The 144,179-nt window shown below is 42.4% G+C and overlaps 1 protein-coding gene and 1 pseudogene across 1 annotated transcript; one reads left to right on the plus strand and one right to left on the minus strand.

The window, feature by feature from the left end:
- The first annotated feature begins 7,160 nt into the window (after positions 1–7,160).
- Positions 7,161–112,859, plus strand: LOC124606170 (sodium channel protein Nach-like). Its single transcript, XM_047138137.1, has 9 exons — positions 7,161–7,286; positions 17,151–17,351; positions 22,538–22,694; positions 23,623–23,753; positions 43,463–43,571; positions 43,697–43,964; positions 74,812–74,974; positions 92,039–92,154; positions 112,666–112,859. The coding sequence occupies exons 1-9, from the start codon at positions 7,171–7,173 to the stop codon at positions 112,848–112,850; spliced, it is 1,446 nt and encodes a 481-aa protein (XP_046994093.1). The 5' UTR covers positions 7,161–7,170; the 3' UTR covers positions 112,851–112,859.
- Positions 20,091–20,208, minus strand: LOC124607881 (annotated as a pseudogene).
- Positions 112,860–144,179: the final 31,320 nt, after the last annotated feature.

Below are 144,179 nucleotides of genomic sequence, written 5' to 3' on the forward strand. Positions count from 1 at the left end.
ACCGAGCGGTTCTAGGCACTACAAATTGGGACCACGCGACCGCTACGGTCGCAGGTTCGAGTCCTGCTTCGGGCATGGATGTGTGTGATATCCTTAGGTTAGTTAGGTTCAAGTAATTCTAAGTTCTAGGGGACTGATGACCTTAGATATTAAGTCCCATAGTGCTCAGAGCCATTTGAACCATTTGAACACGCGGGCAATTCTTCTCTGAAAAAAAAAAAAAAAAACCATATGAACCTAACATAAAATGACAAAGAGCATAAATTCACATTAAGGGTTAACGTTTTGACTACATAACCCACATTAAAGCCATTGTGACGCGTGAGTTGAACAACTTCCGAAAGAGGGACTTTTCTGACAGTTTCACGTAGTTGTATGAAGGTTCTACGCGTTGTGCTGAGGTGGGGGTAAACTGCAGAACACCTGAACTATTAAAACTATAAAAACTAATGGTTTTAATACAGTCTAGAAACTTTTTGAAGTGACTGAATTTATGTTATAACAAAAAATAAATACTGCAACGGACTTAGTGCCGAACCTGGTATGAGAAACCAAATTTCAGATGGTTCAAATGGCTCTGAGCACTATGCGACTTAACTTCTGAGGTCATCAGTCGCCTAGAACTTAGAACTAATTAAACCTAACTAACCTAAGGACATCACACACATCCATGCCCGAGGCAGGATTGGAATCTGCGACCGTAGCGGTCGCTCAGCTCCAGATTGTAACGCCTAGAACCGCACGGCCACTCCGGCCTGCACCAAAATTAATTCGTGAAGCCTGATATTAAGTATATATGTGAAAATAAGAACCTGTACCATACAGTTCATTAAAATTTAAATTTAATAGTGTGATTTATGTTATTTTAAGTCCCTTCAAGAAAGTATGGACTAATTTTGAAATCACTTTTTGGAGCAAATAAACATTATTTAAAGTAATTATCTTTTGTGGCTAATAACGAGACATCAAAAACGTACTACAGAAATGAACGAGGGTTCCACGATAAAAGTGAACATTAAAAAGAGTTTCACTTACCAAAAAGATTAAGAAACGCCACTCCTATCGCAGAAAAACAAAGGGACTGACAGACAGCTGTTTACGGGACAACTACCACAGCAATGACCAATAAGACCATGAGTCTGGCCACACCACCCATCCTGCGCTCAGTCACAGTCTAACGTGCACGGTCGGGACACCCATTGCTATAAAAATTATTAGCGACTGACAGTTGCGCCGACACCAGCGCCCCTAGCGCTGAGAAAGCTAATGGTACGATAAATGTTTGTTTTTAATTATTTTTCTACTTGCTTAACGAAATAGTTATTATATTTATGTGTTACAAGGATTAGTAAATTATCAAGAGACTGAATGGTCTTGAAATAAACGGAAAAACAGCCGAATGTCACTGATTTCCTGAGGTAAGCAACAACCTATTTATGAAGAAATACTTTCGAATACGTGTGTAATTGCAGCTTTCTCCGCCGGAAGCAAGAGAATACAACACATATTCATGCATGAGAAGCAAATATTTCTGTTGTTAACCGTTCCTATTATGATAGGCGTTTTTCCTGCTATAACAGTATGGTACACTTTCTGGCCACACCTCCCATCCTGCACTCTGTCACAGTCTAATACGCGCAGTCGCGACACTCGTAGCTTTAAAAGTCGTTGCTGTTACGTTGAAGTGTAAGAACGATCGAATCATTCTACACCATACTTGGAGTCGAATGATCCGTATGTTCTTACGCATAACTCGACTTTCTAATGCACGTCACTTTTGCCTCAAAAGAAATGTGCTGATGATTGTTGCCTTTTGTAGCTCAGATGTGGCAACAGTGCGAAAATTAATTTCCTGTGTATCGTGAAACAGTATTATTGCTTTTGACGTTTCATTATCACGTTTGCGTGGTTTTCCCTTCAGTCGTAGTTGTGGTGGCTTATTTGAGACGTTTAATAATCTTAAGTATTTGCATTCCATTCAAGTATTTTACCTTCCACATTCAGTAATTTGACTGGAAGTGCGGAGGAGAAAACTTATCGCTGTTGAGATATACGACGTTTTATTCTGCAAAATATTAGGTCTTCTGCAGTTTACTACCAATTTTTATGTTCTTAAAAGAAAACAACATTCCTCAGTAAATACGTGACTGTACGTTTTGTGTTGTGGCTCTGCTACCTCACTAGGTGGTTCATAGTCAGACGCAGACGGCAGTCAAGGTCTGTAACATACCTGTTGTTATTGGTTATTGTACACTGACCCTACGACTTATCTTGGAAGATATGTTAAGGAAAGGCAAACCTACGTTTATAACATTTGTAGACTTAGAGAAAGCTTTCGACAATGTTGACTGCAATACTCTCTTTGAATTTGTGAAGGTAGCAGGGGTAAACACAGGGAGCAAAAGGCTAATTTATGAGTTGTACAAAAACCAGACGGCAGTTATGAGTCGGGAGGCATGAAAGGGAAGCAATTGGGAAGAAGGGAGTGAGACAGGGTTGTAGCCTATCTCCCATGTTATTCAATCTACGAGGTGCATTCAAGTTCTACGGCCTCCGATTTTTTTTCTAGTTAACTACTCACCCGAAATCGATGAAACTGGCGTTACTTCTCGACGTAATCGCCCTGCAAACGCACACATTTTTCACAATGCTGACGCCATGATTCCATGGCAGCGGCGAAGGCTTCTTTAGGAGTCTGTTTTGACCACTGGAAAATCGCTGAGGCAATAGCAGCAGAGCTGGTGAATGTGCGGCCACAGAGAGTGTCTTTCATTGTTAGAAAAAGCCAAATGTCACTAGGAGCCAGGTCAGGTGAGTAGGGAGCATGAGGAATCACTTCAAAGTTGTTATCACGAAGAAACTGTTGCGTAACGTTAGCTCGATGTGCGGGTGCGTTGTCTTGGTGAAACAGCACACGTGCAGCCCTTCCCGGACGTTTTTGTTGCAGTGCAGGAAGGAATTTGTTCTTCAAAACATTTTCGTAGGATGCACCTGTTACCGTAGTGCCCTTTGGAACGCAATGGGTAAGGATTACGCCCTCGCTGTCCCAGAACATGGACACCATCATTTTTTCAGCACTGGCGGTTACCGGAAATTTTTTTGGTGGCGGTGAATCTGTGTGCTTCCATTGAGCTGACTGGCGCTTTGTTTCTGGATTGAAAAATGGCATCCACGTCTAATCCATTGTCACAACCGACGAAAAGAAAGTCCCATTCATGCTGTCGTTGTGCGTCAACATTGCTTGACAACATGCCACATGGGCAGCCGTGTGGTCGTCCGTCAGCATCCGTGGCACCCACCTGGATGACACTTTTCGCATTTTCAGGTCGTCATGCAGGATTGTGTGCACAGAACCCACAGAAATGCCAACTCTGGAGGCGATCTGTTCAACAGTCATTCGGCGATCCCCCAAAACAATTCTCTCCACTTTCTCGATCATGTCGTCAGACCGGCTTGTGCGAGCCCAAGGTTGTTTCAGTTTGTTGTCACACGATGTTCTGCCTTCATTAAACTGTCGCACCCACGAACGCACTTTCGACATATCCATAACTCCATCACCACATGTCTGCTTCAACTGTCGATGAATTTCAATTGGTTTCACACCAAGAAAATTCAGAAAACGAATGATTGCACACTGTTCAAGTAAGGAAAATGTCGCCATTTTAAGTATTTAAAGCAGTTCTCATTCTCGCCACTGGCCGTAATATTCCATCTGCCGTACGGTGCTGCCATCTCTGGGACGTATTGACAATGAACGCGGCCTCATTTTAAAACAATGCACATGTTTCTATCTCTTTCCAGTCCAGAGAAAAAAATCGGAGGCCTTAGAACTTGAATGCACCTCGTAAGATGAACTTCAACAAAGCGAGACAAGGATAATGGAATGTAGTGGAATTGAATCAGATGATGCTGAGAGAATTAGATTAGGAAACGAGACGCTTAAAGTAGTAAAGGAGTTTTGCTATTTGGACACTGGTAAGCTTGTTCTCCGCTACTTGGGCAGCAAAATAATTGACGATGTCCGGAGTAGAGACGGTATAAAATTTAGGCTGGCAACGGCAAGAAAATTGTTTCTGAAGAAGAGAAATCCGTTAACATCTAATATCGACTTATGAGTTAGGAAACCTTTTCTGAAGGTATTTGTCTGGATTGTAGCCATGTATGAAATGAAATGGACGATAAGCAGTTTATACAAAAAGAGAATAGGAGCTTTTGGAATGTGATGCTGCAGAAGAATGATGAAGATTAGATTGGTAGCTCATGTAACTAATGAGGAGGTACTGAATAGAACTAGGGAGACAAATAATTTGTGGCACAACTTGACTGAAAGAAGGGAGCGGTTGATGGGGCACGTTCTGAAATATCTATATATATATAAAGTTGAAATGTGTGTGAAATCTTATGGGACTGAACTGCTAAGGTCATCAGTTCCTAAGCTTACACACTGTTTAACCTAAATTATCCTAAGGACAAACACACACACACACACACCCATGCCCGAGGGAGGACTCGAATCTCCGCCGATACCAGCCGCACAGTCCATGACTGCAGCGCCTTACACAGCTTTTCTTTTATCTTTTTTTTTTATTTCGTTTTCGTTCGTTTCATCTGCTCAGTGCGGACGTCGCAAGACACCCATTTCAGTTCGTCGTTGATTCATTAACTCAGTTTTTTTATTACAGAGGGCAAGCCAACCCTCTAACCGAACACGCTGAGTTACTGTGCCGGCCACCGCTCGGCTAATCCCGCGCGGCTCTGAAATATCAAATGATCAACAATTTAGTGCCGCAGGGAAGAGTGGGGTGTAAAAATCGTAGTGGGATACCAAGAGAAGGATACAGTAAGCAGATTCAGAAGAATGTAGGTTGCAGAAGTTATTTGGAGATGAAGAGGTTTGCACAGGATAGGGCAGTATGGAGTGCTGCATGAAGACCACAACAACAACATGCTTGCTTCTCAGTGCGGTATGTTTCTTTACGGAAGGTGTGAAGCAAACTGTAAAATCGCGTAGAAAAGTGATATGACGTTATCATTCTGTAAAGCGAACTCAGTACTGCACGTTAACGGGGAACATGTACTCGGTATGGAACTGCGCTACCGGAGCTAAATGCTGCGCTTGCCTGTAACGGCGAAGCGACATCATTCTTCCCCGCACCTACCAATGTGCACTCCGTGTGCATCCCGGGGGGAGTCATTCCAGATGTGGAAAGGGTCCTTCCTGATGCCATGAAGGTACAGGGTGCAGCCATCTGCATGTGGTCGCTCATGTCGGCGCCAATGATGTGTGTCGCTATGGATCCGAGGAAATCCTCTCTGGCTTCCGGCGGCTATCTGATTTGGTGAAGCAGAGCTCACCATCTGCAGCATCGTTGACAGGACTGACTGCGGACCTTTGGTACAGAGTCGAGTGGAGGATCTGAATCAGAGGCTGAGACGGTTCTGCGACCGTGCGGGCTGCAGATTCCTCGACTTGCGCCATTGGGGGGTGGGGTTTCGTGTTCCGCTGGATAGGTCAGGAGTCCACTACACACAGCAGGCGGCTACACGGGTAGCAGGGGTTGTGTGGCGTGGATTGGGAGGTTTGTTAGGTTAGATGGCCTTGGGAAAGTACAGAAAGGGCAACGCCTCAGAGGATGCGGGGCAAAGTCAGGACATGCGGGTACCAAGCAGCAATCGGTATTGTAATTGTAAACTGTCGAAGCTGCGTTGGTAAAGTACCGGAACTTCAAGCGCTGATAGAAAGCACCGAAGCTGAAATCGTTATAGGTACGGAAAGCTGGCTGAAGCCAGAGATAAACTCTGCCGACATTTTTACAAAGGCACAGACGGTATTTGGGAAGGATAGATTGCATGCAACCGGTGGTGGCGTGTTTGTCGCTGTTAGTAGTAGTTTATCCTGTAGTGAAGTACAAGTCGATAGTTCCTGTGAATTATTATGGGTGGAGGTTATACTCAACAACCGAGCTAGGTTAATAATTGGCTTCTTTTACCGACCTCCCGACTCAGCAGGATTACTGGGAGAACAACTGAGAGAAAATCTGGAATACATTTCACATAAATTTCCTCAGCATGTTATAGTCTTAGGTGGAGATTTCAAATTACCAGATATAGACTGGGACACTCAGATGTTTAGGACGGGTGGTAGGGACAGAGCATCGAGTGACATTATACTGAGTGCACTATCCGAAAATTACCTCGAGCAATTAAACAGAGAACCAACTCGTGGAGATAACATCTTGGACCTACTGATAACAAACACACCCGAACTTTTCGACTCTGTAAGCGCAGAACAGGGAATCAGGATTATAAACATAGAAATAAGGATCCTTTATTGTATGATTATATGATAGCGGAACAAACACTGGTAGCAGTTACTTCTGTAAAATATCTGGGAGTATGCGTACGGAACTATTTGAAGTGGAATGATCATATAAAATTAATTGTTGGTAAGGCGGGTGCCAGGTTGAGATTCATTGGGAGAGTCCTTAGAAAATGTAGTCCATCAACAAAGGAGGTGGCTTACAAAACACTCGCTCGACCTATACTTGAGTATTGCTCATCAGTGTGGATCCGTACCAGGTCGGGTTGACAGAGGAGATAGAGAAGATCCAAAGAAGAGCGGTCCGTTTCGTCACAGGGTTATTTGGTAAGCGTGGTAGCGTTACGGAGATGTTTAGCAAACTCAAGTGGCAGACTCTGCAAGAGAGGCGCTCTGCATCGCGGTGTAGCTTGATGTCCAGGTTTCGAGAGGTTGCGTTTCTGGATGGGGGTATTGAATATATTGCTTCCCCCTACTTATATCTCGCTAGGAGATCACGAATGTAAAATTAGAGAGATTCGAGCGCGCACGGAGGCTTTCCGGCAGTCGTTCTTCCCGCGAACCATACGCGACTGGAACAGGAAAGGGAGGTAATGACAGTGGCACGTAAAGTGCCCTCCGCCACACACCGTTGGGTGGCTTGCGGAGTATAAATGTAGATGTAGATGTACCCGCCTCCCCTTCAATGATCGATTGTCAATTACTTTTTGCTCTGGTTGGGATATAGATGACGGTTGGCTCGCGTAGCCTCCGGGCTGTGGGGGCGCGAGTGCAGTGGTGCGCATGCGTTAAGGCACGGAGCCTTCCGGCTTGCGCGGGCTTCAGTCGCCAGCGGGCTAGTGGCAGCAGCAATGCGTCTGCAGCGCGCGGCCGCCGCCGCGAAGACGTACGTGTTGCACCTGGGCCGCGAGACGAGCGTGCACGGCGTCAGCCACCTGGTCGCCCCCGACAGGCACCCACTGGAAGTGTGAGTCACGCTCTCAAAGTCCTTCTTGCCTTGACAAAAGTTACTACGTAACTGACAGTCGAGTACGGAAGGGGGCGATGTTCTCCGCTTTACCTTTGCATGCGCACAATGAATGGCTGGATAGTTTTACACACTGCCTGTTAATATGAAATATTGGGCTTGCTTTGAAGGGTGTCGATAGGTTTATCACTTTCCTGCGCACTTCGACTACTACACTACTGGTCATTTAAATTGCTACGCCACTAAGATGACGTGCTACAGACGCGAAATTTAACCGACAGGAACAAGATGCTGTGATATGCAAATGATTAGCATTTCAGAGTATTCACACAAGGTTGGCGCCGGTGCCGACACCTACAACGTGCTGACATGACGAAAGTTTCCTACCGATTTCTCATACACAAACAGCAGTTGACCGGCGTTGCCTGGTGAAACGTTGTTGTGATGCCTCGTGTAAGGAGGAGAAATGCCTACCATCACGTTTCCGACTTTGATAAAGGTCGGATTGTAGCCTATCGCGATTGCGTTGGTCGAGATCCAATGACTGTTAGCAGAATATGGAATCGGTGGGTTCAGGAGGGTAATACGGAACGCCGTGCTGGATCCCAACGACCTAGTATCACTAGCAGTCGAGATGACAGGCATCTTATCCGCATGGCTGTAACGGATCGTGCAGCCACGTCTCGATCCCTGAGTCAACAGATGGGGACGTTTGCATGACAACAACCATCTGCACGAACAGTTCGACGACGTTTTCAGCAGCACGGACTACCAGCTCGGAGACCATGGCTGCGGTTACCCTTGACGCTGCATCACAGACAGGAGCGCCTGCGATGGTGTACTCAACGATGAACCTGGGTGCACGGATGGCAAAACGTCATTTTTTCGGATGAATCCAGGTTCTGTTTACAGCGTCATGATGGTCGCATCCGTGTTTGGCGACATCGCGGTGAACGCACATTGGAAGCGTGTATTCGTCATCGCCATACTGGCGTATCACCCGGCGCGATGGTATGGGGTGCCATTCGACTGCTGCCCTGGCCAGCACATTCTCCAGATCTCTCATCAGTTGAAAACGTCTGGTCAATGGTGGCCGAGCAACTGGCTCGTCACAATACGCCAGTCACTACTCTGATGAACTGTGGTATCGTGTTGAAGCTGCATGGTCAGCTGTACCTGTACACGCCATCCAAGCTCTGTTTGACTCAATACCCAGCCTTATCAAGGGCGTTATTACGGCCAGAGGTGGTTGTTCTGGGTACTGTTTTCTCAGGATCTATGCACCCAAATTGCGTGAAAATGTAATCAGATGTCAGTTCTAGTATAGTATATTTGTCCAATGAATATCCGTTTATCATCTGCATCTCTTCTTGGTGTAGCAATTTTAATGGCCAGTAGTGTACTTTCCTGCGCACTTTGACAACTACAGGACTTTCTGACGCATAAAATAAACGCGCTGCACAGAGAGAACGCAAATAAACAATGAAACCTAATTGCAGTTGTTACGCTCCGAGGTGGTCGTGCGCCCCCCCCCCCCCCCCCTCCTGCAAAAATCATCTCCCCAAAAGATTTAACTTTTTGCAGCTTTTTCTACAAGCATACCCTATAGCAAATTTCCTATAGGGTAGATTTAATACAAATGAAGTTTTATTGAAAAGTTATTACTTCAATGATCTATACGGAGTTGTCAGAAACGCTCTCAAAAGCTTGTAAGGGTGTTGCAGGGTACGCTGTGCTGAGAAATAATTGTTAAGAAAAGAATTCGATAGGTTGTGCCGTTTCCGAGTTAATAAGCATTGAAGTTAGCCAGTCAGGCCTCCGCGCGCGCATAATCAAGCTGCCTGCCATATACAATTAGTGCCAGTTGTCCTCATAGCGTAGGCGACAGCGCACTAGACTGCTCAGCCTTTGGCTCGGATTCGATCCTTACTATGATTCAATGTCCAGTTTTCTTATCGCTCTCGTTTGGTTTTAGGAAACCAAACGAAGAACAAATTTGGCGGCACCGTCTTGGGCGGGCCACTTGAATTTGCGCGCGCAACGTCCTGATCGCCTAACGCCAATACTAATTAACTCGGAAACGGTGCAACTTATCGAATTCTTCTCTTAACAATTATTTCTCACCACAAGTTACCCTGAAATACCCTTAAAAGCTTTTCAGACTGTTTATAACCACCCTGTATCGACGAAAGATACTGCACACAACTAATTTAATGTATTATTGTAGTAAATAAATTACGAATTGTACAAACTTTTTAAAAGAATTGAAAATGAAACAAAATCTACAGCTTATTGTTTGTTGTAGTTTCTGTACATTGATTTTATCATGCTTTATAATGAAGAACAGATTTTCTTTGCCCCACTAAATTATTAACAATGAATGAATTAATAGAAAATAGAAGAAAAAGGGCTATAATTGTCAAGAGCACATTCCTCCCCAAGAATTGTGTTCTTATTATAATGATATTTTATTTTCTATTTCCTTGATTTGATCGCAGCAAACTCATTAATAATGCCACTGGAATCAAATTTAGCAGACTTGCAGATTTGTCGTATTCCATCGACAAGCTAGCTGAATTTGACAATCTGCTTCAGCTATACTCGACAGTAAATCGTTTGTTACCATCTTTAACTTGCTGAAAGTGAATTGAAACTGTCATAAATATCTTCGTAGCTATTTCTATCTTCATAGCTATTTCGATGTCTGGAAAGCACATTAAAAAAAAAAAAAATTCTAGGTAACCGAATGGGAATCTGCGTCAGTGCTCTTCATCAGCTCTTTCTGCTGGAATGTGAAAGCAGCTGTTTCGTTAACTAGCTCTGTTGTATCGAAATTTCTGTTTTATTTGGTACAAAAATTTGCTGCATGTTTTTCAGAATAAGATACAGAGCTCTCATGTAACGCTTTCCTAACGGGAAATTAAAGTGAGATGAAATGGTATGTTATATGAAAGATCTGTTTCCCATTTCACTTATTACTCTACCGAATATTTTCAAGCAGCCTAGCTTAAACAGTTTCACGCCAGTCGTTAAGATCCTACAATACTGTAGTGAAGTAGCAACTAAAACTCCATAGTTGAAGATCAGCTAGCTGTTAGGCACCAAGCGCACTGTTGACGGTTAAAATGCGTGTTCGGTAGCAGCCATTTGTAGGAAAGTAGGAACACGTGGGGCTGGAGAACACACGTGCCCCAAAAATGGTTCAAATGGCTCTGAGCACTATGGGACTCAACTGCTGAGGTCATTAGTCCCCTAGAACTTAGAACTAGTTAAACCTAACTAACCTAAGGACATCACAAACATCCATGCCCGAGGCAGGATTCGAACCTGCGACCGTAGCGGTCTTGCGGTTCCAGACTGCAGCGCCTTTAACCGCACGGCCACTTCGGCCGGCGCCACACGTGCCCCCTCCCGGTTAATTCTTAAATCGGATTTCTCGCTTTTTTTTTTCTTAACTGGCCACTTTTTGCTTTTTGCGCTCCCTCTGTCTACGCCATTGACGGGGGAGGGGGGCTTCTCACCACTCTCTCGGTACGGACCTGCTGGCAAATGGCACCTGATGTAGAGGAGTGCCATGATAAAGGTAAAAATGTGTAAATGTCGTATGGCATTGTTGGCCGGGAAATTCCACGAAAATGCTCCAGCCGCGTGGTGGAAAGTGCGTTCTTCCTCGATGCACATTGGCCTCTTTCGTTGATGATATGTGAAACCTGAGTCTTATATGTACTTGAAGAGTGTAGGTGAGTTTAACAGATGCATGTATAGTGTAGTGCCATGTCCGTGTTGTATGGTGACCAGAGAATCCCAGTCCTACCACAGAGCCTACTCCTCTCGAACAGCACCAAGAAGGTCGCCAAGGTCAACGTCCACATCCGATGGATGGGTCACTATCAACAGTGTCTCACTCCATGAGACACTGTTGTGAGATTTGCAACTTAATCCAGGGCACTGGAGCAATGTGTGGCGATCAGGAACATCACGACAATACCTCTGCTCCCCTTAGCGGCCAACTACTGGCAGTTTTAAGATTCATCCACCACCACGGTTCGAATCGGCTTACCTCCGAATCGAATGCCACCGCGCAGGCGTGTGTTAACGACATCGGCTATGGATGCAGGTCTGTGATAGCCGTGAACAGAACAGGAGGCCTGACCAAAAGCTTTCTCAGAAGGATTGTTTCTATGGTAGCTGCTCTGTAAACAAATTGTCGTTAGTCACTTTGTCATTTAGATCTTGGTTAATACCTATATTGTTAATACTTTTTTGGTGTTCATGCTACATCATATTCAGTGATTGCCTTTCCAACGTTTTGGCACCGTTGAACTTTTTCGGAGAACTTCTTACTGAAGGTAGTTCGAAAGAATGCCTGCGAGTGGGAGAGACGTGTGGGTAACAGCCATTCCCATCGCTTCCCTCCACCCCGCGACTACTTATGGCCTGTGGTACTGGCTGCCCGAAAAATATTTCCCTCCCATCAGCCTTAAAAAAAAAAAAAAATGGTTCAAATGGCTCTGAGCACTATGGGACTTAACACCTGAGGTCATCAGTCCTCGACTTAGAACTACTTAAACCTAACTAACCTAAGGACATCACACACATCCACACCCGAGGCAAGGTTTGAACCTGCAACCGTAGCGCCGGCCGGTGTGGCCGTGCGGTTAAAGGCGCTTCAGTCTGGAACCGCGTGACCGCAACGGTCGCAGGTTCGAATCCTGCCTCGGGCATGGATGTGTGTGATGTCCTTAGGTTTAATTAGTTCTAAGTTCTAGGCGACTGATGACCTCAGAAGTTAAGTCGCATAGTGCTCAGAGCCATTTTTTTGCAACCGTAGCAGCAGTGCGGTTCCGGACTGAAGCTCCTAGAACCGCACGGCCACAATGGGCGGCCATCAGCCTTACTAAGCCTTGTTTCGTTGTTCGTTTTCCGTTAGTATATACATTAAACGGCAGTGTATACTGCACACTGATTTATAGATGGTGTCCAGCGAAGGAATTCCTGATTTCAAGATTAAAAATATCGAAAACTAAGATCGATAGACGAATGCAACAAATGGCATGTTTATTGTGAAAGCAGTAAGAAGTTTATAAAGGAGTTTCGAAATAACAGATGGTTCTGTAATCGCAATACGTACTGCCTATAAATAATGCGCCGCAGCTTGGTGTATTAGGAGTGAGTGTCCCGAGGCGAGCATACGTATATCGGACACACACTTAGTACGCGCGCGCGTAGTGGATGAGGCTGTGACAACGCACGCACGTGCGGTGACGGCAGCACCTCTGACATGCCCTCTGGCTTTCCAGAGTTTCCTAGCCCCATTCGGCAATGCAAGAAGCGTGTCACGAGAGGAGTACAGGCGCTGGTGAACTTTTCGCGACGGGACTACGGTTCCGAACGCAACATTACGAGATCGAGTAGCTGCAACGGAAGGGATCAACCCATCGCCAGCAATTATAGTAATTCTGCAATAATCAAACCTAACCATCCTCAACGAGGTCACATCCTGAACTGAAGCCACTGTAGATGCGTCAACTCTTCCTGTCGAAAGAGGGAAATGGGAGTATGAAGCCATTACAGGGCGGAGAAGGAACAGCGTCCTATCTGCTGATGGAGGACGCAAGAAATCGGCACCGTTACAGACGGATGCTTCCAAGAAGGAGGCCGCCAGGGCAACTCGGTCACGTAACCTGTCACTGACATTGGCCTCTCAATATGTGCATTCCTTACTGTCATTTCTAGTTAACAATATTAGCTTATTCCCAAGGATAAGCAGCTTTCACTCAATTAATACCCGGCAGATATCAAACCTGCATCTGGATTGGACTTTCTTAACTCTTGTGCAGAAAGGTGTGCAGTATAGTGCTGCATCCATTTTCAATCAGCTACGACTCGAATTCAAAAATCTTAGGAGTAATCAACGCGCTTTCAAATCGAACTGAAGACTCTCCTCATGGGTCACTCCTTCTATTTTGTCGAGGAGTTACTTGAAAAATTAAGCTGATTCTTGTTGTATTGTTGATTGTGTTTACTTAAACGTATGGATTGATTTTTTTCGGATTCGTAAACATTTTATTTTTATCTGTTCTTTTATGTTGTAATTTCATGTACTGACATGTTCCATGACCTTGGAAGTTTGCTCCTCAATTTGGTCCTACGGAGCCTGACGTGTAAATAAATAAATAAAATTTTAATTTTTTCTACTATTTCCATGTGATACGTAGGTCTTTGAGTGCAACTACCTCAATTGTGCCTGCCCGGTTAGCCCAGCGGTCTAACGCACGACTTTCCGGAGTGGGAAGGAGCGCCTCGTCCCCAGCACGAATCCACCTGGCGGACTTGTGTCGAGGTCCGGTGAGCCGGCCAGTTTGAGGATGGTTTTTAGACGGTTTTCCATCTGCCTCAGCGAATGTGGGCTGGTTCCTCGTATTCCCCCTCAGCTACACTATGTCGGCGATTGCTGCGCAAACAAGTTCTTCACGTACGCGTACACCACCATTACTCTACCACACAAACATAGGGGTTACACTCGTCTGTTGTGAGACGTCCCATGGGGGAAGGGGGGGGGGGGGGGGGGGGGGGGTCGACCGGGGGCCGAACCGCACAGTAAAGCCGCCGGCACACGGACCGTGCTGTCGAACGTCAACGTTGAGCGTGCTTAGTTCAACGTGCTGCTGAACGCTCAGAAACGATGCGACTTGTGCATACGGTGCGTGGGCCCCAACGTGGTACACGCGATCGCAACGCACTCTGGCGGCAGTTGCGGGAAGTTTCTAGTTCGTAAATCACACTGTTTACTAAACGGGCGCGCGTAAAATTCCCACTTTAGCTCTATTAAAACGCAAATTTCCTCCATTGTCCATGAAAAGGAAAGTACCACGTCCAATCAATAAGGACACAGGCTTATAAAAGTTGCATTACAAACAGTGCGATACAAATTTGCAATACTTCTTCACGTAAGATAAACATTATTTCATCATTCCCACATTTTAGTAAAACTCGAAGGTTAGTCTTACTTGATCACTGTTCCTACCCAGTAGCAGAATCTTTGCAACACGTGAATTACGAAGCGTAAAAGAAAAAGGAGCAAAATAGCTTTACACAAGTAGCGCAGCGTGTGCTGTAGATCAAGCCAATCGTACAACCAAAGAAAGGTGAACTTATATTTACACAACATCAAAAATTATAGTGTATACTTATATTAAACTAATAATAAAGTAACAGAACCTAATAAAAACGCAAATGTTAGGAAAAAAATTTACGTACTGTCGAGTCGCGAACCACCGCCCAAACATAAAAATTCCACTTATCAGTAACGCTATTCACCATGCTAAACCAACATTTGGTAGTTAATTGCTATTCATAGGATCTTACGAATCTTAGTACTTGTTGAAAGCTTTAATCGTAGCTATGTTACTAACTGAAATTTAATTATAACAAATTGTACCAAGAACAATGCGTTTTGGGTGCATCTTCACTGCATTGCTGCCTTCAAATAGCATACTCTCATAATACGCATGTTGCAATAATTCTTTTACCACGAATATGATGTTTCTCATTATTTTATTACAACGGATCACACAGTTAACAACGGATTTTCCAGTGATTCTCAATTTGCTGGTGCTCAGAAACGGCATATATATGTGTAAGCTTGAAATGAATGCCAATATGTCGCCTCACAACTTTGTGCTGAAGGGAGATGGCGTGCATGTGACGTATGTGCGTTGTGCCATCGCATTAGTCAACGCTCAGACGCACGCTCAGAATATCTGACATGCTAGATATTGCTCTGCACGTTCGGAAAGGCCCCCGAACGTGGTATTCCACGCTATGACGTCAGAATCTCGGCACGCTCAACGCTCAACGTTCGGATGCACGATCCGTGTGCCGACGGCTTAACCCTGGGTTCGGTGTGGGGCGGCGGAGGGGTGAAGTGGACTGCGGTAGTCGTTGTGGATTTGTGGATCACTGCGGCTGCGGCAGGGAAGGAGCCTCTCCGTCGTTAAAAAATAGGTCCCCGGTTAACATACAATACAATACAGTACCTCAGTTGTTCTTGCGATTCTCTATTCCTCACTGAAAGACGGCCTGACACTTCGTTCTTCGTAATTCAGACATGTTTGACCAAGATGGAAGCGTCTATGCCCCCTGACTTGTGGATCATATTATGGTGCATTGCTGCTGTACGCTTCAGCATGGGCAATTATGACGCTCTTCGCCCCCCCCCCCCCTTTTTTAAAAACTCTGTGAAAAAAAAGACGACGCACCACTAAGGAATTATCCGAATGAGACAGTAATCTGTAAATCTGATCTACGTGTACAGGCAAATTAATAGTTACCGTTTCAGAAAAATTGGTATGTTTTATTCAAGAGAAAGAGCTTCACAAATTGAGCGAGTCAATAGCGCGTTGTCCACCTCTGGCCCTTATGCAAGCACTTATCGTGCTAAATTCTGTCCAAATGGCGAGTTATATCGTCAAAGTCCCGAGATGTTTGGAGGACATTGCCCACAATACTCCAAATGTCCTCAATGGGGAGGGACTCGGCGACCTTGCTCGCCAAGGTAGGGTTTGGCAAGCACGCAGGCAAGCAGTAGAAACTCTTGCCATGTACGGAGGGTATTATCTCGTTAAAATGTGTGCTGAGGATGGCTCGCCATGAAGGGCAATGAAACGGGGCATACAATATGGTCGACGTACGGCTGTGCTGTAAGGGTGCCGCGGATGACAACCAAACGGGTCCTGCTATGAAAGTGAATGGTATCCCTAGTCATCACTCCTGGTTGTCGGGCTGTATGGCTGGCGACAGTCAGGTTAGTATCCCACTGTTATCCGGGGCGTCTCCAGACACGTCTTCGACCTGGAATCTCATTGACTGGAGTAGAATTGCCTCCAGTGATGAACCCCGCTTCTAAATGAGCCCTGATGACCAGCAAAGACGTGTTTGGAGAGGCTCTGGATGGGATACCAACTTGATAGTCGCCTGCCACATAGCCCGACAACTGGAAGTGATGGTCTGCAAGACCTATCTGGCTAGCAAGTCGCCATATCTCTCCATAATTGAGAACGTTTAGAGCTGGGTCCACCAACCAGTTCGGGATTTTGACGATCTAACGGGCCAGTTGGACAGAATCTGGCACAATATCCCTGAGGAGGCCATGCAACAACTCTGTCAATCAATGCCAAGACAAATAACTGCTTGCATAAGGACCAGAAGTGGACCAAGGCGTTACTGACTTGTTCAGATTGTGAAGCACTCTCTTTTGAATAAATTATCCAACTTTTTTGAAATTGTAATAATTTGTTTTGCTGTACATCTACATCACACCTACAGATTCCTCCCCCCTCCCCGCCCCGTGATCATAGACCATGCCGTTAGTGGGGAGGCTTGCGTGCCTCAGCGATACGGATAGCCGTACCGTAGTTGCAACCACAACGGAGGGGTATCTGTTGAGAGGCCAGACAAACGTGTGGTTTCTGAATAGGGGCAGCAGCATTTTCAGTAGTTGCAGGGGCAACAGTCTGGATGATTGACTGATCTGGCCTTGTAACACTAACCAAAACGACCTTGCTGTGCTGGGCTGGTACTGCAAACGTCTGAAAGCAAGGGGAAACTACAGCTGTAATTTTTTCCGAGGGCGTGCAGCTTTACTGTATGAGTAGCATGGAGAGCTGCATCAAACCAGTCTCAGGACTGAAGACCACAATAACAACAACGACTAACTCATGTGATATCGCAGTTTAATGAAAATTTCGTACTTCTCTAAAAAGTGTTGCTGGGATAACAGTTGATTAAATTTTTTCGCGGCATATACTCACTATCACGTGGAACTGATATAAACCTTAACTGTCCGCTGTTTTCTGTTGTTAGTGCGCTGTGGGGCTTCAACATAGTGGTAGCGATTGCAGTCAGCGTACTGCTCACAATGAGCAGCTACAGACGGTTCCAGGAGCAGCCGACTGTTGTGTCGCTGGAGAAAGACTACCAGAACTGGCAAAATTTGTTTCCCGCAGTCACTGTCTGCTACAGAGACAGGCTCGACGAGAAAGCAGCAGCGCACTATATCTCACGGTAAGCTAGCTGATTTCGCATTACTGTAGTCTATTTGGTAGAGCATCAGTGCTCGCCAAACAGTAGAACAAACGGCATTGCCTCTTGGCTTGTTCATTCACCTGACATACTTCCATTGAACATTCCCGTAATTTCATTTATATACCCGCTCTTACCCTTCGTGTACTAGCCTTGAAAATAAATTCTCAATTTTACATTAGAATAATATAGGATATCTCTGCTTTAAAAAAAGCACTTTTTTAAATTCATTTTGTAAACACTAATAAAACGAAAAAAGTAATGCATATTTACTATATTTTTTACCGTTATAATTTCCTGATGGCGAGGTTTATATTGTTAGAAATAGTAGTCGCTGTAAAACGTATATGTTGATACTAATGGAAAGTGATATATGTAGCAGCAAGCGGCAACAGAAATGAAAAATCACACTTTGCTAGCACTTTTTTCTTACTGAGGCATCAGTACGTACATCCCCCCCCCCCCCCCAAAAAAAATGGTTTAAATGGCTCTGAGCACTATGGGACTTAACATCTGTGGTCATCAGTCCCCTAGAATTTAGAACTACTTGAACCTAACTAACCTAAGGACATCACACACATCCATGCCCGAGGCAGGATTCGAACCTGCTATCGTAGCGGTCACGCAGTTCCAGACTGAAGCGCCTAGAACCGCACGGCCACACCGGCCGGCACATCCCAAAAATGTCAGCATGAAAGCCGACAGGCCATAAAATAGTCTATTGTGATATGTTAAAATACGTATTAATATTTGAATTTTTTGAATGATTGCACTGTCCAGTCACGTTAATGTGACCACCTGTCAATAGCCTCAATAACGATCTTTAGCAGCGCGGGCCGCCGCGAGACACGCAGGAAGAGAGTCAATAAGGTTCTGAAGGTACCGACAGGGATGTTGAGCCATGCTGACACCAGTGCCATGGCGAGCTGCGTTAGGGTTCTCGGTTCAGGATACATGGAGCCAAGAGTCCGGTTGTGGTGGTCCCACAAATTCTCGATTGATTTTAAGTCTGGGGTGTTTGATGGTCAAAGGATACGGTGAAGTGATCCTGGTGCTCTTCAAACCATGCACATAGAATGCGAGCTGTGTGACACGTTAACATTGTTAAACACCACACACAGATTGGCATTTTATTATATGCAGAGAACATCCCACTGTCCCATTGGAATACAACAAGTTGCAGTGGAGTATGCCCGCTTCCAACGTTCTATAGCGTAGATCTTAAAGTTAGGGATAAACACAGGATGCATAAACTGATAGGCAGCCATTCATTTGAATGGGTGCCTATGGGTGTACAACAACATCTGGTCTGCCACATCTTATCTCCCTTAATGCAGTAAAGTATCTTGATTCCTACAGTACTGACTGGCCAGTCAGTAGAGTTATAAATATTATTATGGCAGTGTATGTAAGACATATGCGCAGTATATGCAAGGCATAACTGTGGTGTATACCACTGTAAGATGTTACTCCAACATGTATTATGTTATGCTTGTGTTATGCCTGTGTATATGCTGCAGTTACAACACACCAAGTGTGTGTGTGGTGTGTGTGTTGAAAGCGTTGACGAATAAAACCATTATAGGGCATATTTTATTTGTATATGTATATAAGTCATCAATTTACAACCGGCAATTGCAGTAATAGCCATTCGTTGTCCAACTATATCCTTCCTGATTGCTTGGCAGTCCAAATAAACTTCTGCTATAGCTCATACAATAGTGGGTCTTGAAACACCTCTATATCGCGGCCCAGCAGTTCCGTGAGCATTGGATGACGGGCTTTGGGTTGTGATTGGTTGCTGCTATGGCTGTGCTGCGACATAGTCAAACAGCAACAGGCATGACAGATCAGGCAGACAACCTGAGGCACTAGTATATCACGGAACACCTGTGTGTCCTCGTCTGTAACAATAACAACAAAAATCGAAATTTAAACGTTATTAATTTATCATAACAGGTCAGCATATCTGGAAAGACACATGTGTGGTAGCAGTATAACATTAGCTGCTGCCTTCACAAGTTGTGTTGGAGTGTCTGACGCATGCACACAAATCTGTGTTTTTGCTAATAATAACCATATTGTTAAAAAAAAAGAACTGACAGTGCTTAGTGATAGCCTTCTTCTTTCCTGTGGCTGGAGGCGCTTCATATTTGGTGGACGTACAGATTGTAAATGACAGTTCACACACGATCAACTATAAAAATTACAATTGCCCGAAGGGTGGGGGCCAAGATTGCACCCCATTGGCACGTAACTGGCAAACAGCACGATGACATCGACACTCTTACGTAACGCCAATGTCCACAGTGTATAAGAGCTAGGCAGAAGAAATTGTGGGAGTGTTGTCATTGGCTGAGCGCCGGATCCTGGCGTCAAGGATTCTGGGAAAAGCTGATGCGAATGTCATCAATTCCTGGAAAAGCTGAAGTCATCAATATTTCCGCTAGAAATCCCAATGACCATCTATTCACAGGATCTTACCATTTATATGGCATGCTAAAAAAGTAAAACTCCTCCCGAACAGGCCATGAAGACCCAAAAGTACTGACCGGCCGCCGTGTCATCCTCAGCCCATAGGCGTCACTGGATGCGGATATGGAGGGGCATGTAGTCAGCACACCGCTCACCCGGCTATACGTCAGTTTCCGAGACCGGAGCAGCTACTTCTCAATAAAGTAGCTCTTCAGTTTGTCTCACAAGGGCTGAGTGCGCCCCGCTTGCCAACAGCACTCGGCAGACCGGATGGTCACCCATCCAGGTGCTAGTTCAGCCCGACAGCGCTTAACATCGGTGATCTGACGGGAACCGGTGTTTCCACTGTGGCAAGGCCGTTGGCTTTTGTGGCATGCTGCGACAGTTTAAACGAGTTCTACAGCAACCAGGAGGTCGATAAAAGATTACTGATTAGTCGGAGAAACCGTTCGTCACCTTTGTTGCTCAGTAGTTGCAACAATCAGATGATCTGGAATTACCATGCCAACCCGTAACTACGATGATATCTGGAGCACTTACGCCTCCGTGACGCCGCCTAGGTAATCTGCCACGTTCTACTGCCATGTGCCATGACTAGATAGTATCTCTCTTGCCCGCCATCAATTACATATTTTATATCTTCGTTTGATAGACATCCTCTGATTTTTCTGGATTGACTGGGTATTGTGTCCTGGTCCAATAACTATAAGGTGTGCCCAAACGAAAAGCAGACTGCAGCTTATGTAAAGAAATTTTAATAAGAATACTATAATTACAGATCTAGTGGAACAGTAGAACTATACATAACTGGCATTGATTTTATACACCGATCCCTGTGCCTAGGAAGGGAATGGATAGCTTCAGTGTAGAAACTCTTGTATCCTTGATAGGTCTAGTTTTGCACAGTGGCCTGCACTTCCTTCTCACATGTGAACCTCTGACCTTTCAGGTATCGTTTTAATGGGACGAAGATATGTAAGTCACGTGGAAAGACACTGAAGCTGTAAGAAGTATGTTCCAGGACCTCCCATAGAAATTTTTGAAGGAACACGAGGGAGTTTTTGGCTACATGTTACCTAGAAAGTTCTGGAGAAGCGCTATCCAATTCGTGAACTTGCCCCTGTGCTTGTTCTTGATGGCCTCTGTGCCTAACTGCGTGTTGCGATACTGTTCAGCGTTAACTGTTGCTCTCTGTGGTAGCCAGTCGATGAGTAGAGATCCTTCTTCATCGAAAAAGAAACTGAGCATCACTTTTCCAGCCTTCGGTGTAGAGTGGGCTTTTTTTCGACGAGGTGAGATGGGATGCTGCCACTCCATGTTCATCTGACTGGAGGCAATGGGGAGTGGTGATACCGCGTTTTATTACGTGCCATGATCTGAGCGATGTAATCTGTTCCTTGTTTCGCGTATCTCAACGGATGGGTCAAGCAAACACCCACTCTCGCCACTTTCTGACTCCCTGAAAAGTGCCTGGAGACTCGCTGTACAGAAAACTTTGCCATGACAAAGCTTATCCTTTGCTTATCGACAGTTTAACAGCAGTATCACATGTAGTGACACGATGATTCGTTCGTATGAGCTCCTTCCAGCCGAAATCATGGCACTCGTGGCAACAACGTGCGCGTGCTCAGTGCGTGGCATGTCCTTGATGTTCACGCATCCCGCTTCGTAATGCTACAACACCAGAATATTGTGCACCGTGTGAGGCACTGCTCTCTGTACGTCTCTTCCATTCTGCGATAAATTTGTGAACCATCCTCCCCTTTTGTGCGAAGAAATTGGATATCTGCTCTTTCTACAGATCGAGAGAAATCTGCTATGCAACAAGATGCTGAAACATCTAACCAGAAGTGAGGAAATTGCTGCAAAGCCGTTAACTCCACTTGCTGGGAATAGCCACCACGTCATCTCTCGACAAACCCCATGCACCCATTGGGAGTATGTACAACGTCACCGCCGGCCGCGGTGGTCTAGCGGTTCTAGGCGCTCAGTCCGGAACCGCGCGACTGCTACGGTCGCAGGTTCGAATCCTGCCTCCGGCATGGATGTGTGTGATGTCCTTAGGTTAGTTAGGTTTAAGTAGTTCTAAGTTCTAGGGGACTAATGACCACAGATGTTAAGTCCCATAGTGCTCAGAACCATTTGAACCATTTATAACGTCACCACAGCGAGGACCTCCTTTTCATTTGGGCGATCTTATATGCAATATTCGGGCACGTTTGCTATGTATTCCAGAGCCGTTTCATCTTTTTTAATCATATGAGCTTCATTAGCTGTGTATTATGTTGGTCTGTAAGTTCTTAGGTTTTTGTTTTGCGTTTTGGTATTCCGGTGGCTATCTGTTTATTTATCGATTCTCATTTTATATTTACCCATATTCAACCCAGCACGACCCCGATGCCGGTGCGTAAGCACCGACATTTAGGCGAGGGGATTAGTGTGGCCTTCGAACGGAAACTTTTTGGTCGCCCCTTATACCTACAGCATTGAGAATAAACCCGAAGCGATGTAATTTTGTATGTGTTGGTTTAGATTCAAAATGACGGTAGTGTTTGATGGGCTGTTCCAGTGTTCCCAGTATGTTATTGTTTCTTTATTCACAAATAGTGAAATTCTGTGTTATAGATCTTGTTATATTTAACTTCGATGCTTAACAATTTCCCCCCTAATAACTGTATCTGTTCATTTGACAGGAAGTGGGCCTATGCGACTGATAAGCAGAATTATTATATGAACTTCCTCGCAGACGTAGTGAATATTTCGCTGTTAAATCTCGCAGCATTTATGAAGTACCAGGAAGACCGCACGCTCTATGGCATTGCCGACGAAATGAAGAGTATCGCCGCAGAAGTGAGTTGACTTACAAGCGGCAGTCAAATGAAAAGGCACATGGAAAAAAAGTAAATAAACAGTTTATTATTTCAAAAGTCATCGTCACAACTGTTAATAAATTTAGCTCACTGTGAGACTCGATGGGCAACGCCTTAATGGAAAAATGTTTGCGATTGCCTGCGGAAACATGATTGCAACCTGTGGGTGCAACTCTTAGTCTGAAGCAAATCGACGGCTACGAATGTCTCTTTTCAGGGCTCCAAAAATGTGGAAATTGGATAGGGAGAGATTGGGACTGTACGGAGAAAGTGTAAGGGCGTCCCGGTGAAATTTGCGCACCGTAGTCAAAACAAACTTAGAAACGCGAGGGCAGCCATCGTCCTGCAACAGAAAAGGGCGTTTGAACTTAATGGTGCGCTTCACTTAACGCTCAGCGGTACGTGCGAGCTTTGCAAAACTGAAGCGCAACATTAAGTTGGAACGCCCCGGAATGTTGACAGACGTTATCATTCTCTTGCATGATAGTGCCCCTCCACCTTTCCCACGATTATTTCGCCTACGGTGCAGAAGTTCCGCTGGGATGCTCTTACACGTCTTCCATACAGTGGCCATTAATCCGCACGCTATTTTCATATTTCTGGAGCCAGAGAAAAGACATTCGTTGTCATCGATTTGCTTCAGACTAAGAGTTGCACCCATAGGTTGCAATCACGTTGCCTCAGGCAATCGCAAACTTTTTCCATTAAGGTACTGACCATCGTGTTTCACAATGGGATGAATGTATTGACAGTTATGGCGATTTCTTTTGAAATAATGAGCAGTTTACTTACCTTTTTTCATTTGTCTCATGTCATTTGACTGTCCGCTATATATGGCTTGTGTCCATCATCATAATATTATCGTTAGCAAATTATTAGTGTATAAAATAGATTTTGTTTGTTAACAGACACACATACGCTACAAACCTTCCAAACAGTTCCGCTCCCTCCTCACGGATAAGGAATTTGAAAGTGTTTTCACAGAATTTGGCTTATGTTTCTCGCTAGCATCTTCAATTGCTGTGGCTTTGGAACCAATGTAAGTAACCAATTAATTAGTCCATTATTCGACATTTAAAAAGTAAGCTTCTCACATGTTAGTAATTGATCCCAACGACGTATTTATGGTATCTACTCACACAAAACAACGCTTCAAATGACGTTTTGCTAAGCCTGTTTATATTCTAAGTATCCAGTAAAGAAAAGAATATAGGCACAAACAGTTTCTAATCGTGGTGTTATGTCTGTGTCTTAGTCAGCGCAACTGCAGTTTGCATATTACTACTATAAGCTAGTTTTACTAGTACTTATTCTAAGAGTTACATTATTTCATCTGTAAGATAATCATTGTCTAGCAATGTAGCGAATTAAGTGCGTGTAATAACTTCGAATACTTGAACAATAGCGTTGATCGCTGTGAGTAGGGTGACAGACAGCACAAGGGGCGTTTGTTAGTTTGGGTTGGCTACATCAAGGGCAAGTATACATTCAGGAGTAAATCTATTTTTCTCTTTTGATTGACAGGTCCTTAACCTATTGTTCTCCTAAGACGATTATGACCCCTTGGGATAATCTCTTCTTCTGAGAAATCTCCCCACCACTCCTCCCTCTCCTCCGCCCAACCCACAGGAAACCTCTGATCCTCACCCCTCCCCCTCGCCGATACAGGTACACTTTCAGGTCTAAGTTATTTGAATAGCCCCCTCCCGCTCTATCAGTTTGATTGACTAATTAATTAAATTGATAAATTAATTCACCCCTCCCCCTCTGGCGAATCCTCATCCCTCCACTTCCCTCTCCTCAGCCCTCCCACCCCACCCAGAATTTAGTGGCTCTCTGCCGGAGAGGGAGGATCTCATGATAGGGAATTCAAACACATAGCAGATGGTATCTTGTTCATCTATAAAAAAATTCATTTTGTGGGAGCTAGATCTTTTTTGTTCATCATTCTTTACTGTTTGGGAAGATGCAGGTCTTGTAAAATACATCGAAAAGAAATAATTAAATCGATCGCTTTTTTTTATTCTAATCGAACAAAGAATACCATCATGAAACAGTCATCACATGTAATTACGCTGTTAAAAATCTTTCAGTCGTGAAGCACAGACTGTCCACCGTCAGCCATTCACTGGCACGCTCAGAGCACAGGCTCGCACCACCGCTCATGCAGGCTGCTCAGGTGTCCACAAAGCGATGCGTCCGTCAGCGGCCGTGACACATGCCGGTGTCCAAGAGGTGTTCGCTTGGGCGCCACGATGGGGTCATTTGGTAGGAAGTCCAACATGTTCAAATTTCGGTTTAGTTGCATGCTATGTCCTTAAACAATTTGCGGGGGAAGTTGGAGAGATGCGTGCTCGCAATACAAGTCTTGGAAACAATAGATTGAGCAACCAGGAATCTGACATCATGACTGGGTTTTAAAGCACTATAGAATCCTAAATTGATCCTTTCTGCTACATTAGGAAGTAGGAGGAAAGGTCTACCATGTGATGAAATAGTAACAACATAAACAAATACCTCTGCAAGACAGTGTTCACTGCAATGTACCGAGAAGCGCTAGACACGACACACTTAAACCACGATCCAGTCACTAACAGTAGATGTCAAGGCTAGATGCCTGAGATCGCTGAAACACTCTCACATCCCGCGCACTCACCTCCTGAGTTCCACACGCGGTGTGCTGCCAGAGCCAATGCTCACAGGTCAGTGAAAACTACTGCTGCAATCGCAGCCGCAGTCATAGACGCACGCGTATGCCAGAGTGCGCCCCCCTCGGCCATTGAGGGCATCCAGGGATGATTGGAGTGGTAGGAACTCGGACGTTATCAATACGGCCAGTGCAAACACCTATTATTTTCGATCTTCTCTTACGCACCACATACACATCTGCTTCTGTTACTCCACCCAGCGGACTGGTCACATCGCCAGCCCTCGCTGCCAAGCGCAAGATCAGACAAGTTGGCACGTTCTTTGTACCCATCACAGGTTGAGATAATCCACTGCTTCTGGTTCCCAACTCCTCGTGACCACTGCTGCAGCCAGCAACAGTGCACTGCGAAACAAGCAGTTGCAGCTTGGATGTGTACATAAGTTCTAACTAATTCCACTCCGACATTGAACCCCCAGTTTAAAAATCCACTTTACCCAACCTGAGGCAGCGTTGTTGTTGACCACACACCTCGAATTTCTCACATGAGATAGTAGATTTCCCCCTTTTATACAAATCATTTTCTAATACAGAGGAAATCGAGGCATACACGCTTTTCACATTGCTGAAGTATCGTTACTTGTCAAAATTATGTGACAGTATGCAATAGGCCACATTCTCTCTAAATATTTTCTAATCAGGTAATTGCTAAGATCTACCACTGTCACAGGACGCCTCCTACTTTCGAATTCTCTCTTAAGGGGGGTAGGACGTCAAACGGGCCGACTTGGAGCAGGAGAGGCACCACAGGACATTTTAATTTCCACTGTCTATACTTTTACAAATAAATTGATAAAACTTTGTCAGCATGACCAGGAAGGATTCAGGATTCACGCTCATAGCAGTGGAAGTTCAAAAACATAACAAAATAATTTTTTTTACATGTGAAATTTCATCATTTTTTCCGCTTACTATTGGCTGCATTTGTTGCTATAGGTACATTTTTCTTCACAAGTAAAAGAGATTCTTTGATGAATTTTGCACAGCATACAAATCATACTTACAGGTGTATGAAACTCTAGAATTACCCAAATCTATTAAAAACTGTGATAAAAATTGAGATAATTAACTACAAAATTTGATTTTTTCCAAACATAAAGTTTAAAACGTAACAGCTCATTCATTTTTTCATAAATTAAATAGATTCTAGAGTTTCATACACCTGTAAGTATGCTGTGCAAAATTCATCGAACAGTCTCTCTTACTTATGAAGAAAAGTGTACCAATAGCAACAAATGCAGCCAATAGTAAGCGGAAAAAATGATGAAATTTCACATGTAAAAAAATTATTTTGTTATGTTTTTGAACTTCCACTGCTATGAGTGTGATTCCTGAATTCTTCCTGGTCATGCTGACAAAGTTTTATGAATTTATTTGTAAAAGTATAGACAGTGTAAATGTCCTGTGGTGCCTCTCCTGCTCCAAGTCGGTCCGTTTGACGTCCTACCCCCCTTAAGGCAACCAATTGCCTCTCCACATTGGAGATGTGTACACAGAAGTTGTAAATATCAGGTTTTTACTACATATCACATTATAAATTCGTTAATGCATCAGATTTTATTACGATGGTTAACTCTTCCTGTGTAGGCGGAAGACTGAAATACCCTTAAAAGGTATCACCACAGCATAAAAAAACGCCTGTCAAGAATTATTTCCGTGGTGCCCTAGACACCGCTTCCACTCACCAGGCAGCATGTTACTGATATCAAATTGACAGGCTAATAAATGAAATTGATCATGAGAGTCTCTTTGCAAGGCGAGTAATCTTTCTTTCTCAGTAGTCAGATTACACTCACCAGGTAGTTCACATGGGAATCCCTCAAAAGAAGATGATGTTCTTCTCGAGGAATGCTATTGAGAACCAACATTTGAAGCTGACCCCAGAAGGATTCTACCATCGGCAACATACATTTCGCATAAGGCCACGCTATTAAAAACATGTTCACAACGACTATGTTACCATCACCCTGCATAAAAAGCGGTCTTGATTCTACTGGCACACATAACAGTCACTAATAGTGTTACGCTTTCTGGTAGAAATGCTGACTGCGATTTGGAATCAAGTTTTACATTCAACCACATACTTGCATTGGATCCTATGGAGATGTCTTTAATGATTGCAGCCACTGGTGAGTCATATTCGTGCCACGCTCAAATCTCAAAACGAGTAATCTTTTTATGAACCTATCTGCAACAGTAAAACTCTAATGTGGTTTTTTTAGACAGTCCCTTTGTATCTTCTAACTGTTGCTCAGTCTCTGCCCAGTCATCTCTGCAGCTTCGTCCATGTTATAGACCCAGTTTAAGTCAGGACTGAGCAGAAGTCAGAGAGAGCTATATCTACCACCTTCTGTATCCTGTGGATAAACTGGGTGAACCGTGTTAGTGCGACAGGACCGTCTTTTTTGACTGCTTGGTGGAAATGGGAACGTGTTGTCATAGTTCTACCAACTGTGTTCGATGTGTAAGAGCAGGACCAAACGAACCTTTGAAATGATAATTAAATCAAGACGCTACACTGCCGACAGTCGTTGATATACATCAATGAGGACAGTTGAAAATGTGTTCCCCGACCGAGATTCGAACTCGGGATCTCCTGCTTACATAGCCGATGCTCTATGCATCTGAGCCACCAAGGACACAGAGGATAGTGCGACTGCAGGGACTTATCCCTTGCACGCTCCCAGTGAGACCCACATTCCCAACTTAATGTCCACACACTACATTCGTAGTGCCCCTGCCCATTACACTCATTACTCGCGGCAGACAATCTTACCGTGTCCCGTAAGAGTTCAGGCAATACGTGCGCATCCACACAGAAGAAGGAGGTCAATGGCTGGTTAGACTTAACCATATGAAGATGGTATCTGATCTTTCAGACATGTCTTTCTCTTGCAACACGAGGTAGTAGTAGAAAAAGACAGTACAAGCAGTTTTGTGAACTGGAAGAAGGATGAGGATTTTGCTACTGCATTATGGTGTGTATCCAAGCTACATACAGGTACTGCAGCCATAGGGACATCTGCGTCCCTCAGGGTGCATTCACATTTGACAACCAAACATTCTCACTATTATCGTTATTTTGTACAATCCAACAAAAAAAGCCTATGAACTATGAAACTCTGCTAACATCACCCATTAGCGACATCGATAAGATATTACCACAGCCCTCTCTTCTGATATATATGTCAAAAACAAATACTGTCTGTGTGGTGTCACTGAGCATATGTGGCGATCCTATTAAATATACAAATACTGGTTCACTAAAGCAGGTGGCTGGAGATCGAAGTCTCTTCCACAGATCAGAGTAAAGGTTCATCACCTGTACTGTAGGAGGACAATATCCCACAGACTATTAGTCGCAAGAGAGGATCCCTGTTTTGTTGTTTGACACATTGTTTTTTCTGTTGCTGGAACACATCCAAGCAGTGTATTACCACAGCTTCATACACCTCCATATATTTTGCTTTTTCCACAACCACTCTGGTGTCTGTATCAGGTTCTAAACTGACATTAACACGTTTCAGTCCATTGGCTCATGTTTCTACTGTTCCTGCAACACACATACAGAATGACTGAAATAAAATACAGTCAAAACATATGTAAACTGGAACAGTTTTGTGGTATTGTAGAAAATCAAATACGCACATTAATAACACAGTATTTCAAAAACTAGGAAGCGCGTTATAAGAGATGAGACAGAAGTTGTAGCTTGTAAACTTATGAAGAGCATTCAAATTAAAATCCATTCTCACTACGACGGGACCTTAGAAGTAGAGGGGCGAAAAGAGTATAAGCACACATTGAGGGTAGGCTACTTCAAGGACACACATTCCTTTCTCTTTCGATTGACAGGTCCTCAACCTATTGTTCTGCTGCAAACATTATGACCTCCTGGGGATAATCCATCATTTGGGTCGACAGGTCTTTAACCTATTATTTGGTTGTTTTCCAAGAAACACCCACCCCTCTGACTCCCCCTCCTCCTCCCCCATCCTCTCCTCCTCCCACCCCACCCCTCAGGGAACACAACTCGTCAACACAAGCACACTTTTGATATCATTTCATTGACTAATTATTGAAATCGATCAAATAATTAACTGCTCCCCCTCTGGGAAACCCACAGCCTTGCCCCTTCCCACCCCCACATGCAAAATGGCGGCAAAAAGACTTGGTTGATCGGTCATTTGGTCGAAAATCGTTTGCAGTGTTGTAAATCAATTTAGATAATGCGTGGAATATTGTTTACTTAAACAATTTATAGGATTCAAGACAGTGTATGGAATACAGTTTATTTATTTTTTTACGAAATTTGCTGCGAAATCGATTGCAGTGTATGGAATATTATTTAAACAATATAGACAATGTGTAGAATAATGTTCATTTAAACAATTTATGGGACACAAGGCGGTTTATGGAATATAGATTAATTTAAAGAATATGTGTGGATATCGATTGCAGTATCGAATATTTAAACAAATGCAGCACTCTTCTGTTCTTTTTGTGCATGGAAATGCTGAACAGGCTTACTTTATATTTGCTGCTGGAGTCAGTGATGTTAGACTCTTATCTTTTATTTCCCTCATTTCTCGAAGCACACTGGTGTCTAAGCACAGACAGGAAAATCTGAAAAATTACATATCTAAAAGTTCATGACGTACATAGAATCCCATTGCCACTTTCTGCAGATGGACAAATTACTAGAACCTCAGCAGCAAACTATTTTGTACAGATCGACAAAAATACAGTAGTCATGTTGCACTGACAGTTACACGCTGCGAAATTGGTTACATATCATGAATAGAAAGAAATACAGTGTAGTAACCACCGTTTGGAGCCTCCCATGCATGTGTCTATCGTCAGGGCAACACCGCGAAACTCAAAACCTCCCAATGTCCAAATTACAGCTCACATTACTAACTGACCACAGACAGCATATCGACCTCCTTTGATCTCGCGGCCCCCAAACAAAGAATCAAGTTGTGGCATTTTGTTGGTCAGGGAATTCCAGTCTCGCTTCCTGTCTCCGCCTTTCTCAAGAGGACATTCCATGCTTGTGTGTGTGAACCAAAATCCCGAAACAAGCAGACAGAGGTTTTCATCTTTCCTCATAACACAGTGTTCCTATTTGCTAATGCTGGAGGCAAAGGGAGAGCTGATGCAATTTCGTATCAAAAATAGAGTGAAATAATCCATTTGTACTAGCCTCTCAAATTAATTGTTTAACAATTTACAGGACTCAAATAAATAGTTCAAATCACTCACCTCCGCCTTACAATGATTCTTCTTCGTAGTGAAACTTATTTTCAGTGTTTGAGTATTACACACAAACATTATGCAAATCAAGTAATGAAATTTCCATCCAAATAGATCGTTGCACTAAATATATCTGAGGCTTTATATGCACCAAGCCGCGCGGGATTAGCCGAGCGGTCTCAGGCGCTGCGGTCATGGACTGTGAGGCTGGTCCCGGCGGAGGTTTGAATCCTCTCTCGGGCATGGGTTTGTGTGTTTGTCCTTAGGATAATTTAGGTTAAGTAGTGTGTAAGCTTAGGGACTAATGACCTTAGCAGTTAAGTCACATAAGATATCACACAGATTTGAACATTTTTATATGCACCAACGTCTAAGAGCACAAACACCCACATCCACCACAATTTTCCACTAAACATACCTGGTGAAAAGAAATCCTACAGATCACTCAAACTACCGGTCGCGAGGGGGGTGCCATTCGCCGTTTACAGGGCATCATCCATCTGCACCGGTCGGGGAGAGAGAAACACCCACATAGGCCATTCCTGCCCATACCAAATGCATGTGTACACGCAATACAACTATCGGGAACAATAAACTGATAAGTCGGGAATTTGAGGTCACGATTGGGTTCTTAAAAGTATTATAAGATTCCTAAATTGGTTCCCTCTGCTACATTCGGAAGGAGGAGGAGGAGGTAGGTTAGAGTAGTGGTTCTCAAAATGTGCGCCAGGGCGCACTGGTGCGCCGTAGAACATTTACGGGGGCGCCCTATAATATTTTAGGAAAACATATGGCCAAATATAAAAGAACTTATACTGTAGCTACTCAATTTTATCCATTTCACGACACGTATAATACGGAGCGATTCCTTAAAATTTGTCGAATATTTCAGTTTGGTAAAGGAAATAAGGTGGCTTACTCTCCTTGTAGAGTCAACAGTATTCGGAACGTTTCATGGCGACTGTCTTCTCTCTTCCATTGCTGCTAATCTTAGCTACCTATCGGCGACGGCTGTATGGGATCTGGGCAAGGTTATTTCAAAATAATGAGCGATGATAAAGCCATTGCTAACCCATCGAGGTTATTCCTTATACAACCGAGAAGTGTAAGGAATTCTAATAAACTTGTAATTCGCAGTGGGGTAAGATAAATAATTATTCGAGTAGCAGAATGCTGCGGTCCAGAGAAACAGAATGGTCACAAACTTGTCCCATTGCTACGATCAAAACATATGCAGTAGTGGGAGTGATTAATTTGTTTCGTAATGAATGTATATCTAGTTATAAATGTAACGCTTTATCCATGGTAAAGTTTCGTATGGCAAACACAGACACTTATTTGATATGTTGTAAAGAACTTGCAGTCCAAGATTCCAAACATAGTCCGTAAGTTTCTTACAACATAATGCTTCGTGGTCATTCATAATTAAAAAATGCCTCAAATGTCATTTTCTTCAACTCCCTGCACTAGAACTGCATTACAACACCCTTACTTTAATTCCACAATTTTTGATAGAAATAATGCGTTTTTAGCGAACCATTTTTACTTCTGTGTGTAAAATATAACTATCTTAGTCGCTGGTCAGTACCAGGCGCACAGGCATCCGTGGATGACCAGCCCCGGTCGTGAAATTTTCCTAACCATCCCCCCTCTCACCACCCTTCGCCCTGTGGGCGCCGTGCAAGTTATTTCAGCGCACCTCGTTCGGAGCCTTCTTTCCGTAACCATACGGTGCGACACTTGTGTCGCTCTTAAAGTTTGTAAGTAAACATTGAGTTAATCCACAGTGTTTTCAAGCTTTAATGGATTTTTGGTCAGATCCAAACGTTCAGAATCAGAAGACAACGGCGAAAAAATATATGACGACTGACGGATTTTTCCGACGGGAGCTCTTACTGACATTATCTGATCGTATCGTGCTTTTGTTTCGCATTTTATTTACCTGTAGACGTTTTTCTTTTATGATGGTAGCCTTGCTGAAATTCAGCCTTGTGCGCTATGCATGTGATCAAAACTTGTCCACAGAACTCGGAAGGTTTCGTGCCGTTCCCAATGATTGCTAATCTATTCCATCTAACTCCGAGTGACGCTGCAACACCACGTAGGAAGTGAATTGCATATTATTATTGCTGGCCATTACGACCTACTTAGGTATTGCGACAGTGTATCAAAAAATTATTAATACATGTGCAACCAGTCACTTTTCAATATTACACACATCAAAAAAGTTTTGCATCACCTCTGTTCGGAGAGTTCCGGAACTTGTACAGGAAATTGGAATAGAGTTCAACATAAACATTATTTCCACCCTTTTCACTGCTCATGAAAATCACATATAGCATGTTGAACCACCATACAGAGAGACCTTCAGAGGTGGTGGTCCAGATTGCTGTACATACCGGTGCCTCTAATAATCGCTAGCACTTCCTCTTGCATTGCTGCATGCCTGTATTCGTCGTGGCATACTATCCACAAGTTCATCAAGGCACTGTTATCCAGATTGTCCCACACCTCAACGGAGTTTCGGCGTAGATCCCTCAGAGTGGTTGGTGGGTCACGTCGTCCATAAACAGCCCTTTGCAATCTATCCCAGGCATGGTCGACAGGGTTCATGTCTGGCAACTTTAGTCGAGCGATGTCGTTATCCTGAAGGAAGTCACTCTCAAGATGTGCACGATGGGGGTGCCAATTTTCGTCCGTGAAGACGACTGCCTTGACAATATTCTGCGATGTGGTTGCATTATCGGTCGGAGAATGACATTCACGTATGGTACAGCCGTTACGACGCCTTCCATGACCACCGGCGACGTAGTTCGGTCCCACATAATGCCACCCCAAAAAGAGCAGCGAACCTTCACCTTCCTGCACTCGTTGGACAGTGTGTCTAAGGCGTTCAGCCTGACCGGATTGCCCCAAACACGTCTCTGAAGATTGTCTGGCTGAAGGCATACGCGACACTCATCGGTGAAGAGAACGTGATGCAAATCCTGAGCGGACCATTCGGCATTTTCTGGGCCCATCTGTATCGCGCTGCTTGGTGTCGTCGTTGCAAAGATGGACCTTGCCATGGACGTCGGGAGTGAAGTTGCGCATCATGCAGCCTATTGTGCACAGTTTGAGTCGTAACACGACGTCCTGTGGCTACACGAAAAGCATTATTCCGCATGGCGGCGTTGCTGTCAGGGTTCCTCCGAGCCATAATCCGTAGGTAGCGGTCATCCACTGCAGTAGTAGCCCTTGAGCGGCCTGAGCGAGGCAAGTCATCTACAGTTCCTGTCTCTCTGTATCTCCTCCCTGTACGAAAACCATCGTTTTCGTTCATTCCGAGACGCCTGGACACTTTCCTTGTTGAGAAGCCTTCCTGGCACAAAGTAAGACTGCTTACGCGATCGAACCGCGGTATTGACCGTCTAGGCATGGTTGAAATGCAGACAACACGAGCTCCTTCCTAGTGGAATGACTGGAACTGATCGGCTGTCGGAGCCCCTCCATCTTATGGGCGCTGCTCATGCATGGTTGTTTACATCTTTAGGCAGGTTTTGTGATATATCTGAACAGTCAAATGGACTGTGTCTGTGATACAATATCCATAGTCATGAATGGATTTCGAATCGAATCGTAATGTTTAGTGTTGAGTGATGGAAATATGAACTCAGTTCCTCTTCTAAACTTATTAAATGATCTAGTACTATTCGAAGTATTTAATTTATACATGTGCTCCTTACCGACGGGAACATTTCCAAGTTACCTTGAACAGCTTTTCTTCTCTGTATTTGTAGTTTTCTGTGAAACGCTTTAATTTTGCCAGTGTATGTGAGGATATTTTCTTCTTGCTCTTGCATGCTAGATTGCAAAATATTGAACTGCAGAAATATATCGACCAAATACTACAATCTGGCAATCCAAAATGTACTCCGAAGGAGGTTGCAAAATGTAAATGTTTCGTTTCTTCGAAAAATACGCAAAGTTCTTGTCACAGCTCGATCTCACGGGTAAGTACTTCCCCTCTCGACGACCACCTGACTACTGTGTGTAAAAGCAACCCTCTGTGTTCTGACTCCATATCGAATAAACGTAATTGACAGGTGTTGTTTTAATAAAATTTACCATCTGAACAACGTGCTCTAAGATTTCTATCAATGATTTTCCCAATGTTTTTGCTACTGAGGCCTCTCTATGAGTAAAGCAGTGAGTTACGACAATATCATATTTTTTTTTTTTTACAAAAGAAATAAGGCTCTTAACATAGCCTACCATTGAAGGGGCGCCATCTATACAAATGCCTACACACAACCCATGTTAACTGCCACTTATTAAGATAATCATTTAAAATGTGCATAACGTCCTCACATTTAGTAGACACATTTAATTCTTTCCAAAAAAGAAACTCATTTACTATTTGATCTTAGCCCGCATCTCGTGGTCGTGCGGTAGCGTTCTCGCTTCCCATGCCCGGGTTCCCGGGTTCGATTCCCGGCGGGGTCAGGGATTTTCTCTGCCTCGTGATGGCTGGGTGTTGTGTGATGTCCTTAGGTTAGTTAGGTTTAAGTAGTTCTAAGTTCTAGGGGACTGATGACCATAGATGTTAAGTCCCATAGTGCTCAGAGCCATTTGAACCATTATTTGATCTTAATTAATGAAATGGACAAATGCTTAAAGTTGCGATTGGTTGGTTATGTCTGTTGATTCATCAACTTGGAAAACAACGTTTGAGTGCTTGAGTTTATTACTGCAAACGTTTTTCTCAATATCAGTAGTGTTTTTTTTAATACGCTTGTCAACTGTATCACTCGACAAAGGAATCTTGATTATTTTCATAGTTGCTTTTTTTCCTAGCATCGTCATGACAACTTTTTTTTTCTTTTTTTGCAAGCAGGCAAAATACGTGACTCTTCTATAGTATAGCCTTTGCCATAAGTTCAGAGACTTGGTAGGAAGCGATCACAGACTTATCAGAAACAGACATTACACTTTTAAAAGAATTTGCTGCCCTTGTTTGCTGTCCAGATAATTTCTTGAAATAGCTTACAGTGTTATCTTTCAAATGTGATTGCGTTGTTTTAAAATGATTGCTTAGTTTACTAGGAATCAGAGATTCAGTTGCCATTTTATACACATATACTAAGCACACTGGGAAAGGATAATCTTCACTCCCAGTCAAAGTGAAACCATAACTTAAGTAGCTTTCATTGTATTTACGAGTAGGCCGCTGCTTGCTTTTTTACTTGCACTTCGCGTTTGTTCACTTCCAGAATCGGATTCTTCAACGGGAGGCTCGTATTTCAGAAATCTGTCTATTTTATTGGATTGTATTTTGCATATAAGATTCACTTCTAGCGCTTTAAAAATAATCACTACCCTGTACACAAAACACAAGCCCCACGACCGCTAAAAACACCTCACTGACCTATCACTTGAGAGCTCAAGAGCACAACAATGGAAACGCGTTTTCCTTCTGGGCCTGGATTCTTGTTTCCTCCATGGGTTAACAGTGCTGCGAACGATAATTTTCAAGTTCCGTTAACCTTGCTGGAAGCTTCTGTCATTAATCCGCTAGATCACTCAACTGTAGTGGAAATGACGCTCAGCACTAGCAAGGCTTCATAAACAATAACGATCATGTTCACATGCGCTACTCCTCTGTAGCAAAGAACATGAAATGAAATTCTTTTAGTCACGGACAACTCGAGGTCAAACAATAAGCAGCTCTCATAGATACATTCCTGTACTCTCTTTACAATAATATTTTGTTGACAACAGAAAGTTATGCATTTTCAATAAAATACAATCAAAAAAAGTTTTACATCACCCCAGTTGCCAGAACTCCTGGAGATAGACGTTGACTATGGATATTGTATCACAGACACAGTCCATTTGACTGTTCAGATATATCACAAAACCTGCCTAAAGATGTAAACAACCATGCATGAGCAGCGCCCATAAGATGGAGGAGCTGCGACAGCCGATCAGTTCCAGTCATTCCACTAGGAAGGAGCTACACGGCTCGTGTTGTCTGCATTTCAACCATTCCTAGACGGTCAATACCGCGGTTCGATCGCGTACGCAGTCTTACTTTGTGCCAGGAAGGCCTCTCAACAAGGAAAGTGTCCAGGCGTCTCGGAATGAACGAAAGCGATGGTTTTCTTACAGGGAGGAGATACAGAGAGACAGGAACTGTAGATGACTTGCCTCGCTCAGGCCGCTCAAGGGCTACTACTGCAGTGGATGACCGCTACCTACGGATTATGGCTCGGAGGAACCCTGACAGCAACGCCGCCATGCTGAATAATGCTTTTCGTGTAGCCACAGGACGTCGTGTTACTACTCAAACTGTGCTCAATAGGCTGCATGATGAGCAACTTCACTCCCGACGTCCATGGCAAGGTCCATCTTTGCAACCACGACACCAAGCAGCGCGATACAGATGGGCCCAGCAAAACGCCGAATGGTCCGCTCAGGATTTGCATCACGTTCTCTTCACCGATGAGTGTCGCGTATGCCTTCAACCAGACAATCATCGGAGACGTGTTTGGGGGCAATCCGGTCAGGCTGAACGCCTTAGACACACTGTCCAGCGAGTGCAGGAAGGTGAAGGTTCGCTGCTGTTTTTGGGGTGGCATTATGGGGGGCCGACGTATGCCGCTGGTGGTCATGGTAGGCGCCGTAACGGCGGTACGATACGAGAATGCCATTCTCCGACCGATAATGCAACCATATCGGCTGCATATTGTCGAGGCAGTCGTCTTCATGGACGAAAATTCGCACCACCATCGTGCACATCTTGAGAGTGACTTCCTTCAGGATAACGACATCGCTCGACTAAAGTTGCCAGACATGAACCCTGTCGACCATGCCTGGGATAGATTGAAAAGGGCTGTTTATGGACGACGTGACCCACCAACCACTCTGAGGGATCTACGCCGAAGCGCCGTTGAGGAGTGGGACAATCTGGATCTACAGTGCCTTGATGAACTGTGGATAGTATGCCACGACGAATACAGGCATGCAGCAATGCAAGAGGACGTGCTACTGATTATTAGAGGTACCGGTGTGTACAGCAATCTGCACCACCACCTCTGAAGGTCTCTCTGTATGATGGTTCAACATGCAATATGTGGTTTTCATGAGAAATGAAAAGGGCGGAAATGATGTTTATGTTGAACTCTATTCCAATTTCCTGTACAAGTTCCGGAAATCTCGAACCGAGGTGACGCAAAACTTGTTTTTGATGTGTGTATCATTAAAAAGTGACTGGTTGCCCATGTATTTATAATTTTTTGATACACTGTCGCGATACCTAAATAGTTCGTAATGGCCAACAATAATAATATGCAATTCACTTCCTACGCGCTGTCGCAGCGTCACTCTGAGTCAGATGGAATAGATTCGCAATGATTGGGATCGATTCGAAACCTTCCGAATTCTATGGACAAGTTTTGAACACATGCACAGCGCACAAGGCTGAATTTCAGCAAGGCTACCATCATAAAAGAAAAACGTCTACAGGTAAATAAAATGCGAAACAAAAGCACGACACGATCAGATAATATCCGTAAGAGCTTCCGTCGGAAAAATCCGTCAGCCGTCAAATATTTTTTCACCGTTTTCTCTTGATTCTGAACGTTTTCATCTGACCAGATACCCATTAAAGCTTGAAAACACTGTGAATTAACTCAATGTTTACTTACAAACTTTAAGAACGACACAAGTGTCGCACCGTATGGTTACGGAAAGAAGGCTCGGTACGAGGTGCGCTAAAATAACTTGCACGGCGCCTACAGGGCGAAGGGCGGTGAGAGGGGGGATAGTTAGGAAAATTTCACGACCGGGGCTGGTCATCCATGGATGCCTGTGCGCCTTGTACCGACCAGCGACTAAGATAGTTATATTTTACACACAGAAGTAAAAATGGTTCGCTAAAAACGCATTATTTCTATCAAAATTGTGAATTAAAGTAAGGGTGTTGTATGCTGTTCTAGTGCAGGGATTTGAAGAAAATGACATTTTTGTTAATTAGGAATAACCATGAAGCATTATGTTGTAAGAAACTTGCGGTCCATGTTTGGAGTCTTGGACTGCGCGCACGGAGGCTTTCCGGCAGTCGTTCTTCCCGCGAACCATACGCGACTGGAACTGGATAGGGAGGTAATGACAGAGGCACGTAAAGTGCCCACCGCCACACACCGTTGGGTGGCTTGCGGAGTATAAATGTGAATGTAGATGTAGAAGTCCTTTACAACATATGAAATAAGTTACCGTGTTTGCCATACTAAACTTTACGATGGATAAAGTGTTAGGTTTATAAATACAGTTACATTCATTATTAAATGAATTAATCACTCCCACCACTGCGTATTATTTTGTTTTGTAGCAATAGGACAATTATGTGAACATTCTGTTTCTCCGGACCGCAGCATTCTGCCACCCGAATAATTTTTTTTCTCGCCCCACTGCAAATTACACTTTCCCTAGAATTCCTTACACTTCTCAACAGTGTAAGGGATGACCTCGATGGGCCAGCAATGGCTTTATCGTCACTCATAATTTTGAAATACCTTTGCCCAGATCCCATACAGCCGCTACTGTTAGACAGCTAAGATTAGCAGCAATGGAAGAGAGAAGACAGTGGGCATGAAACGTTCGAATACCGTCGACTCTACAAGGAGTAAGCTACTTTACTTCCTTAACCAAACTGAAATATTCGACAAAACTTAAGGACTGTCGTGAAATGGATAAAATGGAGTAGCTACAGTATAAGTTCTTTCATATTTGGCCATATGTTTTCCTAAAATATTACAGGGCGCACCCGTAAATATTCTAGGGCGCACCAGTACGCCCTGGCGCACACTTTGAGAACCACTACTCTAACCTTCCCCCCCCTCCTACCGAATGTAGCAGAGGGAACTAATTTAGGAATATTATAGTAGTTTTAAGAACCCAGTCGTGACCTCAAATTCCCGACTGATCAATTTATTGTTCTCAATAGTTGTATTACTTGTACGCATGCATTTGGTATGGGCAAGCATTGTCTGCGCGGATGTTTATCTCTCCCCGACCGGTGCAGATGGATGCTACCCTGTAGACGGCGAATGGCACCCGCCTCGCGATCGGCAGTTTGAGTGATCTGTAGGATTTCTTTTCACCAGGTATGTTTAGTGAAAAGTTTTGGTGGAGGAGGGTATTTGTGCTCTGAGACGTTGGTGCTTATAAAGCCTCAGATATATTTAGTGCAACGAACTACTAGTGGTGGAAATTTCAGTAATTGATTTGCATAATATTTGTGTGTGATACTCAAACATTGAAAATAAGTTTTACTACGAAGAGGAATCATTGCAAGGCGGAAGTGAGTGATTTAATTGATCTATTTGAGTCCTATAAATTCGTAAACAATTAATCTTAGAGGCTAGTACAAATGGCTTATTTCACTCTATTTTTTGATACGAAACAGCATCAGCTCTCACTTTGCCTCCAGCATTAGTAAATAGGAACACTGTGTTATGAGGAAAGATGAAAACCTCTGTCTGCTTGTTTCGGGATTTTGGTTCACACACACAAGCATGGAATGGCCTCTTGAGAAAGGCGGAGACAGGAAGCGAGACTGGAATTCCCTGACCAACAGAATGCCACAACTTGATTCTTTGTTTGGGGGCCGCGAGATCAAAGGAGGTCGATATGCTGTCTGTGGTCAGTGGTATTTAGTAATGTGAGCTGTAATTTGGACATTGGGAGGTTTTGACTTTCGCGGTGTTGCCCTGACGATAGACACATGCATGGGAGGCTCCAAACGGTGGTTACTACACTGTATTTCTTTCTATTCATGATCTGTGACCAATTTCGCAGCGTGTAACTGTCAGTGCAATATGACTACTGTATTTGCTGCTGAGGTTCTAGTAATTTGTCCATCTGCAGAAAGTGGCGATGTAATTCTATATATGTCATGAACTTTTAGATATGTAATTTTTCAGATTTTCCTGTCTGTGCTTAGACACCAGTGTGCTTCGAGAAATGAGGGAAATAAAAGATAAGAGTCTAACATCCCTGACTCGAGCACCAAATATAAAGTAAGCCTGTTCAGCATTTCCATGCACAATCAGAACGGAATGGTGCTGCATTTGTTTAAATATTCCATACTGCAATCGATATCCACACATATTCTTTAAATAAATCTACACTCCTGGAAATGGAAAAAAGAACACATCGACACCGGTGTGTCAGACCCACCATACTTGCTCCGGACACTGCGAGAGGGCTGTACAAGCAATGATCACACGCACGGCACAGCGGACACACCAGGAACCGCGGTGTTGGCCGTCGAATGGCGCTAGCTGCGCAGCATTTGTGCACCGCCGCCGTCAGTGTCAGCCAGTTTGCCGTGGCATACGGAGCTCCATCGCAGTCTTTAACACTGGTAGCATGCCGCGACAGCGTGGACGTAAACCGTATGTGCAGTTGACGGACTTTGTGCGAGGGCGTATAGTGGGCATGCGGGAGGCCGGGTGGACGTACCGCCGAATTGCTCAACACGTGGGGCGTGAGGTCTCCACAGTACATCGATGTTGTCGCCAGTGGTCGGCGGAAGGTGCACGTGCCCGTCGACCTGGGACCGGACCGCAGCGACGCACGGATGCACGCCAAGACCGTAGGATCCTACGCAGTGCCGTAGGGGACCGCACCGCCACTTCCCAGCAAATTAGGGACACTGTTGCTCCTGGGGTATCGGCGAGGACCATTCGCAACCGTCTCCATGAAGCTGGGCTACGGTCCCGCACACCGTTAGGCCGTCTTCCGCTCACGCCCCAACATCGTGCAGCCCGCCTCCAGTGGTGTCGCGACAGGCGTGAATGGAGGGACGAATGGAGACGTGTCGTCTTCAGCGATGAGAGTCGCTTCTGCCTTGGTGCCAATGATGGTCGTATGCGTGTTTGGCGCCGTGCAGGTGAGCGCCACAATCAGGACTGCATACGACCGAGGCACACAGGGCCAACACCCGGCATCATGGTGTGGGGAGCGATCTCCTACACTGGCCGTACACCACTGGTGATCGTCGAGGGGACACTGAATAGTGCACGGTACATCCAAACCGTCAACGAACCCATCTTTCTACCATTCCTAGACCGGCAAGGGAACTTACTGTTCCAACAGGATAATGCACGTCCGCATGTATCCCGTGCCACCCAACGTGCTCTAGAAGGTGTAAGTCAACTACCCTGGCCAGCAAGATCTCCGGATCTGTCCCCCATTGAGCATGTTTGGGACTGGATGAAGCGTCGTCTCACGCGGTCTGCACGTCCAGCACGAACGCTGGTCCAACTGAGGCGCCAGGTGGAAATGGCATGGCAAGCCGTTCCACAGGACTACATCCAGCATCTCTACGATCGTCTCCATGGGAGAATAGCAGCCTGCATTGCTGCGAAAGGTGGATATACACTGTACTAGTGCCGACATTGTGCATGCTCTGTTGGCTGTGTCTATGTGCCTGTGGTTCTGTCAGTGTGATCATGTGATGTATCTGACCCCAGGAATGTGTCAATAAAGTTTCTCCTTCCTGGGACAATGAATTCACGGTGTTCTTATTTCAATTTCCAGGAGTGTATATTCCATAAACCGCCTTGTGTCCCATAAATTGTTTAAATAAACATCATTCTACACATTGTCTATATTGTTTAAATAATATTCCATACACTGGAATCGATTTCGCAGCAAATTTCGTAAAAAAATAAATAAACTGTATTCCATACACTGTCTTTTATCCTATAAATTGTTTAAGTAAACAATATTCCACGCATTATCTAAATTGTTTTACACATTCCTTACACTGCAAACGATTTGCGACCAAATGACCGATCAACAAAGTCTTATTGCCGCCAGTTTGCAGGTGGGGGAGGGAAGAGGCAAGGGTGTGGGTTTCTCAGAGTGGGAGAGGTTATTTATTTGATAGATTTCAATAATTAGTCAATGAAATTGATATCAAAAGTGTGCTTGTGTTATCGAGTTGTGTTCCCTGAGGGGTGAGGTGGGAGGAGGAGAGGATGGGGGAGGAGGAGAGGGAGTCAGAGGGGTGGATGTTTCTTGGAAAACAAGTTAACCAAACAATGGGGTAAGGACCTGTCTACAAAATGATGGATTATCCCCAGGAGGTCATAATCCTCGCAGCAGAACAATAGGTTAAGGACCTGTCAATCGAAAGAGAACGAAAAGTGTGCCCGTGAAGTAGGCAGCCCTCAATGTGTGCTTATACTCTTTTCGCCCCTCTACTTCTAAGGTCCCGTCGTAGTGAGAATGGGTTTTAATTTGAATGCTCCTCATAAGTTTACAAGCTATAACTTCTGTCTCATCTCTTATAATGCGTTTCCTAGTTTTTGAAGTACTGTGTTATTAATGTTCATCTGGAACGATTGACATATCTTACAGTGTTCCCTATTGGTGTCTGCTGGTGCCATTTATACACATTCACGCGACTGTGCTGTCCAATTGTCACAGGGCCCGACAGAGCGTTACGATAAATGGTATACAAAACAATCTTATCGTCCATAATTAAGGTTGTTCAGATATTTATGCGTGTATTAGTACTTGCCTAGCAACAACTCTTGCCACATGGCATCTGAATTCGTATCTGTATGCCTAAACTTCACTGAAGTGAAGCAAAAATAGTTTTTTACGTTACAATATTATATATTTTTTTGCGCTCACATACATTTATGATGATCGATATTTAGTACTATGAAACTTGTATCCATGCTGAAAAACATTGTCAGTAATGAATACATGTACGTGCCGTTTTCCAGAAATTCTACAAAGCCAAAGAAATTTTTGGAGCCATGGAAATGTAACTCGGTTACTGATCAAGTATGCTACGGCCATTTGCAGTATGACAAGTTGAAGACACGGGTGCAGGTGCGTCTGAATGTGAACGACAACGAAACAGAACAACTGTGTGATATACATGACATATTTTTCTCGTTGTGTATTAATAATCTGTTTGTATGTCCGTCTGGTTTTAATTATTTGAAAACTTTCAGATATTTGTTCACTCTCCGTATGAGATAGCTGCTACAGGAACGTGGTTCCACTATCTGGAAGGAAAAAGAGTCGTGAGCGCCGCGTTCAAAAACTTCCAGCTGGTATCGACACCTGAAGTCCTGGCATTATCTGTTCGACAGAGGGGCTGTTACTTGTATGATCAAAAGCGAAATTTGCCGTACAGCGTCAATCTTTGCAAAATGACCTGTAGAGCGAATTTCGCAATGCGCTTATGTCGATGTGTGCCTTACTTCTACGCTACACTTGGTGAGTATAAATCCTTTTTTTCTGAGTTAAAGTTATAGCAAAGTCTGTATGTTGCGTGTTTGCATCTTTCTTGAAATACTATAATACAGTCACATTTATTTCAGACAAAAATTCTGACTGAACACTCGTATTTGTTGTGGCGAGACTACAAGTACAGTCACTACAAGCCAAAATCTTGTCTGTTGTTGAACACGTCGATACAGTCGATACGCCGGCTGCTGCAGGTGCTAAATGCAAGTCGTGCACTTGAAAGGCTGCTATAAAATTGCCCGCCCCTCAGAATTTTGCTATCTGCAGTATTTTGAAACATTTTACGATGCAGGAGTTTCTAGAGGAAGTAAAGATTGTATGTAGAAATGGTGCTGTTTTTTTTCGCAAAACTTGTTATCGACATCCTGTTGCATGTCCCTGGACTTGATCGAAGTGGCAGTCCGTGGAGAATGTCTTTCAAACATGCATTAGTAGATAGCGCGTACTGTTTCTACCAACCTGCGTTTCCTCCTGGTGTATCACGATTTAAAAGATAAGACAATGGTTTTTTGTTGACTGCATTTCCACTTCTTAAAAACCTAGTGATGCATTTTTGAACTGATATTATTACAGATGAGCAAAAACGTTATGACCATCTGCTTAATAGCTTGTCGTTGGAACGAAATACGTCACTGTTTCCGCGTATCAGGGCTCCAATGGTTCAAATGGCTCTGAGCACTATGGGACTCAACATCTTAGGTCATAAGTCCCCTAGAACTTAGAACTACTTAAACCTAACTAACCTAAGGACATCACACACACCCATGCCCGAGGCAGGATTCGAACCTGCGACCGTAGCAGTCCCGCGGTTCCGAACTGCAGCGCCAGAACCGCACGGCCACCGCGGCCGGCGCGCGTATCAGGGATCCGAAAGTTTGTTGGTAGGTTTGTGGAGGTATGTGGCATTAGAAATTTACGTACAGGTCATGTACTTCGCATAAATAACGAGTCGCTGATTTCCGTACGATGTCTCCCGATATCGACCCAGATGGGTTCGATAGGATTGACATCAGGCGAATTTGGCCACCGAGACATCTACGTGAGTTTAGTGTAATGCTCCTCACACCACTGTAACACGGTTCTGGATCGGGGACGCAGACAACTACACTGCTGAAAGACAACATCGCCGTCGGGGAAGACATCATGCATGAAGGGATGCAGGTGGTTCGCACGTCTCAGAATGTTTTGGATTACTACCGGAAGCCCGACGGAAACGCAGGAGAATGTCCCCCATAACATAATACTGCTGCCACCAACATGCGTCGGAGCCGCGCTGCACGTTCCGTGCCCCCGTTCACTTCGATGATGGCGTTTGTGGTGACGACCATCAAATTAGTGTAGCAAAAATGTGATTCACCCGATGAGGCGACACGTTTTCATTGATCGACGGTCGAGTCCCTATAGTCTCGTGCCCACTGCAGTCGTAATTGACGATGTCGTTGGGCCAACATGTGAACACGTAGGGATGGTCTGCTGCGAAGCTCCATGTTCAGCAATGTACGGTGAACGATGTACTCCGAAACACTTGTGCGTGCACCAGCATTGTGCTCTTTAGGCAGAGATGCCACAGAACACCTTCTATCCTACTTTACAGAGCAAACAAGCCTCCGAGCCCCATGTTCTGTGAAGAGTCGTGGACGTCCAACTATTTGGGGTCTAGTGGTAGTTTCACCGCCCTTCTACATCTCTCCCTTGATGCTCACGACTGTAGCACGTGATTATTCGACCAGCTTCGCCGTTTTCGAGATACTCGTTCACAGGCTCAGCGTAATAATAATCTGCTCTTTGTCAAAGTCGCTTATCTCTATGGATTTCCCAATTTGCAGCCCACATCTTCGCTGCGGTGATCCCCCGTCTGTGTCTGCTCCGCTTTCATACTATTGTTACCGCGTCACGTGCCCGTAGCACCACCAGTGGCATTCACCATCACGGTGCGCAGTGGTCATAACATTCTGGCTTATCAGTGTAGTGCCTCAGTATTAATGGCATTGGGAACAAAAATGTTTCTCTAACTCTTTTGTCGATAACTAATTTTTAGAGACAATTGCTGTTGACAAAATACAGGCGGAGTCTTGCAAAGAAGAAGAAATGCTATTATTAATGGTATTTATTTACAAAAATAGCGCCGTTACCTGTTTCATGGCGACAGGTTCATCACCAGATGGCTGTTCACGTTTATATTAAATCTGTTGTTGTTTACATTAGTCATTGGAGAGAAAACAACCGACAACTAATGTAAATAATGACAAATGTAATATAAACGTGAACAGCCGTATGAAGACCCCATCGGACTGAAACCGATGACAGCGCTATTTGCGTAAATAAATAGCTTTATTACTAGGGGCTGATTGCTGTTTTGTTCTTTCCAAGAATCAGTTTGTAAAAACTTTCTTACTGACACTTAAAACCAGTCAGTTTCCTAATACGGCACATTGAATTTCTTAATGAAGTATTTATTTACAATTTCTCTCATGATTTGTATACTCTGCAACTACCTCTAGTATCATGGAAGTTATTCTCTGGTCTCCTCTAGTTCCATGGAATTTATTCCATGATACCTTAAAACATTTCTATCATCCAGTCTCTTCTTCTTGTCAGTTCTTTCCATATGTTCCTTTCTTCGCCGATTCTGTGAAGAATATCCTCATTCCTTATCAGTCCACCTAATTCTCAACATCATTCTATAGCACTTCGTCTCAAACGCTTCGATCCTCTTCTTGTACGGTTTATGCACAGTCCATGAAACGCTACCGTACTGCGCTCCAAATGTACATTCAGACAAATACTAATAGACTTCCCTCGTCCAGGAATCCCCTCTTTGTCTGTACTAAACCGCTTTATATATCCTCCCAGCTACGTGCCTCAAATGTTATTTTGCTTCCAAGATAGCAGAATTCCTTAACTTCGTCTATTTCATGTCCCCAACTTTGATGTTGATTCTCAGTCAACTCAATACGTCCTATAATTCTTTTTCACTTTCTACGACGACAGAAATGTCATCAGTGAATCTTATCATTGATATCTTCCCACCCTGATTTTCAGTACCACTCCTGAAACTTTCTTTTATTTCTATCATTTCTTCTTCCATGCATACCGATTGAATACCAGAGGGAAAGACAACATCGCTGTCTCACGCTTTTTTTAAATCAGAGCACTCCGTTCTTGGTTTTCTCTCTTCATTGCTGTCTCTTGATGGTTGTACAGATAGTATATTATCCATCTTTCCGTATCGCTTACTCCTATTTTTCTCAGAATTTCGAACATGTTGCACTATTTTACATTGTCGAATGCTTTTTACGGACCGAGCAAGGTGTCACAGTGGATGCACACTGGAAACTCATACGGGACGAAGGGCGTTCAGATTCCCATCCAGCCATCCCGATTTAGGATTTCCATGATTTCCCTAAATAGCTCAAGGCAGATTCCGGGTTGCTTCCTTTGAAAGAGAATTACCGATTTCCTTCACCATCTTTCTCTAACGGCCTGATTATCGACGGGATGTTAAATTCAAATCCTCCTCTTTTCCTCTTTCCAATTCCATTTCCATGAGCGTGTCTTCATTTTTCTTATGCCCGCTTTCCTTATCAATCGCAGTACCAGAACTGCCTGTGTGATGCACTAACCTTTTACAAAGCCAGACTGATCATCATCTAACATACGATGAAGTCTTCGTAGGTTACATTATTCACATCTAATTGCCTCTCATAAATAATGTCACTGATACATTGACAACTTAAATGATCAAGTATGTCTCTATTCTATTTTATACAACTGTATTTAGTTGCAGATGTAAGAAGGAACGAACATATTTATGCATTTACGATAGTTATTATGTACGGGAGAAACATTTGGACAAATTAATCGGTCAACTGTCTAGATTGCGAATGAGAATTTTTGCACCTAGCATGTTGAATAAAAACCGCTGCAGCAAAAGTTTGGCTGTGGATGCCCTTCCAATAAACTGTTACGTTTTTCACCTGGATTTTTATGTAGTACAAATATTTACATCTCCTCAAATTAATTATTGTATGTGATGTCTGAAAGTGATGGAGTATCTTAAGCTCTCCTATGTTTGCGATTGGACGTCCAGTGCTTTTAGGTGTGTCGCTAATGTTAATTTTGTTATTTTGTTATGAGTGTAACACTTGATGTATTTAGTCTGTTTGGTAGGAAATTTCCAGCCAGTCTGTCCTATGTAGTAGATTGATACTGTATATTCTTGAATCGGGAATTTGAATTTTTTGTCGTTAAAAGTATGAAATAATTTCTGATGTATTTTGTGGTGAAAGCTGCTTTCACTTTATGTGATCTAATTATGTTTGCTATTTTTCGGAAAATGTTACCAGTAAATGGTATAGTGTCACATATGTGAGTACATCGTAAGTTTTTCCATAGAGCCAGTATTTTTTTTGCTATTTGTTTCTACATTTTCTCTGTAATTGTATAACATTACTGTTACATATTGGTATCTGATATCTGTTCATTTTTTGCCCGATATTTTGCAGTCACATTCGTCAGCGTTGCGAAGGTGCGTTAGGTGGGGAATGTTCGCACCCTCCTAGCAGTGCAGGTGTGCCCTGGAAGGTTCCTGGCCTCCTTTTTTCGGGAGGAGGCAGCCTGTATATCTCTTTAAGTCAAGGACGCCTTTGGGAGCCATGCCGTGGCCCGCTCTGCTGCTACTGTGTAAACACAGCTGGCACCAATCTGTGTGCTGCTAACTGAACTCCGCACCCACATTTTACCATCACGAGGTTTGCACTGAGCTGAATCAGTGTTACTTTTATTGGTTGGGCCAGATCGACTATGACCAACGGCCTTGCTGCAGTAGTAACACCGGTTCCCATCAGATCACTGAAGTTAAGCACTGTTCGGCTCGGCTAGCACTTGGATGGGTGACCATCCTGTCTGCAGAGCTCTGTTGGTAAGTGGAGTGCACTCAGCCCTTGTGAGGCAAACTGAGAAGCTACTTGACTGAGAAGTAGCGGCTCCGGTTTACGAAAACTGACAATGGCCGGGAGAGTGGTGTGCTAACCACATGCCTCTTTGTAAGTGCATCCAGTGACGCTCCTGGGCTGAGAGGATGACACGGCGGCCGGTCGGTACCGTTGGGCCTTCCAAGGCCTGTTCGGATGGAGTTTGGTTTAGATGGACCATGCGATAGGTTGGGCAACACAATCTCACTGAAACAAACAAAATTTTTGGGAGCTGAACACAAACAATACTCCCACGCTAGCTGAGTATTTCCGTTCTGTCTGGGCCTTTGAAGCAGTCCAGAAAAGCAAAAATATAGTGTTCCTTATCTTCAGGAGGTGGATTGGTGGGTGAGCTCGACATTCACATACCAGCACTTTGACCTGGGTCATGGTTCTGTCCATACAATGCTTTACACCCCCAGCCAGTGACAGCTTGCTACGCTACTCTGCCACAAGACCCATGCCAGCTCATCTGCATCCACCTCTCTGGTGCCTTTATCTTTCCTAAAGTAAAACTGATTGTTATCTAACAGATCCTCAGTTTTCCTTTCCACTCCTCTGTATATTATTTTTGTCAGCAACGAAGAGGTACTGAATCGAATTATAGAAAAAGGAATTTATGTCATTACTCGACCAAAAGAAGTTGATAGGGCACATTGTGAACTTCAAGGAATATACAGTTTCGTAATGGAGGGAAGTGCGAAGTAAAAATTGTAGAGGAGCTTACCTGGGGTATTCAAGTGGACGTAGTTTGCTGTAGTTGTGCAGACTTCAAACTGAAAACCGCATCAACTACCAGCCTCGTGTCATTTCCCACACGACTTTGCGGTCTTTCTTTTTAGTCACTGTATTTTAGTTTTGTCTAACTAGTAATTTCATTTGTCAGTATATTTGTCTTATTTAGTATTCTTCATATTGTATTACATAAGTAGAGGACTGTACTGATAGGAGCCCAAGCTGCATTGTTCCCCTTTCCCTCCCCCTTATGACGTTACGCAGCGTTTACATGTTTCTCATTCTCCCATCCATCTAACATAGACCCCTTGCTCTATGTATAAAATGGCGGGAAATCCAAAATCTGGTAGTAAATTCAAAACAGGCAATTGCCTTATTATAAAATGGCGCGAAATTAAAAAATTGTCGGGAGTTTAAAAAAGTAGGGTTTCTCCCACACCTATGACGTCACAGCTCTGAAACTTACATATCCCTGCGAGCAGACACAAACACGGACGCAGATAAGCTGGCGGTGGTCTTACGATGGAGTAGTGCAGCAAGTGGCACGGCTGGTGCATGCAGAGCATTGAAGTATGGACGGAACCACTAACTGAGGTGTTTACCTGTTGATGCAGATAGGCCGGGTCCAGATGTTCTTCACCTGGCTCACGCCGTGCTGTTACTACGTGCTAGGTTGTTCAGTCGCTCGCACTGGTCACATCTGTGTTTCTCTATGTGCTCGTCTTTACGTGTTGTTCGGCCTCCGTGCCCTTTTTCCAGGGCTCAGCTCCCTAGCTTCAGTGGAGCTGCCTTCAGCTAGTGTAGCTGCATTTGTGCGCACAGTGACGATTTTTTGGCGCTGTCACACTTGTACAGATACAAAAATGGCGATGCAGGGCGTTCTTATCCTCTTGATGCTTTTACTTGTTTCTTCGTTGTGTTAACTTTTGGCCAACACGGACCCAGCATTTTTGCAATGCTGGCAGCAGCAGTTGTGGCCTCAGGACCAACAACAAAAGTTGCAACAAGAGAAGGCGAAGGAGCTGCTTAATCTGAATGTGGAATTTCTCTGCTAACACGCCATGCTGGTGGCGGGCTAGGCGCCTGTAGAGAACTCTTTTTCCCCTGTCGCCCCCGACGCCATCCGCCGGTTTTGACGAGTGTTCCGGAAGGTGGGAAATTACGTGCGCGAATTCTTGCTGCACTTCCGGATAAGGCATATCGTAGATCCAGCTGACAATGCCACATTACTATTGTCCAGCAGTGCAGGGTCATATGAAACTGAACAAAATTTGAAGCGTTCCATTGAGCCTGAGAAACTTATCTTTGAGGAACTCTGTCTATTACTGATACAGTATTTTGGACATCAAACTCATATGTTGGCGGTATGGTTACGGTTTAAGCAGCGCAACAAGCACCTATTACAATTGTATGTGGCTTGAAACCTTTTCCCCTGCAAACCTGCAACAACGTCTGTTATGCTACGGTCTGACAAGGGGGAGGCCACGACGTTTGGAACGCGGATTTACTGCAAACTTCGTACACTCGTAGTACTCCATGAGGACAACAAAATGTGTAAGCAATAGCGCGTACTTCTCAATCGTTATTGAGAAAATCGCAAGATAATTTCGGTAGTCAAATATATTCCTGTGCGTGACCATTTTTACCACGAAGCGGCGGCAGCCGAGTGGTTAGCGTTCAAGCCCCGTAATCACTGGATCGAGTCCCGTTCGTCTGTTTTTTTTTTTTTTTTTCAACACAGTCATTTTCTTTACTATTTATATTACAATGGATATAATGGGGAATATACGTGTAATCGGATGAACTTTTATTACTGCTTACACATTTTGTTCTCCTCATGGAGTACTACGAGTGTACGAAGATTACAGTAAATCCGCGTTCCAAACGTCGTGGCCTCCCCTTGTGAGTGACCCCAGTATGCTACCTCATATGTGAACTCTCTAATTAGGGATGTGATGGTTCTGTTTGCATCTGACTGCCCTAGTGCATTGGTCTTATCCGACCTGCCCTTAGCCAACGCTGTCGAGACTGCTGAATCACCGAGCGAGGTGGCGCAGTGGTTAGACACTGGACTCGCATTCGGGAGGACGACGGTTCAATCCCGCGTCCGGCCATCCTGATTTAGGTTTTCCGTGATTTCCCTAAATCGCTCCAGGCAAATGCCGGGATGGTTCCTTTCAAAGGGCACGGCCGACTTCCTTCCCCGTCCTTCCCTAATCCGATGAGACCGATGACCTCGCTGTCTGGTCTCCTTCCGCGAAACAACCAACCAACCAACTGCTGAATCATGAAATTACGGTGGCAGGAAGGGACGTACATTCCGAAATTGGCAGGTGGTAATGTTAGATAAGCAGCGCCCATCACCTTGTGGGGTTGGTTAAGCGACCGTACTTACCGCTGAGCCACCGTGTCATGACGCCAGTGACGATTCGGAACGTTTTTCGGTCTCTTGACGTCGCTTCTGCTTCCACTTAACGCACAAGTCGGCGTCCTGTACCGAATCTGCATTCAGAACTTCTTCAAATCTACGATAACTATAAACATATGTTTACTTTTCCTCAACCTATCTTCTAAGAAATGTCGTAGGGTTGGTATTGCCTTAGATGTTCCTATATTTCTCTGGAATACAAACTGATCTTCCCCTAGTTCGGCATCTGTCAATTTTTCCGTTCTTTTGCAAATAATTCGTGTTAGTACTTTGCAACTGTGACTTACTAAACTGATAGTTTTGTAATATTCACACCTGTCAATACCCGTTTTGATTGGAACTGGAATTGTTACATTCTTCTGGTAGTCTGAGGGTACGTAGTCTGTCTCCTAAGTCGTGGATAACGTACAGAAAAGTTTTGTTGTGGCTGGCTCTCCAAAGACATCTGTAATTGTGATAGAATGTCATCTACTTTAGGATCCTTGTCTCGACTTAGGTCTTTCGCTGCTTTGTCAAATTCTTCTCTATCATTTTCGTATCTCTTAATGCATCTACTTCCTCTTCTGTGTCTATAATATTTGCTCCAAGTTAATTTCCCTTGTACACCTCACCTTCCAACACTATTTACGATTCAAAAGACATCTTATTAACTGTATAAAGTGCCCTGATTAATGAACATAGTGTTGTCAAACTGAAGGCTATGATTTTTAATTCCACAGTACTGCTACGCATTTTTGACACTAACAAACAGTATTTTTGAATGCATTCCATGCCAGATGCTTCTGCTTGTGTGTGTGTGTGTGTGTGTGTGTGTGTGTGTGTGTGTGTGTGTAAAGTATGAAACAGTCTTCACTTAAAACTTCCGGGCTGATAGGCTGAGATCGATGTATAAAAGTCTCCCCTGACGTTTCGTCTCCGACTACGGGAGACATCCTCCGAGATAAAGCGGCGAACTGCAAAGAGAACTCGCTCGCTTTAAAACTCTGGCTACATATACCAGGTGTAAAGGCAGTTTAAGCAGCGGAGCTGCTGTTCCTGCGGTGACCTCTTTGGGGTGCAGTGGGACCTAACGGGTTGAGCTGTCCTCACTGGGCGTCGTTCATTGTGACGCCCTTTGTTTCGACATCGGGCGGCAAGAGATGATCACTCTCGCAGTAGGTCTGGCCAACGAGTCGTTGGCCTGTGGTGGACTTGGCGGCCCAGACCACGAATCAGGCGGCTGCCAGACCGTTCTGCATTGCTGTAGAACAGTCTGGCGATTTGCCGGAAGCGATCCCGCAGGAAGGGGATCCCAGCTTCTTCATGGAGCAGCCTCGTCGGATAGCGAGGTGGCTTGTAGAGCGCAAGTCGCAGCGCCCTATTTTGCACGCGTTGGAGCGTCGCAATGTGCGTCGCTGCGGCGTTACCCCACACCACAGTCGCGTATTCCAGTACCGGCCGGACAAGGGACAGATACATGGTGAGGCCATGGCGTGGAGGAAGAGTCGATGAAGGGCTGAGCAGTGGGTAAAGCGCACGAAGGCGCCCTGCAAAGAGAACTCGAGGCAGTGCCCATTATATAGGCAGTTTAGAGGGCGGCACCGTCCGTCACGTGGCGTCGGCTATGAGACTGTCTCTGGTAATGCCAACATTGTCGATCGAAAGAAATCGATCGCCACATTTGCGGAGCAATGCTGACATCCAAATTTTATCCAGTTTAACACCTTCCTCTTTCCTGTAGAAATTATTACGGTGTTTATCAATCTCGATAGCCTCTCTATACATGCGCGTATAATAATGCGAGGTTTTAGATATGACGCTCGTCTCGCTGAATTTTACTTCATGATTACTTTCCTGGTAAACATGTTCCGCTACAGCCGATTTATCCGCGTGACCCAGGCGGTAATTACTGTTATGTTCAACTAGACGGGTGTTCACACTTCTCTTTGTGGTACCGATATAAAGCTACCCGCAACTACAAGGAATTTTATATACCCCTGGTGTAGACAAAGGATGTCGTGCATCTTTTGTCGATCGTAAATATTCTTTTTTTCCCCTGGTGGGTCTAAAAATAGTTTCCACCCTATACTTGCTTAATGCTTACCCAATGCGATCTGTGATCTTGCTAATGAACGGAAGATAAACCTTGCCGTTGGGCGGCTGTTGGTCGTCGTTGCTCCTGATCCTCTGCCTAGAGCTAATAACTCGATGTATTTTCTTACTAGAATAGCCATTCTTCTCGAAAGTCGACCGTAGATGTTCAGGTTCACAATTTTGTACGCCTTGTCTACCAAGGTTTTCATTACACCTCTTTTTTGTCTAGGATGGTGGTTTGAATTTTTATGCAAATAACGATCAGTATGTGTGGTTTGTCTATACACCTTATGGTCCAACGTTGCGTCCCGTCGTTTAATGACAGACACATCCAGAAAATTCAATTGCCCATTACTCTCCGCCTCCATAGTAAATTGGATTTTCGGATTAATGCTGTTTACATGTATCAGGAAGGCATTCAACTCCGCTGCTCCGTGTGTCCATACTACGAAAATGTCATCGACATAGAGATACCATCTGGCTGGTCTCTTACTGGCAGTCTGCAATGCCCATTGTTCAAACGTCTCCATAACCTCAGGTTTATGCACTTTGGGTAATCCATAAAGTCTAGGTGGCTACACTTCTGTTTTACAATGCAGCTTCTTATCGTCGGAGGAGAGTGAAGACGCTTTCACCAGTCGACTGGTCATTTTTAAAATCTTCATAGTCGGATCCTTCTGATGTTTATTGTATTTGGAGGGAACAAAAATATCATTGATCTTTCCATGATAGTCCTCACTCTTCAATATGACGGTGGCATTACCCTTATCTGCAGTAAGAACAATAATGTTTTTATCTGCGTTTATATCTCTCAGCGCTTTCATTTGTGCCTGTGACAAATTTCTGTTAGATGGCTTACAAGTACATAGAATCCTAGCTGTTTCCATGCTAATTATGTCAGCGGGCTGCTGTGGTAGCTGACCGATACCTGCCTCAATATTTGCCACAATATCCTCCGTGGGTAGGTTTGGGGGCGTCACAGTAAAATTGTCTCCTTTGGCGACTGTCCTCAACTGTACCTTCCGAAATGTTCTTTTGTAAGTTACCGAACTTCTTCTTCTGTCTTTTTACTGATATTTCTGCACTAACTTCCACTTCTTCTTCTTCGTCTTTTTACCGATATTTCTGCACTATCTTCCATAGTTTTGAATGTTAGACCGTCAATCTTATTCCAATCACCACACTGCACGACGTTACTAATAACCAAGTGGAGATGAAAAAGTTTACTGCGGGTTTCCGCCAGTGATCACCGCGTCTGATGAATCCTCTCCCGTAACACTGCAGATTCAATACGGTTGTAAATACGATGAACCTGGGCCGAGCGAAACAGAGATAGTGTCATAGCCGACGCCACGTGATGCACAGTGGAGCCTTCTACACTGCTTATGTAATGAGCGCTTCCTCGAGTTCCCTTTGCGGTTCGCCGCTCTACCTCGGAGGATGTCTCCCGCAGTCGGAGACGAAACTTCAGGGGAGAGTTTTTATACATCGACCACAGCCCATCAGCTCAGAAGTTTGAAGTGAAGACAATACCGGCCGTGATAGCCTACATTGTGTGCTCAGTATAAAACAGCGTTCATCCTTTGGAAAGTGGTAGAAACTTTAGTTGTACATGCAACAATATGTTGTAAGAGTTGGGAACATACGTGCGAGAAAATGGGTTTTCTGTCCATTCATATTTTTAATATTTTCTTGTAAACTGTGTGGAAACTCCAACACTATATATTTCCTAATTACAGTGTTTGTCTCTGTGCAGGCATACATCAGCAAAACTGAAGATGTAATAAGCAACAGATTAAAATCCTACAATGACTTTTGTGGGTCAGAAAACATTGACCTTCCTATCCATAGGCTAACACTTCCTAGCACAGATGTTGCCTGACTTCTTTGTTTCTTCTGCTGTTCCTGGAGGCTATTAATAGCCCAGTTTCTTTACGAGCGATATGTTAGCGCCACAGACCTGATATATGACAGTGAGGGCACTGGAATGTGAAAATGGTGTGTGTTTCGTTTGCTAGGTAGCGCAGAAGTAAGTGATGCACTGTATGACATATGCCAGTGTGGTATGCTACTGGAAATGGCATCTCTGTAAGCTAACAATCTGAGGTGACAGTCATTCCAAGATGGGTTGCGCCACAGTCAGCACTATGACTGTCGGAGGCATTGGGCCAATGATCGCAGTGGCCATGGTTCTGCATATCAACGGATGTTGCGGTCTACTATCATTTCCTACAGCTATTTAAATAAATAATAACTGATCTTCAACTTATTTAGTCCTGTCGTCTTCAGGTCCCTAGAATATTATATAGTATGTTGATAATTTTTAGTTTTGGATTGTCTAATTACAACTGAAATGAAACACTGTTTTCGTGCATATGCATTTCGCCTTTTCTCTTTGCAAGAAATCTCCAGTGGCCTGGAGTATGTACATGTTTTTGTTTATGATATTTAGTTTAAATGTTCAAATGTGTGTGAGTTCCAGGGGGCCAAACTGCTGAGGTCATCAGTCCCTACACTTACACATTATTTAAACTAACTTATGCTAAGGACAACACACGCCCATGCCCGTGGGAGGACTCGAACTCCTGGCGGGAGGGGCCGCGCAATCCGTGAAATGGTGCCTCAAACCTCACGGCCACTCCTCACGGCTATATAGTTTGCATTTTGGGATGACGTGTATGTAGGTTACACTCAGTTCAGCTCTCGCTTCGGTCAGATACAGGCCTTACAGAAATGATGTTGGTGTTAAATTACTATGGGACATAAATGGTAAAAACTTTGGGAGACAATTTTATTTTGAAATCAGTGCATTCTTTATAGATGCATATCAGATGCAATTGGAAGAATCCCCACCAGCATCAACAATGACTGTTGGGCCATTGCTCAATGAGAAAGTAACAACACTCATTTGGTAATTTGATTTTCACAAATTCAGTCATTTTATTCAAATCTCAAAGCCAAAAAGTGCCAACCAACCACACACACACACACACACACACACACACACACACACACACACACAGATCATAGATATCACAAAAATACACTCAATAGTTTGACAATAACATTCGATCTTTGTCAATAAGAATAGCATTTGACCCCTCCACCTTTCACAAATTACCGTATTGGTGCACTCACAGCTGGGGTGTTAATATCGTCACATTCCATACATGTAAGAAGCCGGAATCCTTCCAGCTGTAATCCCCTATCGATAGCGGCCATTACTTCGTGCGTTGCACAAGAATAATGTTTTCTTAAACCATGCTGATTACGTATCACTAGATCGTTCACTTCCAGGTGATTCATAATGTTTGAATACAGTATATGCTCCAAAACCCTACTGCAAACCGACGTCAATGATATAGGTCTGTAGTTCGATGGATTACTCCTACTACCCTTCTTAAACGCTGGTGCGACCTGCGCAATTTTCCATTGTAGGTACATATCTATCGGTGAGCGAGTGGTTGTATATGATTGCTAAGCAGGGAGCTATTGTATCAGCGTAATCTGAAAGGAACGTAATCGGTATACAATCTGGACCTGAAGACTTGCCCGTATCAAGTGATTTGAGTTGCTTTGCAACCCCTAAGGTATCTACTTCTAAGAAACTCATGCTAGCAGCTGTTCGTGTTTCAAATTCTGGAATATTCCATTCGTCTTCCCTGGTGAAGGAATTTCGGAAAACTGCGTTCAATACCTCCGCTTTAGCGGCACAGTCGTCGGTAACAGTATCATCGGCACTGCACAGCGAGGGTTGCTTGGTTGGTTTGGGGATTCAAGGGACCAGACTACGATGGTCATCGCTCCCGCACAGCGAGGGTATTGACTGCGTCTTGCCGCTTGTGTACTTTACATACGAACAGAATTTCTTCGGATTTCCTACCAAATTTCGAGACAATGTTTCGTTGTGGAACCTATTAAAGGCATCTCGCATTGAAGTCCGTGCCAAATTTCGCGCGTCTGTAAATTTTAGCCAATCTTCGGGATTTCGCGTTCTTCTGAACTTCGCATGCTTTTTCCGTTGCCTCTGCAACAGCGTTCGGACCTCTTTTGTGTACCATGGGGGACCAATTCCATCTCTTACCAATTTATGAGGTATGAATCTGTCCATTGCTGTTGCTACTATATCTTTGAATTTGAGCCACATCTCGTCTACATTTGCATAGCCAGTTCGGGAGGAATGGAGATTGTCTCTTAGGAAGGCTTCTAGTGACACTTTATTCACTTTTTTAAATAAAATTATTTTGCGTTTGTTTCTGGTAGATTTGGAAGAAACGGTATTGAGCCTAGCTACAACGACCTTGTGATCATTAATCCCTGTATCAGTCATGATGCTCTCTATTAGCTCTGGATTGTTTGTGGCTAAGAGGTCAAGTGTGTTTTCGCAACCATTTACAATTTGTGTGGGTTCATGGACTAACTGCTCGAAATAATTTTCGGAGAAAGCATTTGGGATAATCTCGGAAGATGTTTTCTGCCTACCACCGGTTTTGAACAAGTATTTTTGCCAACACATCGAGGGAAGGTTGAAGTCCCCGCCAACTATAACTGTATGAGTGGGGTATTTATTTGTTATGAGACTCAAATTTTCTCTGAACTCTTCAGCAACTATATCATCGGAGTCATCGGACTCTGGGGGTCAGTAGAAGGAGCCAATTATTAACTTAGTTCGGCTGTTAAGTATAACCTTCACCCATACCAATTCGCACGGAGTATCTACTCCAACTTCACTACAAGATAAACCACAACTGACAGACACAAACACTCCACCACCAATTCTGCCTAATCTATCTTTCCTGAACACTGTCTGAGACTTCGTAAAAATTTCTGCAGAACTTATTTCAGGCTTTAGCCAGCTTTCAGTACCTATAACGATTTCAGCTTCTGTGCTTTCTATTAGTGCTTGAAGCTCAGGGACTTTCCCAGCACAACTACAACAATTTGCAACTACAATTCCGACTGTTCCTTGATCCAAGCACGTCCTGTATTTGCCATGCACCCTTTGAGATTGCAGCCCACCCTGTACTTACCCGAGGCCTTCTAACCTAAAAAACCGCCCAGTCCACGCCACACAGCCTCCGCTAGCCATGTAGCTGCCAGCTGTCTGTAGTGAACTCCTGACCTATTCAGCAGAACACGAAACCCCACCACCCTATGGCACAAGTCAAGTAATCTGCAACCAAGATAATAAGTGTAGCTGAGTTTATCAGGGAGAACTATAAAATTAATCTTGTTCTTGTTATCTTTAATTTGGAGAATGACTGTGTAGATTTAGGATGATACTACAGGGCACAGAATTTTAGGACCTTTAGTAATATCACTTTTCAGGATGATAAAAAATATTTTATTTATTATTTAAAGTCTGGATCTTATTTCTATGGACTGGTTTCATTTAATTGAAGAGAAAAACGTTTTGATTACTAATGATATTTTATCTTCAATTCATTACAATATTTCAGAGGATCTGAACATATACTCAGAGATTATTTATATTACCAAAACGAATTTGATGGAATCCTTTAAAAATTACAATTTTCATTGTACAGAAGTAAGATATAGTAATCCTTTGTTTTAGAATATGAATATACACAGAATAAAACAAAAAATGTGACAACAAGTATTTTAAATAAAAACTTATTCTGGTATCAGTTAGAAATTTTAAAAAGAATTAAACGTCTCAAAGGACAAAGGTTAGTGAAGAAATCAGAAATTATTGTCTTATTATCAAAGAAATTATTTTTGATTTCATAATGTATACACCACAAGAAAACTGTAGAATGAGACAAAAACCAGTACAGGAATTAACTACAGATTTCCAATACAAACTATCTCATCAACAAGGAAAAATAAGAAAAACTGGTTAAGAATCAATAAAAGACAGAAAAAAATGAAATCAAGAAATATAAGAAGCTTAGGAGTTGTATTATAACGGAATACATAAATAAAATTTAGTGAAAGAAATCATGAAAGTAATTGGGGTCAACATAAGATTTTTTTTTTATATTTTCTAGACTACCTTTTTCGTAAATTTGTAAGTTTGTTATTACAAGATGGATTTTTATAAAACAATCTAAATCCTTAATTTCTAGACAAAACATTCTCTTGGTTTTTCTTCCTCAGTTTATTTTTAATGATTTTCCTTTGACAACAATGTATTAGCAAGTTCTTAACTTGGAATTATTTTTAAACGATATTTCTAATAGTATGCAGAAATGTTTTTTCCACATACCCAAGCAAGCCTTTTACTATCAATAAATTTTGTATGATACTTAATGACATACTGCCTGCATGTTGCCTATAATCATCTTTTGCTTACTTCTGTGTATTTAAATATCAACTGATTTATCAATTTCAAACATTTCATATCTTTCTGTTCTGGTCATCCCCATTTATTTAGAAACATATTAATTAAGTAAAAATTATATAATAATTAAATTATCTAGTTTTTAATGTGTTTTTAAAATAATTATAACGTGTTGTTGAAATATTAGATAAAATTAACAACTAACAATATTAATGAAAATGTTAAAAATACTAATAAAAACTTTTTTAATAAATCGGATCATTTTTATATCTCATAAAAGAAGCAAACTTGTTAATATTAAAGAATTCAAGATTAGCGATGCATTACCCTTACATCCCCACACAAATTTTACAAATGCACCATTATGCACTAATTTTGAAATAAAAACTGAAACTAGCTGAAAAGGATCAAGAATGGGTAGATGAAGCAGTTTTACCATCAGTTCGTGAATATGCACAAAATTAGATTACAAAATAAGTAGATCACAACAAGAATCGTATAGAACAACTACAAAAAACATCAACAAAAAATAAAAACCATCAAATTGGAGGAGGAAAGGCATAGAAAATTTGAGAGAAACAATAAATATTGCTTTAGAGAAAGCATATGAAAAAATGAACAAATAAAAAATGCAGTACTGCAACACGTAATCCCTTGAAGAACTAATGAAGATATGACACCAACATTTATTATTTTAAGATAACTTGGTGATAATATTAGACATATTTATTATGTAATTAGAGCACCAAGAATCAAGATTCCAAAACTGTTGAAAGGGATTAGAAATATGGACCACAGCTGTGAAGAAATGTTCAGAGATTTTCAATATCACAATTCAATAAATTTCAAGATTTTAAACATGGCTGCAACATTTTGTTCAAAATATTAAAGAAAATTCGAGAACTGTATACCATTGCAAATAAATTAATATAGTATAAGGTTATACACCAGAACAGTTTGTTGAAGGTAGAATAAATCACAACCTTTGCGACTGTTTTTTGTAGAGTTTATTTTCTTTATTTACCCTACTATTGTTTGAATTATCAAAACCTGACTGTTTAACATAAATCTTACAAACATTTTTTCCTCGAAAGTTTCTCAACTAGGTAAATCTCCAGTAATTCTGTTTTTTGTATTTCCTGATCTTAAAAATTTATTTTTACATCTTTTAATCGAAACTGCATTTGAATTCAGCTTCTAAAATTTCTGTTGACCAATTAGCAGTACAACATTTTTCGAAAATTCATTCCACTTTGCTGATTTTTATCTTTGTCAGCCATTTGTAATTTGGTTTATAATCATTAGATACAATTTTAGCTAGATTTAAATTAAATTTATCTATGTCTTTTGGTTTCATTTGTATTGTTGAATTTTTTGTATTAGTATATTCTGCAACCAGTTTTTTAACTGAATCAACCCACTTATATTTACTTTGAAGAGTAAATTGTTTCCACTTACATTTCTTTAATTTTCTGTTAAATCTTTCTACATCAGATGCCTTCTGTTGTGTATTAGTTGGGGGAATGATGAATATTGTTGCAGAAGAAGCTGAGCAGCACCATGGTGTAGTGGTTATGATACTAAACTGTTGCATGGAGGGTCATGAGTTCAAAACTCACCTGGACTGTACAATTTTAATTTCTATATTCAGTTCGAGTACATTCTACAAATATCCACAAATGTAAAGAATCTTTGTACTGGAATGTTCTGTAATTGTATATATAGCATATGTGTTCTAGCCAGAGGCAGGTTGCTCCGTGCTCTTGTACGTGTAAATGCTGAATAAACCATCGTTAAGTGAAGGTAGTGTTCGTCATTCATGTAATTACACCTTCTTCTGCGTGACATTATTCTGGTGGAGGCGCCAGGTGTTGGGACTTATGATAGCGCACATTATCGACGACACAGTGACTCCTATCCAGCCACGACTAAGCCGCCCTTTACGTGGTGAGAAACCCGAGTCTGAGCCATATACAAAATATTGCCATCTATCGGAGACAGAATAAGAATAAGAAGAGGACATTACGATGACAGCAACTGTGTGCCACCACATGAGACATCCTTCCTGGTTCTCTGGTGACGATGGCAATGATCCAAACAACTGGCTGAAGGTATATGAGCATATTGCCAAATTTAACAAATGGGGTGACACCATGTATTTAGCTAACGTATTTTTTACTTGGAGGGCACTGCCAAGCAATGGTATGAGAACAACGAGGAGAAGTTCACAAGATGGGAAGTATTATTGGTGGAACTGCGCAAATATTTCGGTGACACACAACAGAAGTGCAAGGCTGAAGGCAAATTAAAGTGCGGGGGACAGCTTCAGAAGAAGCTTCAGCATTCTACATTCAAGACGTCTTCGAGATGTGTAAAACAGTGGACCCTAGAATCAAGGAGGAAGATAAGGTTGCACATGTCATGAAGTGTGTTGCTGAGGACTTGTATCAAGCCCTACTCCTGAAGGAGGTTTCGACAGCGGACGACTTCATAAAATGGTGCCAGTATATCGAGACAATGCATAAAAAAAAATTACACGCAAGAAGTTTGAACGGCTTCTAAACGTTGTATCGATGTCTGTGATGGGGGAAGAAACTGATTTCACGAGTGTTCTTTGTCAGATAGTAAGAGAGGAAGTTAAGAAGGCATTTGGATTCCATGGCGAGCAAAAAACCGAGAACTTCAAGAGGTCATAAGGGAGGAAGTGGAACAGACATTGAACCCAATCTCTCGTCCTTCATTTACATTTGAATCGGCGAAAAAGTCGAGACCCAGGCAGAGTTACGTTCCTAAAATACCACACGAGGAACCTGTTTGGGCACCAAGGAAGACTGATGTCTGGAGGACCCAGGATAAGCATCCATTATGTTTCCACTGTGGATGACGAGGACATGTGGTGCGCTATTGACGAGAAAGGTGGGGGATATTTGATACCGCCCGTGCCGGAAGACAGCAGACTGGTCTTAGCCGACGCCAACTCCAGAACGACGAAGATGAACGAGAAGATGTGTGTACACGACGACATAGGTCATCATCGCCGCAAACTAGCCGTTGGAGAGGACACTCTCCCACACGCCGATCAAGGTCTCCATCGCCGTTTAGAAGCTCCAGCCGATCACATAGCCACCACAACCTGGAAAACTAAAGGGTGCGACCTTCCTTGGAGGTGAGGCCGCCGAAAAAAGTCCTCCGCCGTCGATCACTACAAAAATGTCAGGAAACTACGTCGATATCCTCATGGATGGCCGACCAGCCAAGGTCTTGTGGACTCTGGAACATCATATTCAGTCATTTCAGAGAAGTACCGTCGACAGTTGCAGAAAACCCTTTTCGTCGACAGCAAAACATCTCTGCTGAAGGTGGCTAATGGGAAATATGTAAAACCTACAGGAAGATGTGTCATTCGTGTGGGTATAAGGGGCCATACACCCATAGACAGCCCTTAGAATTCATTATCTTACAAGAGTTTAGTCATGATGTCATTCTCGGATGGGACTTTATGAAAGCTTTTCAGGCAATTATAGATTGTTATCGCTCGAAGATTATGCTAGACAAGATGAGATACTGCGGACAGGAAGATGCGCATCAATGTATGTGGAGACTATGTGTGCTGGATGAAGTGATCATTCCTGCAGTCAGCGCTGGAAAGGTAACTGTCACGTGTCATGCCATGCATCAACCCGTGGACCTTGTAGTGGAATTTAAGAGAAGCATTATACTGAAAAATAGCTTGGTCATCCCAGACTCAGTCGTTTCGTTTAAGAACGGTTTCGGTGAATTGTGGATAGTTAACTGTCGCCAAGAGCCGCATATCCTTCCAAGCCACCTGTGTGTAGCAAACGCTGAGCCATTAATTGAAGAACAGCTGAGTGTCATAAAAACCTCTCATGCCGAGTCTGTGGCGTTTTTAAGTGTCTCCAGCAAGGTGGACTGAAACTTAATCCAAGAAAATGTCTCTTTGAAGCAATAATACTTGGAAGCAAGAATACTTGGACACCTTGTGTCAAACGAAGGTGTGCGGCCAGAGCCAGAAAAGGTTAGATCTGCAACGGAATTTCCTGTTCCTAAAAGTATTAGAGATGTGAGAAGCTTCCTCAGACTATGATCTTCTTACCGTCGTTTTATCAAAGACTTCTGTATCAAAGCCAGGCCATTCCAAGGGCTGTTAAAAGCCTATGCTAAATTTATCTGGGGTGTTGCTCAACAAGATTCTTTCGATGTGCTGTGAAAAGCTCTGACGACCATGACTGACCCTGTACTTGGTCTGTATGATGAGCACTTTGTTAGTTGACAGGTCTTATAGGATCCAACAGGACGACTCGCCAGGTGGTCACTATGTCTTCAAGAGTATGACATTACCATAGTGTACAAAAGTGGAAGAAAACACCAAGATGCCGACTATCTCTCAAGAAACACTGTGCAAGACCATCAAGACAATGATGAAGATAGTGACTGTCTCGCTCCACTCCAGGATCTCTCTGCTGACCAGGAGAAGGACGCCAAGATATCTCAAATTATGCTTGCCTTAAATCGGTCAGAGGATGTGAAAGGACAGTTTAAGGTAGTTAATGGATTACTTTGCAACAAAAACTTTGATCCGTTTGGGAAGAGGTGGCTACCAGTGATTCCTAAACACATGCGCCTAGAAGTTCTATAGAAATTCCATGAGACACATGAGGCCAGACATTTAGCATTTATTAAGATATACGATAGAATCCACAAGAGATTTTTCTGGCCAAGTTTTTTTAGGAGTGTCCGTCACTATGTGCTGGGCTGTCGAGAGTGCCAGAGGAGAAAAGCAGTTCCTCAGAAACCACCTGGCCGCCTCGTACCAATTCCACAAACCGAAACGCCTTTCCAGCGTGTTGGGATTGACCTCCTCGAACGATTTCCAACGTCTGCTAGTGACAATAGATGGATTATTGTTCGCACTTATTATCTGACACGCTGTGCCATTACAAAAGCCGTGAAAACAGCCAAAGCATCCAAGGTAGCCAAATTGATCGTGGAAATCATTGTATTAAAACACGGTGCTCCAAAGTCGTTACTTACGGATCGAGAGAAAGTTTTTCAATCTAATCTTTTGACAGAGACAAACCGTCGGTGCAATATTACTCATAAAATGACGACCGCCTATCATCCACAAACTAACGGGCTTACTGGACGCCTTAATAAGAGCTTGGCCGACATACTATCAATGTTCGTCAATGTTGAGCAGAGCAACTGAGATGAGGTGCAACCTTTCGTGACAGTTGCCTACGACACCACCAAACACGTCACCACAGGATATACACCATTTTTCCTGGTGCATGGGCGTGATGCGACTACGACGATGGACACTGTGTTTTCGTTACATCCTGATGACGTGGACGACGACTACATCGGCCAGGTGCTAACCAGAGCTGAGGAAGCTCGGCAGTTTGCTCGACTCCGCACGCTGCAGGCTCAAGAAAACGATCGCCGAAGGTATGACGCGAGCCACCGCCCTGTTGTCTACCAGCTTGGTGCTGTTCAGAAGGTTGGTCTCTCTGAGAAACTCCTCGATCACTACTTTGGACCTTATAAGGTTGTAAAACAGTTGTCTGATGTTACTTATGAAGTTGAAGGTTTCGACCCCAACACAGGACGTTGAAAGATCGGAGATACAGTCCACGTCCTTCGAATGGAGCCCTCTAAGGATCCTGCAACCCAGGGTAAATTCGAAGCTCCAGCGACAGGCAACAAGCGGAAAGATGACGAAGAGTGTAGCGGCAAGGAAGTTCTAAGAATATCACCGCCAGGGCGAGAACCAGTGATCGAGAGTCGGAGTATGCAGGACCGAATTCTCGTTCCCGGACTAGGAGGGCGCATCACTGAGACTCTGTTCTCTTAAGGAAGGAGCGATATCGTAAAATAAGCTGAGTAGCGCAGGTGTGGTGGTTATGATACTAGACTCTTGCACTGAGGGTCGTGAGTTCAAAATTCACTTGAACTGTAAAATTTTAATTTCTGTATTCGGTTCGAGCACATTCTAGAAGTATCCACAAATGTCAAGAATCATTGTACTGGACTATTCTGTAAATGTATATATAGCGTATGTGTTCTGGCTGGAGGCATTTCTCTCTGCGCTCTTGTATGTGCAAGTGCTGAACAAACCTTCGTCAACTGAAGTTAGTGCTCGTCATTTATCTAATTATACTTTGTTCTATGTGACATTATTATATTTTTTCATAACTTCTTGAAAATATTTGATGTAAAATTCCTTTAATTTTCTGTTTGGAGTTTTCTCCTATCTCTTACAACTAAACTTTTTTGAAGTGTTTCTGTAACTTTTTTGCCTGTTTTAGCTCTAAGTGGAATACCCCAGGCAAACTTGAAAAAACACCAATTACAGTTAGTAAATATTTATAACCTTCATAATTTTTTGCAGTTACTCTCAGTTTTTCCAAAAACGTGGCTGCTAATCTCCTGCCATAAATTATCTACATAAAAAATAATGTTTCTCTGTTTTGCATTGTTTTCTGAAATTCATTATGAAACTTCTTCATGAATGTTCATAGTTATCAGATTATCGCCCTGCTTAACAAATATTTTGTAACAAATTTACTCGTAAAAATTGTGCAAAGTATATTATCCTCTTTCTTCTGTTTTTCTTTATTACCCCATGAGGAATGTGGGTTTCAGTAAATTCTTTACATTTGAACTGTTTCAGTGAATTTTTTACATATCCGCCACCACATATGTTTCTCCATTTATAGAGATTAAATTTCACGAAGTCAAATTATTTTATATCTAAAGTAACGGTTTCTATTGAACCTTTTAATCTAATAGAAAATTAATTTCTGCACTATTTTTATTGATAGGATGGCAATTTCATAAAGATTATCAAAGACACTTATTGAGATAGCAAAACCATTGAATGATTGGTCTTTATTCACATTTTAGCTAGTAACAACGAGATTTTTAAGAATAAAAGTATACTCAGAATTATGTAGTTTTTGTTCATTTCCTGTTGTGAATATAAATTCAATCACTTGTTTATTCTAAACCTTTCCATCTGATGTGAGTGTTTGAAGTTGAGCTAAATCTGCCTTTCTGTGATAGTCTGAGAAACTATCTCTGTTTCCTTTTTTTGTGTGATTCTTTTTTGGTAGCAGAATTACTGAATTGTGTTTGAATGCTTGCATATTCATTCTTTGTGGTAAGAGTTTCTAATTCTTTTTCTAGATATTTTTGTGACAGCATCATAAACACTAATAGAGTCTCTTATATCAGCCAAGCTATGAAAACCAACATAACTCCTACCAACTCTAAAAAGCTTACACAATTCCTTAACCAATCCTGTATTAAATTGCATAAAAATCTCTTGGTGTACATGCCGCATCAATTCAGGATAAAACTCCAAGCTTTTGACCACTATCTCCTGACGACGACCATGGAGGTAGTGGTCGAAAGCTTGGAGTTTTATCCTGAATTGACGTGGCATGTACACCAAGAGATTTTTATTCAAGAAATACATCCCGAAAGACTTTGTAGCTGTATTAAATTGTTTGATCATGCCTTCTATTTTTGGACCTGGTAAGGACTGCAGATCTTCAGTTTTTGATCGAAACACCTCGATTTTTATCTTTAAGAACGGTACACAGTCTTAGGGCTTTGCCTTATTTCTTCCAATTAATTACAATTTGCTTTAATACTTGTCAATAATGATTTTGTTGTTGGTAAATTGTTTCCAGTACCAAGGGCAACTCTTCCTTAGTTTTTGGTTCTAATAATAGAAGATCATTGATAAGCAAAGTCAGCCTTATTGCTATTAATTCCCTTGATGTTTTTGCAGTGCTTTGTCCATTTATTTTATTTCCAAACATGCTCATTTATTAGATTCGAAATATTATTAAACTTATTTGTCTGACACTAGTTTTAACAGAATTAAACATAAATGACCACATATCTGCATTGTAATATTCTAATATAGCTAATTTTGTACAGATACTTAACTAATTTTTTGGTAAACATAAGTAAATATTTCTTTTATTTCTTAATTCTTTTATGTTTTTATATTGGTTAACATTTTATTCTCACTGATTCTATATTATAAATTTTCCTGTATAATTACAAATGTTTTAAATCTAGATTGTATGCTTGAAATTTTACGATTTTTCCTGTATATCTTGGTATCTCTTTTATATTATAAATTTATCCATACAATTAAAAACAATTTAAAATTTTTGCCTGAAATTTTACGATTTTTCCTGGAATTATTATGTGCATATTTTGACACTTTTGTCACCACTTAAAAATATTATAAATTTCAAAATTATAGAAAAGGTGGAAAAATTAAAATAATGATTAAAAAATGATAAAAATAGTCGAAAGTGCAGAGAACACTTTCGAAAAATATGATGAAAAACGTCGATTTTATTCATGTGCATTTTTTTTAGTTTATTTGCTTATAAAATCTAACTGTTAGTTTGCTGTCTTTTGTCGATTACCAGAGTAGTGATCTAGAAACCCCAAATACATTATACTCCCGTTTGGTGCAGCACACACAAAATGTTTATGTTTGTGTGTATTACCACTGCTGATGTCTCCTGAAACAGGCCACTGAACTTGCCATCCAGTGCAGGACAGCACATGTGTAGACATCTGTCAGCACTTGGCCAGTGGACAGGTATAGGGTGAGGCATTATTTTTTAGAACAAATAAAACCTACACAGTGGTAATGGCTCAAATATTAAAAGTTTCGTATTTATGATAATCTCCATGTGTTTTTGGGTAATGATCTTGAAAGTGTGTAGTTTGATGAGCTTGGAAAATAGTTGAAATCCTTATTGCTTACCTACATGAGATGAGTTTGGGTGGCATAGTGTGGCATGGGACATTACTGATGGTGAACGTTGCGATGCTTGCTGAAGAGACCATCCTGCAATTTTCTCTAAATAAAGATGCAATTATTCCTGTCATGGCCCAGCAGTTTAAGCATGAAATATGAGAATAGCACTAGTACACTTAAGCTTAGAGCAAATCAGTTCTTTGAGTTTTAGACAGTAGGTAAGTGGGGTGTAGGAAAACGTATAAACTGTGACATCAGAGGGGTGAGGGAATGTTTTTAACAAGTGACATCAAGAGAAAATTCAGTGACCATACTGTAACACCATTTTTGGTTTGTGAACTTAATTCAATGTGAACATAATTCAATATATAAAGGGAGATGAAAGTTTTATTGTCATGGGGGATTGGAATGCAGTTTTAGTGCAAGGAATAGAAACAAGATTACAGGAGAATATGGGCTTGACAGTAGGAATGAGAGAGGTGAAAGACTAATAGAGTTCGGCAATAAATTTCAGAATGTAACAGAGAGTACTCTGTTCAAGAGCCACAAGAGTGGTGGATATACTTGGAAAAGACCCAGAGACATGAGAAGGCTTCAGCTAGATTTCATCATGGTCAGAGATTCCAAAATCACCTGTTGGATTGTAGGGCTTATTCAGGAGCATATATAAATTTTTTAAATCATGAAATTTTCGTTTTGAAATTTCTCCTAAGTTTTCTGAGTGTTGCAGATTCTATGGTTGTGTTGTTTTTGTCTCATAATGTTTTCATGTTGATTGTTGTATTATGGGTTTCTTTTTTTACTCGTTCTCTAGTTAACCCAATGTTGACACTGGGTTTTCTCTCCTTTTTTCCCTTGTCAATACACTTTCTGCTTCTATAATTAGATTCTATATGTAATCCTAATCTGTTTCTGAATTTATGTTGTATTTTAACCCCTTTCCCAATAGCTGTCTTCCATTACTGTTTATTTGTGCATCTGTAAGGTTAACTAATGTTGGTTAGAATTTGTCTGTGTGTTTTTGTTGGTTGAGTTTAATGTGTTGTAACTGGAGTTTTTTGAGATTACTAACCTTTCTTCTGTGGGCCTAGAGTGTATAAGACACAAAAGTAATGAGAATAGAAGACTTAGAACTAATTAGAATAAACAATAAAGAACACTTTCTATCCATGCAAGACTATTACCACATACAAAAAACCAAAGCATAAAGGAAAACTGTTGAATGATCAAGTATACATAAGAAACACCTTACTGTTTATGTGAATAGATAAAAATTCAGTGAAATATCTACAGCTAGTGACAGAAGAATAATAGTGCTCCACAGCAACTAACGCAAAGAACTTGAAAATTGGGAAGAAATAAGTTCGTAGCTTGAAAATTAGCTTATGTTTCGTAAACAACCTCTATCATGTGACCAAGATACCAACTAAAAACTCAAATAGGTGAAAGTAATCACTTACGTATGTAAAAAATATGACATGAACTGCTTTAAAATCTATAAATTTCGCATATCAATAAAAAAAGATACCATTCTAGGTTCCACTGAAGATGCCTTAAAGTAAAAGGCGAAACGCGTCTGGAACAAAGGACATACAGTGTAGCAAGAAAAAGTAATGTTTTTATGTACAAAGTGAATATTTATGTGATTGCTGCTGATGATGGCCATGCAAACAAACTTGTTTAAGAGAATCATCTGAAAGAATCAGTGTGGGAGGAATGATGATATGCATTTGAAGTTCTCTGAGGATGTGAATACTGCGACAAGGAATACTAGAGTAGGTAGTTCAGTTGATGAGGAATGGACATTTTTAAAAAGGACAATCACAGATGTTCGACAGACAAAAAAAGGCACAAGGAAGGTGACTCTGAAGAAACCAAGGGTAACAGATGGTACACTTCAACTGATCGACAAAAATGTTCAGGGAATACTGGAATATAGCACTATAAATCTATTAGAAATGGCTGCTGGGAAAACGAGACCCTATCGAAAATGGAATGATTGTCGGGAGGATGGACTCAGCATGTAGAAAAGTCAAAACAGCCTTCAGTGAAATTAAAAGCAAGGGTAGTAATAATAAGAGTGCAATCGGAATTCCACTGGTAAGCATAGGAGAGAGAGTGGATAGCTGTAATGAGTGTGTTGAAGGCTTATGTGAGGGGGAGGACTTGTCTGATAACATTGTAGTCGATACGGATGGCATAGGGGGTCCAAATTAGAGGCAGAATTTAAAAGAGTTCTGGAAGAGTTGAGATTCAGTAAGTCAGAAGGGGTAGATAACATTCTATCGGAATTTCTAAAATCATTGGAGAAGTGGCAACCAAGCGACGACTCAAGTTGGTGTGTAAAATCTATGAGACTGGCGTTGTACCATCAGACTTTTGCAAAATATCATCCACACAATGCCGAAAATAGCGAGGGTACATAAGTACGAAAACTATAGCATTATCTGTTTAACAGTTCATGAATCCGAGCTACTGGGAAAAATAACATACAGGAGACTGGAAAAGAAAATTGAGGATCCGCTAAATGACTATCATTATGGCTTTAGGAAAGTTAAGGCAGCAGATAGGCAATTCTCGGGTTGCACTTGATAATGGAAGCAAGACTGAAGAAAATCAAGACATGCTCATAGCATTCTTCGACCTAAAAATTCTTTCGAGAATTTAAAATTGTGCAATATGTCCGAAATTCTGAGAAAAATAGGAGTAAGCTATAAAGAAAGAAGGGTAATACGCAATTTGTACAAGAACCAAGAGGGATGGGATAGCAATACGCACATACATTGATGACGGTAATATCCCGTACACTGTGTTTAAAAGGGGAGTGCATTGGTGGAGCTGTCAGTTGTACTCAGGTGATTCATGTGAAAAGGTTTCCGATGTGGTTATGGCCGCACGACGGGAATTAACAGACTTTGAACGTGGAGTAGTAGTTGGGGCTAGATGCATGGGTCATTCCAGTTCTGAAGCCGTTAGGGAATACAGTACTCTGAGCTCCAAAGTCTCAAGAGCGTGCTGAGAATACCAAATTTCAACTCGGGCAACACAATGGCCAACGGCCTTCACTTAGTGACCGAGAGAAGTGAGGTTTGGGTAGAGTTGTCAGTACAAACACGCAGAAATCAATGTGAAATTTACGACGAATGTATCCGTTAGGAGAGTGCTGCGAAATTTGGTGTTAAAGGACTACGTTAACAGACGATCGACATCAGTGCTTTTGCTAAAAGCACGACATCGCGTCCAGCGCCTCTGATGGGCTCGTGAACATATGAGTTGGACCTTAGATGGCTGGAAAACAGTGACCTGGTCTGATGAGTCCCGATTTCAGTTGCTAAGAGCGCGTGGCAGTGTTAGAGTGTGGTGGAGACCTAACGAAGCCATGGACCGAAAGTGTGAATGAGCCACTGTGAAAGCTGGTGATGACTCCAGAGTGGTATGGGCTATGTTTACATGGAATGGACTGGGTCCCCTGGTCCAACTGAACCGATCGATGACTGGAAGTGATTACGTTTGGCTACTTGAAAAACATTTGAAGCCATTCATGGGATTCACGTTCCCGAACAATGGTGGAATTTTTGTAGATGGCAATGCACCATGTCACTAGGCCATAACTGTTCCTGATTAGGTTGAAAACACTCTGGACAGTTCGAAATTGGAAATTTGTGTTAAGGTCTTATGGGACAAAACTGCTGAGGTCCCTAAGCCTACATACTACTCAATCTAACTTAAACTAACTTACACTATGGACAACACACACACCCATGCCCAAGGGAGGGCTTGAACCTCCGATGGGTGGAGCCGCACAGACCATGACAAGGCGTCCTAGAACAAGTGGCTACCCTGCGCGGCTGGATATTTCGAGTGAATTATTTGGTCACCCAGATCTCCTGACATGAACTCCATCGAACATTTATTAGACATAATCAAGAGGTAATTTTGTGCACAAAATCCTGCACCGGCACCACTTTTGCAATTATGGACGCTATAGAGGCAGTATGGTCGATATTTCTGCAGAAGGCTTTCAAATACTTATTGATTACATGCCACAACGAATGCTGCACTACACTAGGCAAAAGGAGGTCCGACACAATATTAGGACTTATTCCATGACTTTTGTCATCTCGGTATGAATAATGGCACATTGGGTAGGATCTTAACTTAAAATACACGAAATCAGACTGCCTTATTGGGATTGTGATGTCATATCTCTATATCTACCATAATGGATTGCTATCTTGGATTCTGATGTCACAGGCCTGGTGAACTCTGTTAAACATGCAGGCTTGCACTATATTCCCAGTTCAGCCATCTTGTATCCTACATAGAACAGGTAACCTGCCAACCATCCATACTGGTCTTTTATGCAGAAGTCCACCAATAGGACTCCTGTCCAGCTTTCTTTTTTTTTTAATTTTCCGCCATTCCACACTAGATTCTGACTGTGACATCAGAGGAGTGGGGAAAACGCTATATATCTTTTTCAAAAGTAGCTCCAAATTTAGATTCTCTTTCATTTTATATGTCTATTTTGAATTTCCTAACAAATTTTGAATTTCCTTTCATTTAATGCATAAAGCAGTAAGCCTGTGTCAGAGTGGCTGTATGGGGAAATCTGGCGATGTAGCATGACGTCTTAGGGAAAAGTGGGGAAGGGAAGAGAGAAATCTGGTGACAGTGTAGCCTAGTCTCACACTGGTGCAGCCCCACTAAGTAACATAATGTGATAGGCTATTTATTTTTAAATAATGCAGTACCAAAATGTCACAAATTGCAAAATCCGTTCATACACTTTGCCGTATCAGCTCAGAGTAATTGTTATTTTCTGTGTCTGTTCACAAACATATACTTCACAATGAAGCAGGTTGGATAACGATACTTTGTAAAGGTGTAGTGGGCAGTAAATATTGATGTAATAAATGTCATATGTGTATTGCATTATCTCTTCTAGGCAGTCAGAAGTAGCTGAGGAGAGACAAGGTAATTATGGTAATGCCAACAGCCTGAGGAGTATGAAGCTATCTCAGACATGTTACACAGCTTTTCCACTGGTTCTTTTAAATACAGGAGCCATCCCTAATTCAGTTGCCCACGAATGTTTTTTCCTTAATATAGCTGTGAACTGTGACGTATATGACTAAATTAAGGCCTTTTTTCTTTGTAACAATTAAATATCTTTCTCGAATTATTGGGCTCTCTGTGTTGGAAGTACAGGATTCAGAATTCTATGTTGGTATTCTGGTTAAAATTTATATGCTGTACATAACCACACTCAATGAGTGTTAGGAAGGTTGCTTCGATATTCCTCAGCAATCTCATTTCCAGTGCTTTCAAATGTAATGACTTGTGTGTCTCTAAAACTCTCACTATCGACTCGACGACTTCCATTTCAAACCTCTCTTCATCACTGAGAAGTTTATTGCTAACTATTTCCTATGCTTTTTATTAACATTGTAAGTTGCTTCTAATACAGCAATTTATTCATTTTCTTGCAGGTATTAGACCGATATGTGATGTCAGAGGTCTTGCTTGTCTTGCGCCATATGCTAAGAACCTGGAACATCTGACTCACAAAAATGGTAAACCAGTCAGCTGCAAATGTGTTAATCCTTGTGAGACAGTTCATTACACAGTGTCAAAAATAAGCGAATTAGCAATGTAAGTAATCAATTTCTTAGGAATTCGTTCCTATTTTTGTTGTACCATTTTAATAACATTATTTGTAACTTACAGTCAATTTGTATTGGAATCAGGTGGGACATAAACTTGTATTTCAATATCACAGAATATCTGAGGAATGATGAAAAAATACATTCAGGTTTGTAGATTTGTTTGTCTTTCAGCAAGTAACACTTTCAAATAGATTCTACTGGGAAATGATTTAGGATATTTGCGAACGTTTGTGCAAGTTTTGGAACAATAATCCAATTTCAAGTTAACAGTAATTATGTGACATAAAAATTGTCAGGTAGAATAATTTTCAATGTTAAAATCGATTGTCATTGTCTTGAGTGTGTAAAATTTACAGTTCTTGCAAACTTTATTTCAAAATGACAGAGAATATTTGAAACTAAAACACATGTCTGAGTGCATTCCTGTATGAGTATATGAACAGTTCAAGGTAGATTAAGGTATCTATCTTTTTGTTACTGCTGGTAATAATGTGTTCTCAGATTCCTCAGCACACACGAATTTTCGATGTGATGTTAGTAACATAGCTGTACCACACCAAATGCAATGCAAAGTATCATATAGGTACACCAGTCAAAGATGGCGGAACTAGCTTAACAGTCTTACGTAAAAGATCGCAAGGTATTCGGAAATTGGAGGGAAATACAAAAATTGGTGTGAAATTAAAAACTGCCCAGTTGGGCTAGAGCGTTTTCTCCCCACTCCGATGACACTGTAGAGCAATTGCATTAAGTATAAAATGGTGGAAAATTAAAAAATCCAAGATTGTGGACCTAGCCCAATTGTCCTAAGTATAAAATCTAAGATGGCGGAGCTGGAGATATGAGCACAGCCCTATGGCACCACAACCCAAAATGTAGATCCAAGATGGCGAATCTGAAGATATCAGTGAAGTTTTGAGACCACCTACGTCAATGTCATGAGCGTGGTTGCCACATCATTTAAGTCAGAGATGGTAGACCAAGAGATATTAACACTTGCTGCACAGTTGCCAGATTTCTTGCAGTCTAAGTTTAAAATTAATGATGGGCACTCGGTTTTCCCTGGCATCATAGTGGATTTATGGCACTTGTGTTAAGTTTGAAATGGTTGAAAACCAAATAGCCTAGTTTAAAATGACGTCGAAACAATTTAACCCACCCCTCTGATGTCGCAGTTGACTGACATAGCTTACATGAATAAACAGTTCCCCCACTACCACCCTATATGCCAATTGTGAGAGCTCACTTGCCCTAAGTTTATACACTTATGGTAGGATAGGCTGGGGCAACTATGTCTCTATTTAAGCAAAATGCGGGTATTCCTTCCATGTCTAGCATATCTCACAAAGATCACGTACAGTTTGAGTAATTTATTGGTGTAGTCAGGCTGCATACAAGAGATTGTGTTTAATGACTGCTGCCAGTAAGAAACAAAGATACCGATGTTCTATTGACTGGGATGCGGCTTTACTCCTGAATTTTTAAAGGAGAGAAAAGATTCTTCTTAGGGATTCTGCTTGGCGAGGTGCTAGATAGATGATTTGTATTGTTAACAGACGCCATTAGAGCCATTTGGTGTTGTGAACCTGTTGTCCGAATTGTGGACAAGATTTAGTATTAACATTACAACCAGTAGCAGGAAAAGTGTTTCTGAACTATGAGAATAAAACACATATATGTCAAATGGCAATTTCTATGTATTATCCTTCAAACTTCATGATTCTGTGTTGTGCTGTTAGCGGTTTGTAGATTGAAAGAATCAGTGGAAAGTGAACTTGTGGGATGAACCTTCAATTCCGATTTACCCCTGTTTCAGGATATTCTTGCATTAACTTTAACATACAATACAACAGCTAAACTCCTTTAGCCACTGATAGTACCACTCTTGCACACTGTGTGGATTTCCTTCCATTTGTAAGCTTGTAAAGAGATTCCAAGAGTAACATGTACTAAGCTAAAGAAGTGATTTGTACTATGAGCTATTGTTACAGCTTGGTAGGAATTCACCTTCCGCCGACTGCATTCAGAGAGAGTATGTAGAATAATAGTTATAATAGTTAGCATAATTGGTCACATTCAGTCTTGTTATCAAAGAGCAATAACTTCTATTAGAAATTAATCATAACTAAATCATCCTGTGCTTTCTTAGTTAATAAAATTTTAATAGTTAGTTCAACACTGCTTAGTTCTCTCTGAATTTTCTGTTCAGTGATTCTAAGAATGCTCGCTAAGTTCATGCAGGCTGCAGTGTTGTCACTGCTGTCGATGAAGCTGAGCCACCTCGCAACCTTCTTCATGCGTGCAGCTGGCCACGCCAAGTCTGCCAGGTGCTGTCAGGCGATAAGTGTGGGAAGTGCATGGCCATCACACCTGAACACTGTCGAACTATACATGTTTTTCTTACACATTCATAATTTAGTGATATCTCGTTTTGTATTTTTGATTCACTTCTGTAACTGTCTACACTATATGTAGATCACATGCCAACGTTTAAAGGGAGAATTATATGGGGAATTTTCTTTTATTTTTCACTCATTTATTGATTTCAGCATCCTCATCCTTCCTGATACCCAGTCCTGATTTAATTGTTTGCATCAGATAGGAATTTGACTTTGTAGTTTCAAGTCAGAACTGCTTCCCTTCTTTCTTTCTATGTGTGAGTGCTTGGCTACGTTGGTAGTGCTTATTTCAAACCTAACTTGGAGGTCTGAGTTCACCAGTAAGGACTAGTTTCTCCTACCTTTTTAAAAAGTATACTTTGCCACTGGCTGAATCAAACACAGTGTGTAATACTGTGGAAAGTTCTATATTTAAAATTTTTATAGGATAGATCTAGTGCAATGACCTCTCACCCTTTTTTACACCTTGTTGGTAGGTATAGCGCCTGGTATAGGTATAGTGCCTGGGACTACTCCGTAGTTCTTGGTGATTGGCCATCAGCTGCCCCCACCCTGAAGAAGTCACACTGGACATTGCCTACTCTCTGGAATACACAAGCGAGTGGCTCAGGGGTGAGCTGCTTGGCGGACCAGCCTGCCTGTGTATGCATTCACAGCCCAATTGGTCAGCTGGCCTACACGCCAACAATATCTGTTACTTAACTGACTGTGTGTGGACACCATTGAGTATTGCATGCATTGAGGAAGTGTGGGCTGACAGGTAGTACTTGGGCATGCAGGTATGGCTTGTGGTTGAGCCAACACACCCAAATCCTGGAACTGATTACAAAACCATGACCCACCAATGGTCAGGTGAACGACCAACACATAGATGGTGGTAGACAGGAAAACCATACACTACACATAGCACCTCATCTCCTTTCACACCAAAGCAGCAGCACACTGGCTAACACCTTCAGCAAGACAAGCTTATGGTGTCACTAAGTCAATGGGAGTCCATGTGGGCTCACTCCCGAACCACCTTCTGATGTCAGTCAGAACAGTGAAAGCCAGAGCAGTTGTCAAGGCAGATTGTATCATGCCAGCTCCTGCACAGCTGTAGGGACCAGACATTCCAAAATGCAATTAGAATGTTGACAAATAGAGAACAGCGAGGAGCTCCCTGATAGGCAGTGACAAAGAGAAAGACTTGATGCCCAGTCTACAAGATGTACACACATCAACAAACTCAAATATGCCGTTTGTAGGTGCACCATGGACATAATTTACCTCAAGAAACTATGATGTACCATGAATAGGTACAAAAATGGCTCTGAGAACTATTATTTGTCTATTGTCATTTGTGTGTTATGAACAAGACGTATGGTTTCATGAATCCATGCACAACGAACATTGTCTACCTTCTGTCGACTGTGTACCATAAACACACTCTGTCACATCACAGAATGGTATACAATGAACGTTATTTACATGCTGTCGATCGTGTGATGTTAACTTCTTGATGAACTGTAATATGTTCGGTGGGAGGAAGAGATGATGCCGCAGACACCATATCTGATTGTGCGTCAAATGAACATGAACTGTTCCATTAACAGGAGTCTGGCTGTTGCTGTAGTGAACTTAGGTGTAAACTGCGCTGAATTTCGCGCCATATGAGAACTGACGAATAATAATTGTTAATAAGGTAGTGACATTGAGGTATCTGCTATCCATACGAAACTGTTGATTTGTCAATGTTGCCAAAGGGAACTGATTACGAGGCTGATGAACGAGAGTCTAGAGTGACTCTCCTTCAGTGTCTGGGGACTGGACGGATGATAATTTGTCTTTTGAAGAGCTCTGGCAATGAAGTTTGACCCCACGACTGCCATCCAAGTCATTATGTGGTTGGGATAGTCCAGTCATGTCAGTACAATTCTTCGTACCCCTTTCCTTTGACTAACTATAAACAGTGAAGTGCCTTGATTAGACATTCGCCTTCTGCCGCTGTAGAAAGTCGAGAAGTGTGTACTTGTTTAATAATCATCATTAATGGTCAGCATTCATTGTTCTATTTTCTGTTTTTGAAATTGTTTGTTTTTCTGTTTAATTTTTGTGTCTTTTGTTAGTAAGTTCACGATGAACTTTTAAGTCACTTAGACTTTTTGTTCCTTAGTAATTCTTAATGTGTTTGCATCAAGCTGTGACCAAAATCTAATCCTGTTTTTGCTTCATGTCCTTATTTTTGTATTCAGAGGACATATTTTCCTTCAATTGCGTTTCTTTGTTGTTTGGGTTTAGGATTTAGTTTGTGTTACTGTCTCTTCCTTCGACAACCTCTCCATATGCACTTCAGTTGAAGGCATTGATTATAGCCACCTGTATTTACCAATGAATTCCTTCAGAGAAAGTACAGTGAAATACTGTGAAAGTGTAACTGAAAATGAGGTAGTGAAAGTAAATCTTCATATGAGTAACAGGTACAAAATAACTTGTACTCTAAACAAAAAAATGAAGAGTGTTATGGACGAGCTAAAGAAAGCAGAATACCATCTAATATCAACAAATAAGATAGTAATTTAGTTTTTAACAGAAAGGTAGAATTACAAAGTAGTTAGAAAGTACATTTTTTCATCATTCATTGTGTGATTATTATTATTATTATTATTATTATTATTCATAGTCCGCAGCTCGTGGTCGTGCGGTAGTGTTCTTGCTTCCCACGCCCGGGTTCCCGGGTTCGATTCCCGGTGGGGTCAGGGATTTTCTCTGCTTCGTGATGACTGGGTGTTGTGTGCTGTCCTTAGGTTAGTTAGGTTTAAGTAGTTCTAAGTTCTAGGGGACTGATGACCATAGATGTTAAGTCCCATAGTGCTCAGAGCCATTTGAACCATTATTATTCATATGGCTTGGATGGTCATTTTACACTCCTGGAAATGGAAAAAAGAACACATTGACACCGGTGTGTCAGACCCACCATACTTGCTCCGGACACTGCGAGAGGGCTGTACAAGCAATGATCACACGCACGGCACAGCGGACACACCAGGAACCGCGGTGTTGGCCGTCGAATGGCGCTAGCTGCGCAGCATTTGTGCACCGCCGCCGTCAGTGTCAGCCAGTTTTCCGTGGCATACGGAGCTCCATCGCAGTCTTTAACACTGGTAGCATGCCGCGACAGCGTGGACGTGAACCGTATGTGCAGTTGACGGACTTTGAGCGAGGGCGTATAGTGGGCATGCGGGAGGCCGGGTGGACGTACCGCCGAATTGCTCAACACGTGGGGTGTGAGGTCTCCACAGTACATCGATGTTGTCGCCAGTGGTCGGTGGAAGGTGCACGTGCCCGTCGACCTGGGACCGGACCGCAGCGACGCACGGATGCACGCCAAGACCGTAGGATCCTACGCAGTGCCGTAGGGGACCGCACCGCCACTTCCCAGCAAATTAGGGACACTGTTGCTCCTGGGGTATCGGCGAGGACCATTCACAACCGTCTCCATGAAGCTGGGCTACGGTCCCGCACACCGTTAGGCCGTCTTCCGCTCACGCCCCAACATCGTGCAGCCCGCCTCCAGTGGTGTCGCGACAGGCGTGAATGGAGGGACGAATGGAGACGTGTCGTCTTCAGCGATGAGAGTCGCTTCTGCCTTGGTGCCAATGATGGTCGTATGCGTGTTTGGCGCCGTGCAGGTGAGCGCCACAATCAGGACTGCATACGACCGAGGCACACAGGGCCAACACCCGGCATCATGGTGTGGGGAGCGATCTCCTACACTGGCTGTACACCACTGGTGATCGTCGAGGGGACACTGAATAGTGCACGGTACATCCAAACCGTCATCGAACCCATCGTTCTACCATTCCTAGACCGGCAAGGAAACTTGCTGTTCCAACAGGACAATGCACGTTCGCATGTATCCCGTGCCACCCAACGTGCTCTAGAAGGTGTAAGTCAACTACCCTGGCCAGCAAGATCTCCGGATGTGTCCCCCATTGAGCATGTTTGGGACTGGATGAAGCGTCGTCTCACGCGGTCTGCACGTCCAGCACGAACGCTGGTCCAACTGAGGCCCCAGGTGGAAATGGCATGGCAAGCCGTTCCACAGGACTACATCCAGCATCTCTACGATCGTCTCCATGGGAGAATAGCAGCCTGCATTGCTGCGAAAGGTGGATATACACTGTACTAGTGCCGACATTGTGCATGCTCTGTTGCCTGTGTCTATGTGCCTGTGGTTCTGTCAGTGTGATCATGTGATGTATCTGACCCCAGGAATGTGTCAATAAAGTTTCCGCTTCCTGGGACAATGAATTCATGGTGTTCTTATTTCAATTTCCAGGAGTGTACATTCATATTTAAAGGCTTCATATTACGCATGGTTAAATGTCCCATAAAAAATAAACAAACAAATACACAAAAAATCATAACTATATATCTAAACAGTCCAGTCACATAAGTGTGGCCACCATCGTTTATGTCTGACGTCAATGTGCAATAACCACTCGCAGACAGCAGATGGTAGCACTAGCAATGGAAGGTATATAAAGCATGGTCAGGAGGGGGTGGGAGGTGGGAGGAGTGGAGGGACGTGGAAGACAGTGCAGTCGTTGTAGTACTCTGGAAAAGAAGCGATTATCTCACTTCCAAATGGCCATGATTATTGGCTTTCGGGCCAAGGACGGGTGCATTTCCGAAATGGCAGTTTGTAAACTCTTTGCGGTGCCACTGTGGTTAACTCATTAATGTGCAAGGTATGTTTCATCATAAATGACTCATTTGTTTATATTTTAAACTATTACCACAAGATGGAACAATTTATATTGTTTATAGCTGTTTTTGTGTACAGTCAATGGACGCTACTTCATAACAACGATTGTTTTCAGTGATACAAAAATACCATTATAGTGCAGGAAGCCATTTTCTCTTTCCTCTAAATTGCCAAAATAATGTAAAACAGGTATGGTTTTAGTGGTTACTCACAATAACAATTGAACACTAGGTTGCTTCTGGTTGTGAAATCCTTATCTGTGCTTATGTGAAATAATAATACATCTTTGTATGATTACAATGTGAAACTATCACTTCTTTTATACCTAATTGAATTTCATTCCTTTTTCTACTTTCAGAGTACAATAATGGATGCAATGGACTGCAGAAGTCATTTTGCTAATTCTTATATAGTGTACTTCATCGATAGTAAGATAAAAGCTATTGTACCCAGATAATCTCTGTGATGCGGCAGAGATTCTAAATATACTTAGGATCTCAGTGCTGACCATAATACCTGCAGAGAAATAGAATGAGCAGATGAACTGGATTTAATCCTTCTGCCACCATATGACGGAAATGGTTCCGATTTTAATGGTGCTTCTAGTGATTATGAAAGACGCATTAGTTTTGGTGACATTGGTAAAGAAGTTCTTTTGCCCCACTAGAAGTACAAGCCATATCAGGGGAGAAACAGAAACGATGTAATTTTGCAGTCAGTGATAGAAAGCAACAATGTAGATAACAATACACAAGAACTACCAAAGAAATCTAAAACAATACCAAGAAATTGGGTATCAAAAGAACTGAATGCTATGAGTGTTGGCAGTCAAGTACATTTCACAGATAATATATCAGAGCCTAGTCTTGTGGCTGAATTGAAGCAGTCTCATAATGTTTGTAGTTAATTATGATCCTCTGTTGAAAAAGCTCAACACCATACTTCTGCAACTTATTCGGCCACTAGGACGTTCTTTCCCTTTACATGAAGCCATGGAGCCCTGCTATAGGCCTAACAGGATCGAACAATTCATAACGGGAAAAGCTGTTCGTTATGCGTACGAGTTATGGCTCCTTATGATATCTAAGGGCTATGTTGTGAAGTTCAGTCTATACACTGGTGCTGCTGATAAAGAAGAAAGTAAAACATTGGGAATTTCTGTTACAGAAAAATTCTGTTTAGGTTTTCTTCCTACTCGTTCTGTTGTCTTTGTTGACAGCTATTTCAATTCTCTGCACCTCTTGGAATCACTAACCAAGCATGAATTACACTACACTGGCAGTATTCAAGGAGATAGGGTTGAGAAAGCACCCTTCAAAGACTTGAAAAAGGAAACTCGTTTTTCTTATCATGTTTTCCAATATGAGCACTATAGCCTGCTAAGGTGGCTTGGCAACAGCCAAGTGACATTAGGAACGAACCAGCAGATGGACGTTTGCCTCACCAATGGGACCTGCAAGAGATGGAGAAAGAATGAAAGCATGTTACTGTGGCTCAATAACCTTAGTACATCTCTACGGTAAGCCCGCATCTCGTGGTCGTGCGGTAGCGTTCTCGCTTCCCACGCCCGGGTTCCCAGGTTTGATTCCCGGCGGGGTCAGGGATTTTCTCTGCCTCGTGATGGCTGGGTGTTGTGTGCTGTCCTTAGGTTAGTTAGGTTTAAGTAGTTCTAAGTTCTAGGGGACTGATGACCATAGATGTTAAGTCCCATAGTGCTCAGAGCCATTTGAACCAGCCATTCTCTACGGTAAAAGGATGGGAGGAGTAAATCTATTCGACAAACTGATAAGTCTGTATAGAACCAGGGTCACTTCAAGAAAAGCTAGTGCCCTCGTGTTAAATTCTGCCTGGGCCTAATCAAAGTGTGAATGCTGTATAGAAAGGTGAAGAACAGAGGTTCACTGGAGTTCCAATGAAGTATTGTACGATCTCTGCTGAGGTCGCAGGAAATAGATAAACCTCAAGAGCCCAAGCCAAAATCCAGGAAAGGTGTACAAAATTATATCCTCAGAGATAATGTTGGAGATATGGTGGACAAACTTCTCACTCAGAGAAGATGTAAAAGTTGTGGAAACTGCGCAAAATTTCATTACATAAAGTGTAATGTTGGTCTTCACCAAAATTATTTTTTTTGGGAATATCACAGTTAAAAATTGCGCAAACTACAGAAAACATCACTAATATAATATGGTGCTGGGTTTCCTCCAGATTGTTTTTTTTTTGCTTTCAATACCCTAAGTGATTGAATTATAAATGGTGAAAAATCGTAATGTATCAATTTTTATGAATAAAATAAGATTTAAAATTTGTTGCTTGACACATGAAAAATTACGTTAGCTATTGAACTAGTACATGTTAATACCCAGCGTATGTTTTATCATATGAGAAATAAATCTGTGTAAAAATTTAAAAAATATTTTAGTCACTGATACATGCTGCCACCCTTAAAAGAACAGCTTTGACTTCATCATAATCATGAGCAAAAACTTAGTCTTCGGCATTAATGGGTTGAAATATACCATGCGTGGCAAAACGGGACTATCCAAAACTGGCTCTGAGGCAGCTGTGATGCACCATGGGCCATAGATGACAGTGGTGAACGACGACTGGAGAGATGTGTATGGGTGAATAGATGAGGCAACTGTTGAGCAGATGACCACTCAGGTAGAATAAGGGGCTACCAACAACTGTTCAGTGAATATTGCTGCAGTATGTGCCTCTGCAGCAGGCATCTGTTTCACGCACCCATGCTGACTGCTGTTAGATGGTGATTAAGCCCTGAATTTGCACGCCAATACCGCAACTGGAGTCCACTGTGTGGCCACAGGTAGGCTTTTGAGATGGATCACTTTTTATGCTCCACTGGACTAAAAGCAAACACCATGAAACAATGTCAGGACGTTCCAGGCTGGAGTAGGAAGCATTTTGATCTGTGGAACGTTTAAATTGCATTCCTAAGGTGATCTCGTCATTCTGGAAGGAACAGTAGATCAAAAAAGGTATGCATCTGTCCTTGGGCGCCATGTGCGCCTCTACATGCAGTCTGTTTTTCCTCGTCACAGCGGTATCTACTAGCTGGAAATGCAACATGTCACAACCTTGCAGTGTATGCATGTTGTTTGAAGAGATCTGGATGAGTTTACTGTACTCCTCTAGTACTCCTCTAGCCACCAGACTCTCCAGATATAAACCCAATATAAAATCTGTGGGACCGCCTCGATAGGGCTGTTCATGCAAAGAATCCTCAGCTGAGAAGTCCATTGCAGCTGGCCACAGCACTGGGATCAGTACAGCTCCACATCCCTGTAGGTACCCTCAAGAACATGATCGACTCTCTACCCGCACGTGTCGCAGTGGTCAGTGCTGCAAAAGGTGGTTTTTCAGGCTACTGACAGATGGTAACATTAAGCTGACTGGACAGTGTATGTCTCTTAATCAGTCCACTCATAGTTTGGACAGCAACCCCAGAGTCACACCCTGGGGCACCCTAGAACCCACATTCATAGAAACAGGTGTCACACGTTCCAAGCCCCATACAGAATCAATTCAGAACTCTCCATAGTTTGCAGGGAAGACTAAATCCAGGGTGCTTTACTGGATTTACGTCTGATGGCAGGTATATTCTGTAGCTGGTTGCACAGAAGTGAGTTCCAATGACTAGTACACTTTTGGAACACTGCTGCTTTTCGTCTAGTTGAGGATGGTACAATATTATATAGTGCAGGTATCCCTGCAAGCGGTGTTGATTCAGTAGTGGCACTAATTTTTCCCATTGTTTGATTTAGTTTAACATCAACTTTACATATCTACCCATTGGTTTTCATGCTGAAGCACGGTACTCTGTCGTAGATTAACATACTGACTACGTGGCTGTCTGAAGAGTACCTGCATTCGGTCTGCATCCTGACCCAGCTAGTTTTATAATAATATCAATCCTAGTGTTCAATTTTTTGCTGTATTTTCTATATGTACTTAAAAGTAAGGTCCCAGTCCAGAATGACTCCCAAGTCTGGTTTACATTACACGGGAACATCTCAAAGACGACATTTAATTTGTGATTCGCCTACAGGTATAAAAATGGTAAGCATTTACCTTTGTTTAAAGTAACAATAATAATAATAATAATAATATTAATAATGATAGACAAAAATCCGGAAAAAATTTAAAAAATAAAGTAAACAAAATTAAATAAGAATAGAATCTACAGTCATGCCTAAGAGTAATGCTTATACAGTCCTTCACAATTTCTCAAGTTAATTCTAAGCATAAACTCTATTGTCCTACAGTTCTATACTGGCCTTGCAACTCAAATCACAGCACCCTCGGTACTTCTCTTTTGCGATTTGTATTTCTTTATAAATGAAGCCCAATCAATTTATGTTTCTTGGTTGAACTCGAACCGCCATGTGCCATGTGAGTTGACATTTGTTTAATTTTACAATAGGCAGTGTGAAAAAATAATGAAATGTGCATAACTTATTTTACGCCGACTGAGTCTGTCTGTGGTAACAATAAATGAAATAACAAGCCTAATTATAAAAAGATTGCGAGAAATTAAAGGAAAATCGAAACTTACGAAAATGTAACTAAGACAACTTGAGAAATACTTGGTGCTTAACCTGTTTACCTTCTTTTGTGCTCTGAGCCATTGTAATTCTTTGTCGGATACATGTGAAGCCCTGCTCTATGGCAGAACACTAATAATGGTGGTGACTGCTTCCAGATCGAAACAGCATAGCTACATCTCCTGCTGCAGCAAGTGATACTAACGGGTCTGCTACATCAGACTCAATAGAATTTTTTTAAGAAATAAGATATGTAAACAAATGAGAAAATGTTCCTACTTTTTGCTGAAAATATTTCTAAACTGATTTTGAGTTTATTATGAAATGCTACTCAAAAAAATAACTGAAAAATCACCTAACAGTTACAACTAAAACAATACATACCGTTGCAAACACCAAATAATTAGGCACTGATTAGACATATTTCTTCTGGCGAGATGAGTTTCCTCAAAACGTTGTCTTTCTTCTTAAGGTCATTTAAGGAGATCTCTTCTAACTGACATTCTCACGAAACTAAACGTGTAATACCGTAATTTCTTAATTTACTGTACAGTGTGTGATAATTCGTTTACGATAAAATGAGCAAAGAAGGGATGTAACCAGAATTTCTCTTCTTCTTCTGCAATCTCTTTTTATATCGGTGTCGCACCAAGAGCTTCTTGCTATTCCATATCCACTTCGAAACTGAATGCAGACTTAAGAAATTCCTCTGGTGTCTCTGCTGGCAGGCGCACTGGCAGACCAGGGAGCTGCGAGAAGAGCTACCAGCAGAGGTACTGTGGCGTCATGTGGTGGCAGGGCCCTTAATATGTTACAAGACTGAGACCGTGTCCCTTCCCGACCATTCAGAAAGCTGCATTCTTAGAATGGCCGTCGATAACACGAAACTGAGTTCTTTCACATATCTGATCTCATTAAAAGTCACAAAATTTAGAAAAGGCCGAAGGAATCGGCGTAGGCTGAATTCACAGTGTCACGAGGCTCGGTCGCCAGACTTTGCTGGGTTGCATAGCCCGACAGCTTGGTCACAGTGCGTCCTACTTGCTTCGTCAGTTGTTGGCAGGATCATGGAGATTCCATTGTACATAGGAATCTGTTCTGTCAAGAACGTTAGAATCCCTTTTCTCAGTTATTGGAATAACCATACAAGTCATATAAATGCAGGGTTATTCTAAATGATGGACCCATTTTCTAAACTTCGCATTTAATAAAGTCAAAATACAAAATGAACAAGCTTTAAACCAATGAAAAAAGGAAATTTCAAAGTTTCTTTTCATAATGTCCGATATCAATTGAATAATTTATAATTAATAAGTTTTTAATAAGTATTTAATTGTAATAACCATACAAGTCATATTCTAAATGATGGACCCATTTTCTAAACTTCGTATTTATTAAAGTAAAAATACAAAATGAACAAGCTTTAAACCAATGAAAAAAGGAAATTTCAAAGTCTCTTTTCATAATGTTCGATATCAATTAAATAATTTGTAATTAATTAGTTTTTAATAAATATTTAATAATTAGAAATGTGATAAATGTTATAAATGTTCAATGTGGCCACCATTGGCTGCATGACAAACATCGACGCATTAGCCAACTCGTCGCACACACGCGAAAGCGTGTTTGGGGGGGGGGGGGGGTTGTTGGGGCTTATGGGCGCTCAACATCGAGGTCATCAGCGCCGCGAAAGCGTAGCTGCTGTTACTGGGTACACGGCAGCAATGATCCGGTTCTGCAGATCGTTCAGAGTGGTTGGTAGAGGCGGAACGTAAACAACTTGCTTCACAGAACCCCATAATAAATAGTTGCAGGGTGTGAGATCAGGAGATCTCGGTGACCAGAAGTGCAGAGCCAGGGCCTCGAGTCCCATGTGACTGATCCAGCGCTGAGGAGGATAGTCATTCGAAAAGCCTCGTACATCATGGATTCAATGGGGCGGAGCTCCATCCTGTTGCAAAATGAAGTCCTGGGTATCCTCCATAGCTTGAGGGAACAGCCACTGTTCCAACATGTCCAGGTACGTGATTCCCGTTACAGTTCTTTCCGCAAAGAAAAATGGTCTATAAACCTTTGTACGGGATACGGCACAGAACACGTTAATATTCAGTGAGTCTCTTTATTGTTGGAATGGTGAATGTGGATTTTCCAAACCCCATTTGCGAACATTGCGTCTGTTGACTTTTCCATTAAGGTGGGACGTCACTTCATCGCTAAAAATGCTTCATTCTCCATCTTTGCTAGCAAATAACCACAAAATGCGAGACGCTTCTCTTTGTCATTGGGGTTGAGAGCCTTCACAATTTGTAATCGGTAGTGCTTGTACAGCAAACGCCATCTCATAACTTTCCATACAGTTAGTTGGGGTATTCCAAGTTATCAACTGGATTTGTTGGTAGACTTGCTGGGACTGCACATAAAGTTTTCTTGAATCCGTTTGACAACATATTCTGACAACATACAATCGGCCTGTGCTTTTTTCTTTGCACACACTCCCAGTCTGTTTAAATTGCTTGAATCAACGGCTAATGCTTTTGCGAGTTGGTGGCTGAATACCGAATTTGGCACGAAATGCCCGCTGCACTGCAATTTGCGACTCACTTTCCGCGAACTCAAAAACACAGAAACCTTGTGCTCCACAGTCGCTGCCTCACTCACAACTGACAGTGAAACGGAATGACGGCCGAATTGCCACGTGAACTCTACGGGCCGCTTCTGAAATCATCACCGTCCGCCCGCCACCGGCCGCCAAAAACTTTAAAACGTCCCTTTTCATTGGTATAAATCTTGTTCGTTTTGGATTTGTACTTGAATACAAACGAATTTTTGAAAATGGATCCATCATTTAAAATAACCCTGTATATTAGACGAAGAGAGAAACGTTCTACGAGGGGCATTCTATAAGTAATGCAACATATTTTTTTCTCGGCCAATTGCGATTGAAAAAATGCGGTTTTTGTGTGATATCGCGGAATATTCCCGACCCGACAGTGCAGCCTGCTTCCTGGGCTCGGGTAGGCGCGCCGGCCCCAGATCGAATCCGCCCAGCGGATTAACGACGAGGGCCAATGTGCCGGCCAGCCTGGATGTAGTTTTTAGTCGGTTTTCCACATCCCGCTAGGTGAATACCGGGCTGATCCCCATGTTCCGCCTCAGTTACACGGCTCGCAGACATCTGAACACTTTCGCACTATTCCATGGATTAAACACGACGTAGACAGTTGGGGTACACTACTTCCGTCCCAGGGGGTTCGGGGTGGCGGCAGGGAGGGCATCGAGCCACCCCTTAAACATTAACATGCCAAATCCTATTAACGATAGCTGACCCTGCGCAACTGCGGGACAAGGCTCAAGCGATAGAAATAGAATCGCGGGATATTCCCGCTTACGCCTCTGTAATTTCATGAAGCTCTGACAGGTGGCGGCGCTGTATCTAGCCTTCAAAGTGACGTCTGTAATGGAGGTGCGTTCCAAGCAGAGAGCTGTCGCTGAGGCTATTTTGGTGAAAAACCAGAGCATCGCAGGTATGCATAGGCGTTTGCAGAATGTCTACAGAGACTTGACAATGAACAAAACACTGAGTCGTTGGGCGAGGCGTCTGTCACCATCGCAACAATGTCGGAGCAATCTATCTGATCTCCCGTGTGCCGACCGGCCGTACACAGCTGTGCCTCCTGCAATGTTGGAAAATGTGGAGACTCACATTCGAGGTGGTCGTCGGATCTGGACGTCTCTGTTGGTAGAGCTGACACGCTCGTCCACCAGTTGGGGTACTCAAAGGTGTGTAACCGCTGGGTTCCTCGCTGCCTAACACAAAAAAACCAACAAAGAACAGTCTGTGCGGATTTGATTGTCCGTTACGAGGATGATCGTGCCAATTTTTTACGGAACAGCGTCACAGCCGATGAAACGTAGGTTAATGACTTCGAACCGGAACCTAAAAGGCTTTCCACGAAGTGACGTCACACCAAATGTACTTTGACAAAAAATTTCAAAGCCGCACCCTCAGCCAGTAATGTCATGGCGACCGTCTTCTGGTACTCTGAAGGGGTTATTTGTTCGATATCCTCCCTCACGATGCAACAGTCAACTTCAGGAAACTGAAGAAACGACTTCAGCGCGACTGTCACCACAAAAATGCTATTGAACTTCTCCTTCTCCATGACAATGAAAGGTAGCACACAAGTCTGCGCATCCGAGAGGAGCTTACAAAACTTCACTGGCCTGTTCTCCCTCATCCACCCTACAGCCCAGATATGTCATTTTCCACCTATCTGCTTGACCTTACGAAGGATACAGCTCGCAGGAAGCAGTACGTGGATGACGGTGAGTTGTTGATGCAGCAAGACGTCGATCTGTAGACTGGTACCAAGCAGACATGAGGCCCTCACAGTAAGGTGACGTAAGATGGTCTCGTTGAACGGATATTATGTAGAAAAATAAGATATTCTCACAAAATGAGTAGGGATTAACTTGGTGTATTGGACGCCTGAATAAAACCAATCTGCTTTCAGAAAAAAAAAGGTGTTGCGTTATACACTGTACGCCCCCCGTACTGCATACACGAGATGACTCGTGGTGGTATTGAGAAGCAAGATTACAAACACTCCGTTCAGCTTCAAATAAATTCGGCAAAACAGATATACGTCAATCAATCTTCAACGACTGTTATTCACAGGTACATGTGAAAGAAAAACATAAATTTTAGAGTAAGATTCTCAGAATACCTAAACCCTTGAAAAGTGGGAACTCATATACGACATTTGCAAACCACTCATTTCACAGACTCACCAAACTACTGTCAGGAACAGTAATAATAATTATAGGACAGTTAATGCCCAACTACCACAACCCAAAAACAGATCGATTACGGAAACTATCAGAATCAAAATAGATATCTCAAAATCCACGTTATGTTTGTTCGAGCTTGAGCTGGTGGAATGTCCCGATGTCGATACCACTGTGACCATAGCCTTAGTTGTTGACGTCCCACCATCAGATAAATAAGCTCTATCCTCCTTTACATCTACGTCCTATGAAAATTGAATGCTGAAGAGCAACTATTCTTCAGAGGAAGTGGATCCGTACATCCACATATTGAACCGGGAAACTTAGATAATGGCCACTGTATCTTCAAAACTCCACCTTTCTCAACCATTTCCCACATTTCTAGAAGCTTTGGGCATTTTTTACTGATTTACGACTACATGCCCAAATGGTAGACAATATAAACTTCAGTTGTTAGCTTCTAGTATTCACAATTGGAGGTTACATAGGATTTTATAACAACTAAGCGCACTGTAAAGAGAATTTACGTATACTTTTGTCTTTTGCAGGAAATCCATTGCTGGAGGTTTCAGTCTGGACGGACTCGTTTTTAAATGGAGCATAGCGCCGTACAACAAATCTAGATACAAAAGAGAAACATTGTACACTTTTGAAGACTTACTGGGTAAGCACAACAAAACAAATATACCATATTAGTAACCTCCTGTGCAGGATAGCGGGATGGATGAGCGTCGGAAGAGTGAAATATGGGAGGATTGGATTATATTTTCGGTATTTGAGATACAAAAAGGTTCGCACTGACAGTCTAGGAGATTTGGACTAAACTAAACCGAACAGGAAGTGGTTCCCGTTCGTGCGGCTGGTGACCTGTGTTGGTGAAAAGGGCCAGAGGCAGATGGCGGAAGCCATCCGCCCTGGCTCAAGGGTGGCGTACACGAGAGCGTCTATGCTGTGACTCGTTTCTCACGTTCCTTACAGCCTAAACGCAGTGGTTTGGGTTGTCAGCAAACAACAGTAGAAAGATGGCGTGATGCTGATATCGCAATTCCCAAGCGCATTGGCCTTGTGAGAACTGGCCTCACTGAGACAGTGTTTGAAAGATGCTATTCTTACATGCAAATAAATTTTTTTAAACAATCTCTAGAATATCCCGCCCTCCCCCTCCCCATCCCAAACTGGTGGGTGGTCGCCCTTTACATCCTCTCTTACTTCCATGGAAGGGTGGCCACAGGGATTTGTGGTTCTACAAAGCTCTGTGGATAGATAGGTGGCCCAGAGGGGTGTTAAAAGCTATGTGAGGAATCTGTGAACAGTGAATTTCCCTTAGTAAACTAGCCTTTTCTGCGCGACTTCACTCACATACTAGTTTGACATATATATTTTGAACATCTTCTGCTCCCCCTGTCTGTGTCCACTCCTTCCTCCGTCCACTTCTCTATCTCATTCTCCCATCTCTACCTGTACATCTCCTCCTCCCTACACTCTTCTGTCTCTCCAGTTCCTCCTCCCCATTCAGTGTCCATCTCCCCCATCCCCCTCCTCAGTGACCATAGCTTCTTCTCCCTTCCTCTGACCATATCCTTCTCCCCCTTTCTCTGTCCATCTCATCCTTCCACTTCTTCCTTCTCCACCTGCACACTTCTCCTCTACACCTTCTAACTGGCTCCTGCAACTTTCCTCCCCCCCCCCTTTCTCTATCCTTCTCGTCCTGCTCCTCTCTGACCATCTCCTTGCCCCCTCTCTGCTCCATATATCTCCTCTCCCCACTCTCTCTGTCTGTCCCCCCCTTGCCCCCCCCCTCTGTCCTTCTCGTATGCCGCTGTCTATTTCTATCTCCTCCTTCTCCTCACCCTCTCTACCCATCTCCTGCTTCCTGCTGTCTCTGTCCGTTTCCTTCTGCCCATCTCTCTGCCTCCTCCTATACCTTTCTCTGTCCACCTCATCCTCTCCCTCACTCACCATCCATCTCCTTCCCAAAATCCTGTGCTTAGCTGTGCACATCCACACATATGGCCCTTGTAAGGCATGCTTATAGTACTCATGCAACACGCCCATTTCCCTCTCTATTTGCCCATCTCCTACTCCCCATTGTCTCAGTCTATCTCATCCTCCCCATATCTCTCACCTCTCTCTATCTCAGCCATGTATGTGTAGCCCTTGCAAGACATGACAATACAACATACTTGTGGTGCAAATCAGCCTACAGGTCACTGTTTAAAAAGCTTTCTTTGCCTTAATTTTCACTCACAAGGAAGTTATAATCCCCACAGTTCTGATTATCATGTAGCAAGTAGTTTATGTTCCAAACACAGTTCGTATAGATCATATGGTTCAGGAGGAAATGCTGGACATACACACGTACATACATGCTATTTCATACATGCACTAGCCTTTTTCCTGTGCCTTCACTCGTGCACACATTCGACACATACATTGCACACTTCTTCTTCTCCCCATCTCTGTCTCCACCTCTTCTTGCTCCATCTCTCTGTCCACCTCATCCTCCCACATTCATCTCCTCCTCCCCATTCTCTCTGTTTTTGCATCTCCTCCTCCTTCCTCTCTTCCTCTGCTGCCTCTTCTGCCTGACCATATCTTCCTTCCCCACTCCCTCTGTTCATATCCTCCTCTCCAGTCTCTGTCCATCTCCTCTCTCCCCATCTTACTTCTCCACCTTCTCACTATCTGACCACACCTTTCACCTTCCACCTTCCACTTGTCTCCAGCGTTTACCTCCTCCCCGCTCTGCCTGTGGAACTCCTCCTTCTCCTCTCTCTGGCCATCTCCTCCTATCCCTCTCTCTGTACATCTTCTCATTCCCTCTATCTCTGTCCATCTTCTCCCACCCTCTCCTCTCTGCAGCCCCTCCTCTAACTGTCTCAGCCTTCCCCCAGCCATGCCTATCTGCGCTTGCAACCCCTGCAAAACAGATCGATAAAGCAGGCCAAATACTACTACAGCAGAACGCACCTGTCATACAGGGCAGCCTACACGTTTGGGGCTGGGAAACCATATCTTGTCTCTGTTCTGGAAAGCAGATCGATAAGCCAGTCTGATACTATTGCCACATAACACAAATGTCAAGCAAGGCGCCCTATAAGGCATAGGCTGAGAAAAGACGTTTTCGCCAGTATCTCTGCTCCTATTGGAACTAGGATATTATATACCCCATGGTGCTGATACTCATGAAGTTCGCTGTTTGTGTGCCAAGTTTGGCTGAAGTCTATCCATACATTTAGGAGAAAGTCCTGTACATACACACATATGTACGTGCTGCTTTACATTGTATACAGGGTGATGCAAGAGAAATGGTCAATATTCAGGGATATAGCAGTTAATGATCATTCAAAGGTAAAACTTCTAGTAAACAAGGCCTTTAAATGCATACATTAAAAGCTATGAGCACTTGTTCATCTTCACTATGTTGAAGCATATCTCTATTACTAAGCAACTGCTGATAGCAGCCCATGTTTACTAGACAATTTTTTTCTTGTTTTGGTCCATACTATCTCCTCTCAAAATATGGGAAGCAAAGACCTTCCAGTAGAAGAGATTTTTTTCACAGCACTGAAGGTAAAGAAGTGCACATAGCTACATCTACATCTACATCCATACTCCGCAAGCCACCTGACGGTGTGTGGCGGAAGGTACCTTGAGTACCTCTATCGGTTCTCCCTTCTATTCCAGTCTCGTATTGTTCATGGAAAGAAGAATTGTCGGTATGCCTCTGTGTGGGTTCTAATCTCTCTGATTTTATCCTCATGGTCTCTTCGCAAGATATACATAGGAGGGAGCAATAAACTGCTGGACTCCTCGGTGAAGGTATGTTCTCGAAACTTTAACAAAAGCCCGTACCGAGCTACTGAGCGTCTCTCCTGCAGAGTCTTCCACTGGAGTTTATCTATCATCTCCATAACGCTTTCGCGATTACCAAATGATCCTGTAACGAAGCGCGCTGCTCTCCGTTGGATTTTCTCTATCCCTTCTATCAACCCTATCTGGTACGGATCCCACACTGCTTAGCAGTATTCAAGCAGTGGGCGAACAAGCGTACTGTAACCTACTTCCTTTGTTTTCGGATTGCATTTCCTTAGGATTCTTCCAATATATCTCAGTCTGGCATCTGCTTTACCGACGATCAACTTTATATGATCATCCCATTTTAAATCACTCCTAATGCGTACTCCCAGATAATTTATGGAATTAACTGCTTCCAGTTCCTGACCTGCTATATTGTAACTAAATTGTAAAGGATCTTTCTTTCTATGTATTCGCAGCACATTACGCTTGTCTACATTGAGACTCGATTGCCTGCACCATGCATCAATTCGCTGCAGATCCTCCTGCATTTCAGTACAGTTTTCTATTGTTACAACCTCTCGATATACCACAGCATCATTCGCAAAAAGCGTCAGTGAACCTCCGATGTCATCCACAAGGTCATTTATGTATATTGTGAATAGCAACGGTCCTACGACACTCCCCTGCGGCACACCCGAAATCACTCTCACTTCGGAAGACCTCTCTCCATTGAGAATGACATGCTGCGTTCTGTTATCCCGGAACTCTTCAATCCAATCACACAATTGGTCTGATAGTCCATATGCTCTTACTTTGTTCATTAAACGACTGTGGGGAACTGTATCGAACGCCTTGCGGAAGTCAAGCAACACGGCATCTACCTGGGAACCCGTGTCTATGGCCCTCTGAGTCTCGTGGACGAATATCGCGAGCTGGGTTTCATACGATCGTCTTTTTCGAAACCCATGCTGATTCCTATACAGTAGATTTCTAGTGTCCAGAAAAGTCATTATGCTCGAACATAATACGTGTTCCAAAATTCTACAACTAATAGACGTTAGAGATACAGGTCTATAGTTCTGCACATCTGTTCGACGTCCCTTCTTGAAAACGGGGATGACCTGTGCTCTTTTCCAATCCTTTGGGATGCTACGCTCTTTCAGAGACCTACGGTACACCGCTGCAAGAAGGGGGCAAGTTCCTTCGCGTACTGTGTGTAAACGAACTGGTATCCCATCAGGTCCAGCGGCCTTTCCTCTTTTGAGTGGTTTTAATTGTTTCCCTATCCCTCTGTCGTCTATTTCGATATCTACCATTTTGTCATCTGTGCGACAATCTAGAGAAGGAACTACAGTGCAGTCTTCCTCTGTGAAACAGCTTTGGAAAAAGACATTTAGTATTTCGGCCTTTAGTCTGTCATCCTCTGTTTCAGTACCATTTTGGTCACAGAGTGTCTGGACATTTTGTTTTGATCCACCTACCGCTTTGACATAAGACCAAAATTTCTTAGGATTTTCTGCCAAGTCAGTACATAGAACTTTACTTTCGAATTCACTGAACGCCTCTCGCATAGCCCTCCTCACACTACATTTCGCTTCGCGTAATTTTTGTTTGTCTGCAAGGCTTTGGCTATGTTTACGTTTGCTGTGAAGTTCTCTTTGTTTCCGCAGCAATTTCCTAACTCGGTTGTTGTACCGCGATGGCTCTTTTCCATCTCTTACAATCTTGCTTGGCACTTACTCATCTAACACATATTGTACGACAGTTTTGAACTTTTTCCACTGATCCTCAACACTATCTGTACTTAAAACTTTTGTGTTGAGCCATCAGGTACTCTGAAATCTGCTTTTTTAATATCTCTACGGCTGAATTCATCGATGCAGTAACCGCTTTATGATCGCTGATTCCCTGTTCTGCGTTAACTGTTTCAAATAGTTCAGGTCTGTTTGTCACCAGAAGTTCTAATATGTTATCGCCTCGAGTCGGTTCTCTGTTTAACTGCTCAAGGTAGTTTTCAGATAAAGCACTTAAAAAAATTTCACTGGATTCTTTGTCCCTGCCACCCGTTGTGAACGTTTGAGTCTCTCAGTCTATATCCGGCAAATTAAAATCTCCACCCAGAACTATAACATGGTGGGGAAATCTACTCGAAATATTTTTCAAATTATCCTTCACGTGCTCAGCCACAACAGCTGCTAAGCCAGGGGGCCTATAGAGACATTCAATTACCACGTCTGAGCCTGCTTTACCGTGACCTTCACCCAAATTATTTCACATTTCGGATCTCCGTCAATTTCCTTCGATACTATTGCACTTCTTAGCGCTATAAACACGCCTCCCCCTTCACTGTCCAGCCTGTCTCTGCGGTATAGATTCCAATCTGAGTTTAGAATTTCATTACTGTTTCCATCTGATTTCAGCCAACTTTCTGTCCCTAGTACTATGTGGGCATTTTGACCGTTTATTAATGAGAGCAGTTCTAGGACCTTTCTATAGACACTCCTGCAATTTACTATTACCACATTAATATTGTTATTCCCTGTTGCGTTTTGCCTACTACTACCTTGCCGCATCTCAGGAGGCGTCTTGTCGGGCCTAGGGATGGAATTCTCTAACCTAAAAAACCCACATGTGCACTCCACACGTACTCCGCTACCCTTGTAGCCGCTTCCTGCGTGTAGTGCACGCCTGACCTATTCAGGGGGACCCTACATTTCTCCACCCGATAGCGGAGGTCGAGAAATTTGCACCCCAGATCTCCGCAGAATCGTCTGAGCCTCTGGTTTAAGCCTTCCACTCGGCTCCAAACCAGAGGACCGCGATCGGTTCTGGGAACGATACTACAAATAGTTAGCTCAGATTCCACCCCGCGAGCGAGGCTTTCCGCCTTCACCAACTCCGCCAACCGGCTGTATGAATTGAGGATGACCTCTGAACCCAGACGGCAGGAGTCACTGGTGCCGACATGAGCAACAATTTGCAGTCGGGTGCACCCAGTGCTCTCTATCGCCGTCGAAGGGCCTCCTCCACATCTCGGATGAGACCCCCCGGCAAGCAGACAGAGTGAACACTGGCCTTCTTCCCCGAGCTTTCTGCTATTTCCCTAAGAGGCTCCATTACCCACCTAACGTTAGAGCTCCAAATCACTAACAAACCCCTCCCTCCGTGTGCCTGCTCGGACCTTGCTGAAGCTCTTTAGGTACACACGTTAAAGCTGTTGTTTACTAGGCTTTTTCGCTTCGAATGATCGTTTCTATTGTATCCCTGAATATTGATAATTTCTCATGGGAGATCCAGTATTATGGACTGACCTTTCACTTGAGGCTACATGCATGTATGCATAAATCACGTATACTTCACACTTACATGTCTGATTCTCTGTTATTTTACGCCATGCGACCTCAGAGAGGATGTTAAGTTTATGTGTGATAATTCAGCCATCTGGCATGATATTTGGCCCTAAACACAACGATAAAAGTATTAGATCACTATCGGGAACTGGTTGACACAGTGAGGAACAGAAATAATAAATAAATAATACTTCATATTTTTAAAGTATTCCAGTACAATTAAATACAGGAATGAGATTCCGAAATGTATTTTACATATCACCTTCTCCTTCGTATCTGCATCCCTGGTAACAGTACTTCCATCTGCCTCCTCACAACAACTTGCTTTTCCACTTGCCCACTGACATCATCATCTTCCACCTACCTTCTGCACCTCCCCTTCCTCTCCCTTCTCTCATTTCATTTCCTCCTTCTCCATCTGTCTGGCCATCTTCTCCCCTGTCCATCTATCGATCTCGTCCTCCCACTTTCTCTGTGTCTGTCTCCTCCTAACCCCTCAGTCTGACCCTCACAATCTCCCATCTCTAGCTGTCCATCTCCTGCCTCATCTATCTTTCTCCAACTCCCCATTTGACTATCCTACCTCATCTCTCAATCTGTCTCCTACTCCCCATCTCACTATCCATCTTCTCCTCCCTCTCTCTCCACTCACACATACCCATCTCCATGTAAACCATGTGTAACACATTTCTACACTACAGTTGCAACACACAAGTGGCACAGGGCAGCCGAAATGTCAGGCATTACCAAACCTTTTTGGACCACCCTCACCCAATGAAGCTAGATGGTTCTAACCCCCCCCCCCCCCCCCACAAAGTGCTTCTTTCCAGACAGTTAGTGTTATTGGTTGAATGCTATCCAAGGGCTTAGGAGGAAATATGGTATATACATATACACTCATACATCTGCTTTTATAGTACATTAGAGAACCCGGCAATGCTTTGCAATTGCTAAAATGCATATCAATTGGCTATACATAACCACATCCTCCCCTCTCTCTCTGTCCATATCCTTGTCCTACTGTCTCTCTCCACCTCCTCCTCCCCCATCTCTCTTCCTATCTCCTCCTTTCCCCTCTCTATGTCAATTACCTACCATCCTTCTCCATCCTCTCTGCCCTCGACTCTTGTTTCTAGTTATTGTCAACGAAACTTTGATAGAGAACCGATGTCCCTTAAAATCAAAGAGTATGTCGGTTGGGATCATTGGTATATGGGGCGTGAGAGACTTCTAGTGTTTCTGGTACTGTTGTGATAGAAACTTCAGTAACAGTATTTCAATTTGTTTTCAGCTGCAGATGGGTAAGATTAGAAAGTTTCAGATGGATAAGATTCCATAACAGTATTCTAATCATCAGCCAATAACCACAAATATAGCTTTCCTGCTTTCTGTTTAAACTGACTGTGAGGAAGAAAACAAAACAACATACAGTTGTGTATAACAGGAAAGAGTATAAATGGGAGAAATAATTTTTCTAGTGGTTTAAATGCCCTGCTATTGTAATTCGAACTGATTGCGAGCAAGGAAACAAAAATGAACATTTCCACAGCACAGTAGAGCATTGACAGCATTATCTTTCTCACAGTTAGTTGTAACAGACAGCCTGTACATTGATGTGTTAAAGAAATATGTAGCCTAGGTCCAGATGAATATTTATTAGAGTACTGTGTAAACATTTGCTGCAGATCAGTCAAGAGCTTTTCAAGGTTTTTGTTAATGTTTACCATGTAACCTCCCCCTCACTTATCGACCTTAATGACAGTGAAAAATTAAACCGCGTGTACCTAATGGAAATTTGGGAAAAGCAATCGTCACCGAAGTTAATCTGTCGGTAAAGAGGGAGGAAAGGGTTACATCTAAATGAAAGGAAAAATGCAAATGAAACTGGTGGAAATTAATTTTGAAAAGGGGTAAAGTTAATAAAGAAAGTAAATGTGCAGCAGTTATGTTAACAATTAACTAGCGGTAATTAGATATTTGAGATTTGGGGGAAATCACGGTCGCCAGTCCTAAGGACAATTACTATAGTAACTGAAAAAGAAAGGATATTACACATATAATTAGCACTAGAAGCGTGGCAACTGAAGGTTGACACGTGTAGTGTGAAAACTGAAAGTTTGTCAGAAGTAATAAATTTCGCTACACTCTAACTTAATTTAGCAGAAGAATTAATAAAACCAGAAAACTGAAAGTCAATTTAGTGACTGAAATTAATAAGAAGCTTTCTTTCTTAAGCACATCGAAATCCAGTAAAATACGGTTAGTCTTGGACTACCTCAACAATCATTTCAAAAGCAACTTGAATCTACGCAATTTAGAAATAATAGATTTTACTTTGAACTTGAATTAAATGATTCTGAACAATTAACAATGGTAAAATTTAGTATGTACCAAGCTGAGCTGCAGTCACAGGTAAGCTAAAATACGGTAACAAAACTCGCATTCTTAATTTGTGCTTGTGTAATCTAAATATTGTAGCCAGCTATGAATACTTAAAGTGAACTTTGAAATTAAAGCCGTGAAATTGAATGATGCTGGCGTTTGAATTTCAACGACACTCGGGTTCATTCCGGAAAAGGAAGGGACCCTGCTTGGTAATGCAATTGGGACAATGAGCAACAAAAGTTCATGCTAAGTTGCTGTAATTTTGCGAGGCAAATGGAACAGTTTGAAAAGCTGAGGTCTGCCATACAGTTCTGAAACTTTACGTGCTTTTAGTCTTCCTTGTTGGTTGATTGAAGGTTTGAAGTCGTCGATCGAGGAGGTGGCGACAGTCACTCATTGTCGGCCGTCGCTGTTGCAGAAGCTGGATGTTGGCGCGCCTTCTTCTCGACACGGTCACCAGACGAAACGGGCTCTTGATGTGCGCCAGCTAATGCTTCCCGTCCGCGACACCATGTCAGAAACTATCATCGCAAGTCGAGCGCAATTACATGCTGCCAAACCCCGAAAGCGCGGCAACTCGCGGGAGCTTCACACAACACACCTGCTCCACTGCACTACTACAGCCAGACTCTCCCTCTGCCCGCGCTCCACGCGGCAGAGTTAACACTACCAAAGATCCTACACACTTTGATTCTTCACACGACCCATCGATGTAATCGTTCGATAGCAGTTTTCCCTAGGCAAGACTCAGCGTAAAATACAAATAATATTTACGAAACGAACCAATTATACATCGACATAAGTGCATAAATATATATATATACAAACAGTAAAACAATTACAATATATAAAGAGACAGAAATGTCATATCTTGAGGTAACAAAACAAGGAAAGAAAATAATAGTACAATAGATGGAAATAGGAGGATATGCATTTCCGGCGTTACACGTGCCCCACATTGTCTGAGGATGTTCGTGTAACGTAAACAGACTCAGAAAATGTCCCAAAAGAGAAACAGCGGAAATGCATATGCTCAAAACATCAACAAAATTTAGCATTCGTCTAATTAACCATAAATCAATTTTTAGACCATAATAATTGAGTGGAGACACTCCTAATCTTATTCCACTCTGTCATCTTGCACAAAATAAAACAGGTTGACAACATATTAAAATTCATAGAAAATATAGAAAATGGTTTAGCTATTCCAAAATCATTAAAATTCGTAACACTATGAGAAATGGAATACTATTTGCAAAATTAATTAGAGTGCATGGTCATAAAAACAGGTAGATCAAAATACGCAAATAAATAATTAAATAGACTACACATTTTATATAACCTTTTCATAATTAATATTCTCGTCACGAGAATCTATTTAACGCTAAACAAGAAAATAATGTACAGCAGATCGACAAAAACAAATATTAACAGCAGAATTCTTTCAGCTGTCCAGGAAGAAAACCAATTCCGCCTTCCGTACCCGCAAGTACAAAGAATGCCGACAGCGGCACAAGAGCCGACAGCGGCACAAGAGCCGACAGCGGCTTCGCCTCGCAAGTATTGTTGCGCCCGCCTGTGCGGCACGCTTGATCTCACTCGCCCTTGTGACGGCGTTTCCAGAACGTCCGTTTCACTGAATTCTTTCGGAAAAACTCCCTCCCGAGTAATCTCAAGGAGTCCATTAACACTATCACAGTGGATAACTCAACACTGTCCATCATCACACGCATGTACTAGCCTGAAACTTAAAACAGCGTCTAAGTACATCGGCAGTGACTAGTAAAACACATATTCATGAAATCTTACAGCTAGTTACAAAATCATATTTACATTCCTTAATCTACTGTGACTCAGCTGAAAACTCAAACTAGCAGGTTGGATTTTTCAACTGACAAATAATCACTCTCTCTTTAATCATTTAGTAAAATTAATTACTTATTAATTACAACTTCTTTAATGTCCTCTTGGTCAGGAAAAAGCATGGCAATCTAGCAAACCTTAAATCTTACACTCTATATTTACATACTGTACAAATTGCCCTTCCGAGGTATTAATCAATCCTAGGTTGGTACAATTTCAAGTCTACAATGTTCCGTATACCTAATAGTTTTCCAGAGCTTGGATACTCTAAGCAATAAGCATTTGTGTGAGGTATACCAATGACTTTATATGGTCCATTATAAACAAACTTAAATTTAGTGATTTCATTGTCTATCTCCCTTGATTTCTCATGAGCTTTTGCAAGTACTAAGTCTCCGATTGCAAACTTATCAAAACGCGCTTTAGCGTCATGACGACGTTTGCGAGCATCGGCTTTTAGCTTCATTACTTCTCGCAAACGATTCTTTTTCACACCAATACTAATGTCAATCCGTGGAGGGAATTTGATTATCTCTTCCACTAGTCCCGGTTTGTCTGAAAACACACTCTTATTCCTCATTATTACTTCATACAGGCCTCGTCTTTGTTCGTGTGTTACGTTTGACACACCGTCTACAATACTTTCCAATTCACTTTCTACTCTATTGTCAATGCTGAGATTCCTCACATTACAGTAGTTCAAATTCATACCTACGTCAATACCATTCGGCCAGTTAACAATGTGTTTAGGCTGGTATTGCCTATGCACACTGTCTCCTGCCTCGTCAAAACTAACTACTATTGTTTTATCTTGGGACGTACATGTCAAAGTTTTGCTTTCGCAATTAATCACTGCACGGTACTTTAATAGCCAATCTAACCCGATAATTACTTCCGTAGTTAAGTCTGGCACGACGACAAACTCTTGCTCAAATCGCGCCCCACATATCTCGAAGTTGACAAAAATCTGTTTTGTGACCGGTTTACTGGCCTTCCCAGTAGCACCGATAATTTTCACTCCTGTTACTGGCATAACTACGATGCCAGGTCTGTCTTTCAGTAACTCAAATATTTTCCCAGATACAGCACTCAATTCTGCACCGGTGTCAATCAACACGTTTAGTTGTAGTTCGTGCATATTAACAGACACTACTATCTGTCTACACTTGTCCTCGACTGTTTCTTTATTTTCCCATAATAAATCCTCGTCTATATCCATATCATTCCAGAAACAACCATCCGACTTTGATCCTAAATTCGGCTTATCTGGCGGCTTTTTCAGCCTCTGTTCACATACAGTTTTAATTTCAACACGTTTGTCCTGAGGCTTAGTCTGTAGCTTCGCCTCCAATACCGAAACCTTTTCCTGTAACTCGTCAACTAGTGAGTGTTGCTTTGCTATCAATTCACTAATTGTCACCTTCGTTGCTTCCACTTTGGTCAGATTGATCTCATCTGCCAATCTACCTGGAAGAATGTGCCCAGTAGCATCTGAAATTACTTCCTCTGGATCTGCGCAACCCACACTGCTACCGTCTGACCGTATAACGTCAGCTCTAACCTCATACACGCTGTAATCTACGTGCTTTTCTACCAATCGTTTCCGGCTATCACTAAAATTTTCGTAATCTTTCTCCTTAATACTCTCGCAATGTTTCAACTGGATGTTCGCGTCGGATGGGTCGGCTACTTCTACCACTACAACTTTCGGTAAAGTCTGCCGGTTAGGGCCAGAACTTTCCGTTACTACTTCAACATTCAACTCCTGCGGGACGAAACACGACGCATCTTGCTCATGCTCCCCCTTAACATCAACTATTTCTAGTAAAGTGTGCCGGTTAGGGCCAGAACTTTCTATCACTTCACAATCACTATCTTCCTGCGGGACGAGACGCGGCAAATCCTGCCCGCGCTCCCCATAAACACTTCTCCCGTACAGGCCCCTATAATCTCTTAGTTCGTCGTATAAGCGACCGAACTGCCTTAACCAGACCTCATCCCTCTCTGCATCCCCTCGCTCGATGACGGACGTTTTATCCGACATCTGATCTTCTTTCAACACTTGCGAATCATTCTTAAACTCAATCTCCAGTTCCGCTGTGGGTATTACAGCTGCCACTTTATAATCGATTTCCGGAACACTACTTAAATTGTTCTCACTGACAGTGAATGTATTTTCTACTGCCGTGTCTACAGCTGATCTACTACTTGTGGGCGCACTCCCTTCTCCTAACACTGGCACACTCTCCCGCCGTTGATTATTCCATACGGAATTTTCATAACGACGACACCTAGGTTTTCTCCTGTTATTGGGCCGCCAAAATTTCTCCACGCCCGGTCGGCCCCTCACCGGCGCGGCTAATGGTTTCCCTGTCTCGTCCCAGCAGATACGCTCCCCGGATACTGCTGAGGCGGCTGGTCACACCCTCTGGCGTTATTACCATTCTGCGCAGCCCGTATCACGCTGGTATGATACTGGTTTCCGTCATTCCGGTTATTATTTGCACTGTATCGATTGTCATTACGGCCCGAACCACTATTGTTATTGCTGCCAAGATTGCGGTATGCATTATTCCCATAGTTGTCGTTGTTGTGGTTGCTGTGGTACCCGTTGTTGTTACCACGGCCTCTACCACTGTCGCGATTATTGCGCCAATTGTCCTCGTCCTCAACTCTTTCCAGGAAATCATTGATTGTCTTGTAACTGCTTCCTATGTAGCGTTTTGTATCATCTGGAAGCCTCTTGTACAGTTCCCAGACTATTTCGGATTCCGTGCGGCGATCACGCAAATATTCCAACTTGCGGATCCAGCCCTCACAAAACTCCTTCATCGAAACGCGCGAATTCGCATCGAAAGGCCTCGATACGACAAATTCGCGCCAGACACCTTGCTGTTTCTGCTCTGACCAGTATTCAGCCAGAAACAAATTTCTAAACTCGTCAAAAGTCAGGTTCGTAATGTTGAGGTTTAAGCCCCAACGCTTGGCATCACCAGCCAACACATCAATAACCGCATTACTTTTTCTCTCATTAGTCCATGATCTGGGTAAAACTCTTTCACAATTTTTAATGAAATCCGTCGGGTGTATACCGCCTTTTTTCAAGGGGTCGAACCGCTCCTCTTTCGTCAACAACTCCAAACTATGTGCACAGATTGGCACATAGCTCTGTTTTTCGTCAAGTTTCCTTTCTAATTCCGACACCCTCGTAATCACTTGGCAAGTGGTTGTCGAAAGCGTTTACACTTCCCTCTTTTTCTCTTCGCAGGTATTAGCCTGCTTCGTCACTTTGGTATCTACTTCGGATACTAAATCCTTTAAAGTTTCCACCTTCTGCTGATCCTCTTTTCTCACTAATTGAATTTGTTCCGTCACCTTATTCTCGATGATCGGAGCAACTGCGTCTCCTACACTTTTCTCGATTCTGCTAATTTCGGAATCAAAACGAGTATTTATGCTCGCAATTTCCGCCTTAACGCCTATCATTTCCTGTTTAAGATTACCGATTTCGGTATTAATCACGACAATATCGTCTTTGATTTTATCAACTTTTGTGTTAACAACTTCAACATTGTTGTTAACAACATTAATAGCTTTGTTCTGATTGTCTAGCATTCGTTCAATTTTTTCAGACTGAGCTACTTGCTTGGCAGCCTGAGCTTCTTGCTTGGCAGCCTGAGCTTCTTGCTTGGCAGCCTGAGCTTCTTGCTTGGCAGCCTGATCATCTGGCTTATCAGACAGAGCTTTAATTTCTGCCGATTGACTCCTGATTTCGTTAATCAAAACATTCAATAAATCAGTTAAATTCCCGGAAACTACCGGTTTTACTCCCGCAGCGGCTTCCTCTTTAATTGTCCCCCCGTATTCGTCATCAAGGGATTCAGATTTGATTTTCACTTCCGATTCCGAAACAATTTCTAAAGTTTGGAATTCCATTTCTGCTCTTTGTTGCGTTTCGGCGGTCGCGTCTTTCATGCTAGCCGCCTGCCCCTGAACAATGGGTATCGCGGTGCGCGTTTCCCACTGTTCGACCGATTGTTCCGTATCCAAGTCTACCAAATTTTGGCAATTGTTGCCTTCACTCATTTTAATAATTTTCAATATAAATGCAAAATCTCAACTCTAATTAGGATTCCTCACACTAATATTCTCGCTGAGTATCGACCATTTCGTAACCAGTACTTTGTTACGAGATTTGCACAATGCAAAATTCGTGTCCAGAACAACCACAAATTTGAAGATTGTCCTGTCACCAGGTCGCCACGTGTAACCTCCCCCTCACTTATCGACCTTAATGACAGTGAAAAATTAAACCGCGTGTACCTAATGGAAATTTGGGAAAAGCAATCGTCACCGAAGTTAATCTGTCGGTAAAGAGGGAGGAAAGGGTTACATCTAAATGAAAGGAAAAATGCAAATGAAACTGGTGGAAATTAATTTTGAAAAGGGGTAAAGTTAATAAAGAAAGTAAATGTGCAGCAGTTATGTTAACAATTAACTAGCGGTAATTAGATATTTGAGATTTGGGGGAAATCACGGTCGCCAGTCCTAAGGACAATTACTATAGTAACTGAAAAAGAAAGGATATTACACATATAATTAGCACTAGAAGCGTGGCAACTGAAGGTTGACACGTGTAGTGTGAAAACTGAAAGTTTGTCAGAAGTAATAAATTTCGCTACACTCTAACTTAATTTAGCAGAAGAATTAATAAAACCAGAAAACTGAAAGTCAATTTAGTGACTGAAATTAATAAGAAGCTTTCTTTCTTAAGCACATCGAAATCCAGTAAAATACGGTTAGTCTTGGACTACCTCAACAATCATTTCAAAAGCAACTTGAATCTACGCAATTTAGAAATAATAGATTTTACTTTGAACTTGAATTAAATGATTCTGAACAATTAACAATGGTAAAATTTAGTATGTACCAAGCTGAGCTGCAGTCACAGGTAAGCTAAAATACGGTAACAAAACTCGCATTCTTAATTTGTGCTTGTGTAATCTAAATATTGTAGCCAGCTATGAATACTTAAAGTGAACTTTGAAATTAAAGCCGTGAAATTGAATGATGCTGGCGTTTGAATTTCAACGACACTCGGGTTCATTCCGGAAAAGAAAGGGACCCTGCTTGGTAATGCAATTGGGACAATGAGCAACAAAAGTTCATGCTAAGTTGCTGTAATTTTGCGAGGCAAATGGAACAGTTTGAAAAGCTGAGGTCTGCCATACAGTTCTGAAACTTTACGTGCTTTTAGTCTTCCTTGTTGGTTGATTGAAGGTTTGAAGTCGTCGATCGAGGAGGTGGCGACAGTCACTCATTGTCGGCCGTCGCTGTTGCAGAAGCTGGATGTTGGCGCGCCTTCTTCTCGACACGGTCACCAGACGAAACGGGCTCTTGATGTGCGCCAGCTAATGCTTCCCGTCCGCGACACCATGTCAGAAACTATCATCGCAAGTCGAGCGCAATTACATGCTGCCAAACCCCGAAAGCGCGGCAACTCGCGGGAGCTTCACACAACACACCTGCTCCACTGCACTACTACAGCCAGACTCTCCCTCTGCCCGCGCTCCACGTGGCAGAGTTAACACTACCAAAGATCCTACACACTTTGATTCTTCACACGACCCATCAATGTAATCGTTCGATAGCAGTTTTCCCTAGGCAAGACCCAGCGTAAAATACAAATAATATTTACGAAACGAACCAATTATACATCGACATAAGTGCATAAATATATATATATACAAACAGTAAAACAATTACAATATATAAAGAGACAGAAATCTCATATCTTGAGGTAACAAAACAAGGAAAAAAAATAATAGTACAATAGATGGAAATAGGAGGATACGCATTTCCGGCGTTACAACCAGATATATCATATATAATTATTTATATACCATATGTATTTAAAAATATTTATCTTGTGTCTGACCTAACGTTTAATAGAGCATTGTTTAAATATCAGAGTAAATTGGTCAAGAACTTATCGAGATTCTTGCTAACAACATTTCCCCTTGATATATTGCAGATATATTTATATACCATTTATATTTAAAAAACAAATAGCTTGGGTCCATTCGAACCTTTGTTAGGGCATAGTGTAGATATTAAAAATAAATCAGTGATATATATATATATATATATATATATATATATATATATATATATATATAAATTGACTGTCAGTGTATATATATAAAATTCATATTTTTACATAATATTGTTATAAATGTTTGGAAGGACATAGGATACTTGACATATATTGTCAAACATTTATAACAGTATTATGTAAAAACATGAAGTAAATCGGACAACAACTTTTCGAAATCATTGTAAAAAAACGTTAAACAACATCTTAACTTTATATAGTGGTATAGATAAGATAATAACCTTTCCCTTGCGGCTTCCCCACGTTCGACACATATGTTGCACACTTTTCCTCCCATCCCATATCTCTGTGCACCTTTCCTTCCCTCCTCTCTGTCTATGCATGAAATGTGAAGCGTTTATTTATTCCAATCTATATATCTAAATGAAAATATGTGAACAGTCTTAGCAGTGCCATATCTAGCAAATGTCGTTCCCATTGAGACTACAGCATAGAAATTGCGAAGGGAGAGAACAGAACATCTGTCAGCACATCATCCACAACATGGAAAGTAGTTTGGAATGTACATAGTTGACTTTAATATTTACGCTGATCAGCCAAAACATTGTCAACACCGACCTTCTATCGATATAAACCTGTCCAGGCGTTGGCAGCGTCACCTGGCGAGAGACGACTGACAGTCAGACACACGCCTGGCGCATGTAATGCCAGTGGGCATGCTGTCCATGTGTAGAGTGGGGAAGGCACATGGCTATCTGAGTTTGACCAAGGGTACATTGTGTTGGCTGAAGGCTCAGCATGAGCATTTTGGAAACTGCACGACTTGTGGGCTGTCCAAAGAGTGCTGTGTTGAGTTACTTCGACACGTGATGAAACCAATATGTGACTTTGTCCAGACATTGTGGGGTTGGGACAGATGCCGGACATTGTAGGCGGGCCACACAGGTACAACAGAACAGTCAGCAAACTGTGGCGGAACTAACATCAGACTGCAGTGCTCGACAGGAAACCGGGGCACGTTTACGCCTAGGGCACGTTTTCGCAGAGCACTTTTCTCGGGAACCATTCTTGCTAGAGCGCTACCGATAATGGAAGATTAATACTGCCGTCTACTGGGAGTTCTCACAAACTTCAGGCACTATAACTGAGTGGACGACTTAGATCACAGAGCATAATATTTGAGTTTTTACGCAAAAATGCAATGGGTCACGTTTACGCAGTTCTCTTGGGGCAAGTTTACGTACTTTTGTTAGAGCACGTTTACGGGATATTCTGCATTCACATCCTAACTAATAGCTCAGTCAAGGTAACTATAAGACAACAGTAGTTGGAAACCCAATCTAAAAAAACTGAAGACACGGGAGAATTAAAAGTAGAAATTGCTAAAAAAAAAGCAGAAAGAATTAATTCTATGAGATCATGGTCTGATAAAGGCAAGAAATTGCTAAAAGCAAGAACAAGGAAAAATGTCGATAGGCCTGCTTGTGATGTCATAATTAGTGTTCCGCCCAAAGGCAGGTTTCCACATGGTAACTTTCCATGCTCTTCTTTCTTCTGCCATTCTGTTCAGATCCGCGTAATTCCCGTTTTCCCGTATGTCGTCTGTCATCGTGTATCTCCTCTTTCCTGTCATGTCCTTTTTCCTCTCACTCTCCTCTCACAAACCATTCGTTTTAAAGCGTCTGTTAGCCAGTAGTCCCGATCAACGAATGTCCTACCCAGTTCTCCTTCCTTTCTCTTATACCATGTAGTAGCCTAATGAAGAGGGTGGAAACCACGTTAGATTTACTACGTGGAACGACGATTTAACCAACCGAAAGAAACAAGAGTGGGTCCAGTCCCTTAGATGCAAAGATGGACTCAAGAAATTTGTACCACAGGAAAATCTTGTTTTGTATGTGCACAAATTGCAACTCTGACAGTGATGAATAGGCCTTTGATTAACATTCAAACTTCTCTGCAGGCCGTATTATGCTAACAGGTGGAAGTTCACCACAAAATTTTGTTACTGCCAGTGAAATTGTTGTGTTTAGCATGTTACTTGGTATAACGAAATCTGTAATTTTGTTTACTACTATAATAACATTTTTTGAAAAGTTTAATAATGTTTTTTGTTTACTCATTTTTGAGCTCTATGATATGCGTAAAAGTGCCCATATAGGTGCGTAAACTGCCCCATACCAGAGGCACATTTACGCTCTCGACGTGAGGCTATATAAATCTCTTTTGCCCTCTTAAAGGTAATGTTCAGTCAGAAGTATATATAACAATTTATACTTTAATAACCATGTTATAAGACTAAACAATTTTAATCACGATAAAAATCTAACCAAAAGATTTAAAAAATTCCGAAAAGAAATATGCGAAAATGCGTCCCAGTCTCCCCTACTCTGTTCAAAAGTTCTTAGAGTGGAAATAACGTGGACATTGTTCAGTTTTCCAGAAAATTCATTTGCCCCACGGTAACAGTTTGAATTTTTTTCTTGCATGGCGATCACTGAATGTTTCATAGTAACTACAATTTTTTAATGTTTTGATATTCTGTAGCTGAGTGGGCCGGCCGAAGTGGCCGTACGGTTAAAGGCGCTGCAGTCTGGAACCGCAAGACCGCTACGGTCGCAGGTTCGAATCCTGCCTCGGGCATGGATGTTTGTGATGTCCTTAGGTTAGTTAGGTTTAACTAGTTCTAAGTTCTAGGGGACTAATGACCTCAGCAGTTGAGTCCCATAGTGCTCAGAGCCATTTGAACCATTTTAGCTGAGTGGTCAGTGGGTCTGTCTACAATGCTGAGAACCTTGGTTCAGTCTCTGGTACTGCCAGCGATATTTCCTGGTCAGTAAGACTGGAACGAGGTGTACTGAGCCTCATGATGTCGATTGAGGAGCTACTTGAATGGTAAGGAGCCGATTCCAAGGCCTGGAAAGCCGACAACGACCGCGAGATCGGAGTGCTGAACTCATTCCTCTCCCCTCCATACTGTATCCGATGTCGCCATAAGGTACGTAGAGGGTGACACAGCGGCAGCCGGGATTACCCGACCCTCTTGGCTTGATCGCGATGTTTAGGTTATTTACGATATTCTAACAAACGTAAAAAACCAGGCTTTCGTGTATGCTATTTGGATTACTTAGAATAAACAAGGAAAATATATACGTATATTTTATTCGAAAGCCAGAAAGTGGACAAGGCTCACGTTTTTACCCAAGCGTCCAATTGTTCACAGTCGTAGAATCGTAGATCATGATCGTATCTGGACTACAAATCCAGAGGTGTGGGGTTCAAGTCCTTGTAGGTTCTGGGATTTTTCTTGTCACATATCACTTTTATCCCCTCTGGCAATGATATGAGAATTTGAAAAATGCCGCATTGCGCGATAGTTCGAAGTTGACACTAAATTGTAGAGACCCTTATAGCGAAGATATACCACTTTCAAATCAACCTTCGGGCTGATCACCGCTGTTCTTAAAGCGTACAACCTGTGTAACACGTGTATATCACTTGATTTATATGCGATCAGTTCTTCACACAATTTATTTTTTATTAATATTTGCTAGTGTATTATGACCATAATCCGTTTTTGTAACATGTCACACATTTGTACATATTTAACTTGCTTTCGGTATCACTGAATCACTTAAGAGACTTCGTCTTTTGTCCACAGTGTCTTTAGGTGGTACAACAGCCTTGTTCCTGGGTTGCAGTTTACTTAGCGCCGTGGAACTGGTCTACTTGTTGACTCTTCGTCTCATTTTCTTGCGCGTTCAGACTGATGTCTCTCCGGAAAAAAGGAAAAGGAAGAAGAGGAGGCTAAAATGGCTCGAAAACATTACCAAGGAAATATTGTGAGCTGAACCTAGTAAATCTGGTCATGCAGTGACGAATAATGATGCACCTTTCCGAGCTTGTAACATTTTAAATGTATAGACTAGTGTTTTATTTGCTCTTTGTTGTTCGAGGCAACTAATCGTAAGTGCTGTGGTATTGCAGCTGCTGATCTAAATAATCGTAGATTTAACTCTATTTAGTATATTACAATGAAACCGAAACAGTTCTTTGCGTATGAATTTATGAATTCCTCTGGTTACACCTTGTACTCTTCAAATACGTAGCCTCACTGACATTTCGGCAGAATCTGGGGTAAAGATATACCCCGAAACCAGCTTTACGAAAATCTGTTTTTTACAGTAACTGGAATTTGTTAATTTTTAATGACACAAATCACTAGGAATATTTGCTCTACATCTCGGCCATTACCAGCGCTACAAGCACAATCTACACGACATATTTGGCGTGGAACGCGCCACTGCACAGTCCTTAGCCGCGCGGGATTAGCCGAGCGATCTTATGCGCTGCAGTCATGGACTGTGCGGCTGGTCCCGGCGGAGGTTCAAGTCCTCCCTCGGACATAGGTGTGTGTGTTTGTCCTTAGGATAATTTAGGTTAAGTAGTGTGTAAACTTAGAGACTGATGACCTTAGCAGTTAAGTCCCATAAGATTTCAAACACAAGATGCGCTAGTGACTATTTCCGGCATTCCTAAGAGGAATTTCCTCACGTATCGGGCATCCAGCTACTATTTCAACGCGTTTCGCCCAAAAAAGGTTATGGTTCTTGTGAAAATTCGTCAAAACCTATGAACTAACCATTATTGTTCTCCTGGTCTTATTTTATTTAGTAATGAAAACAGTGACAACAAATTTTTATTGAACAGCAATATCAGTAGAGAATAAAATGTCTTTTCCTCAAAGCGATCACATCATAATAGTTTATTATATTGGTGATTTTATATTTACGTTCTAGCTTTCTGACAGCAACTTCGGCAGCCTAGGCATATGTCACACATATTTCACAAGTGCCTCTATGTTTAACACCATAGAGGACGTTATATTTAGCAGTGTGACATTACCTTCAGCGCTGAAACGCGCTGCCAAAATTACTGGACCGCTGCAGTGTCCGTTCTCACGAACTGCTTCACGCATTGAACAACAAAAATAAGAGACAGAGTGCGTTTCATCCCTCTAAAGTGTTCCAAGTCTAGTAAATACAGAAAAGAAGCACCAACAGTTCGTTTCCAACATCTTTGCATGTCACTCATTCTCGTACCCGCCCCCATCCCTAGGGACAGTATGGATGTCTTACTGACACAGTACTTTTGTACATAGAATGGGCCATATTTGTATATACCAAATTTAGTTGAAATTACTCCAGGCGTTCTTGTGTTGTACTTTAATGTGACACCTTTTCACCCCCATCATCACCCATAGGGGTGCTAGGGTTGTCTTACAGTCACAGTAATTTCTTCCAGATACTAAGTGATACATATGTCAAGATTTGAAGAAATTGCTTAAAATATATATCGCTGTGTTTGCACTCCGAGCCCCACCCCTATAGGTGAAAATTGATCAAGACTGTCATCAATGAGCTTTGTATCCCTGAAAACTAAGAAATCGATAATAACATCAGTTGTTATGGAATCTTTTTATGTGCCATGGCTTGTCGCCTCCAGCGCCAGGGGTGCTTTGGTATATTACCCCACTACTCCAGTAGTTTTATACAAGTAAAGAGACATTTACAAATAAAATTTCGTCGAAATTGTTTCAGACGTTCCTGAATTATGGTTAATCGTCAGCCCCCCCCCCACCTGTTCACTCACACGCCTGCGGGATGTAGGTGGCTCTTACCCCCATAACGCTTCTTTCCAAACTGCGATGAACCAAGTTTGGTTGAAATCAGGCTAGTGCTTTAGAAGGAGATGTGAATCGTATATACATGCAATGATTTTTATAAATGTGTGTATTTTTGTTCTAATGAGCCTCTAAATCTATCTACGATACTTTGGGATGGAAGATATTCCCTGACTCAGAACTACTAAAAGAAAAAAACAGTATCTGTGGCGTTAGGAGTATTCATGTGCGTCTAACGTAAAGAACTAAAGATAGTTCGTTAACTCGATATAATATTTTCACAGCTTACGCATGGAACATCTTTTGTAGGAACGAAACAAAGCGGTAATTAAGAATTATAATTTCTCGTTTTACAAAACCGAATTTGATAGTGCAGTGATGAAGACACTAGACTTATAGTTTGAATAATGGACATTCATATCCCTGTTCTGCCATCCAGATGTAGGTTTTCGATGGATGTCCTAAATCCCTTAAGGTAAATGCCAGGGCGGATCCTTTGACAGATTGTGGGCGATTTCTTTTCTTATCGTTCTCTAATGTGATCCTGTGCTACGTCTCCGATGACTGAGTCGTTTGCGTGACGCGAAACCACAATCGCCTTTTATTTTTCTTCATTTTTCATCTTGGCCATTCACATAAAGTGTAGGAAACAACATGCACTGAGCCTAACATGCGATTCTTTTCCATTCGTGGATTTTTATGACACTATCAAATTTATAGTTTGAAATCTGCAAATGATAATATGTTTTTAAAATGAAGCATGCTATTAATTATATGTAAACAATTTTCAAAACTTAAATGTCGTTTGAAGATAGGATTATGTTGCACTAACAATCTCTCAAAACAGATAATGGTTCTGCAATAAATTAACCTTAGTAATGACCAGTTGCTGGATTTATCTCCTGAACTTAAATGCCTGTTTCATATATCTGTTAAGACTACATATCTGATAAGACTGCACTGTACCCGTCGCAACACTGGACCAAGGAATTTTCCAATTCTTAGCTTGGTTATACTGAAATAAAATGTGTAGTTACAACATAAAAATGCCTTATGAGCAAAGATTTCTGTATTATTGAAAGGTATATCAAAATACGACTGTAAAATCGAAAAAAAAAACAATGTTTTTTGTTAGGATTTATTGATCTGTTATTGTAAAACAATGATAAAAATAAGAAATTAGAAATAAATTATGCTCATTTCTCTATTTACACGACAACCATGAATCCTCATTGTCCAGAATTGCTATGTCCAACAAAAACAATACCAATCGCCGTCATATAGGTTTATTTCTAGGCAACCAGTTTCGACGTTACGTTACGTCATCTTCAGGCGTTTCTAAGGAGGAGAGAGGAGGCGTAGGGGTATGTGTCGAGCCTGAGAGCCATGATTCTGTCTTGTGTGTGTGTGCGTGTGTGTGTGTGTGTGTGTGTGTGTGTGTGTGTGTGTACGTGTGGGTATGTGTTTCATATATAAGTAATTTCAGTGAACTAGAGAATACGATTTTCTGCTTATATTTTAGAGATACCCGTGGTCTAGGTGTACCGTCTTTGAGTAGTAATCAAAAAGCTTTCTCGGCACCATGTTTGAAACCCACAACCGCTTAAAATTTGATTAATAATCAGCACTGGCGGTCGAAGACTTTCGGCATAAGTAGTCACCCTGTTTCTCCAAGTGGCCTTGTCAAAGAGGGCCGAGGAGTGGACAGAGGTTCAGGGCACTCTCTTGTCCTTGGGGTAGGAAACCCCTACAGCCGGAAAAACCAGCTTTGATCAATAGCATGAGGATACAGAAGGCAATGGAAATTATTGCATTAGAGACATGACATATACCACAGGACAAGTGGCCTGTAATTGAAAAAGTGTCATGATGATCTCCCCACTGACAAAAGATTCCGATATAGTCCCCATTCGGACCTCCACGAGGGAACTGTCAAGGAAGAGCTGACCATGAGAAAAATACTGAATATCCAACAAAAGGACAACGTTCCATGAGTCGGGGTGTGGAATGTCAGAAGCTTGAACAAGATAGGAAAGCTAGAAAATCTGAAAAAGGAAATGCAGAGGCTCGATCTAGATATAGTAGGGGTCAGTGGAGTGAAATGGGAAGAAGACAAGGATTTCTGGACAGATGGTTATAGGGTAACACCAACACCAGTAGAAAATGGTATAACGGCAGTAGAATTCGATATGAATTGGAAGGTAGGGCAGAGAGTGTGTTCCTGTGAACAGTTCAGTGATAAGGTTGTTCTCACCAGAATCGTCAGTGAACCAACACCAACAACGATAGTTCAGGTATACATACCGACGCCGCAAGCTGCAGATGAAGAGACAGAGAAAGTATATGAGAATATTGAAAAGGTAATACAGTATATAAAAGAAGATGAAAATCTAATAGTTATGGCGGGCTGGAATGCAGTTGTAGGGTAAGGAGTAGAAGAAAAGGTTACAGGAGAATATGGGCTTGGGACAAGGAATTAGAGAGCAGGATGACTAACTGAGTTCTGTAATAAATTTCAGCTAGTAATAGCGAATACTCTGTTCAAGAACCACAAGAGCAGGAGATATACTTGGAAAAGGCCAGGTGATACGGGAAGATTTCAGTTAGATTAAATGATGGTCCGACAGAGATTCCAAAATCAGATACTGGATTTGAAGGCGCACTGCTTGCGTAAGAGTCAGAGGTGGACCAACTTCGTCAATTTTTGAAGATCTTTCTCTTGAATGCATCATCCATTTTTGTGAAACTATAACCATTTGTTTGTCTACATCACGTCTACAGTTTTCTATCCCATTCCGGTAATCCTTTCGTGGTGCGTCGTTTTTTATTTTTGTCTTGGAGTGTACATTGTTTAGAGTGCGCAGAAAACAGACGCTGTAGCTCGTTTCCGCTTGGGTAAGACGTAATGCACGCCTTCGTGTCGTCAGGTTTATCACTTATGTTAAAATTAATGGCAAGAACCACAGTATTAACATGTTGACTGCCACCATGCCACTGGCGGCTGCATCAGAGCCTAACACTAGCCTGACGGTGTGATAACACATAATGTATTTTTCTTTCTAGATGATGTGAATACTTCTATCACGAAGTGTTACGTGATAATACAAGTTTCTTTATAGTATACCCGAATTTCAGTAGTTGACTGCTCGAAAACTACAAAGATATACAGAAAAAAGACATTATCAGCTGGCAGAACATTTCTCAACTTTACATTCCTATTACTCTCCGTGATCTACTGTTAGAGCATACCACTCGGGTCCAGGAATATTAGAACACGGTGTATAATGGAGCGTTGCATGTGTTTTGTGTCCCTAAATTCTCTAACTATGAGTCAGTTATGGCGGTTCAGCGACTATTTTGTACCAATCATCCGGTAAACCTCCAACAGAGAAGGCAATTCATGTATGGTTCAACACGTTCTGTTAGACTAGCTGCTTACATGGTGCGAAGGAACCATTTTAGCCAAGACCGTCTGCGGAGAAGATGCAATGCACAGGGGAAACAATCGTCAGGGACCCGAAGAAATCGACGATACGAATAGAGAACTGCAGACACGTCAACCGTCTAATGAATTCTATGCAAACTGCAGTTCTTTGATGTACTTACTACTCGAGCCAATTGGCTTCGCCCTAACTTTTGAAATGACTTGCAGCGGCTATTCGATTAAGATGAAGCTTACAGAAACTGGTTTTCAGAGACGAAGACACGTTTCATATTTCTGGAAAGGTGAACCTCCATAACGTCCGTGTCTGGGACACAAACACGCTCACTAGAGCCTGGTATGCAGTTGTAATTCGCCTAAAGTTAACGTCTTTTGTGGCAAGTTTTTGCAGAACTTTATTGTCATTTTTGTTTGTTGAGAAAACTGTGACTGTTTTCGTGTACCTGACCATGCCACAGAATAGGCTTATACCGCTTTTGCAGCAAGACAGCAGAGACTTCATTTTGCAGCTGGATGGTGATCCAACACACTTTCTTTGACACGTTCGTGATTATATCAATGCCCAACTGCCTCAATGTTGGATTGGACGTGCTTCCCATCATGTGTCTCTTCTTCTTCGGTGGTTCCCATGATCAACAGGTACGAAAATATTTATAGGAAAGTTATGACTGCTTCAAAAAAGTTATCTGATGACAAAACATTGTAGAATGCAGAGAATAGAAGTCAAGCAGTGTGGGAAGTCATTAAAACGTCAACAGAGAGAGGCAAACAAAGGCATAATAACATGCTGTTAAGGGAAGGGAGGAGATGAAATAATAGATGATCTACACTACCTAGCAAACTATGTGAATGAGCATATTTCAAGTTCTGCACGGAAACTAAAACAAAAGTTCCGAATACACGACGAACACCTATCTACTAAGTGCAATGATGTTACAATAAACAACAGAATATGAAATAAGTAAAACTGTAGAAAACTATAAAGAAATAGAAAGTCAGTAGGCTTAGATGAAGTACCAACTGTGACGACTCCTATTGCTACTTACTGGCACTTCCATGATCACCAAAAGTATAACGTCCTTTTTCTATGTGCAGACATATTCTTCAACTTGTCGAGATAGTGAAAGCGAGGCGACACAACACCATCTGTTACTGCAGTCAGTATTTGCTGATTACGTCCGCTCTTTGCACTAATTTGAAACAGACCCTTACGTTAATATGTTTAGATTCAAATTATTATTCTCGGCTAGCCGTGTTGTTTAGTGATTGCCGTCAAAGACGCTCATTAACAGTTACTAGGCGGCCGATTCGCGTTTCAAAATGAATCGATGTCTTTTATTTGGGTAGCACATGTACCTCAAATTAATTCCTTCAAAAGACACAGGGTTAATTTAAAACAGCATGATGTGTTGTCCGTTAAAAATTATTTCCTTTTACTAGGTCTACAACATTGCTTCCGCCGTTTTTTCTCGAAGTTCGGGGCTTTATTGTGAAAAACTTACAAAAAAATTATGATTCATAGGATTGCCCATCGCTGGCCACTACATTCTCCCATCTTTCGGATAGTATACAAATCCCCTGGCGGAAGAACTGGGCGTCTTTTGTGGGGATCCATGAATCGATTCCATGTTGTACTTGTCCATATGATCGGAAGTACTGGTCAGACAGACTCTATGCCACTGATCGAAAAAGGTGGTAGTCAGAGAGAGCATCGTATGGAGAATACGGCGGGAGGGATAGGACTTCTCATTGCAACGTTTCCATGTATATTTTGACGGGTTTTGCGACGTGGGGTCGAGCACTGACTTACTGCAAAATTACCTTTACGTGTCTATCGCTGTATTGTGGCCGTTTGTGTTTCAGTGCTGGGCTCGAACGCATCAATTTCTTTCGATAATGATGTCATGTGACTGTCTTCCGTCTGTTTCAATAACTACGAAAACATTCTGTCTTCCACCGCCACTCCCGTCTGCGACATCAAAATCACTGTTCTTAAGGCGTTGAAAACATTCTCTACACGTTCTTCCACTAATAGTTCCCTCACCATTGGTCTTGCCCAGCATTGTAAGAGCCACAGCCGCAGATTTCTTCATGTTAAAGCAAAAAATTAAAACTTCCCGCAAATGGCAAGAAATGGGTAGGTAAGTTGACGTACTTAATCGACTATAGCCTTATGATGCAATTACAAATCGACAAATATTTTTATGGCATTATGCCTACAGATGCCTAAGCGTATTGTATTACACCTATGGCCAACCACCTGAACCCCACTTGCCGCTACTGCTGTCTACTGCAAAACGGCGGAAGTAAAGTTGTAGACCTAATATATTAGTGTGGAGTGAATTATAATAATAATAATAATAATAATTATTATTATTATTATTATTGTCCAGAGATAATCCAATACACGGTTCACTTCTCGTGATACTCTGTTCGCAGTCGTAGGACACTGCAGTTTTTCTTTAACTCAGTTTTCATTAACACAGTTTCTTAGACATGGTCACTACTATGAATGGTCACACTTTAGCCCGATAATAAATGTACGAACATGGTCTATAATCGAAAGTCAATTTGCAACGCGATGTTTGAATAGTAGCTTTGGCAACAACTGAAGACCTTAAATTGGAATTAATGATATCGATATTTTATCGATTGAGATGTTCGCTGGATGTTAGCGTTATCTCAGTTCTGTCAGTTTTCGTACATTTGACAATAAATTAAACGAGCAGAAATTTATTTTTAATTAGTCCGGCTTCCAATGACGTCAATCATTTCACGCAGAGGCGCATGGACTTAAGATACGCGAATACTCGGGACTCAAATGCTAAAAGCTCGGACGCTAAAATCTCGAACACAAAGACTCCCAGATGCTAGAAAACCCTAAACGCTAAAGACTCCCAGACGCTAAAGACGTTAACAATGCGTGCGCTGGGTTTACAGAGTAGTTATGAAACAAAAGGGACGTTCGTTAGAAACTCTTTGAATAAGGCCACTTGCGACTATGTGTATATTACTCTCTTCCATTGGCTCTTATTATTCCTTTCTTTAATTTTCTCTACTCTAAAACGGAAATTTGTGGTTTCATATGAAATACGGGAATTGTTCATGGCCAGTTATAATAAATTTTAGTTTCGAAAAAGACCAGATATGCAACGAAACGCTACACAATCTGTGAGGTGGCACAACGTAAACAACGTATACAAGCCCCCTCATTCACATTAAGGAACTTCCCTGAGTATTTCAAAAAGGCAAAATTTACACCTCTCCTAATGACAGGTAATGCAGTAGACATAGAAAATTACCGATTCAGTTCCCTGATATCACAATTCTAAAGAAGTAAAATCAATTATGAAAAGCAGATTAACGAATTATTTGACCTTTAAAATCAATCACAGTTTGGCTTCTGAAGTAGTAGAAGCACGGAATCAATCGTAATAGAATTTACAAACGTGATACATGATGCTCTTGACAAAGATTAGTCTGTCACTGGCATATTTTTAGATCTTTCGAAGGCTTTTGATACTTTTGACCATAATATTCTACTAAATAAGCTTGAAGCATTAGCAATAAGAGAAGTAGCTAATGACTGGTTCCGATCATACCTATCACATAGAGATAAGATATACCTCAAATAAGTCTGAAGTTTTAGTAAGACACTTAACAGAGCCAAAATACATAGATATAGGAGTTACTCATGGTAGGGTTTTAATACTAACACTGTTCCTAATATATATCGATGACTTTCACAGTAGTGTTAGCCATGGGGAAAATTTTTGTTTGCAGATGACAGCAATATTATACTCACTGAGAAAACAAGAGACCTTCTTGCAGAGCAAGTAAATGAAACCCTCAAGGAAGTTCCCAACTGATCAATAAGCAATAGAGTGATACTCAACATAAGGAAAACAAATGCCATGAATTTCAGTGTGAAGAGGCAAAATGTCATGTCCAGTTAAATGTACCTCTATAGATTGCGTAACAAACACAGAATTTGAGGAGTGAATATTGATTCTCAGTTACAGTTGTGAATACAAAGAAATACTAGCAAACAGAATGTCATTAGCATGTTAAGCCCTTAGAGTTCTGTCATCAGTGTGTAACAGCCAGTTCTTAGGTATGGAATTTGTTTCTGGGGAACAAATGCACAAAATATGAACACAGTTTCCAGACTACAGTAAAGGATCATAAAAATAATAAACTAAAATAGTAATGGAGCTCACTGTAAAGAGCTGTTCGGAACACTGGCGATTTACCAATCGGTTGTACACATCAAAGAATTGATAATTATTGCACAAACAGCTTCCTCCATGATAATGGAACAAGAAGTAGAATGAATCTACTTTTACGAAGAAGGAGTAGACATGAAACTCAAGAGAGCATTTTCTACTAAGGAGTATAAATGAACAATAAATTACCCAAATAAATAGCAGAGATTACTGAAACAAACTTATTTAATAAGGTAGATAAAAATTACATTTTAAACTATACATTATATACATTGAAGAATTACTTAACTAACACACAGTAGTGCTTTAGTAAAAAGTATAGCATGTATAAATCATAATATCGGTAGTAAAACATATATTATTTGTTCTTTATTGGCAAAACTTCCTCCCAGAGGTATGCAGTATCTTATACCCTTTCTGAGCTCAACATCTCACTCGTTATCGAGTTATACTGACTCAATTTTTCGGGCTAGCAAAAGGGAAGTCACGATACACAGAATGGAAATCAAACATTTTCGCTATGATCCTGATATCAATTGACATTGTGTGTAGCGTTAAATTATGAAATAATGAGAGAGTAGTGTGTACAGTGTCAGTGGGAAAGAAATGAATGAACAGTGTAGCACTAGCCTTTTACATTATTAAATAATTTCTTTGTAAAACACTATTCTACCCTAGGGATAAACCGAATGAGATAGCTCGTTTTAAACAGATTGACGTTCTATTCAAGAGGTTGGAGGCCCCAATCTTCAACCAGCCACCCTGATTTGAATTTTTCGTGGTTTCCTTAAATTACTTCAGGTAAATAACGGGATGGTTCCTACTATAACACCTGTATCTTCCTCATCAAAGTAAGTATGTAAATACCTGTGTATATTAATTATGTTATTTTCCTTATTATTAAGCTGTAATACCAAGCCGTGTCCAATATCCTTGTAAAAGTGATCAACAGATGAATAAAACTGCTGCTACTACTACTACTACTAGTACTGCTACACTGGTATAAAGAGATAGTAAAAATATGCACAAAACACAACTGCAATGTGTTCTAGAACCAACTGCCAGTGATCATAAGTGCATGAACTACTGGGGTAAATGATAAATTTGAAACAGAAACCTACCTCTTTGGCTCTGTATATTCATACTCCTCCTGCACATACTCTGTCTGTTAAACCTATCTGACTTTACTTGGTCTCCATTCCTCTCCATCTACGGTGGCTTAATTACCCTTTGTGTGAAAACACGCAGCCCAGAAACAGAGTTGTACATAAAAAAATAAATAACACACTACTCTGATACAAAAACACTATATCGTTCTTTTGTGTACATTCGTTACAAGATACATTCAATGACACTATCACCACACACCAGAATTCCAGAAGGCCAGACGGTAATCACACATTTTGATGGCGAACACCAAGTTTTAGAGCTGTGTAAAAATTTCTTGGGTCATTTGCCACATTAAATTCGGAAAAAATTGCTAGCTTTCGATGATATCCACCATCATCTTCGTTGGAGACTAAAGCTGACTTTCGTGAACAGGAAGGTTCCCTCTTTTACACCCACTGCACAGCACCCAATTGGCTGAATTACGTCATGATGGCTGGTAAAGAGCTGGTGTAGTCTGCATCCATAGATTTCGCTTGCACTCTGTTTCTAGCAACCCTTTGCATCAAGCTGTGAACTACAGGAAGTATTCCACTATGTTTTTTCCTTATCAAGCCCATGTTTCTATGCCTTGCTAAGTGCACAAGCATTATCTATATTGAAATTGTTTTCACAGAGTTTAATTTCAACAGCTTCTTTGATCACAGAGTCCCAATTCCCAATAGTTCGAAGAGTGAGGAAATATTCTTGTCCAATCAAAAAAAAATCTTGCGCTTATTTAACAGGCTGTGGTCTACCACTGATGATGGATCTCCGCCCCTCCCCACTTTTATAAGGCCCTCCAAATCCTAGAATGCCACCCACTCTGCCTTGCCTTCCATATCAGCCTTCTGTCCCCCCATGACTACTGTATGACCACATTTCTTTCCCCCACCTTCTCCTTTTCCTCCAACATCTCCACATCTTTTACACTGTGTGGAGGCTTGGACCCCCCGCACCCTGGTGTCCTCCTTCCTCCCCAACCCCCGCCCATTGCCGCGCCTCTATCGCTGTATCCCTCCCTCTCTCCACCTCCACACCTTCCATCTCCTTCATCAGGGCAATTTCCATCACCTCCATCTCCAGACTGATGAACTTCGCCATTGTATCTACCTTTCCTACCAACGGTAGGTTGGCCTTGTTCACACCCCTCCCCAGCCCCTCCATTTCCTCTCCCCTCCTTACCCTAGAGTGGTTTTTCCTCCTTCCCCTCTGAGTCTCTGTACCCCCTCCTCAGCTGCTTCCCTCACCCATCCTTCCCTCTCCAGATCCTTTTGGCGCACCCCCTGCCACCTCACTCTCTCTCCCCCCTCTAGTACCGCCCATCCACCCTTTCTTCCTTTCTCCCTCAACTCAGTACCCCTGACAGATCCTATCATGTTTGTTGTCGTCAGTGTGCTACATCTGTGTTGTGTTTGGTGCTGTTCTCCAGTGCCATCAAGAGCTGTAATTTTAATTGTGTGCTGGGCTTGTACAAAGTGTTACTGTACATGGTTGTTTTGTGATACGCCGCCCATCATAACTTTTATGCCACATCTGTGCTTCGCCTTGTGTTCTTTTAATTTTCCCAGTGTGTGGTTTTCGTGTGCACTACTTTTTTAAGGTTTTTATCTCCATTTTACAGTATCCCCCTCTTTGTCTATTCTCTTCCATAATGTTCCCCCTTTTTATATCTGTGTACCGCCATATTTTCTCCTTTATGTTATTTTAAATGTCTTCTATTGTATCATTAATGTCTTTCGGCTGAAGAGCAACGCCTATGCTGCTGTCAGCCCGCCCCAGATGGGGAACTGAAGTACAATAAAGAAAAAAACACCAATGACATCTCGAGGGTTGGATGCCCTCATTTCCAAGTCGAAGGATTACGCTGCCTGGGCTACAATCAAGGTGTAATCTACGGTTTGGAAGAGCCACTTGCCATTGCTGTCTGTCCGTCTGTCTGTCCGTATGTCTGCATGCCTGCCTGCTGGCCACTGCCGCCCGTCTGCCGCCGCCGCGGCCCCGTGCTCGCTACCATCCGCTGTGTGCTGCTGTTGTTGCTGTCTGTTGCTGCTGTCAGCCGCTGCCCAGAGCTCGCTTCCACCACCCTGTGTCGCTGCCACCCAGTGCTCGCCACCGCCTGCTATTGTTGTCGTTCGTCTGTCCGCCTGCATGCTTCCATGTCTGTATGTTAGCCGCTGCCCTGAGCTCGCCGCCGTCGTCCGGTGCTCGTCGTGGCCTGCTGTCTGTCGTCACCGTCCGTCCGTCCGTCTGCCGCCGTTTGCCACTGTCTGCCACAGTCATGTTCGCTGTTCATCTGTCTCCATCTGTCGTGAGCCTTCCCCACTACTTTCATCTACATCTCCCCCTCCACCACGTCCACTATCAGTTCCTGGAGTGGCACCCCTGGCCTCCCCTCTCACACGTCACCTACTGTTCCCCCACTCACCCATTCCCCCATCTCCTCCCCTGCTGTTTACTGTTTACCTCCACATCTACATCCTTCCCCCAGCCTCCACAACTGCAACAACTCCCACTCCTGCCCCAGCCCTCATGTATGACTCTACTGCTACCTCTGCTGCAACCCCTCAGGTGGTTGGCTTTCCCCCTGTCACCCCCACCTTTGCTACTTCATCATCTGCCTTCCCCACCCAAGTCACATCACGCTGGGCCACAACTGCCACCATAAAACCAACCGCACCTTCCAGCGCCTCCACTATGCCTACAGGATCTGCCACCTGCCACCTCCCTCTCCTTCCTGTTCCTCTCTCCTCCTCCCAGCCTACCCTATCCAAAAAAACCCAGAAGTGTGTCAAAGCCAACTCTGCTCCCACCACTTCCCACAAAAACTCACCACCCCCTCCCTCTACCACCACTGTCTCCATGGACACCACCCCTCCTCCTGTCACCCATACCCCAGCGCCCACCCTTCACACCTTTGCTCTGTCCACTCTGGACCCCAAGTTTCTTGACACCCACACCCAAACTGATTCTCTGCAGGGACTCAGTCCTCATAAAGTCTCCCTACCCCTTCTTTCATGCAGACCTCCTCCATAAACTTCTGCACATCATGTTTGGCCGCCACAAGTCCCTGACACCCTTCCTCACCTCTTCCTCTCCTCACCAACCCCAGCCTCCCCGTTGTCCCCAACCTACACCACCATGATCACTAAGCTCAGCCTGGGGATCAAAGACAATGAGGTGCACCAACAAATACCTACTCATGAACACCCTCTCCCACCACAGGGGCGACACCTTCCTCCTGAACGAAATTTTTCTCCAGCCCCACCATACTACCCACACCTCTCCTTATGTCCTCCACCGAACTGATGCTCCTGGTCACCGAGCCCAGGGTGGAGCCACTGCGCACTCCTGACAGGGATACACTCCAACACCATCGGCAAACACAGCGTCACATTCGGAACCTCATTGCAGCAAAGAAATGCCAGGATTGGCGCCAGACCTGTACATGACTCAATGCCACACTCCCTATAAACTCCTCCAAGTACTGGTCAGCCTTCCATCGCCTTACTGGTTCCACTTCCACACCCCATTACCCCCTCCTCCATAACGACCGCCCCCTTCCTGACAACTTCAGTAAGGCCAACCACTTCTCTTTCCACCTTTCTGAGGTCTTCTCCATCCCTGATGATCCCCACTTTGATTATTCCCTCTTCCCCACCATCATGAAACGCACTGATACCTCGGTCGCTCCACTTGCTCCTAGTCTCCAGTACTTGGGGCAGTTACCCTCTCTGACATAAACACTCCAATCACAGCGCAAGACGTTAAACTCATCCTGCAACCAAACTGCAACATGGGCCCTGGTCACGACTGTGTCACCTACTGCCACCCCAGAGAATGCCCCTTCTCCTTCCTGACTGTCCTTGCCAATTTATATATTATCCTCACTACCAGCTTCTACCCCAACCTGTGGAGGACTTCCTGCATCTTCTTATTCTTCAAACCCAAAAAACCCCCTTCTGTTGCCTGATTCCTATTGTCACACCTCAGTCTTCAATAAGGTCTTCGAATCCATCCTCTCCAATTGTATCCATCACCACCTTAATCAACACCACCTCCTCCCCCTTACCCAGTGTGGCTTCTGACCCTCCTTCTCTGTCAAAAACCAACTCCTTAACCTTGTCCACCTTCTCTCCCTCCACCTTAACTCCCATCACTCCACCATTTTCGTTTCTCTCGACCTTCAAAACGCGTACGACCGCATGTGGCATCCTGGTCTCCTCTTTAAAATCCAAAACTGCGCCCTGCCTATCAATCTTGTCCATCTGGTCGCTTCCTTCCTTCCACGCCATCCTTCCTATGTCACCCTCCATGATACCAACTCCCATAACTTTTATCCCACTGCTTGCATCCCCCAGGGCTACGTCCTCTCCCCTCTCCTCTATCTCCTGTACACCGTAAATATGCCCAAGCCACCTCCACCTGTCCATCTCCTACAATATGCTGATGACACTGGCTTCCTGGCTCTCTATCGTACCCTTCAACAGTCCCAACATAATCTCCAAACCCATCCTTACCAGCTCACCAGCCGGGCTGCAGTGGCTGTGTGGTTCTAGGGGCTTCAGTCTGGAACCATGCGACTGCTATGGTCGCAGGTTCGAATCCTGCCTCTGGGATGGATGCCTGTGATGTCCTTAGGTTAGTTTGGTTTAAGTAGTTCTAAGTTCTAGGGGACTGATGTCCTCAGATGTTAAGTCCCATAGTGCTCAGAGCCAGTTCACCACTTGGTGCAACCAGTGGTTCCTTCGTACCAACTCATCCAAAACCCAGGCAATCATCATAGGCCGCACCATCTGCTCCTTCTGTCTCCATGCATTCTATCTCTCCATTTATGGCCACCCCATCTAGCTCACCCCCACCCTGAGATGCCTTGGCCTCACCCTTGACTGTCACCTCACCTGGACCCCTCATCTCCTGACCATCCTGTAGCAAGCCCATTTCCTCCTCCACTTCCCACCTGGCAAGACATGGGGATTGCATCCTTCCAGCCCTCATCTGCCCTGTCCCCTGTTATGCCAGCGTTGACTGGATCTTCACCCCTCCCCACTTTTATAAGGCTCTCCAAATCCTAGAATGCCACATGCTCCACCTTGCCTTCCAAATCCGCCTTCTGTCCCCCACATGACTCATGTATACCTCATCCCCTTCCCCCATCTCCTCCTTTTCCTCCAACATATCTGCATCCTTTACACTGTGCACAGGCTGGTCCCTCCCCCACCCCCTGATGTCCTCCTTCCTCTCCAACCCCTGCCCATTAACACACCTCTGTTACTGTATCCCTCCCTCTCTCCACCTCTACACCTTCCATCTCCTTCATCAGGGCAATTTCCAGCACCTCCCTATCCAGGCTGGTGAACTTCGCCATTAAAAAAAATGTTCATGTGTGTGTGTGTGTGAAATCTTATGAGATTTAACTGCTGAGGTCATCAGTCCCTAAGCTTACACACTACTTAACCTAAGGTATCCTAAGGACAAACACACACATTCATGCCCGAGGGAGGACTCGAACCTCCACTGGGACCAGCTGCACAGTCCATTACTGCAGCGCCTTAGACCGCTCGGCTAATCCCGCACTTCGCCATTATATCTACCCTTCCTACCAACTGTAGGCTGGCCTTGCCCCCCCCCCTCTCCAGAGCCGCCATGTTTCCTCTCCCCTCCTTCCCCCAGAGCAGTTTTTCCTCCTTTCCCCCCTCCTTGGCTGTTTCCCTCCCCCGTCCTTCCATCCCCAGCCCCCTTCGGCTCGCCCCACCACCTATCTCCCCCTCTCTCCCCCCTCTAGCATCACCCATCTCTCTTTCTCCCCTTCTCCCTCATCTCCATACCCCTTTAAGATCCTCTCAGTTTGTTTGTTGTTGTCGGTATGCTATGTCTGTTTGTGTTTGATACTGTTCTCCAGTGCCATCAAGAGTTGTGATTTTAATTGTGTGCTGTACTTGTACATAGTGTTTCTGTCCATGATTGTTCTGTGATACACTGCCCATTGTAACTTTTATGCTTCGTCTGTACTTCACCTTGTGTTCTTTTAATTGTCTCAGTGTGTGGTTTTTTTGTGTGTACTACTTTTTTAAAGTTTTTGTCTCCATTGTACAGTCGTCCCCTTTTTGCCGGTTTCTTTCATAATGTTCCCCCTTTTTATATCTATGTACTGCCACATTTTCTCCTTTATGTTATTTTAAATGTCTTCTGTTTTATCATTAATGTCTTTCAGCTTAAGAGAAGCTCCTATGCTGCTGCCAGCCTGTCCCAGATGGGGAACTGAAGTACAATAAAGAAAAAAGAAAAAAAAAAACCACTGATGATTTATCCGAAAGCTAGTATTTAATGTGAATATCTGGATAGACTGGTGTAAGTAATTCTGGCCCAAGTCGAAAGGAATATTATAAATACCCAGCACCCTCATTCCAAGATTATCTTTAATGGCTCGCAATATTTATTTAATTTTTCTGGGTAGCCTGAAGACTGGTCTGAGTCCTTGTCTGTTTATGATTCTACTTATCTTGAGTCTTAAACACCTACCAATCTTTGTAGGTGTTACAGTGAAGACTGGAAGCCGTGCTACCTATTGGTCCTCTTGGATTGTTCGAATGGTGTCGCATCTTTGTTTTCTCAACAGCGTTGATCTAATGGCACGGACAGAATACCCGTTCCTTCTGAACAGCGTCTTCAGAAGCTTAATCTACACTTGGCAAGGAAAAAACACAGGAATACTTCTCGCAGTGCATCGCCTACTGCAACGGATGGCGCTGCGAGCAACGCTAGATACGGAGCACAAACAAAATCTGTGGACGCCGAGTGCATCATCTCTGTACGCGCCATAATGACATAAGCCAGCCAGTCGGATGCCGTTCTGTGAGTACGAGAGAGCGAGCCTCGCCAGTTCACGACAGTCAGCTTTAGTCCCTGACGAAGATGATGCTGGAAATCATCGAAACTTTGGAATTTTATCCTTATTTGACACGTGACTACTCTATCACGAAAAATTTCGTAGCCACTTTTAAAATTAACTCACTAGCGACTGCCGTTTGATGTCAACATAATAGTGCTTTGTCATACAGGACTTGGTAAACGACACGCTAGGATAATTTGAATATGCTTGGCAATAACATGCACGATATTCTCCAAGACTATACAAGTATTGACCTACAAAATCGCGACTAGAAAGTCATCAGCGACTATTTCATACAGGATTGAGAATATTCACAACCAGAAAACAAACATCCTTCTACTTATCATTCAGAAAGGTGAAATGACGTAATGACGAGACATAAACTTTGTTGAGTTATGTTACCAACGACTAAGTCTGTAGGTATTGTCGTAATCAAAAATGTACTTCAAAACACCAATTAAGCTTACTGTCTACATAACTGTTCATATTCTGAAATTGTCGATATGTTATAAATATTAACAACCTTTTGCGATACAGAGATGGAACTGCCGTCATGTAGTGCACAGTGTCAGGCACTTTATGTCTCACACAATGGTCATCTGTTCCTGTTTATAACTTGTCTGCTGACTGTGATATCAGATGTGTCACTTTTTCTAATATCAACAATTTTGATGTTACTATGTTCTACATAGGTTCCTACAGCGCTGACTCCCTCGTAAAACTGGTTGAAATGATTTTGCGATGATGCTAACTCCTTAAGAACGTATTTTTCCGAATGTGCTAAGTCTCCTTCTGCCGCTAGTCAGGTCTTGGGACGAGCCCATCCCTTTGTTGGTATGGGAGGTCTTACTTTTAGTATTTCCACATTATTGTCGGACCAAGAATCTAGAACCTTTCCTACAGTTCGCTCCGACACTGACATTATTGAATTGCATTTCTTGGCTCATGACAGTGAAGTTAACAAAGACTGGAGTACCAATAATGCTTGAAACATAGAAGAGGATGGATTGCATCCCCTATAAACTGCGTTGTTCGAGATGCTAAAAGGAATTCTTATGGCTAGATAAGATCTGGGGGGCCAGATGAAAAACATAGAGCTTCAGACTGCGAGACAAGCTGTTGGACCTTGCCATGCCAGGCAGAAATGTTTATGTAAATATGACTAAGGGGTTCTGTGACTGGCTCACAGTAATTATTTCGGTAGAAGGCTCGATTTCCTGCGCTTGCCTACGTGCAAGGCTTTTGATAGCTATGGTTGGAAACCATTCACGTAGTGGGAGATATTTTCTGCCTTATTTCCCGTGCAACACTATTATTAGTTAACCATGACAAAATCCACAAGAGCAGAAAATTGTGAAAGTTGTTTATAAAAATATTATTGGTCAGAACTCACAAGGTCTGCTGCAATTGGCTGGTGAGGATGCGATGCTGGCAGGGCTAGCCAAGTGTGACAGAGTTAATTCAGAACAATCTTGCTGCAGGGATATGATGATGATGATGTTTGGTTTGTGGGGCGCTCAACTGCGCGGTTATCAGAGCCCGTACAAATTCCCAAACTTTTCTCAGTCCAGTCTCGCCACTTTCATGAATGATGATGAAATGATGAGGACAACACAAACATCCAGTCATCCCGAGGCAGGTGAAAATCCCTGACCCCGCCGGGAATCGAACCCGGGACCCCGTGCTCGGCAAGCGAGAAGGCGACCGCGAGACCACGAGCAGCGGACCGCAGGGATATCAAAGAATAAACTTGCTTCAGTTACACTGTCGAGTACGCTCTTCAGCCATAGAAGATATCCACAGTGGGAGATGTCTGCGACTTAGAGCAAAGTACGGAAGCCAAGCTAGACTCACAATTTCCAGCTGCTACTGCAGCCACCTTCCACACTTGCTCTGCTTAAGAGTGGTAAGCATACCCTATCGATGCAGCCGTTGATACAGGCGATGGGGGCGCAGAGGTAGTTAATTTACATCAGGGTTTCATTATTCAGATTTAACGTTCACAGTCAGCTGGTTGCATCTACCATGGGATATGGCGGAAGTACTGCTTTTTCAGGGACCTTTCTTCAAATCGCTAACCATTTTGCAGTCGTTGGCATCATCCACGAGATAGTTTCGGACTCTGCTTTGGTGTGTCCACCCATGTGCCAAGTCTATAATTCCACTTTACGATCGCTTGTCCACTTATTAATTTTTTTTCTTGGTTCAGTGCGTAAATAATTTTGTTTGATATCTTATGGTAATAAACCAACTGTTTTAGTAACTGCTACTTTTTTGTATTTCGATGTGGCCCTTTGTTACTACATCTGTGGGAGGTGTGGCACCTATATTTTCGTGCTTAATTGGGTTACACTAGTACTTCAATTTTTTTACCTTCGCTACTGCAATCATGCTGGCATATAGTCTGCAATGATCATATATCGTAACATTAAGAGATATTCAGATGATTCTCATGTACATTCTCTATTTCTATACATGTTGCTCAATAGTGGTCATAAAGACTGAAATTAGTAGCAAACAGAGGTTTGGTTATTAGAAGTTCACGAATTATACAAAACTGATTTCATTTCTTCTACTTTAGTTTCTTGGGATCCAATCCCTTCCAACACTTTGCTGGAGTAAAACAATTCAGCCAAATGTAGAAATGATGAAAATGGAAATTTTTGAAAATCTCTTCCTAATTTCACCTACCCTTCCCCAACCTTGCCAACCAGGCGAAATTAGGAGCATATTTTCTAGGAATTGCTGATTCACTACACAAACCAACTGTAAAGTAAAAATGTTCCAGTATTATGTGATGTGAGTAATATTTAAAGACAAACACATGAGTGACTGAATAGTTTTACAGAAAACAGCAGTAATATACTTGAAAGGAATGAAACACACTTTGACCATAAGAACTGTAATAAATTTAAAGCAACGATGTAGTGTAACAAAACACATACATATGCAATATCATTCATATTTCAGTCATACTACTCATAGCTACTTGTAGTATATTTGCATAAATCACATGCATTTATATCAAAGCAACCAATTAAAGGAAAATGAATTAAAGTGATGTTTTGAGGCAGAAAGAACAGATTTATTCCTTTCTTCTCTCAAAATTTACAGTTCTAGTTGAAACAGGAGTGTCATACTCAGTCCTTCCCGCTTACATCATCATAACTGTTTTTAGCAAAACCTGGGGGCGGATTCTACTGTGTCCACGTCCGCATCAAGGTCTTAGTCTGAATCGCCTATTGGAGATTCTTCTTCTGAGTCGTCACTCCTTGCAGAACATGAAACCTTGCGTTCCCTTTCTCTAACTTTCTTCAGAGTTGCACGAGAAGAATATTTTTCTTCCTTACAACCATCAAAATGATTCAGCTTTTTCTTGTGGAGGTTGTCTACAATGTCTTATCTAGACTTCTTCATTTGAGAGTTCGTTCTTGCACTTTTTACACTGGTCTTAGTCGCTGTACAAGATGGTGATGGAAACATTATTAAATTGTGGAGGAGACTTGAGGGAGATCGCAGCATTGCTATAAAACTGAGATAAGACCATCTAACATCGAAGGTGTAAAAAAGTTTGTACAGAGCGATTGTGTGTGGGCAATATTCAGCATAAAGGTCGGGTTGCACATTTAATAAAGAAATAAAAAATTATAAAAAGGGGTTTGAAAAATATAATGTCTTTGCAGTCTCAATTTGACTCTCTCTTAAATGATTTCAAGAGAAAGAAAGTTAGTTTGGACTTGCATGGTTATTTCCCTATGAAAATGGAGGTCAAAACAGTAATGAAAAACCTTTTGTTTTCTTGTTTATCGCGTGTAAGAAGTTCGGCGCTATTACCATGATTAGTGATTCCCAAAATCTCCTAAATGACTTCATAAAATCACAGGTGAGCAGCATATTGCCTACAGAACAGGTGTAGGTGATATTAAGCATGGTAGTGATATCGCGAAAACTGGTCCTATTAATTGTTATTTATTCGAAAAGAAGTTGGACGATAAATAGCAGAGCTCCCTACCCGTTGAGCCATCTCGAACAACCTAGAGCCCTGGAATCAGCAAGCATGATAATTTAGCTTGAAAGCATGATACCACAAGTGACATCACAAGCCATGCCCCCTTTTAATGGTGTCACAGTGGCGGGAAATTCATAATTCTAGCCATGAAAATGAAACAGCCAATGAATGACTGCACAGTATTTTACCGACCATAAAAATTAACAGAAAATCACTATGTAACTGTCATGTTCAAAATGAATTTTGTGTCATGTTCTAAAATATCTGAGTAACTTGTGTTATCACACCAACCACCTACACCCACACCCACACCCACCCACCCAGCCACACCCACCCACCCAGCCACACACACACACACACACGCACACACACACACACACACACACACAAATAATTGTTATATCAATTATCACAATGATAATTCCACATCTAAAATGATTGTCAAAAAAACACATCAACAAACCACACGATGTGAGTGATGTATCACAATGTAAGTCCCTCCACATTTAAAATACTGCGTACTGCGCTGGCCACACAAACTTCAGTCGGTCTTTGGCCTCACAAATCAGCCTCCTCCAGCGCCCACATCTAAAATGTCTACCCAAAATGTAAAGAGTACTACTTGCCGTATTTACATGCCTGAAATGAATGTAAAAATATATCAGAAATACTCTTACAATGCTTACGTCAAGTGTCATCATGTTGAAACTTCCTGGCAGATTAAAACTGTGTGCCGGGCTGAGACTCCAACTCGGGACTTTTGCCTTTCGCGGACAAGTGCTTTGCTGCAGAGTGAAAATCTTATTCTGTCATAATGTTATTACCATGTCTTACCTGGTGCCTTAGATATAACTGGACTCTGAAATTAATTTCCACTATACTATTTCCACATCTAAATATTCTGTAATATTTACCAAAATACATAAAAATATTGACATTTCAATCTCAGACATACTTGAGGATACGTTATTGTGTGCACAAAGGTCGAAAGTTGATCGTATGACGTTACTTGTTAAGCTTATCGACAAGCTTAGTTTGATCACTGTGTCACACCTTAAAAAAAAAAAAAAAAAAAAAAACAGAAAGCGTCTGTATTATTTTCAAAATGTGTAAAGATCTGTTCTATAATATTACAAAACATACGTGGCGGTACCGCTGATCTCACCTACAGCTTAAAGTGCTCTTGTGGATAAGAGTAGTTTGATCCTTGTACTAAGTTAAACAGCCTTAGTCGTGTGTGTAAATTGTGTGTGTTAATTATCAAAAGCTCACCTTTATTCGTCCGCAAACTGGTAGGAACCATACAGGATGCACTGCCCTAGGTAATAAAGACTGCTGGCCTCCCTTTATGCTATTCAGCAGAAGATTTTGCGTACCCGGTATGGCATAAGGCACGTCAAGCCGAGCTGGTCGGTATACCTTTAACAAATCATATCATCACCTTACCAGAAGTCAACACTCAAAAACGAACTATACTGTCTTGCTAATATTGCAACACCGTACAGTATATGGACGGTGGGGCCCAGACAGAAGAAAACAAAGGCACAAGCCTCCACTTTGGACCCACTGTATGACCTCCTGCCAATATATCCACGGCTTAAATCTAGGAAAAGCTTTCTGCGTATCACACTTAGCCTCGTAGATCACCTGTGGAATGAAAGAGCCGCGAATCTCAACGACTGGCCGACACCCAGAAAAGAATTCCCTCGGGGTCATACTGAGAAGTGTACGACGTGCAAGTCTCTCAACAGACTGACTGCCCTCTTAAGTTGCAAGTTCCAAAGAGATCACGTGCAGGTGGGGCCTTCGTGAAGGACAAACTCCTTATGAATGTGGACACCTGCAGACTGCTATCCACCTAGTGCAATATGGGGCATGTTGCGCTAGGGTCATCTTCACTAGGCACGACAATATAATCTAAAATAATACGGTATAGGGTAAGGTGGTACAATTTCGATATCGGTACAATTCCGATCAACATTTGTCTGTCCTCTAGTGTTTGTAGCATTTGCCTTTGTGTGGCGTTGTAGTGTAGCAGGTTTCTACAGCTCTTCCTGTCTTTTCCAAGAATACATCACTTGGTGCTACGGAGATATAATTTTTTTCCTGTTAAGTGGTAAGTGAAGCTACTTAGTCTAATGCACTCTAGTTTCCACGCGCTTGCAAATTCTATACTAGTAAGGTTAGAAACCTGTTTTCCGTCCGGGCGTGTTCTGAGGCACCTACAGAGAGAGCCTCTGTGACATGTGCTGCCATCTCTTGGCACAATTCATTACTATTTACTCGTGATTTCATTCACGCCAATAGTACATTTTGATCAGAGAAATGGTACAATTTCGATACCCTAGTACAATTTTGGTCAATGCAGTTTTTTAGTTTAGTCCGTCACGATTGGTTACCATAGACATATTATACACAATTAATGCAAATACATTCTGTATATTTAAACATTTTACTACGCGATTTTTTAAAGCCACCCCTTATTTTCTAGATGCCACGAAAACGATCAGAAAAGAAAATCTGCAATAAATGGAGTCCAGTTGCATTAGATGAGGCAATAAAGAGTGTAATGAGTGGACATTTGAGCCTTCGAGCTGCTTCAGAATCATATGACATTCCTTTCAGCACTTTACATGGTAAAGTGCAAATTAAAATGAAAATACAAGCTGGATTAACTCCAACTAGTCCTATAGAAAGCAGAATTGGTCATCCAAATGTACTCAGTTCTGAAATGGAAGATGCTTTGGTCCAGAGAGCTTTATTTCTAGAACAGTGAGGATTGGGTCTGTCGCCACTCCAGTTAAGAAAAGCTGCATTTCGATTAGCTGAGAAAAATAATTTGAAACATCCATGGAACTTAGGAAGCAAGGTTGCTGGAATCGGTTGGTTTAGAGCATTTGTTGAGAGACACACTCATCTTAACCTGAGAAAACCCGAGTGTGCTTCGCGAGCCAGAGCTGAAGGCTTAAATAAAGAAAAAGTAATCTTCAATTTTTTGGTCCTGTCCTCCTCAGTTGCGCGTAATACTACGGTATGTTGATTGATTTTCACTTGTGGACCGTCTGACAGCAACTGAATAAAACACAATTTTAGTGCCATACGCGTTTCGCCTTTATTTTCTGCAAGGCATCATCAGTGGCCTGTAATATGTACATATGTTAGCTATTTTATTTACACTTTTGTCAATGTGCCTATAGGTTATAAACAGTTCTGGTGGTTGGTATTTCCTATTAAGTAGTAATGTTTTGAACTGTACTTACAGGTTGCGTAGACAGTTTCTTACATATTACGCTCCTGTTGCATTTTTGGTCTTGTTCTTCTTCCTATGAGCGCCAATTTGCTGTTTTTTCTGCATTCCACAGCACTATGCACTGAACGCTTGTTTTAATGCAATGTTTTGGTTTCTGTTGCCGACTGTCAAATGTTTTTGCCAAAGATCGAATATTACTGCCAAACTTATGAGTGTAACTATCGCAGTATCTGTGGTCTGTTCGTGTATGCATTTGTGTGTGCGCTTTTGTGTGTGTGTGTGTGTGTGTGTGTGTGTGTGTGTGTGTTTTGGTGTCATATTAATTTAATTTAATTTATTGCATTTAATTATTTATTTTTGTTTATGTCCTGTGTATGTGTGTGTGTGTTTTGGTGTTATATACTTTTTTTTATGTTATCATTTCCTTTATTAAGTGTAGTAAGGAGCCTGTGCTGATGTGTGTTTGTTCATTTATCACATGTTTGTTTTCTGCTATGGCTTTCTGGATGTGGAAGTTTTCTTGCATTTGTATAAGATGTTTGTCATGGCTGCTTATTCTCATTATTTTCATTTCTTGTTCCATGTTTGTAGGATGATGGTTGTAGTGTTTTAAATGCCCAGGCTGGGCAAACCCTTCAATCACACCTAAGCCAGCCAGCTACCAAGAGGGACAAATTCCAACAATCAGGAATATATAAACTTGAATGTCAAAGTTGTGATGCAGTATACATAGGCATGACATGCAGAAATTTTGAAACAAGATACAAAGAACATATCAGATGTTGGAAGTATGAAACAAACCATTCCACATTTGCAGAGCATTTAAAACACTACAACCATCATCCTACAAACATGGAACAAGAAATGAAAATAATGAGAATAAGCAACCATGACAAACATCTTATACAAATGCAAGAAAACTTCCACATCCAGAAAGCCATAGCAGAAAACAAACATGTGATAAATGAACAAACACACATCAGCACAGGCTCCTTACTACACTTAATAAAGGAAATGATAACATAAAAAGTATATAACACCAAAACACACACACACATACACAGGACATAAACAAAAATAAATAATTAAATGCAATAAATTAAATTAAATTAATATGACACCAAAACACACACACACACACGCACACACACACACACACACACAAGCGCACACGCAAATGCATACACGAACAGACCACAGATACTGCGATAGTTACACTCATAAGTTTGGCAGTAATATTCGATCTTTGGCAAAAACATTTGACAGTCGGCAACAGAAACCAAAACATTGCATTAAAACAAGCGTTCAGTGCATAGTGCTGTGGAATGCAGAAAAAACAGCAAATTGGCGCTCATAGGAAGAAGAACAAGACCAAAAATGCAACAGGAGCGTAATATGTAAGAAACTGTCTACGCAACCTGTAAGTACAGTTCAAAACATTACTACTTAATAGGAAATACCAACCACCAGAGCTGTTTATAACCTATAGGCACATTGACAAAAATGTAAATAAAATAGCTAACATATGTACATATTACAGGCCACTGATGATGCCTTGCAGAAAATAAAGGCGAAACGCGTATGGCACTAAAATTGTGTTTTATTCAGTTGCTGTCAGACGGTCCATAAGTGAAAATCATCAACATACCGTAGTAAAGAAAAAGTAAGTAAATATTTTGAGAATTTAGAAGAAATTTTAAAGGAGTAATATTTGTTTGATAAACCAGAGTGTATTTATAATATGGATGAATCTGGCTTTCCTCTTAACAACAGACCCACAAAAATATTAAGCCGTAAAGGAAAAGAAAAAGTTGTTTCACTAACAAAAGTGGAAAGAGGACAAAATGCGACTGTTGCTGCATGCATGAATGCAAGTGGTACGTATTTACCACCAATGGTAATTTTTAAAGCAGTGAGGAAGCGCTCTGAATTTCAAGAAGGCACACCTCCTGGTTCCATTACGGAGATGAGTTACATTAATGAAGAATTATTCATGGTCTGTCTTCGACACTTCAAGAAATACAAAGCAATGAGTAGCCCTATTACACTTCTTATTATTGACAACCATGGCAGCCATACCAGCTTAGATGCTGTAGAATACTGTCGGTAAAATGGGATAGAACTTTTGGGATTGCCACCGCACAGTACACATGTATTGCAACCATTAGATAGAACTTTCTTCAAGTCCCTAAAAGCTCAGTATCACAGAAATACAACTGACTGGATTCATTGTAATCCCAATGAAAGCATTACAAAACTACGATTCTGTATTATTTTCTGTGATGCCTGGTGAAAAACTGCGTCCGTTGGGTGCACGACCAAAGGGTTCCAATGTACAGGAATAATGCTCTTTTGCAAAGACATTGTTGCCGAGGATAAATTTACACCTTCAACGTTATTCGAGGGTCCTGTTCCTTCAATCTCCACCAGTCAAGCTACTGCCAGCATTATGGGAGAAGACCCCTTATCTTCAAAAAATGTAACTGAAGATCACGCAAATCCGTAACGCCAGGGTCCAGTACCATTTCTCAGCACGATGCTGACAAGGACATTTTGCCAACTCCAGAGTAAAAATTATCGTCTCGGAAGAGGAAAACACGGACATCAGATAGACACTTCAGATGAAAACCTGAAAAACCTCCGCTGCAAGAGAAAACTTTTTCAACAGGGCACAAGGAAAGCAATGAACAAATGCAACAAGAACAATAAACAGAAATGTACGTCTGTGAGCAATGATGAAAGTAGAGTACCAAGCTTCAAATCGCCAGCAAACAATGAGAATAATTGTTTATTGAATTATTATAGTGCAGAATCAGTAGTAAGGGTGACTGGAATAGCTGCAAAAAATGCAATGTTTGGTACCACGAAGTATGCGTTGGTGCCCGAGGGAAAAAGTGCTTTTTATGTGGAAGATGACAGCGATCAAAATTGTACCAGGAAGTGATCACAATTGTACCTAATGTGGTACATTTTCGATCGATTTTTCTCAATTCTGTAACCTTTCTTTGTGTTTATACCAACATTTGTAATTGTCTAATATTTGTGTTACATATTCATTAAACACACAATAACAAGTGCGGTAGTTAAAATTATTTCTTTTCTCAATATATTTCCAGTTACAATAACATTTGTCCGAAATGATCGCAATTGTACCACCTTACCCCGCACACTGCCTTACAAAACAACTGAAGCACGCAGAAAGAGATGAGGAAACTAAATGGTACTTCACGGGTTGAGAGGATGTACGGCATTATTTTATTGATTAAAAAAATCGGGACAAATTTACGAAGAATTTGGCAGTACGAGCCCACTTATCAGCATGATGTTTCTGCCCACCTTCGGGCCTGAATGCAAGCACTGATTTGATTGAAAGGTAGTCATAAAGCCAAGCCATTGCATCTTCTCCTGAGGCAAACTTGCCCACAGCTGTTGTAACTAATCCTTGCTATCTTGGATACTGGCACTTGGATGGAGTCGATGTCCGATCTGGTGCCACACGTTGGGAATAGATATGGGGATCTTACAGGCCACAGGAGAACCTCAGTATCTCACAGACAGGTCATGGAGACACGTGCCCTGTGTTGACGAGTAGTATCCTGTTCAGAAATGGCACCATGGTACTGTTGCGTGAGAGGCAACAAATGAGGGCGAAATATGTCCGTGGCGTACCGTAGTGCTGTTAGGGTGTCGTTAATCACTACCATCCTTTATCTGAAGTCATACCCGATGGCTCCCCGCACTGTCTCTGCCTCTCCAAATGCATAGGAAGAACGGGACATCTTCCAATATCACCACCACACGCGCCCACCGATGGTCATCTGCAGAAGTGTAGTGTCGCGCTTCATCGCTGAATACAATGGGACGGCCATTGATCAGCAGCACATGCTTTCCTGTCACGGCACCACTCCTATCACTTCTGAATGTGGCCGGCCGGAGTGGCCGAGCGGTTCTAGGCGCTACAGTCTGGAACCGCGCGACCGCTACGGTCGCAGGTTCGAATCCTGCCTCGGGCATGGATTTGTGTGATGTCCTTAGGTTAGTTAGGTTTAAGTAGTTCTAAGTTCTAGGGGACTGATGACCTCAGAAGTTAAGTCCCATAGTGCTCAGAGCCATTTGAACCATTTGAACTGCTAAATGTGTTGTTGATTTAACGGCAGCCTATGCGTAAGGTGATAATTACTTAGTCCGGCTGCTTCTAGTCTCCGACCACTGTCGTGAGAGGTAACAGAATGTTGCAGGGAGCCCATTACTTGTTGTCGAATGTCAGGCGTAGATATGGTGATTCTCTCTTGTGGTGGCCAGACGTGGTTAACAATAGCCTGGACGACGAATGTACGTGCCCTAAGGTTCCCATGCAGTTCATCATCTGACAACTGTCGCATCCTAATGGCCCACAAATCTGGATATTGGGCGATTCGACCAGTCCGCCAACTGGAGACCCAATAAGAACCTCTTACAAACTCTGTCAGGTGGAGATAACGCTGTCTCACACATATACGAGGCATGTCCGTGTCCTCCAACATGGGAAATCTGGTGATATTCATGTCACTTGCAAATCACACTAGGCCTAGTAAGGACATTATACGCGAACAACACGAAATTACCAGAATAAGATTTTCACTCTGCAGCGGAGTGTGCGTTGATATGAAACTTCCTGGCAGATTAAAGCTGTGTGCCGGACCGAGACTCAAACTCGGGACCTTTGCCTTTCGTGGGCAAGTGCTCTTATCATTCTGTAAACATCCACCAGGCTGTGGCTCAGCCATGTCTCTGCAGTATCCTTTCTTCCAGGAGTGCTAGTTCTGCAAGGTTCGCAGAAGAGCTTCTGTGAAGTTTGGAAGGTAGGAGACGAGGTACTGGCAGAGTTAAAGCTGTGAGGACAGGGCGTGAGTCGTGCGTGGGCAGCTCAGTTGGCTGCCGGCACGGTAGCTCAGCGTGTTCGGTCAGAGCCGGTGCATCTGTAGTAAAATACTGAGTGGAAGAGTGGAAGGATCAACAAACGAACTTGAACGGATGTCATGTGACGTCCGCAACGATCAGAAAAAAAACACCGTTGGTAGAGCACTTGCCCGTGAAAGGCAAAGGTCCCGAGTTGAGTCTCGGTCCGGTACATAGTTTTAATCTGCCAGGAAGTTTAATATCAGCGTACACTCCACTGCGGAGTAAAAATCTCATTTTGGAAACACGAAATTACATTGACATTCTCACATTCGACTATGTCTTGTGGGTGCTTCACTTTTTTTCTCAGATATTGACATATGTTTGTCCTTATTCCTCCTACAGGCCTATAGAATGTACCATAGCTGTGGTACTATTGACACAGGTAAATAAAAATCGTAGAAGGTGAATTGAAGTAAGGCAAATCAACGTTTACAGCATTTGTAGCTTCAAACTTGTGTTTGAAAACATTTACTGGAGCGCATTTTTTGAATGTAACAAGGTTTACTGAGCCTGAAATACTATGAGGTGACAAAATTCATGGAATAGCGATACGCACGTACACAGACACATAATATCGCCTACACAAGGTACAAAAGGACTGTGCGTTGGCGGGGCAGTCATCTGCATTCAGGTAATTCATGTGAAATGTTTCCGACGTGATTATTACCGCACGACGGGAATCAAAAGACTATGAACGCGGAATGGTAGCTGGAGTTAGCGTGGCACATTCCATTTCAGAAATCATTACAGAATTCCATATTCCTAAATCCTGAGTGTCAAGAGTGTGCCGAGAATACCATATTTCAGGTATTATCTCTCAGCAAGAACAACGCAGTGGCAGATGGCCACCAGCAACAGTGGCGTAGCGTAGAGTCGTCAGTGCTAAGAGACAAGCAACTCTGAGTTAAATAACAGCAGAAATCAACGTGTGACGTAAGACGAACGTGTATCTGTTAAGAGAGTGTGGTGAAATTTGGCGTTAATGGGCAATGGCAGCAGACGACCGACACAAGTGCCTTTGCTAACAGTACGACATTGCCTGCAGGGTGTCTACTGGGTTCGTGAGCATGTCGGTTGGATCCTAGACAACTGGAAAACCGTCGCATGGTCAATGAGTCCCGATTTCAGTTGGTAAGACCTGTTGGCTGGATTCGAGTGTGGCGCAGATCCCACGAAGCCATGGACCAGAGTTGTCAACAAGACACTGTGAAAGCTGGGGGTGGCTCCATAATGGTGTGGCTTCTGTTCACATGGAATGGTCTGGGTCCTCTGACCCAACTGAACCGATCAGTGAACTGGAGATGACTATGTTCGGCTATTTGGAGACCATTTGATGTCGCTCATGGACTTCATGTTCCCAAATAACGATGAAATTTTGATGAACGACAATTCGCCATGTCTGAACATTCTGGACAGTTCGAGCGAATGATATGACCTGACGTGAACCCTATGGAACGTCTATGAGACGTAATCGAGAGGTCAGTTCGTGCACAAAATCCTGTATTTACGGACGCCCGTAGAGGCAGCTGGGCTCAGAATTTCAACAGCGACTCATTAAGTCCTTGCTACGTCGAATTGCTGCACTA

The sequence above is a fragment of the Schistocerca americana genome, chromosome 3 (genome assembly GCF_021461395.2).
Source record: "Schistocerca americana isolate TAMUIC-IGC-003095 chromosome 3, iqSchAmer2.1, whole genome shotgun sequence".
Classification (NCBI taxonomy): Eukaryota; Metazoa; Arthropoda; class Insecta; order Orthoptera; family Acrididae; genus Schistocerca; species Schistocerca americana.

Bases quoted from the DNA above. Each gene is read 5' to 3' on its own strand.
- LOC124606170 (XM_047138137.1), top strand. From the start codon at position 7,171: ATGCGTCTGCAGCGCGCGGCCGCCGCCGCGAAGACGTACGTGTTGCAC. The intron at 23,754-43,462 runs GTAAGTAACCAA...GCCGTTTTCCAG, and splicing joins GCTGTGGCTTTGGAACCAAT to AAATTCTACAAAGCCAAAGA. The intron at 43,965-74,811 runs GTGAGTATAAAT...ATTTTCTTGCAG, and splicing joins TTACTTCTACGCTACACTTG to GTATTAGACCGATATGTGAT.